This window comes from Amphiprion ocellaris, chromosome 5 (assembly GCF_022539595.1).
Source record: "Amphiprion ocellaris isolate individual 3 ecotype Okinawa chromosome 5, ASM2253959v1, whole genome shotgun sequence".
Taxonomy (NCBI): Eukaryota; Metazoa; Chordata; class Actinopteri; family Pomacentridae; genus Amphiprion; species Amphiprion ocellaris.
In genome coordinates, this window is record NC_072770.1 from 6134387 (window position 1) to 6278565 (window position 144179).

At 39.9% G+C, this 144179-nt stretch overlaps 4 protein-coding genes across 25 annotated transcripts in view; 1 reads left to right on the forward strand and 3 right to left on the reverse strand.

Moving 5' to 3' along the window:
- Positions 1 to 15687: 15687 nt before the first annotated feature.
- Positions 15688 to 30015, reverse strand: hp1bp3 (heterochromatin protein 1, binding protein 3). 4 transcript variants are annotated; one of them, XM_023269821.3, is made up of 13 exons: positions 29865 to 30015; positions 29330 to 29407; positions 28732 to 28912; positions 27602 to 27664; positions 27339 to 27495; positions 27097 to 27240; positions 26897 to 26956; positions 25711 to 25850; positions 25297 to 25387; positions 24763 to 24922; positions 22900 to 23011; positions 22618 to 22785; positions 15688 to 17077 (listed from the first exon to the last, which is right to left on the reverse strand). In XM_023269821.3, exons 2-13 carry the CDS (start codon positions 29391 to 29393, stop codon positions 16540 to 16542), a joined length of 1878 nt encoding a protein of 625 aa, XP_023125589.2. In that variant the 5' UTR covers positions 29394 to 29407; positions 29865 to 30015; the 3' UTR covers positions 15688 to 16539. The 4 variants fall into 4 exon arrangements, with proteins under 4 accessions (XP_023125589.2, XP_035803834.2, XP_023125590.2 ...); XM_035947941.2 differs by lacking the exon at positions 29865 to 30015 and adding an exon at positions 29642 to 29664; XM_023269822.3 differs by lacking the exon at positions 29865 to 30015 and adding an exon at positions 29504 to 29642.
- Positions 30016 to 32289: 2274 nt separating this feature from the next.
- Positions 32290 to 99015, reverse strand: eif4g3a (eukaryotic translation initiation factor 4 gamma, 3a). Of its 17 annotated transcripts, none has more exons than XM_035947933.2 (35): positions 98423 to 99015; positions 89807 to 89879; positions 86462 to 86569; positions 82609 to 82701; positions 81097 to 81129; positions 77095 to 77115; positions 74692 to 74871; positions 69966 to 70077; positions 69639 to 69799; positions 68570 to 68704; positions 64903 to 65137; positions 62543 to 63325; positions 61205 to 61293; positions 58740 to 59028; positions 58378 to 58502; positions 56483 to 56602; positions 55949 to 56104; positions 55425 to 55622; positions 54517 to 54663; positions 54115 to 54351; positions 52255 to 52359; positions 50046 to 50184; positions 49621 to 49733; positions 45020 to 45110; positions 44153 to 44270; positions 43806 to 44032; positions 43332 to 43444; positions 42408 to 42580; positions 40018 to 40143; positions 39635 to 39716; positions 39040 to 39138; positions 37271 to 37417; positions 35749 to 35830; positions 35463 to 35609; positions 32290 to 33323 (listed from the first exon to the last, which is right to left on the reverse strand). In XM_035947933.2, exons 1-35 carry the CDS (start codon positions 98584 to 98586, stop codon positions 33142 to 33144), a joined length of 5403 nt encoding a protein of 1800 aa, XP_035803826.1. In that variant the 5' UTR covers positions 98587 to 99015; the 3' UTR covers positions 32290 to 33141. The 17 variants fall into 17 exon arrangements, with proteins under 17 accessions (XP_035803826.1, XP_023125565.1, XP_023125564.1 ...); XM_023269797.3 differs by having other exon boundaries at positions 68570 to 68695; positions 69639 to 69742; positions 86402 to 86569; XM_023269796.3 differs by having other exon boundaries at positions 69639 to 69742; positions 86402 to 86569.
- A 4190-nt stretch (positions 99016 to 103205) lies between these two features.
- Positions 103206 to 119323, reverse strand: ece1 (endothelin converting enzyme 1). Its single transcript, XM_023269802.2, has 18 exons — positions 118741 to 119323; positions 116666 to 116804; positions 114212 to 114424; positions 113936 to 114060; positions 113659 to 113805; positions 113135 to 113200; positions 112626 to 112814; positions 112088 to 112230; positions 111773 to 111887; positions 107757 to 107867; positions 107572 to 107670; positions 107333 to 107410; positions 107106 to 107209; positions 106677 to 106787; positions 105914 to 105981; positions 105579 to 105769; positions 104865 to 104960; positions 103206 to 104113 (listed from the first exon to the last, which is right to left on the reverse strand). The coding sequence occupies exons 1-18, from the start codon at positions 118867 to 118869 to the stop codon at positions 103937 to 103939; spliced, it is 2301 nt and encodes a 766-aa protein (XP_023125570.1). The 5' UTR covers positions 118870 to 119323; the 3' UTR covers positions 103206 to 103936.
- An 11623-nt stretch (positions 119324 to 130946) lies between these two features.
- Positions 130947 to 144179, forward strand: part of alpl (alkaline phosphatase, biomineralization associated) — a 16216-nt gene continuing 2983 nt past the window's right edge. Inside the window, exons 1-9 of one of the 3 annotated variants that reach the window (XM_023269787.3) lie at positions 130947 to 131103; positions 134166 to 134322; positions 135389 to 135508; positions 136853 to 136968; positions 139139 to 139313; positions 140589 to 140764; positions 142127 to 142267; positions 142387 to 142456; positions 142591 to 142725. In XM_023269787.3, the coding sequence (XP_023125555.1) occupies positions 134202 to 134322; positions 135389 to 135508; positions 136853 to 136968; positions 139139 to 139313; positions 140589 to 140764; positions 142127 to 142267; positions 142387 to 142456; positions 142591 to 142725 (1054 nt within the window). In that variant the 5' untranslated portion in view covers positions 130947 to 131103; positions 134166 to 134201. Of the gene's footprint in view, positions 131104 to 131923; positions 132166 to 134165; positions 134323 to 135388; positions 135509 to 136852; positions 136969 to 139138; positions 139314 to 140588; positions 140765 to 142126; positions 142268 to 142386; positions 142457 to 142590; positions 142726 to 144179 lie in introns of those variants that run through there. The other 2 variants (XM_035947924.2, XM_035947923.2) reach the window with 2 other exon arrangements.

Genomic DNA, 144179 nt, shown 5'->3' on the forward strand with positions numbered 1-144179 from the left:
AGAAATAAACATTTGAAATATATCAGTCTCTGTGTAATGAATGAGTATAATATACAAGTTTCACTTTTTGAATGGAATTACTGAAATGAACAACTTTTTTCATGATATTCTAATTATATGACCAGCACCTTTAGTTGTATATAGTTTTACTTTTAGCCCTCCACTGTAGCAGAAGCCCACCACAGTTTGTACTTTGCACATTGTAAATAGTTTTGATTTTGCTGCTGACTAATAAACTATTTTGTGACTTATGTGATTGCATCATAACTTCTCATTTTGTCTGTTAAGACACTGGTAGGAAAAGAGTCAACAGTCTGAACCAAACAATTCTATATTCCCTAATAATGTATTTGTGTTTAATGGGATTTAACATGTTTTAACACAAACTCCTTTATGGTTCATAATTCCGGTGACTGAATTACACAACTTTGCATGACACGTAGTGCATCAGTGCATCCTGTACATCTCTGTCCTCCTCCTCTACACCTTGTGCCACTGCAGGCTCATGTGCTGCTGCTTCAGGTAAATCCCATGAAGTCTCATCAGAGAGCATCTGAAACACATACACAGTGTACATATGTTTAGAAGAAGGCAGGACGACCGGTCATTTTGTATTAGCTTTTAATGAAGCAGCCAGCAACACCATGCTACAGTCAGGCACCAACAACAGCGTTCCCGCTCACAGCGTAACATACGTGATCTGCGTAGGTACGGGTGCCTGGAGCACACACTTGAATACATCACATCCCCCTTTTTAACAATATATATATATATATATATTTTTTTTTTTTAAATTTGTACCCTGTGTACCCTGTGCATTGACTTGTTCAGTAAAATCATTGTCTTGTGACTGGAAACTCTCAGTAATACAATTAGGCATTTGTGTGTCCATTTCAGTGTTAATGTCCTGTCCATTTGCTGTTGGAAACGTACTCTCTTCAGTTGTACGTAGGTGTTTACGATTCCTCCTGTAGATTCTTCCATCCAGTGTGCGAACCCCAAATGAACGAGGCTGCTGATGTTTGTGCAGGACCACTGCAGGCTGCCATGTCTCTCCTCTCTGGATCCTGGCATTGTCTCCTGCTTGCAAGTCTGGCAGTGTCCTTGTTTGTCTATCAAAGTACAGTTTCTGTTTCTCCTGATTCTCTTTCAGTTGCTGATGAACCTTTTCCGACCCATTAGGAGTGAGTAGCGATGTTGACGTTGGCAGTTTCGTTTTAAGCCTTCGTCCCATGAGTAACTGTGGTGGGGACAGTCCAACATTCTCCAGGGGTGTATTTCGATACTCCATAAGAGAAATGTAGGGGTCGCTTTTGCTGCACTCCGCTTTCTTCAAGAGATTCTTAACAGTCTGTACAGTTCTCTCGGCCTGTCCATTGGACATTTGGTACTGGATGTGAAAGTAGTGGTTCTCTTGGATTGCTATTTCTGTGCTCGTTGCAAACTGCACAACGTGACACAACATCTTCAATATGTTTTGACATGTTAGGCCAGTACAGTACATCTCGGGCTCTTTCTTTACACTTCACTATTCCCAGGTGCGATTCATGGATTTTCTCCAGCATCTCCTGTCTTAGCTTTATTCTTGACTTTCCTAATTAGTCACGTGATGACGGCTGACTGAAGGACGTGTTTTGTCGGGCTCCCGCTCCCACATTATTATTAGTCGCAGCGAGACAAACTCCTTGTCCTGCCGTGACAGACTTTTGACAGATTTTTATTTTTGTACAAAGCTACACCTTCTGATGAAAAGACTTTGAGCGTAAACCACCTTGTAAAGAACTTTCAGACTTCGCCGGTCAGAGGCTAACCGCAGCTAACTGCTAACGGACAGTGCTATCAGCAGCGGCTAACTAGCTGCGGTGGCTCAACACGTCGGTGTGTTACAGTGTTACAGTGTTTGGATGCAAACAGCAGCAGATAAGGGCTTTATAGCACCACAGTAACAATCCTAGTTCACTGTTTAGTTTTCGGAAGCCAGGGACATGGCGGACACAGCCAGGGACTCTTCACCGGACACCACTTCCTTGTCTGCCCCCCCCCACACCTCTGAACTAGATGCAGCCAACACAACCATCATCCGCCTGAAGGCTGACATCCGTCGTCTAACTGAGGAGCTAAAAATCAAATCAGATATACTCACCTCTTACATGAACGTCGCCTGCAAGCAATCCCGCTACCTCGCTTCAGTCCAGTCCTCCCTCCATGACACCCTCCCGTGGGTCCCCGTCAGCCCCCGGCCCTCGTCCTGTTCAACCCCGAACCGACATCCATCCTGGTCCGAGGTCGTCATTCGTGGCAAAAGCAGCCGCAACGACCACACCGTCTCCCCGGCCCGACCAAATCTCATCAGCTTTGCGGCTCTGTCCCTACCGGCCAAGCCCCGGCCCGCCAACCCGGCGGCGACGCTGATCGGCGGCGACGCCTCCTCTTCCTCCAACCTGCCAGCTGCCGGAGCCTCTGCGGCTCCCATCCGAACAGACGACGGACCGCCAAAGGCTCTGGACCCCCCGACGTCCAACGCTGCGGATCGGCCGGCCTCCTCATCGGGGGCGGCTACTTCCCGGTCGCCGCTGGACGCCGGCGCAAAGACCACCTCCGCGCAAACGTGCGGTGGCCCCCGGGCTCAGCCTGGCTCCACCGGCAGGGTCTCCCCTCCGCGGGCGACCGGCAGCATTCGGTCCTCCTCCGGAGAGCAACAAATCCAGCGGTCCCAAACCCGGATATCCTCCGCAACCTCCCGACGACGTCTGCTGCGGGACGCGGTTCGCCGCCACTCCGCCGGGTCCGTCGGCAAAGACTTGGACCATCATGGCAGCTGTCTACAACCCGAGTTTGTAGACTCCTCATCGCCGCGTTTCCATCGCTCCACCATCACCTCCACCCTTACCGACACCGAGCCACAGGGACAGCTGGCACCCGCGGCGGCTCCTCTGCACACCAGCCCCGACGCAACCTCAGCCGGAAGCCCTCCACGCCACCTCTCCCGTAAGTTCACAACCTCCCGTCCACCACTTGCCCCTCTCTTCGCCCCCTCTACGCTCATCATTGGCGACAGTATCATGAGAGGCATCAGGTTCTTTAACGCTATCACACTGTCATTCCCCGGTGCTACAGCTGCAGACATCGCTGTTAAAATTCCTTCCGTTCTCCGCTCACTCCCCTCCTCTGTACACCGCATTATCCTTCACGTCGGCTGCAACGACACAGCGCGCCCCCAGTCTGAGCAGACAAAACGTGATTTTCAAAATCTGACGGACTTACTGAAAGACTGCGGAAAGTCTATTTTTATTAGCGGGCCCCTACCAACGGTAAACAACAACTCTGAGCGCTTCAGCAGACTGCTCAGCCTGAACACCTGGATTAGCTCGTTCTGCCGTGCCAGCAGAATTAACTTTATTGACAATTTTAACTGTTTCTGGAACAGGCCAGAATATTTTAACAGTGATGGCATCCATCCAAACAGGTCCGGCAGATCACTTTTAATCTCAAATATCCAATACACCGTCCACACTTCAGACTGACTAGTGCCAGTGTTTACATCCATCTCTTCTTCACGCTCCACTGAACCGCCTCCCAGCTACAGCGCCCCCCTCTGTCCCCACCTGGAACTCCCCCCATCTTCCCCTCCAGCACACCCACTGCCTCCCCCCTCTGGCTCCCCTTGCCCGTCACCCCCGCAGTACCAGAATTCAACAAGCTGCCAAATCCCCACCATCATCAGCTTCAGACAACCTCGGCAGCCCTCCCTCAGAAACTGCCATTTTGCTAACCTTCGCCCACTTCCACGGACCTCACAGCCTTGTCCCCAGAAGCCCTCCCCTAATCACACATCCACACTTCACCTGAACTTTGCCCTCTTCAACACCCGCTCCGTCACCAGCAAAGGCCCCATTCTACAATTATTCATCCTGGACAATAAACTGGACTTCCTCTGTCTAACCGAAACATGGCACAAACCACTGGACTTCTACCCACTCAACCAAGCCACCCCCTCCGGATACACGTACCTCAACTCACCCCGCCCAGAAGGTCGAGGAGGCGGCATCGCAGTCATCCACAAACAGGTCTTCACAACCATCCCACTTTCCATCCCTGCCTCCCCCTCCTTTGAACACCTTGTTTTTAAATCACCCGGTCCCACCCCAATGGTCACTGCTATCATTTACCGCCCACCTAAACCAAACCCCTCATTTCTCCCTGACTTTTCCCACTTTGCCACCCAGCTATTAGCTACATCTCCGTCAGTCCTCATCCTTGGTGACTTCAACTTTCACATGGACAACCTTCACAGTAAATCTGCCTCTGACTTCCTAGATCTCCTACAATCACTCAACCTCACCCAGCATGTCAATTTCCCCACCCACAACCATGGACACATCCTCGATCTGGTTTGCTCCTCTGGTCTTACAGTCCTAAATATCTCCAGCTGTCATCTCTCCATCTCTGACCACCTAGCAATAACTATGGACATCAGCCTCCCCACCCCCCTGCCCAAGGAAAAACGGACAATCTTTTTTAGAAACACCAGATCACTCTCCCCCTCTGTATTCTCCGCCTCACTGACCACTGCATTGTCCGTCTCCCCTCCCCCGTCAATCAATAACCCCACTGACCTCATCAACCACTACAATCATACTCTCTCTTCCTGTCTTGATCAGCTTGCTCCCCTCAAATCCAAATTAGTTACTTTCTCCCACTCTGCTCCATGGTACACCCCTGAACTCCACCTCATGAAAGCCCATAAACGACAGCTAGAACGTCTTGTCAAGAAAACAAACCTGACAGTTCACCGCCAAGCCTACTCCGACTTCCTCCAACAATACAAAGACGCCCTGAAATCTGCACGGTCCACTTTCTACTCTGACCTGATCAATACCAGCTCCAACAACCCCAAATCCCTCTTCTCAACTGTCAATAAACTCCTTGCCCCCCCGGACACAGTCTCAAACTCGTTCACCACTGACAAATGCAACCTATTCCTCTCTTTTTTTCATAACAAAATCATCTCCATCCACAGCAGCCTTGTCACCTCTCCCACTTCACTTGATCCCCCCTCTCCTCCACCAAACCCTCTGAACTTTCCCCCCCTGGCCCACTTCTCGCCCGTTTCCCCCCTGGACCTGCCCAAATTCATCACTGGAACTAAAAACTCCACATCCTGCCTGGACCCCATCCCCACTGCCCTCCTCAAAAACTGCCTCCCTGTTATCGCCCCCCTCATCTCTAACATCATCAACACTTCCCTCAGTACTGGCTGTGTCCCCTCACCCCTCAAGCTCGCCTCTGTCTCCCCCATCCTCAAAAAACCTGGTTTGGATCCAACCTCCCCTCACAACTTCCGGCCCATCTCCAATCTCCCCTTCATATCCAAAACATTAGAACGTGTCGTCGCTGCCCAGTTGAAAACTCACCTCACCTCCAACAACCTGTATGAAACCTTTCAATCCGGATTCCGCTCTCATCACAGCACTGAAACTGCTCTCCTCAAGGTCACCAATGATCTCCTCCTCTCCTCAGACTCTGGACAAGTCACCATCCTCATTCTTCTCGACCTCTCTGCAGCATTTGACACAATCAATCACTCCATCCTCCTGTCCCGCCTTCAATCCTCCATTAACATCACCGGCACCGCCCTCACCTGGTTCACATCATATCTCACTAATCGACAACAATTCATCAAGGTCAACAACTGCACATCACCCACCGCCCCCCTGTCCCATGGTGTCCCTCAAGGATCAGTACTTGGCCCCCTCCTCTTTATCCTGTACCTCCTCCCCCTCGGCAACATCATCCGCCGCCACAACCTACACTTCCATTGCTACGCCGACGATATCCAACTCTACATCTCCACCAACACCACCGCCACCACCACCCTCCCCTCTCTCTCCAGCTGCCTGGCCGACATTAAATCCTGGATGAGGAAAAATTTTCTCCTGCTAAACTGTGACAAGACTGATCTCATCCTTATCGGACCTAAATCACTCACACCATTTCCCCACCCCCCCATTACCATTGATAACACCACCCTATCTCCTTCTGCTCACATCCGCAACCTCGGTGTGATATTTGACAGCAACCTCACTTTTGAACCCCACATTAATCAGATCACCAAAACTGCCTATTTCCATCTCCGCAACGTCGCCCGTCTCCGCCCCTTCCTCTCCTTCTCAGCCGCTGAAACCCTCATTCATGCCTTCGTCACTTCCCGCCTTGACTACTGCAATAGCGTTCTCTTCGGCTCCACCTCCAAAGTTCTCAATAAACTTCAACTCATTCAAAACTCTGCTGCCCGACTCCTCACCCGAACCTGTTCTCACGACCATATCACACCCGTCCTGCGGAACCTCCATTGGCTCCCCATTTCACACCGCATCCAGTACAAACTGCTTCTCCTCACCTTCAAGTCCATCCATAATCTAGCCCCCTCTTACCTTACCGATTTGCTCCTCCCCTACACCCCCCCCAGGAATCTCCGTTCCTCCCACACAAACCTCCTTTCCATCCCGCACAGGACCAGCCGGCGACATTGGGGGGACAGAGCCTTCGCCATTGCCGCCCCCACACTCTGGAACTCACTCCCCCATGCCCTCCGTGACTGCACCAACCTCACCACATTTAAATCCCTTTTAAAGACTCACCTTTTTAGATCTGCTTTCCTTAATGGATTCTGTATTTTATCTTGAACTTGTTTACTATCTACTGATTTTATCTGTTTTGTTCTATCTTATTGTATTTTATGTACAGCGTCTTTGAGCTTTTGGAAAAGCGCTTTATAAATAAAATTTATTATTATTATTATTATTAGCTGAGTTGGAACAATGATTTTTGCTCCTTTGAACATTAGTCCTGATGTGAAAGTGATCTCATCCCTAAATGTTCAATATGGCAAAATGTCTTTTTGTACTGCACGTCTTTCATTTGGCCAGCCTTTTACAACCATGTCTTTTAGTAACTGCATTTCAGCATCTTCCTCAGTAGCTTTTTTAAACTTAAGCAGCTTTTCCTCTGACATTGGTAGTTGTAATGTGACAAGGCTCACCTCAAGCTCTTTCTCAAGTAGCTCCTCCTTTTGTTCTTTTAGAAAAGCTCGGCTCAGTGTGTCTGCGATGTAAAGTTCTTTTCCAGGTTTGTAAGTCACTTTTAAGTTGTATCTTTGAAGTCTAAGTAGCATCCGTTGAAGCCTCATCGGAGCTTGATGCAATGACTTTTTAAAGATGCTCTCCAATGGCATGTGGTCACTCTCTACTTGAACGTCTTTTCCATATACGTACTGATGGAACTTTTCACAGCCATAGACAATAGCAAGTAGCTCTTTTTCAATCTGAGCATATCGTTGTTGACAGTTGGTGAGTGCCCGTGATCCATATGCTACAGGCTGTCCATCCTGCAGCAGGACTGCTCCTATTCCTTCAGAACTCGCATCAACCGACAGAGTGACTGGTTTATTAACGTCATAGAACTTCAAAGTTGGTGCATTTGTGACTAGTTGTTTGAGTTGCTCAAAACTCTTTACTTGCGCCTCCTCCCAGTGCCATTCCACATTTCCTTCAAGCAGCTTTCTTAAAGGTGCACTGACGTCTGACAAGTTTGGTATGAACTTGGCGAGGTACTGAATCATACCTAAAAACCTCAACAGTTCTTGTTTGTCCTTTGGTGGAGGTAACTGTGTCACAGCTCTCACTTTTTCCTCATCCGGTTTCAAGCCATTGTCTGTAAGAGTATGTCCTATGTATTTGATCTCATTTGTCCTGATGAAGCATTTGTTTTTGTTAAGCTTCAAGTTGTATTCTCGTGCTCTGTCCAACAGCTTTTTGAGTCTGTGATCATGCTCATCCTTAGAGTCTCCCCACACCAGTAAGTCATCAATGATGTTAACAACTCCATCCAGATCCTCAATCATTTGCGCAATGGCTCTCTGGAACACTTCTGGTGCTGATGAGATACCAAAAGGTAACCTCAGGAACCGATATCTGCCAATGGGGGTATTGAATGTGCAAAGCTTTGAACTTTCTTCATCAAGTTTAATCTGCCAAAATCCCTGATTAGCGTCAAGCACTGAGGAAAAACTTGGCATTCGGCATCCGAGAAACCACTTCTTCTACCGTGAGTAATGGGTAGTGTTCACGTTTTATTGCTTGGTTCAAGTCTTTTGGGTCCATGCAAATACGTATTTTCTTTGGTGTTACTACGGTAACCATACTGTTCACCCATTCAGTTGGCTCTGTCTGCCTTGTTATTACTCCCATATTCTCCATACGGTGTAGTTCTTGCACAACTCTGTCTCGTAGTGCAATTGGTATTTTCCTAGGGGCGTGAATTACAGGCGTGACTGTGTGGTCGATCTGTATGTGGTGCTGACCAGGTAAACATCCCAGACCATCAAACAAATCTTTATAGTCTTTAAGAATGTCATGCTCTTTTGTCACTTCATACAGTCTTTTCACTAGACCTAGTTTTAAACAGGTTGCCCCTCCTAAGATAGTAGTAACATCCTCTTGAGTGATTTCAAACTCAATTTTGTGCCTTTGGCCTTTGTACTCACAGGTCAGTGATGTCTTACCCAATGCTGCCACCTTGTGTCCAAAGAAGGGAACTAGCTTGGTTTTACTTGCTTTGAGTTTTGCATTTACTCCTATTGCATTCAATGTATTTATTGACATTGCATTACAGTCTGCACCTGTATCCAGCTTGAATGTCACCATTTTGTCCTTTATCTTGAATCTTTCAGTCCATATTTCTTTCTTCTCTGAAGATTTTATTTCTCCGACGCTTTTGTTTTCCTCCACAGCAACAGTCCCAAGGAACATATCATTTTCAGTTTCACTTTTGTCAACGGCATGGACTTTCTTTCCGTACTGCCTCCGCTGCTCTTGAGATCTGCACATCTTGGCAAAATGATTCTTTTTATGACAAGAGTTGCACGTTTGACCAAATGCTGGACAGTTTTTTCCATGTTTTAGTCCACATCTGTTGCAATTTGTTTCTTTTTGGTCAACTTTTCCTGTTTTTGGTGTGCTTTTCACATCCTTCGTCCTGACTGTTCTCAGTTTTACTTCAACTTCTTCGGTGAGTGCTTTTACTTGACTTGATGTGATTTCACTTGCTCTGCATATATCGATAGCTTTGTCTAAGGTTAGGTCTGCTTCTCGTAATAGCCTCCCTCTTACTTGATCATTTATTATGCCGCATACGATTCTGTCACGTACCAGTGAATCATGGAGATTTCCAAACTCACAGTCCTTGGCTTTGTTCTTCAAATCCGTGACATAGGCGTCAATGCTTTCAGCTTGTTTCTGCGCTCTCGTGAAAAACATGTGTCGTATGTAGGGCAAGTTTTTTCTTGGTTCACAATAGTCTTGAAACTTCTTCTTTAGCACCGCTATTTTGTCCTTTTCATCCGCAGTAAAGTGAAAAGTGTTGCTAACTTTAACAGCCTCTTCACCTGCGACGTGAAGAAATGTCGCGCATTGTACCTTCTCTGACTTTTCCGCAATGCCGCTTGCTGTGCAGAAAAGTTCGAAGCGTTGAAGCCAGTTTCTCCAATTTTCCGCTAGGTTGCCGTGCAAACTCAGGTTCTGTGGTGGTTGAAACTGTGCCATCTTTCCGCGTTATCTTCTGACACCATGTTATGTTTAGAAGAAGGCAGGACGACCGGTCATTTTGTATTAGCTTTTAATGAAGCAGCCAGCAACACCATGCTACAGTCAGGCACCAACAACAGCGTTCCCGCTTACAGCGTAACATACGTGATCTGCGTAGGTACGGGTGCCTGGAGCACACACTTGAATACATCACACACAGCATACATATTTTAATACCTAATAGCGATAAACTGCAGCCATTACAGGGTCGTTCACAGGACTGATACACGATAGCAAGCGAACTAGCATTAGCTTACCCTCATATCATAGTTCATATCCTCTTGTCTTCGGCTTGATGCTGCTGCATCGCCTCCCAAACTCTCCTGTGTGTCTCCTGAGTGTTTCGACTCGCCGCTCTCAGCTTTCTCCGACTCTTCTATTACTCTGAATCTGACAGAAAGCCACAGACCGAGCAGCAGGTGTACTATCGCCTCCATGTACATTGTTGCATTGCGTTTGTGTGGCACAGAAATGACGGTAAGGGACTTTCGGACCGCCGTGCTATGACGACTCCACCCACGATGAGGTGGTACTCAATGTAATGGAAAAACAACTAAACCGAGACGAGCCGTGGCGCGCCGAGTAGATGCTAAAGGAAATGCTAAAGGAAAATTTGTCTTGCACCGCATGTATCAACATTTGGGAAAGAGGACCGAGTCTTTAGCGGTTGCTAATAAAGTTTTGTTTTATTGAGTATCCAAACCAACGTAGAGGTGAATAGCGTCACCCAGTGTATCGGAATGTGTTCACAAGCTCTGCATCAATCCATTATCTGGAATCGATTTGCCTTGACTTGATGTGCAGGGTAACCAATCAGGTGTTAGGATCCGCCCACCGACTTTGACGGGCGAGGTTGACAGATAAAATAAATTCATGATCCACTGCAACACAAGGACCATGAAATAATTAATTAAATAGTGAAATAATACAATATGTTTTTTACTTAAAATGAATTGGTATTTTAATGAATTAATGACATATTTAATAACACATTTATGTATTTAATTCCAATTTTAATTAATTAATGACATATTTAATTCCAATTTTAATTAATTAATGACATTTAATTATTTAATGATATATTTATTTAATAACACATTTAAGTATTTCCAATTTTAATTAATTAATGAAATATTTAATTCCAATTTTAATTAATGAAATATTTAATTCCAATTTTAATTAATTAATGACATATTTAATTAATTATTTAATGATGTATTTATTTATTTAATTTTGGCACTTTTAGTCCTCCATATACACATGCTGACCATGTTTGACTCAACATACAGCTGCAAGGCATCTTTCTTAACTATGAACAGAACCAGTGGCAGATCGTCTGTGGGGGAACAGGGGGCAGTGCCCCCGCTACCTGATCGGAGCATAGACTGTATTTATATACTGTATTTATATACAGTCTGATGAAAAGTAAAGCAATGAAAAAGATGAAAGCTGGAAGCTCAGAAGTCACTATCCCATGGCCAGTTAGTCTGATATGATAATGTCCAGAGAAAAAATGTTGACACTATCAATCAGACAGTTGCAACAATTCATATCTATAAATATCAGTCGACTTCCACAACATTATAAACAGCTGATTAAGCTTCTACTTCATACTGAAGTGCGCTCACTGCATGAATATCAATGGACTCAGTATGTCGGACACGGACAACAGATATGTCAGAGTCATTAAAATCAGAGTGCATTTCAGCAGCAAGGAGACAATCAGCTGTGTTTTAACTCACAATTCCGTGTCTAACCGGTGTTGCTCCATTTCAGAATAATTATTTCAAATTTATTAAATGAATACTTCAAATCGTCGCTTTGTTAAACCTATTGTCTGTGTCTTTGGTTAAGCAGTTAAAATGGTTGATTTTTGCTCTCCAGGGGGGGTAGATGGGTAATTCTTAATTTATCTGTCAGACCTGATTCAGAAATCTATCAGCAGCCTGAACTGAACATTAACACCATAGACGGTATGGTTAACACTATTGTCACCTGATCACAACCTCACTTTCCATGCAGTGTTCCGGTTTTCGGTAGGCGAGCGGTTAATGATTCGCGCTTGTAGTAATGACATCTTGAGTTTGAAACCTGATAAGAAAAAGAAGATACAGACGCCATGTTATAACCTAATACATTTGTCATGATTATGCTCAAGCAAATCTCAGCATACTTCACATTTGGTTCACATGAAGCCTGAATGGACCATGAGCTTGTTTTGTCTTCAAATCCCGATACGCTCTCGAATTGTCTGACCAAACAAATAATGGTGATTAAAAATCTTAATTATGATGAATTTCTTTTGCATCAACATACACTATATTGTCAAAAGTATTCGCTCACCTGCCTTGACTCGCATATGAATGTAAGTGACATCCCATTCCTAATCCACAGGGTTCAATATGATGTCGGTCCACCCTTTGCAGCTATAACAGCTTCAACTCTTCTGGGAAGGCTGTCCACAAGGTTTAGGAGTGTGTTTATGGGAATTTTTGACCATCCTTCCAGAAGCGCATTTGTGAGGTCACACACTGATGTTGGACCAGAAGGTCTGGCTCTCAGTCTCCTCTCTAATTCATCCCAAAGGTGTTCTATGGGGTTGAGGTCAGGACTCTGTGCAGGCCAGTGAAGTTCATCCACATCAGACTCTGTCATCCATGTCTTTATGGACCTTGCTTTGTGCACTGGTGCACAGTCATGGTGAAAGAGGAAGGGGCCAGCTCCAAACTGTTCCCACAAAGTTGGGAGCATGGAATTGTCGAAAATGTCTTGGTATGCTGAAGCATTCAGAGTTCCTTTCACTGGAACTAAGGGGCCAAGCCCAGCTCCAGAAAAACAAGCCCACACCATAATCCCCCCTCCACCAAACTTTACACTTGGCACAATGCAGTCCCACAAGTATGGTTCTCCTGGCAACCGCCAAACCCAGAGTCGTCCATCAGATTGCCAGATGGAGAAGAGCGATTCGTCACTCCAGAGAAGGCGTCTCCACTGCTCTAGAGTCCAGTGGCGGTGTGCTTTACACCAGTGGTTCCCAACCTGTTTGGCTTGGAGCCCCCCTATAAGCTGCACCCCAGCCCCAGCGCCCCCCAGCGCAGCGCCTACCACCCCTACCCCACTCCACCCCCACCAAAACCACCCCATAAGTACACTACAAAACATAAGAGGGAAGTTATTGAATTGTATTACTAATAGAGTCAAACCAAGAGTTGTACCATGAGGAGGAGGAGAGAGTTTATGGCTGCGGTAAATTTGTTGAATATTTGTGTCTCTTCACTGTTTGCAGTGGTTTTGCATTTTGCAGACGGTCCCTGTTCACTCGTCGCACAGCCATAGACACCAATGTTATTTCTGCAGCTCGAAAGACAGCTACTTTTGATTAAATTGGGCTTGTAGTACATTGTCTACCTTACAACGATGGAAAAGAGGCATCGTTTATGTTTAAACAATGTATATTTAATGAGTTATTGATGCCGAAAGTCTGAATTTGTGAATAGCTTTCCGACTTTACCGAACTGTGTTTTGTTTCCTGACGCCGCCGTAATTCGCTGGCTTCATGCTGTCATTTACGAGCATTTCACCACAAATAACATAATTCTGTCTTGTCCTTTAATAAAACCAAATTTAAGGTAACTCTCGAGGTATTGCCAGAGTTTTTAGGTACTGATGAATCTTCACCCGTTTTGCGTATTACAGACACCGTTTCCATCAGTAATTTTCTAACTGCACACAAACTAATGAATTGGGATGAACTAGAAGCCAACCTGAAGGAAGCGTGGAGAGAAGTTGAAAGGTCAAGGAGGTGTGGCCATCGAAGCAGCAAAGGATTTTTGAAGAAAGACCAAATACCGTAAATGTGTTTTTAAAATGTTTTATAGGTAGACTTGTGATGACACAGTGAGTCTGTTACTCTGATTTTATCCAGAATGTAAATATCTATTTTTTATAACATCACAGCCTCAGAGCAGACAAAGCTTCGCGACCCCCCTCAGATATCTGGCGCCCCCCCTGGGGGGGGTGCCGACCCCAGGTTGGGAACCACTGCTTTACACCACTGCATCCGACGCTTTGCATTGCACTTGGTGATGTATGGCTTGGATGCAGCTGCTCGGCCATGGAAACCCATTCCATGAAGCTGTCTGCTGAAGCACTGTTCTTGAGCTAATCTGAAGGCCGCATGAAGTTTGAAGGTCTGTAGCGATTGACTCTATAGAAAGTTGGCCACCTCTTGGCACTATGCACCTCAGCATCCACTGACCCCGCTCCATCAGTTTATGTGGCCTACCACTTGGTGGCTGAGTTGCTGTCGTTCCCACACATTTCCACTTTCTTATAATACAGCTGACAGTTGACTGTGGAATATTTAGGAGCGAGGAAATTTCACGACTGGATTTGTCGCACATGTGGCATCCTATCACAGTTCCACGCTGGAATTCACTGAGCTCCTGAGAGCGAGTCATTCTTTCACAAATGTTTGTAAAAGCAGTCTGCATGCCTAGGTGCTTGATTTTATACACCTGTGGCCATGGAAGTGATTGGAACACCTGATTCTGATTAATTGGATGGGTGAGCAAATACTTTTGGCAATATAGTGTATATATATATATATATATATATATATATATATATATATATATATATATATATATATATATATATATATATATATATATATATATATATATATATATACACACCTGTAAACATACACATCCGCACATGTGATGTGGCATCAGTATTGCACGTGCAGTGGAAAAAAAAAAAAAAAGTAGCAGCAGTTATGTATTCACAGTGACAACGGGTGCCCAGAACCAGGTTATTTTGAATTCAAGAGTCTGATGGCTTGGGGGATGAAACTGTTACAGAACCTGGCTGTTCTCATTCTGATGCTGCAGAACCTCCTCCCAGAAGGGAGCAGGAGAACAGTCCATGGTTGGGGTTTGTAGAATCTTTGATGATATTGCGGACTCTGCTGAGACAGCGCTTGTGTGCAACATCCTGGATGGATGGAAGAGAGGTCCCAATGATCTTCTCTGCTGCCCTCACCACCCTCTGCAGTGACTTCCTATCTGAAGCCCTGGAGCTGCCAAACCAGATGGAGATGCAGCTGGTCAGCAGCTCTCTATGGTGCCTCTGTAGAAGGTGGTCAGGATGGGAGGGGACAGCTGTGCTCTCTTCATCTGTTGCAGGAAGTGCAGACGTTGCTGAGCCCGTTTGACCAGAGATGATGTGTGTAATGACCAGTCCAGACTGTCCATGATGTGCACCCCCAGAAATTTGGTGCTGCTGACCACCTCCACAGCTTTATTGTCAATGACGAGAGGTGAATGACTGGGCTGCTTCCTCCTGAAGTCGATTAACTCCTTGGTCTTCTCGACGTTCAGGAGCAGATTGTTCACGCTGCACCAGTCCACCAGCCGCTTAACCTCCTCTCTGTAGGTCAGATCGTTATTGTCCCGAATGAGACCCACTACTGTTGTGTCATCCGCATATTTAATGATGTGGTTCGAGGCGGATGCAGAACAGCAGTCATGCGTCAGCAGCGTGAACAGCAGTGGGCTCAGAACACATCCCTGTGGGGATCCGATGGAGACAGAGATGGAGCTGGTGATGGGTGTTTCCCACTCTCACTCACTGTGGTCTGTTAGTGAGGAAGTCTACTGCCCCTCTGTTAAACTTCACATGTGAATACTGGATACATCACACTCCAAGTTCTAATTCTTCAAAGAAGACATTTTAATCTAATGTTCAAAAACGTTTTAAGGATAATTATCATTTTAAACAATGTTTCTGTGAGGTTAACGCTGTAGTTTTAACTACATAATGCAGGTGATTCAGACCATATATGCCAAATAATACAATCTCCTCTTGAATAAAAAAAGACATCGAACGACATATATAGGCTTTTTCTCTTGTGATTTTACATGCAGACATCTCCCTGGTCCCAATTAACAGTTCATTACTACTTGTTAATGATAATAAAACATTAATAACTCACACTAAATAAATAAATGCTAATAATAAAAAAAAAATACAGCAAGAGTTTACAAATATAGCCATTTTATTAATGACTTGGAAAAAAGCTTAACAACACAAGGAATACATGCATGCAGGGTATGCATGAGCTATTATCCTCCTTTGTCTTATTCACAACACACATTTCTTACAGTTTGGTACTGAATTACAGCTGTGAAGCAATAAAATCAATTAAAGTATAGGTTTGTTTCCACACACATCCAAAAATGACTTTTTTTCTCAATGTGACTTGAATACTTCTCAGTGTTTTATCCTCTGGTCAGTCCTCAGTTTGACACCTGCAGGCCTAATATTTTCTAGGGGATTTTTTTTTTTTTTGCATTAAATAAATTCAAATAAAAATAATAAATTTCTGATGCAGAGATCTCCAGGACACAGAAAAAAAAAACCTTTCTGCGTTTTTATAAAGTAGTAACATAATTAGTAACTGATTAACCTTTTCAACAACATTAGAACCTAGAAATGGAAGTTCTTTTATCCTCTCCTGAACACTGGTACCTCAGTTCAACTGAAATTAGGAATGTGTGCTGCCAGCACCTACTGAGCGGATGAAGAACATATAAAAACAGAAGTCAATACATGGTTCTAGTTACAGTTTGTTGGATGTTGCTATGCTTTTGCAAGCTGGCAGCTTTAATGGCAACACTAACTGACCTTTTCTACACATGGTGATTAAAAAGGAAATTCAGAAACTCTCAAAGTACAGTTAACTGGTAGGATAACGTTCTTATACTACAATAGAAATAAAAAAAAAAACTACTGCCCCATTAAAAAGGGAGAAAACAATGATAAAAAGAGAGCAAGAGCACTGATACAATAATGGCTGACTGCTGCCAGTTTGTAGAAGGTGTTCCTGGGTTCAGTATCTCCCTCTCTTGGACCTTCGAGCCGACTGCTTGTTGCTCTTTGCCCCCTTTTTGGCTACAGGCTCTTCAGAGGACGACTCCTCGGGGTCTTGCCGTCTGGAACTGCTCTTCGTCGCCTTTTTAACTGCAGGCTCCTCTGGGGAGGACTCTTCTGGCTTAGATCGCTTGGACCCACTCCTTGTCTCCTTTGTGCCTGTCTCCTCAGCTGATGACTCTCTGGCCACAGGTCGCTTGGACCTCCGGCTGGTGAGCTTTTTCACTGCTGGTGTTTTGGGCTTTCTTGCAGGAGCACCTCTCTTTACAGGTGTGGCTTTAGATGGTGATGCGGATTCCTTTTTAGAAGCTGATGCTTTCCTTCCCGCTCTCTTGGCTGGAGCTGCCGTTTTCTTGGCTGGAGCTGCCGTTTTCTTGGCTGGTGACTTCTTTGCCAGCACTCGTCCCCTCCCTCTAGCTTTCGACTGACTCGCGCTCCGAGATTTCTTGGTTGATGGAGGACGGCGAGCCTTGGGTGGAGGCCTCTTCTGAGATTTCCTAGGAGTAATTTGAACAGAAAGCAGTGACAGTTAAGTACAAGGAGCATAAATAAGCCTCCCTCAGATATGAACTCCGGCTTCCTAATCTGAACGTGTCTGTTTCATGTCAAAATTAGGTCACCACTGTAAAATTTGCAATGACAATCTTCCTAGGTTGGACCTTTTCCGCATCACTTTCAAGTTCCAACACAGCACAAGTCTGAACTACGATGTACGGATGTGGGACGTTGTTATGTTTAGTGAGTGACATGACAGTGTAGAAAAAAAGCTGTGACCCAACCCTATCTGTTGTTATCCAACAGCAGGAAAAAAAAACAGTCTGGAACAGACTCACGTCATGTTGGATTCAAAAAACTCTAACCTTATATGTACACACTACCGTTCAAAAGCTTGGGGTCACCCAGACAATTTCATGTTTTCCATAAAAATTCACACTTTTCTTCATGTGCTAACATAACTGCACAAGGGTTTTCTAATCATCAATCATCAATTTTTTTTTTTTTTCAAGATGGCGCCGTGCCAGCGGCAGCTAGTTACAGCAGCTCCGGTTAACTTTAGGTCTGTTTAGTTATTTTTGTACTTTTCTTCTCTTTAAGTTTTTCTTTTCAGCAAGTAGGGTGACGCTTTTGTACGGGACAGACATGGATGTGCAAATAGCGTTTTCCCTACTTTGTTTACTACTGTTTTCGGAACTTTTAAAATCCGCATCTGGTGACCCGTTCAGCCATGGCTCCATTGTTTACAGTCGGGAACAGCTGTTGGCGCTGAGCCAGGCCAGGCCGCCGTCGTGGGAGAGACCAGACATCCCAGCTGAGCTCCGCAGAAGAAGGAGAGGATGCCGGGCAGGACTGAAGCGTCGGGAGAAGAGGAGACGCTACAAGCCGTCCGTTCCATCTGTGATTATGGGGAATGTGAGGTCTCTCCCGAATAAGATGGAAGAACTGACGGCGCTGACCAGGCTGCAGTGGGAGTATAGGGAGAGCAGCCTCATGATGTTCACGGAGTCATGGCTGAACGAACTCACTCCGGACTCACTTCTAACTCTGGACGGATTCCATCTGGTCAGAGCGGACCGGAACGTGAGGGAGAGTGGTAAGAGAAAGGGAGGGGGCCTCGCGATGTATGTGAATGAGAGATGGTGTAATGCTGGGCACATTAGTGTTAAAGAGCAGCTCTGCACTAAGGATGTAGAATTACTGGCGGTCAGTCTGCGTCCGTTCTATCTGCCCCGGGAGTATTCACATGTAATAGCCATTACTGTGTACATCCCTCCCTCGGCTGATGCGGCTGCAGCCTGTGAACTCATCCACAGTGTAGTGTCCCAGCTGCAAACATCTCACCCTCAGTCTCTTATCATCAGCTCAGGAGACTTTAATCATGCATCGCTCTCTGCCACTCTCCCCACGTTCACCCAGTACGTGACCTGCCATACCAGAGACAATAAAACCCTGGACCTGCTGTATGCAAACATCAAGGATGCATACAGCTCCTCACCCCTCCCCCCGCTGGGCCACTCAGATCACAACCTGGTGAGACTGCAGCCCATTTACATACCTATGGTGAAGAAACAACCCCCCACCATCAGGTATGTGAAGAAGTGGTCTGACGAGGCCACTGAGGCGCTGCAGGACTGCTTTGAGACCACAGACTGGGATGTGCTGTGTGGTCCACACGGGGAGGACATTGATGCACTGACAGACACTGTTACGGACTATATCAACTTCTGTGCAGAGAACATCGTACCGACCAGGAAAGTACGGTGTTTCTCTAACAGCAAACCCTGGGTGTCCCTGGAACTGAAGGCCCTGCTGAAGGAGAAGAGGAGGGTCTTTGGATCTGGGGACAAAGAGGAGCTGAGGAGGGTGCAGAAGGAGATAAAGAAGAAGATCAAGGCGGACAAGGCCAGCTACAGGACCAAGATGGAATCTCACCTGCAGGACAATAACACAAGGGAGGTCTGGAGAGACCTGAGATCCATCTCTGGTTACAGCAGAGGCCATGAGAGGGGAGCTGCAGCAGGAGGCCAGGAGTGGGCCAATGAGCTGAATCTGTTCTTTAACAGATTCGACTCTGCTCCCACTCCTCCCCCCTCTCATCAAAGCACCGACCAGCCAGCTCCTTCTTCACACCTCAGCTCTCTACCACCAACACCACCAACAGCACCCCTCCTCCCATCCCCGTCTTCTACCACCTCCGGACTCCGCATATAGCCCCATCACCCCTCCTCGTCTCACCCCCCACCACCACCATCACCCCTCCCCCTGCCACCCTCCCCCTGCCTCTCCATAACAGCTGATCAGGTGAGAAGTGAACTTAAAAAGATCAAGACCAGGAAAGCTGCAGGTCCTGATGGAATCAGCTCCAGACTCCTTAGAGACTGTGCAGACCAGCTCTGTCAGGTGCTGCTGCACATCTTTAACCTGAGCCTGAGTCTGGAGAGGGTTCCTCTGTTATGGAAGACTTCCTGCCTGGTTCCTGTCTCTAAGACCAGGAACCCCAGGGAGCCTAACCACTTCAGACCTGTGGCCCTCACTTCTCACCTGATGAAGACCATGGAGAGGATCGTCCTCAGGAACCTCCGTCCCCAGGTGAGCCAGTATCTGGATCCACTGCAGTTCGCCTACCAACCGAACATTGGAGTGGATGATGCAGTCGTCTACCTGCTGCACAGATCACTGACTCATCTGGAGAAACCCAGCAGCACTGTGAGGGTCATGTTCTTTGACTTCTCCAGTGCTTTCAACACCATCCAGCCTTCTCTGCTTAGGGTGAAGCTTGAAGGAGCGGGAGTAGACTGTCACCTGGCTGCTTGGACCATCGACTACCTCACCAACAGACCACAGTACGTGAGGCTTCAGCACTGTGTGTCTGATGTGGTAGTCAGCAGCATGGAGGTCCACAGGGGAAAGTGCTCTCCTCCTTTTTCTTCACCCTGGACACATCGGACTTCCATTATAACTCTGGGAGCTGTCACCTCCAGAAGTTCTCCGATGATACAGCCATTGTCGGGTGTGTATCTGAGGGGGACGAGCGGGAGTACAGGACAGTCATCTCTGACTTTGTGGACTGGTGTGAGCAAAACCATCTGCAGCTCAACGCCAGTAAGACGAAGGAGATGATCGTGGACTTCCGCAGGAGGAGGACACCCCGGACTGCACCGGTGAACATCCAGGGTTTGGACATTGACATGGTGGACACATACAAATACCTGGGTGTTCACCTCAACAATAAACTGGAGTGATCACACAATACAGAGGTTCTGTACAAGAAGGGCCAAAGTCGTCTCCACCTGCTGAGGAGACTGAGGTCCTTTGGAGTGTGCAGGACTCTGCTCAGGACATTTTACGACTCTGTGGTAGCGTCTGCTATTTTCTATGCAGTGGTCTGCTGGGGAGCAGGGAGCACTGAAAGGGACAGAAAGAGACTGAACAGACTGGTCAGGAGGGCCGGTTCTGTCCTGGACTGTTCCCTGGACTCCATAGAGGAGGTGGGTGAGAGGAGGATGTTGGCAAAGCTCACATCCATCATGGACAATCCCTCTCACCCACTGCATGACACTGTGGGGTCTTTAAGCAGCTCCTTCAGCAGCAGACTGAGACATCCACCCTGCAAGAAGGAGCGCTATCGCAGGTCCTTCATCCCATCTGCTATAAGACTTTACAACATCAGCATCACTGGCTGATGTTAACATAAACTGGACTATATCATTACCACCCCAAACCATAAAATTTGCACTGACATTCTTGCACTGCACATCTTTGCACTTTTAAACTTTATTTTTATTTTTTCTGTTAAAAAAAATTTTTTCACCCTTGTATATATTGTAAATAAAGCTGCTGTAACAACATAAATTTCCCCTGGAGTGGGGAGAAATAAAGAACTTTATCTTTATCTTTAGCCTTTCAACACCATTAGCTAACACAGTGTAGCATCAAAACACAGGAGTGATGGTTGCTGGAAATGTTCCTCTGTACCCCTATGGAGATATTCCATTAAAAATCAGTCATTTCCAGCTAGAATAGTCATTTACCATATTAACAATGTCTAGACTGTATTTCTGATTAATTTAATGTTATCTCCATTGGAAAAAAAGTCTCTCTTTAAAAAATAAGGACATTTCTAAGTGACCCCAAACTTTTGAACAGTAGGGCATAAAACTTGATGTACCTGTCCATTTCAATTGTAATGCAAATACTCAATGTGTGTCATAACTTTCAAGTAACAAATTAAATGAAATGTCACAAAAAATTAAAGAAGGAAAGCCATTAAGTGACTTGGAGTGAATAAATACTGCTGTGTAGTGGTATCGGAAGTTTTCGTTATAGATATAGACAGATGTTGTTGTAATAAAGACCAGAAATGAAGCTGTAAACAAAACCTGCCTTGCTAACAGCTAAAACCTATGAAGCAGAGGAAGAAACAAACAAAAGAAATGGAGAGAAGTCTTTCGGAATTATTATTCTTTCATGTCAGCTGGTATTGACCATGTTTCATGCTGTCCAGAGACAAAGAAAGAAATAGACCCCGATGATCAGTCATGCGAGTTTAGCATCTGCTACATCAGAGTTGATTCAAAAAATGTGTTTTCATCTTCCATGATGTACATTCAGTCTTTGAGAAGAGGCAAACTTTAACGTGACCAGTTTGTCCTGGTGCATCTTGAGTCGTGTTTTGTGTGTGTTCTTTGGGTTCCATAGCCACTGAGGGGTGGCTACTCGGAAATTAGAGCTTCTGTTAGCGACTGCTATTTTGGTGAGGAATTACCAGTCTTGGTGAAGACTGTAGCGCCTGTTAGCAGCTGACTAACTTGGTGAGAAGCTTACTTGTGTCTTGTGTGTCCTGTAGCCACTGAGGGGGAATTAGCATGTTATCTCTTGCTGGAATTGTGTGTTTTGATGCACCAGTTTTATTTAGTTCATTATGCGCACATGACACTCATTTGTATTGCATTAGTTTCTGTTTGTGGTGGGTGTTGCTACTGTGTTTAGGTTTGGTTAAGGAGTTTAGTTGTTTTGTTTTTGTTTAGCTACGGTAGTTTAAAAACTCTGTTAGCCTTTGTCTGGTTTTATTTGGTTCTTTGATTTAGCAACATCCACCAGCCTTGTGTTCCTTTGACCACTTTGGTGTTACCTCTGTCACTACATTTGGTTGTTTTTGTTGTACCCAGCTGACCCTAGCATCTGGGTCGTAACACTGACAGAATACTGACCCATCAATAGGTTGATAAAGCCACTGATGGTACATATCCCATGTCTGAAAAGGGTTTTATACACATCACATGAAGCTGTGAGGCTACTGACAACCTGCTGCAGCAGATCAGCATGTCAGGAAATGGCTTTGGATACAATTACCGCTTTCTCTAAAAGGAGAACTTTACCTAATGTTTTCTATGTCGAATGGCTATCATTTTAAAACAGCGCTTTAGTTTTTACAATATCTGGCTTTGGAAGCTCTCTTAAAACATTCCTACTGCAGACTACTGATAACCCTGGATTTAGGAAAAATAACTAAAGCTCAAATTAGAACTTTTATACACACCTCTGACGGGAAGGAGCTTCGTCTTCAGACTCTTCCTCCTCCTCCTCCTCTTCCTCCTCCTCTTCATCTTCCTCATCTGAAGAGTCTGCTGTCCTCCTCCGTTTAGTTGGAGCTGCAGCCTTTTTGTCCTGAAGGTCTTTAAACTTGTCTGGGTATAGGATGGTAGGACTGAAGAGAAAAAGGAAAATGAAAACATCAGACCTAAATACGCATGAAGTATAGGAGCTGTGTGGATATTATCTTCAGAAGAATGATACAGAGTATTAACAGTAGTAGAAATACCTCGGGTAGAAAGGAAACGAGAGCTGGTAGGTCCCTGTAAAGCCGTGACCAGTAATCTGCTCCATCCATCCGAGTACTTTGCACTTGGTCAGAGTCCTCCTCAGGTTGGCCACTACAGACAAGAGAACAATTTTTACTGACTCAATTTTTTTGGAAATCACCGTATCATTAATTCTTTTCATATTAAATCTTCAATCCAAAATCGAAACATGAAAAATCTGAAGAAATGACAATGATTTAAAACAAACTGAACTTGATTTGGACATTTAATCTGTCCAATTTGTGTCACAAAGAGTTACAGAGTACTTCTCACGTTGGACAGAAACTTGTCTGGGAATCTTTCAGTTTTTCAGGTTTCTTCAGTATCAAAGTAATCCAGCAGCACCATCACACTTCTCCACCCAGTGTAGCCGCTGCAGGCATTGAGTGTAACATACTAGTAAGTCAGTAACTTGCTAAACACAAACCAGACAAAGGAAATACTGAATCAACCTTGGTGTGAGACCTGTTTTCTTGCTTTCTAATTAGAGACATTAAGGTATCATTACAGATCCTAATGGTGCTACTACTCATACCAATAATGCATACTGATCCAGCACTCTTAACTGTGCTCTTATATCTATGTTTTATGAGGAAAAAAACAAAGACAAGAACTAACATTACTTCAATTACTTCTCTTTTTTTTAAAAATTGTCTCTCAATCTTTGCAGTTCAGCAAAAAAATAAAAAATGAGCATAAGACTTTTCCTTTGACAGTATTTTTAACTGTAACAGTCAGAGAAGGGTGAAAAGAAAGCAAAACAGAGATGTCCTGCTTGAGGGCTCTCAAATCACTAAATCTACTCTGTGAGCTCTGAAACTGAACAAAAACTCAGATCATGTTCTGACAATTTCAGACTGCACTAGCGAAGCACTCAGAGAGCGCAGTACTCCACCAAGGTTGTTCATTCCTCCATATGGCATTGTCAGAAATGTAGCTTTTTTTTTTTTTTTTTTAAAGAAATGCAGCATTCGTTTATTAGTTATCGATGATCAGAAATCATGGTAACATAGAATGTGGCCATTTAGTACTGATGTACACACAAACAAAATGACCTTGTGCTGAGCACAGGCGTGTGTTCTGCATGTGTATGTTATGTACGGATACCGAACCGCGTGACCTTCATATGTAGCGGGTGCAGGAATTGATGGGACTCAGAAACACCTCCACAATTTAATCAATTGTTCCTTGTATCATTTCTGGTGGATAAGTCCCAATTAGTCCGTAGCGGTGGATTTGTAGTAGGATCACAATCATATGATCATCAGCAGGCAGCTGACATAGTGTTCACTTGTTGTCATAGTTACAGTGACACCGTGCCGCTATCTTGTAATGATACAGAAATCTTTAACAAATCCGTGGATCCAGACTATAAGCCGCATCACTGTCAAAATCTAATCAACTAGTTCTTGTGTCATTTCTGACCTTCCCTGAAAATTTCATCCAAATCCGTTAGTCCATTTTTGAGTAACGTTGTGAACAGACAGACAAACAAACCAGTCACATAACTCTGCCATGTTCCATGGTGGAGTAATTCATGAACGAGCCTGCATCCAAGCAATGAGCTGGCTGATGGGGAGTATAAATCATTAGCCCATGTTTGTATAATTTAGTTAACTGTGTGGGTCTAGGCTACTGGCAGATGTAACATATTTAAGTCAAAGAGAGATGAACATTAAGCCGAGCTGTCGAAAACTGCATTTTGCTGAAATTGAACAGATTTAAACTAGTTTAGTGTTTTTCTCAGAAACCAATATTTCTGTTGTACTTTAAAAGTGAGAAACAATGTGAGACAGGAAGCAGAGAGAGAGCTGGAGTCTTACCTAACTGGTATTCCTTTCTGTCCTTGTTGGCGTCTACTAGATATCTGCGTAGAGTTGTAGTGCTGCAGGTTTTAGGTTCATTCATGGCTGTGATGGCAGCGGTGATGGCGTCTTCTAAGGCACCGCCCTTCAGCAGGATTTTGTTGCCTGTGCGCTTCAGCTGTAACAGTCGGATATGAACACTTCAGGATACACTGTCTCTGTGCCAGTCAAAGTAGTAACACAAACAAACAACTACATAGCCACTGAATGCAACCGTTTACATGACTCCCTGTGAATAAGCACTGGAGACATTATCCAGGGTTTACTTTTTATTGTGGCCATTATTTTATAATGAAGTGTATCTTGTAAGTTTTTTGCTGTTTGATGCTTACAAAAGCCAGAGATAAGGAATGATGTGAGTCATTTTTATTTGTTTGCAGAACACTGCAAATCATTCTTCACCAGGATAGAAATATTTGTTCTAAACCACACTTGAATAGTATGTTTCACTCATTTTGGAACAGATGCATTCAGTGCTATAAGGAGGTTCACCTGAAATGTCCCTCTGGCTCCTTTCCCAGTGATTTGCTCCAGCTGTCCTCTCTCTACTGCCTTCACCAGCGCTGACTTCAGGACTTCTGGCCTGAAGACGAACCAGTTAGTTCATCATTAATGCATTCAGTAATTGATATCTGAACCCTAACTGTAGTGTGCATCTTCATATTTTTTGCAGTCACTAGTGCCAAAAACTTACCTTTTGTTACAAGTTCATTCCTAAGCAATAAGTTGCTAGCATGAACCATGTTTCGTATAGTTAAAAGTTTGATATTTTGGGAGGCTGTAACTGTTACTCGCTAAAATTAAAGAAATGAATCAGTGATGAAAAACATTAGTTTTTGCATTTCTGGTCAATTACACTTAATAACAACACTCAGTAAGGAAACGGTCAGTAATAAAGCACTGTACCTGTTTTCGATGTTGAGTTTGGGGAAGTGCTGCTCCAGGTATTTCTTGATCAGGTTGTATGAGGCCTCTTTGGGCTCACAGAGCCGTGTGATGATGAGAGGAAGAGCATCTCCCAGAGACTCCTGCTTCTGAGCTGCTTTCTAAAACACCACCCATTTACAGACATGACAATTACAAGCAAACACATCCCAGTCTCATAGGAAAAGATGGGGAGAAGAAAACTGCTGACACTACTTCTTTGACATAAGTGTTATCATAAAATGTTGTGCGCTCATCATCTACTGAAGGTCATCTGGTCAGGAGTACAACCATTGTCCTATTTAACAGCGTCGACACTGCAGTCCAATCAGGGATGGAAGTGTAGCTCATGACCTAAATCTGAAGCTACAGTCAGCTGCCTAGCTTAGCACAGAGAATGGAGGCAGAAGCTATGTCTGTGCTAATATGTTTGTTTTTTTTTTTTTTAAATGGCATTTTCAATTAAATTGCCAATGTCAGTGTTTTCACTCAGTTTCAGGAATATTCTCTGTGCATGCTAACATGCCTAAAAAGGCACAACCCATGACCATTTACATACAAGTTATTTATTTAGATGTAGAAGGCTCAATTAGAAGGAGAACATGGGCATCTGTGTCACTATTTACCGAAGTCTTAATCACAGAACACCAGAAAAAGACTTGGAATGTCCTAATACACAATATGTTGAATGTAGTATGCCAAATACACCAGGGTGATCTACTACATCTGGTCAGGTTTTAAAGCAGGCAAGCCAGCATGCTTTTGTGGCCATATTGACCCACAATCCTCTGCGGTTACACTGCATATATAATGGTGTCTGGCATGAGTATAAACAAGATTAAGCCACCAAGAGCTCAGACATATGATAGCTCATTTCATGCTACAGACAGTCAAACTTTAAGGCACATTACTATGACGAAGTAGCAAGTTAAAAATGAAACTGTATCAGTGTGGATGTAGCCAGAGGGCAGTAAACAACTCTGTCCAACAGTAACAAACTCCCAGCACCTCTAAAGCTCATGATTTAGCATGTTACAGTTTGTTGGTTTAATCTGTACAAAAACTCCAGTATAAAAACAGCTACTTGGTGTAGCCAGGCAACCAGCAGGACTCGAGGGAGTAACTGCTTCCTGCCAAGACACAGTGAAGTATCTCTGCCGTGACATACCTTTGACAAGGGAGCCTGCTTCCCAATGGTGAACGTTCCTGAAAGGCCTTTACCCTTCAGCTGTGTGAGAGATGATGAAAGAAAAATATAATAAACAATAATGAACAGAAGTTAAGACACACTGCAATCCACAAAACAACTAGCCCTGGCTTTTCTTTATATTCCAACACATGGGTAGGTTAACAAATAACATCCTTCACCTGTTTGATGGTGCCCTTCTCTATGTGTTTCTTCATTGCTTTCTTGATAAGAAACTTCTTCCTGTCAAGCTCCATCCCCGGGTAATTTTTCACAATATATTTCATGACCGACTGGTACGAAACCCCCGACCTGTCATTACAAGCCTGCAAAGAAAATAGACAAGAAAAAATCACTTTAAAGAAAAAGTAAAAAAACAACTAAGAGTGGTTGTGCTGAGCAATGGTTTCACGTTTTCACACACCGTGATGGCTTCAATGAGGATATTATCCACTTTGTTCTGAGTGCCTGCAAAGTTGGTTACGGGAACCTTTTTGCTGGCGGTGACGCTAGCCCACGCAGGAATCGTCCTTTTCACCTTCTTGACTTTGGATTTCTCGTACTTGTAGCCGTCCTTCAACCTGTCACCAAAAGGAGCAAAGCACAAGATTCAGTGAAGCGAGTCGGTTCTCTAGAAGCGATATTTCACTGTGATTGTTGCCACCCTTATCTTTATCACATCCTCACCTTAGTAGGAGAACATAGCAGTGTGTTGCGCACTGTCCAGCCGCGCAGTCCTTGCATTTGTCACTTTGTCCGATTGTCACCGACGGGAAAGACAAAATGAAATTTGAGAACATCTGTCTTAATGACCACCATGGTAAATCTGACCCCGACTGAACTGAAATGCTAGTGATCCATGTGTACAAAAGGTGAAGGTTTGTTTTGTTCAGGTCTGGGAGAAGAGAAGGAGGAGGACCAAAGTTACAAACTTAAAAACAAGGTTAAATGTACCTCAGCTACTGCTAAATGAAATATTTTAAACTTTCTTTATACTACCTTGATTTCCATACATGTGTCGGTCCATGAATCTCACTACCTGCCAAAAAATATGGTCAACTACACTACTGTCCAAAGGTTTGGGGTCACTCAGAAATATCCTTATTTTGGAAAGAAAAGCATTTTTGTTTCAATGAAGATAACATTAAATTAATCAGAAATACAGTCTGGACATTGTTAATGTGGTAAAATGACTATTCTAGCTGGAAACAGCTGATTTCTAATGGAATATCTACATAGGGGTACAAAGGGCCATTTCCAGCAACCATCACTCCTGTGTTCTAATGCTACATTGTGTGAGTTAATGGTGTTGAAAGGCTAATTGATGATTAGAAAATCCTTGTGCAGTTATGTTAGCACATGAATGAAAGTGTGAGTTTTCATGGAAAACATAAAATTGAATGGGTGACCCCAAACTTTTGAACGGAAGTGTACACCTAAATTGACTTTTTAGTGGAATAAGTGAGAAAGCAAATGTGGGTAGTTTAAAGTAGATAATGCTGCTCTTTCTTTGAGCTTCAAAAAACAGACTGAGGTGTTAACAAATCATCAGATGGTCACGATGCCAGTGTCCTCTCCTCCTGGACTCCTCCGAGATCGCGGGCACAGGGACGGGCACATCTGTCTGACAACTATGATACAGGGCACGAATGCGCCTGAGACAGGTCACATGTTTTGGAAATGCAACACTGCAACCATGACAGGAGCAGTCTGCTGTTATCCAGCAGAGGTAAGGATCATATTAACAGATAAAAGTGCTATCAGAGTGAAATATCGCAGTGTTCACACTTGCAGATTATCTCTCTGGTGAGACTCACTCTTTCTTCTCAGCACCTTCTCCTTCCTTTTCCCCTGCAGCTCCTTCATCGGCCTTCTCGCCGTTCTCGGTGGGCTCTGTGTCGCCTGCCGTCTCATCCTCATCCCCCTTGGTCGCCGCAGCTGAAGATGCAACCTGCTCCTCATCAGCAGAAGGCGACTCCTCTGAGGAGGCTTCAGGCTCTGAGGAATCATTAAAAGTAATGTAGGAAGAAATGCAGTAAAACCTGAGGATGTGCACAAATAATGGACATTTGTTTTTGTCACAGATAAGTGTGTAAAGCAAGCTTCGCTAAACTTTTGTTATCCAAAAACCTGAAAATTCTTTAATGTCTAACTAGTACACATAAAAGAAAAGAGATGTTTGTTAAGTAGGTCAGATTCAGGTAAATAACATCATGCTGCAAAACCTTAATCCTGGACACTTCTACAACACACACGTCTCTGCAGGTATTACTACAATACTGCTGGAGAAACTACAGTCGTGTTTGTTCTGTGTTGAGAAAAAGTGAAAACTGCTCCATTATGTTGTGGGTTTCAATGGCGGTGATGGTGCGTTCACGGGCCCACCGTTCAGGTAATAGACGACCCCGACCTCACCTTTCTCTGCTCCCGAGGGGGCCTTCTCCTGTGTCGGAGTCGCAGCGGCTCGGCGAATCGGCATCACAGGAGATTAACCTGGACAGAGAGGGGAGGTGGTTATCAGCACCGAACCGCTCCGGGCCCGTTTCTGTGTACGTGCGTGGTTAAAAATGGCGCCGCTGCCAAACCCACTTCATTCATTGAGGCCTATCAGGGTGATAGTGGAGAAAAGGTGCCGTTTGAATTCCGCAAATAAAACGCGGAGCACCTTCTGGGCGGTTGTACCGCAGTCCCGCCTCATCCTGCAGACTTTTCTCTACATATTTTTACCGTGTTCACGCGAGCCGGAGGACGAGCAGCCAGAAAATTTCCGCCATTTCGCCATTTTGTCCGTTGGTTTACACACACAATGATGGCGTCGCACAAGGAAGATGAAATTCATTTCAGTTGCATGTTGTAAAAAGCACAGGCCAGCCGGGTATTCATTTACACCGTCAAATCCGTGCAACTGCATGTTTAGCAATCATTGTACCATAATGCGGAGCAAACTTACCTCTTAAAAGTCGGGGAAAATTAGATGTTTTGGGGTAAATTTCTGCACGATCCTTTATTTCGCTTTCTGTGTTTTGGAGCCCCGCCCCGTTAGGACCGTTGGTGAGTGGCGTGCTGCGTCACACGGTGCGTCGGAGGATTCCCAGTCCCGGATAGAGCCCCACAACCAAAACAAAACAAAAAGCACACAAACGAAGCGAAATATCAACCAAAAAAGAAGAAACAAACCGTGATGGGTGTCCAAGAAAAAAAATGAAGAAGAAAAACGGCTGTAATGGCTGTCCGAAAATACAACAACAAAACAAACAAAAACACACGAGACATGAGCGAAGACAAAAATGTCATACCTATACCAAAAAAAAAAAAAACAGCCCCCCCCCGCCCTCTAATGCAACAACTTTTCAATATTTTTTAGAACTACATAGTCGACTGCGGGATAGGTAAAAACTTCATCTGTCCTCTTAGGATTTTTGATTTATATGTTCTGTTAGCGATGACTGATATTAGAGATGTCTCAGTTGCATTTTTGACGAGTCATAACTACAATTTCGGGTTTTACAATTCACTTTCACTTAGTAAGATCATGATCTGAGAAATCCAAATTAAAGTGAGTTAAAGCCATCTTTCAGTTGAGTTTTGGCTACTCCTAATTTCAATAAAGAACTCTAGAATTCATATTTGATGTGGGTATTTCTGAAATGTAATTATAGACATAAGTTAAGTCAGAAATGCATTGCATGTACATTTAATGTTATTTATACTGACTAGAAAACAGGGTAGCTAACAATATATTTACCCACAAAGACTTCTCTTTCAGTGTTCTTCCTAAAAAGCTCAGAGGTAATACTGAGATGTTCAGTCCTGATTATTTTAACTACAATAGATCTGTTACTACTGTATCTGCATTCAAAAACTGCAGTAGTGATGAGACTTCAACTGGATGTCTCAAGCAAAAACTCATGGCAGTTGTAGTTTTTACATACCAACAATAAAAATAGCTGTGTTCTGGTTAATTAGTCAAGTAGGCAATGTATTAAAACTTTTAATATTACCTGAAAAGTTGAGTATTTTGATATAGCTGATCAAGAAACATGAAAGACACCCTTCATAGAAGATCACAATAACAACCCAAAATTAGTGTAACAACATAAAACAAAAAGAGACTCAAGCTGGCAAAGTAATCGTAAGTATTGATTCATAAGTAACTATATTAACAAGCGCTCAGCACGTAGTACTCCACCAAGGCTGTTCATTCCCCCATATGGAATTGTCAGAAATGCAGCATATTTTTGTAGAAATGCAGCTTTTTTAAAAAATCAGTTATTGGTGATCAGAAATCACAGCAACATAGAATGTGGCCATTTAATACAGATGTACCCACAAACAAAATGACCTTAAGTTGAGCACAGGTGTGTTATGCATGTATACGCTATGTACGGATACCAAATTGCGACACCTAAATATGTAGCAGGCGGGAGGAATTGATGCGACTCAGAAAAACCCCCACAATTTAATCAGTTGTTCCTTGTATCACTTCCGATGGATAAGTTCCGGTAAGTCCGCAGTGGTCAATTTGTAGTAGGATCGCAATCGTGATCGTCAGCAGGCAGCTGTTGTAGCGTTCACTTGTCATAGTTACAGTGACGCTGTGCTGCTATCCCGCAATGATACAGAAATCCTTAACAAATCTGTGGATCCAGACAATAAACTGCATGACTGCCAAAATCGAATCGCTTAGTCCTTGTGTCATTTCTGACCTTCCCTGAAAATTTCATCCAAATCCGTTATTCCGTTTTTGAGTAATGTGCACAGACAGACAAACGTACGCCAATTGTCACATAACTCCGCCGGGTTGCTTGGTGGAGGAAATATAGATTATTCTGCTCATCAAAGCTCTAAGTGACCTCATCAAAATTTGGTATTTCTACTCAACAATCTAAAAAGAAAAATCTCATGATTAGGAGGCTTCATACAATAAATATTTGTCTTTTTGCCAGAAAAAAAGAGACTTAAATGATGTCAATAACTTGATTAAGATGATTGATTTTAGCTCTTGTGTTCTTCAGGTAATCCAACGAGACAAGTTAATAAATGAGGAGATCCAATCACTGAAACCACATAAGTATGTGACCGCACTGACATTGTTATATAAATACAATCGTATGCGTCTAATACAAAGAAAAAGAAGCATCGGAACAATTTCAAAGGTAGCACACTGATTATAGGTTAATCCATTGCGACCGTTGATGCTTCAGGGGCTCAGCAGATCAAATCAATGGCTTCTAGCGACTCCAGCTAATCCTTCCAGTCAGGTCGATCAGCTGTTCTTGGGGAAAACTAAAACATTGGCTCAGTTTAACAAACACACACCACACATTAAGTAGACATCTTCAGCAAGCAAAAAAAGAAATCATGAGAATCGGCAATTTTTTAAATACCTTTTTTGTCTTTAATGTATTTACAAGCTTTAATCTGCTCTGTAGGTCTTAAGTATTACAAGCATTTGATGTTCAGCGACCCTGGCCATTTGCTTTTTAAAGTTGCATTTTTGCTCATGTCATCTGAATGTATCCCGTTTGTTCCTCTGCGTCTGTGTGACAGTTCTGTGGACTGACTTGCATCATTTCTTGAATGCATACCTTCACCTCTCATGAGGTGTATGTACAAATCAATGCAGAGCAAGCTCAGGCTGAGGGAAACACTTCCTGGTTATTACAAGATAACCTTTGACCTTGGACAACATTAATATTTCCTGTGCATTCATTCCTTTTTTTTTTTTTTTTTTTTAAATCTCTGCTTCCCCTTCATCCCAAAATAATTTTGTTTTACCCTGTTTTAAACCAAACAGTGTGGAATCCAGGGAGGCTATTTATTTCACAATTATTATTTTGTTATTATAATTAATTATATTGTTATTTCTGTTGTCATGTTCTCATTGTGAGCATCTGCAAATGTTAAATAATTTTCATATTTGCAGTCCTTAAAAAAATAATAAATTAAAGAGTCCAGAACCTATGTATCTTTTAAGTCTCTTCTTAAAAAGTAACAAAAGAAAAGTAAGTTAAAATTTAAAACAAAAATATTTTCTATGTATAATACAGGTATTTAGTGCTTCCGCCGTTAGAATCCAAACTCAAAATGGCAGCATGTTTTAGAACCGTACCGCAGAAAAAAATTCCAGCCGTAAACATGTCGTCCTGCCCACGCACCCATTTTGAAAGTTTGTTCTACTGTAAGGATGCAGTTCTACTACGTCGTGTTCCCGGGTGTCTCCCTCGTCAATTGTCTTCCGACTCCTCCTCTGCCTCTCGCAGCCAGGTGAAGAAGGCTGTAACAGACTTGAGGGCCACACCTTTACCCTGCTGCTCGGCAGGGTCTTTGCTCGTCTCCCACTTGTAGAAAGCGTCCTCCGAGATGACGTCCTCGTCATACAGACAGTCAAAGAACATCCGAAGAAGGTCTGCAATACACAAGGCACAAAGTTAACTGCCACCCTGTTACCTTCTGACAGATTTTCCTCGTATGTAATTATGCACGGAAGCTGAAATACATCTAATGTGAACGTTGTGCAGGAGTCAAATATAGCTCTAATTTTATTATTTCTGGCGGATGAAATCTTTAATAAAAAAATGACCTTACGTTAAGCACAGACGTGTGTTATGCATGTGTACATTATGTACGTATGCCGAAACGTGACCTAAATACACTATATTGCCAAAAGTATTCACTCACCCATCCAAATAATCAGAATCAGGTGTTCCAATCACTTCCATGGCCACAGGTGTATAAAATCAAGCACCTAGGCATGCAGACTGCTTTTACAAACATTTGTGAAAGAATGACTCGCTCTCAGGAGCTCAGTGAATTCCAGCGTGGAACTGTGATAGGATGCCACCTGTGCAACAAATCCAGTCGTGAAATTTCCTGGCTCCTAAGTATTCCACAGTCAACTGTCAGCTGTATTATAAGAAAGTTGAAGTGTGTGGGAACGACAGCAACTCAGCCACCAAGTGGTAGGCCACGTAAACTGATGGAGTGGGGTCAGCGGATGCTGAGGCGCATAGTGCCAAGAGGTGGCCAACTTTCTGCAGAGTCAATCGCTACAGACCTTCAAACTTCATGTGGCCTTCAGATTAGCTCTAGAACAGTGCTTCAGCAGAGAGCTTCATGGAATGGGTTTCCATGGCCGAGCAGCTGCATCCAAGCCATACATCACCAAGTGCAATGCAAAGCGTGGGATGCAGTGGTGTAAAGCAGCCACCACTGGACTCTAGAGCAGTGGAGACGCCTTCTCTGGAGTGACCAATCACGCTTCTCCATCTGGCAATCTGATGGACGAGTCTGGGTTTGGAGGTTGCCAGGAGAACCATACTTGTCAGACTGCATTGTGCCAAGTGTAAAGTTTGGTGGAGGGGGGATTATGGTGTGGGGTTGTTTTTCAGGAGCTGGGCTTGGCCCCTTAGTTCCAGTGAAAGGAACTCTGAATGCTTCAGCATACCAAGACATTTTGGACAATTCCATGCTCCCAACTTTGTGGGAACAGTTTGGAGCTGGCCCCTTCCTCTTCCAACATGACTGTGCACCAGTGCACAAAGCAAGGTCCATAAAGACATGGATGACAGAGTCTGGTGTGGATGAACTTGACTGGCCTGCACAGAGTCCTGACCTCAACCCCATAGAACACCTTTGGGATGAATTAGAGAGGAGACTGAGAGCCAGACCTTCTGGTCCAACATCAGTGTGTGACCTCACAAATGCGCTTCTGGAAGAATGGTCAAAAATTCCCATAAACACACTCCTAAACCTTGTGGACGGCCTTCCCAGAAGAGTTGAAGCTGTTATAGCTGCAAAGGATGGACCGACGTCATATTGAACCCTATGGATTAGGAATGGGATGTCACTTACATTCATATGCGAGTCAAGGCAGGTGAGCGAATACTTTTGGCAATACAGTGTATGTAGCAGAACTGATGGGACTCGGAAAGATTTCCACAATTTAATCAATTGTTCCTTGTATGATTTTCTATGGGTAAGTGTCGGTAAGTCCACAGCAGTCTATTTGTAGTAGGATCGCAATCATGTCATCTTCAGCAGGCAGCTGACGTAGTGTTCACTTGTCATCGTTACAGTGATGTCGCGCCGTTATCTGGCAATGATACAGAAATCTTTAAAAAAATCTGTACATCCAGACTATAAGCCGCATCACTGCCAAAATCTAATCACTTGGTCCTTGTGTCATTTCTGACCTTGCGTGAAAATTTAATCCAAACCTGTTTTTGAGTAATGTTGCTAACAGACAAACAGACTGACAGACATACGCCGATCGTCGCATAACTCCACCGCATTCCTTGGCAGAGTAATAATTCCATGACAACAAAGCAAACTTACTGTGTTGCTAAAATTCACGTGTTATTATCAACAGGTTTAGACCTGCTACTCTCTCTACATTTCTATAGCTAAAAAACGGAATTAAAACAATTTTGCAATTACTTGTAATCACTCTGGGAAGATTAAAAAAAAAAAAAAAAAAAAAAAGTCGTAAGGAAAAAATACATCTCCAAGAGTCATTCGAAGGAGTAAACTATGATGCAGCACTTACTTGGAGGCTGATCGAGGGCAACGATCAGCGCCTGAAGTGCATAAAGTGCTTGCAGCTGTCGCTCAGTGTCTGAGTTAAGGTACTTGAGTAATACAGGCAATCTCCTCTGGATGATGGCCGTGTCCACTCGACAGCTGGTGCTATCATCTGTGCAATAAAACAGGCGGCAGAGTGAAAGCGTGCAGAGCTGCGCCGCTCAGAGTTTAGCAGAGTGTAAATATTGCAATCAGCAGTGCGACTTCAGCAGAACGGGGAAAGCGTCTCCTCCAGGTGGTGGAGTGCTTACCTTTCACTGCGGCCTTACACACAGCTGTCATCAGAGCCCTCAGGAAGGGAGACGAGCTCATCTGAGATTCATCTAGGTTAGCCTGGGAAATAGAGCACAGAGGGGGAGAACAAAACTGTTTGTCAGCTTCACGTGGCTCAGCTTGGCAGTGATGCTGCTGAATACCAGGAAACTGTTTCAAAGAAGCACAGCATGTTACAAACACATGATGAGCACAGAGAGGAGCAGCATGTTGGCATTCAGGGTGTACAAGTGGGATGTCTGGACTGTGAAGCGACAAAAAGAAATCCTCCTTGTTCACATGACTGTGTGTACAACAGGAGAAGTGTTTACAATAGGTTTGAGCAATGAAATGAGGAAAAAATGTTTAAAAAACAACAAAAAACGATTTTAGTTTGTTTGTGACTAGTGTGGACTGCAATGTTAAAGAATTAAGATTAATGAATGCTTTGAGTGCAGTCAGATTAGATTTTATGTGATTTCAGCATCACTGAGGCTGGATAAACAGCCGCCATGACAAAGTCAGAAAATTCAGGTTAGAAAAACATGTGATTATTGTTTTTTTGCTTTAGTGGATTGATTAAAAAATATTTTAAAAAATGGCATTAACCAGCCAAAAGCCAGTTTCACTTAAAATAATTTGAGTGTATCGTTCGTTTTTAACATTAGCGCCCTGTAGTACTTTTTTCGGATGATGTGCTCTGCACAAATATTCCAACTTCATCTGTGACAGCCTTATGTTACACTCCACTAACTGGGGTTCGGTATCTTGCCTAAAGATACTTCACAGGTGAACAACCAAACCACTGACCCTGGTATTAGTGTGCTGATACAGCTGCCACCTGGTTAGAATCTGGTGCTATAATATTAGGTCAAATAACAATAGGACTTGTATCACATCTCCTAACCCGTTTGTTGTGATGTACTGAAAACCCACACTAAAATATGTAATAATACATACCCATATCGTAAAATGGATCAATGAGATATGCATGTTTCTTTATAATCCGGCTAAAAATACACTCAGTGAGACATTTTACAGTTCTGCTGTTTTTAAAATACTACAAAACTAGTCTGCTGTTTAGTTTTAGCCAACAAATCTACAATGAGCCAAAATGATTTGATCTGAAAAATATTTCAGCTTTGAGGTTATGTTCAAACGGCAAGTGGCTGCCATCAGCACCAGCACTGTTTGGGATGTAAACGTCTTGGAAATCTGAGCAGCAACGTGAAACAACACTACTGAGGTGCCCTTGAGGAAAGCTTTCAACACCCGGAGTTGTACTAGGCAGCTTCCAGGTACAAATGTGTGAGTATCAGACACCGTTTCTGTAATATTGTCAGGAGTAAATAAAGGCAACTAACAGGAAAAACAAAATAAAAATCCACACATGATGGCTGTTTCTTTTGCCACTCTTTAATGTCTAACAATTAATAACAAATTGTAAATGACTGCTGCTTTTAGGCTCCAGCTCACAGGCTTTGTGTGATGTTTGCTCCAGAGAAATATTGAGTCTCATACCTCTACCCAGTCAAAGATCTGCTCGTCACTGGCCATGTCCTCCAAGAGGAGTCTCTCCAGCTGCCGGCTCAGCTCCTCAGGGGACAAGATCTTTTTAGACAGAGCCGCCTCAGAGCTGGAGCTGTCCAACTGAACAAACTGGAGTTTCTGTTGGTGTGAAGACGAGAGGATGCATTATGATGAGGAATTGAAAAATGAAGGGAATGGAGAAAAGGAGGATGAGAAAAAACTATGAAGAGGATGTTAGACAGTGCTCTTTATCAGCTGGTGGAAGATGACTGTTCTTCCACTACTTGAGTGGAGGCATGTAGGGCTGAAACGATTCCTCGAGTTATTCCAGTAATTTGATTACTAAAATTCCTCAAGGCAAAATTCTCTGAATTGAAGCTTTGTGTAATCCACTACATACTAGACCTCACGTCACTAACTAGTCTGGACCCAGACTTCATCCTATATGGACCTGGACCTATAATCAATAAATTATAAAGGTTAGAGTTAGGGTTTTATTTTCAATTTGATGGGATGCTTCTATTTTAACCGGTGCAGCTTTTCTAGTGTTTACAGCATTTAGCAAATCAGAGGCTGAACTATGAAGACAGTTTGACATAGTTAGGCTTCCTTTGTGCAAGTCGGCTCGACAAAAAATAAAACCTCAGAGTTACCAGATATGAAGGTGGTTATTGTCTTTTTTTGTCAACTCAGACTTTCTGCTTCAAACTCGTCACATAAACAGGAGAGTTTAACGCAACATTTGACTCGTTTTCAGCACAAAATGAAAGGATCGCATGCAGCTGCTTCAGTCAACAGGTTGTTTTAATGGAGAACAATGAGGAACATAAAAATATATGATGGTAAAAAGCTGATACTGAGAATTATGTAATTATTATTTCAATTTTGTAAGACGAATTCTGGTAGTAAACTGTTAAACGTGCGCAATGTATTTATTTTATTGATCAATGCAGCTGATTATTTCTAGCAGACAGCTGCACAATAAAACTATCAAACTTCATATAGTCAAACATGATAATGTTTTGAAGTGCATGTAGATCTGACACTGTCTCATAATGAAGGAAATCACTTTAATTTGTGCCCAAATCAAAGAGAAACTAATGTTACTGATTGAAATTCTCTGTACTAAATACTAATAAACTAATCAGTTTTCTTATTTGCGTTCTATCTACTGCAGTACCAGCAGTTTAAATGGACCAAACATAAAAACATATTTATGCAATTTCTGCATCACCAACTAAATATATGTTGAGTTCCCACAGCTTTGAGTTTTAGTTTAATACCACTGTACCATACTATATATTTACAATACCCCTGTACTATACTATATATTTACAATACCCCTGTACTATACTATATATTTACAATACCCCTGTACTATACTATATATGTACAATAAACCTGTACGATACTATATATGTACAATAAACTTGTACGATACTATATATGTACAATAAACCTGTACGATACTATATATGTACAATAAACTTGTACGATACTATATATGTACAATAAACCTGTACGATACTATATATGTACAATAAACTTGTACGATACTATATATGCACAATACACCGCAGATGTCCACCAATGTTCCGCCCAGACGGTTATTTCTGTTGCACAGCGTGCTCACTTCCACTTTTGATGCTGTAACGCCAACCACAGAATCCAACTACTCGATTAATCACCAGAATAACCGATAGAATACTCAATGATTACAATAATCGATAGCTGCAGTCCTAGAGGCATGTATCACCAACCTGTTGTGAGATGAAAGCCTGGACATCCTCTCCTTCTGGTAGAACATCGCTCCAGTTGAGGCCAGATTCCCTCCACAAAGAACCCACAGTCCTATGGCTCTGTGAAAAACAAGATGAGACAACATTACATCTGTTTTCTACATTTATATAGTTCTGACATGGTTAAAGAGTAGATGCATACATGTTTACCAATATATAATGCAAGGTATGTACTTGATGAATAAATAAATAATACAATTTTTAAAAAAATTTAAAAAAAGCTTTCCATTGCACAGCTAATGTGCACAATGTCAACATGTAGCTGCTTTGTAAGCAAAATAGCCTTGTCAGTTATACTGAGATTTACATTTAAATTTTTGTTAAATAAAAATATTCAGGTGAATGAAAGATCCCAAAAATTTCTACAGAAAAATTCCACAGATTTTTTTTTTTTTTGCGATAATTAACTTCGATATATACAGTATATGACACATTAAGTGCGTACAGTCAAATTTACAATAGAGCTACTGATGACACTCCACTGTCATCATAATAAAGGTGGGTAACATAAATCTATGCATATAGGGAAAAGCAATTACAGATCAGTGTTGCTTACCATTTGTTTGCATAGTATGTGCAGTATTTCAGAAATTAAGATCCCAGCTCTTCCCACAGGAAGCAAAGGTTTGCTTAATTCACTGTGAACAAACAGACAACAGAGAATGAACTATGGATTTTTTTCTTTCATACAACGTTTTGTTTAGAGCAAATATGCAAAATATAACAAACACAATAAACTAAAACAATAATGTATGTGACTTTAAAGGTTATTTTTTCCTCTTCGTGGAAAAGAGTGATGCAAAATGGTGGTGAACACAAAGGGGTGAAAATGTTGATGAACGATCGAACCACTACAACTGATAAGAAGGTGGAATTTTTTACTAAACAAAGCCCACCACCTGTTCATTTGATTCGAGTATAAAGCACACAGTTCAGTACCTAAAGAGCTCTCTCATAGAGAAGCCCCCCTCCCTCAGCACAGGGCTAAGCAGCTCGGCCAGGTACAGCCAGATGTGGGGAATGTCGATGGCCATGTCGTCCGCTTGCTCCAGCGTGTCTGCAAACCTGAGAGAAGACAAGGACGCAGTGGTGTTTAGAAATGGGATTGTTGGAAAATGCAGTCAAGTGTCAATATTTTGAGGACTGATAGAATATTGCTGTTAAGTCAAGAAGCAAAAATGTTTATATGTCACTGAAAATTAGAAACAAATATCAGTTTTGCTTGTCATCTGTCATTTTTCTTCTACTCTTTGAGAGTTTATTATATACTATCGTTCAAAAGTTTGGGGTCACTTAGAAATGTCCCTATTTTTGAAAGAAATGCAGTTTTTTTTTCAATGAAGATAACATTAAATGAATCAGAAATACAGTCTAGACATTGTTAATGTGATAAATGACTATTTTAGCTGGAAACGGCTGATTTTTAATAGAATACCTACATAGCAACCATCACTCCTGTGTTCTAATTCTACACTGTGTTAGCTAATGGTGTTGAAAGGCTAATTGATGACGAGAAAACCCTTGTGCAATTATGTTAGCACATGAATAAAAGTGTGAGTTTTCATGGAAAACATGAAATTGCCTGGGTGACCCCAAACTTTTGAACGGTAGTGCATATTTGGATGAAATGAACATACTGACATAGACCAAAGAAACAATGTTGAACAGTATTTTCTTTTCACATTAAAAACGCAGAGTACACAGAAAATTACAGAAAGTGCAGTGAACAGTTCTGGTTAATACTTCCTTTTATATAAATTATATTTCAAGAGAAAAACAACCATCCATCCATCCATTATCTATACATCGCTTAATCCTCATTAGGGTCATGCGGGGGGCTGGAGTCTATCCCAGCTGACTCAGGTGAAGGCAGGGGACACCCTAGACAGGTCACCAGTCTGTCGCAGGGCTACATACAGAGACAAACAATCACTCTCACATTCACACCTACGGGCAATTTAGAATGATCAATTAACCTCAGCATATTTTTGGACTGTGGGAGGAAGCCGGAGTACCCGGAGAAAACCCACGCATGCACAGGGAGAACATGCAAACTCCATGCAGAAAGATCCCGGGAAAGCCGGGACGCGAACCAGGGATCTTCTCGCTGCAAGGCGAAAGTGCTAACCACTACGCCAATGTGCAGCCCCAGAAAAACAACCTTTTCTGAATAAAAAAAAAAAACAACAAACAAAAACCTTGAAGCTGACACAGAAATCACAGTATTTTCACAGCAATACATGAACGAAGGCAGATGTTTGCCCTTAGTGCTGTTTGTTTGTCTGTCAGCAAGATTACAGAAAAACAACCCAGCTGAATTTCATGACGTTTGGTAGAGAGGTGGAGCTCAAGGAAATACAAACCCATTTATTTTGGTGTGGCTCACTTTGCTTAAAATTGTGGATAGTGTATTGACCTTGACCTTGAGGGCTGTACTCATTGAGTGTCTAGTTTAAAAGCATATTCCCAACTTCACCTTCACAGATTCAGTTTTTTCATACTTTCCTACATGTTCTGACTGCCTTCACAAATTGGTAAAATTTAATACATGAAGGTACTTGGCAGGAACATATCTTTTTTTTTCTTACAACTCTTTATAAAAAGCTAGAAAAGGATCACTCTTCAGATATCTATGCATTTTTGGTTTAATGTGACAGAGACACCTAACACTGGATAACAACAAGATGGGCATACTCCCACTGGGAGCACTTTGTTAAATGTTTAAATTCTCAATAAAATGGTGCCAAATATAACAAGAAAAGCACCCAGAGAGTGCAGTACTCCACCAAGGCTGCTCAGTCACTGTATCATTTCCGATGGATAAGTCTCGATAAGTCTGCAGCGGTTGATTCGTAGTGGGATCGTAATCATGTGATCGTCAACATGCAGCTGACATAGCGTTCACTTGTCATAGTTACAGTGACACTGTGCCGCTATCCCGCAATGATACAGAAATCTTAAACAAATCCGTGGATCCAGAGTATAAGCAGCATCACTGCCAATATCTAATCACTTGGTCATTGTGTCATTTCTGACCTTCCCTGAAAATTTCATCCAAATCCGTTTGTCCGTTGTTGAGTAATGTTGCATACAGATAAACAGACAAACGTACGCCAATTGTCACATAACTCCACTGCGTACCTTGACAGAGTAAAAAGGCTCTTCTGCTGTTGCAACATAATCATTAGAAACATTTTGGACACAATTAAACAAGGTAGATCTAACATCTATTAAATGCATCGATAATCCTACTTTGCAGAAAAACAGAAGTGCAAAGCAGACTGTCAGCTTTCCATCCACAGACACTGTTATTAGGCAGGTGAACTGACCCTTTGTAGAACTGGGGTTTGGGCAGGATTCCCTGCTGCACCAGCTGGAAGAGGAGCTGGCCCATGTGGTCCCGTGTGATCTGACTGCGCTCCAGGGTCGACTCCACCCCAACATGTACAAAGATGTGCAGCTGAGAGCTCAAGTCAAGCTCATCCACACACTGAACAGCCTCCTGTGGAATGCAAAGAATTATGACCAAGTGTGTTGACCTGAAAGCTAATGGGTTCTTCATCTTAAATCATTATGGGCCTTCTACTTGTTTTTAAAATCATAAACTATAGATATTTAAAATGGTATTTGTGAAATGTGTCACTCACAATCAGAGACTATTTGATCTACTTGGCCAATAATAGAAAGATCAACGGGATGATGAGAGATAACATTGAAAATTTCAGGCTTTTATCTTTAATAGTTCCAGAGTTCTAATGTGCAAAAAAACAGGGTCAAAGTGGGTTGACGGGCAATTGTTAAATAAGAATTAAATAAAATTGATCAAATATCTTTATAATCATCCATATATTATTATATACATTTTATTGTATTATATTATTATATACATTTATACAAATCAGAAAAGGTACAGGTTCTTCAAATCTGATTATTTGAGACAGAATAACCCTAATGAGAGCAATACATGCATCTAATTTCTGCTATTTTTGCAAATATGAAGCAATTCATAAATCTTCATGAAACACATCTTGATGAAACAAATCATACAGGCTAAACAATTGCCATGTTATTAATCTGTCCTTGAAAGCTTTGAAGACAAAATAAATGAAATGCTTCAGTAATTAGTCGATCATAAACTAATCTGCAGCACAAATAAATCATTGTTTGATTTGAATCAAAACTTAACCACCTAAACTCACTGAGCTCAGGGGGCCATTAGCTTCACCTTCAGTTGATTTTCTTAATCTCAGTACCTTGTAATCGTTTATGTGCAGGAACTCGTCAATAATAGACTTGGACTTTCTCTCAATCTCCTCCTCAGACAGGGCAGGTCTATCTGGGGTCTGGACCACTGGCTCAGGTTTCACTGTCAACATATAAACAAAAATCACAATTTTGTCTCTCTGCCTGGAGATTTAGATCTTTGCATGATCTGATCTGATTAATTCCCCCGTAAGCACCAACTTACTCTGATCTGGTTTAAATAAATCACAAATTCACCATGTTGTGCATACAAGACAGACTAAAAATATCTCCGAATTTGAAGCCATCTGTAAGGAAAAGAGGGGGAAATTGCAAAATCTGCACATGCAGGAAAAAGGAACACTACACTTGAATAAAGATTTGTTTCTTAATGTCTGTTTGCTGCAGGAACTGTATTTACTTCATTTCACGCAATCAAAACATGTGATTTGCCCAGTTTATGTAGCATGCCTGCGTATCCTCACCAGGCTCCCTGACTCTGCTGCGGCCTGGCTCCACTTTGTCCTCCGTGACACTCGGTCTCCGGGGCTCGGCTCCCTCTCGCTCGCGGTCTCTTCGCGGCTCCTCCGGGTTTTGAGTTTCCAGCAACTCTTTTGAACTGCCTCCCCTGATGAAGGGTCCGGGCCGTGACGACGGCGGGGCTGAGATCAGGGGCTTCTCGCTGCGCTCTCTGCCTGAACTGCTGCGACCGCTGAGAGGGAAGGGAAAAGCAAACAAATCAGTTGTCAGGCTGCTACTGTACATGAGGATCTCAGGTGAAAGAAAGTGCAATAATCAGGTGGAGCTAAGACGAGCTATATTTGTCCTTTACCTTCCCAGAGTTCTTCTGGAGTCATAGTCTGGATTCTGTGGAGGTGTGGTGGAGGGTTGAGGCGAGGGTGTGGACTGTAGTGCCGAGTAACGGTTGAGACCAGCTGTCCGTGACAGTTCTGTAATCAGGATAATATAAGAGACATGAATGACAAAAATGACCAACAAATCAAGAAACACGATTCAGAGAGCTGATTTGAGTAACTACAGACTATGTGCTGCACATAACAGTTTTGGCGGAAGACATTATTGTCTTAATTTCTAATTGAATTTCATGAAAAATAATTCTTCATTAAGCTTTAAGCTCAAGGTACTATTGTGCGTCAAAAAGTACCTATTTGTTGCTTGAACATTGCCTAAATTAATTCCCCCTACAGCTTTCAGACAGTTTAATTGACTTTCCTAAACTGACAATCTGACTTTCACATTCATTTAATTCAGCAACTGGTCACGAGTGTGAAAATAAGAACGCAAGCAGGGTTTGAATCTCTTTCTCAGGCTCTGTTCTCAAAATTGAAAAAATCTGCTCTTTAAGCATGTTGGACATCATGTTGTATGAACTTCAGTGTTTGCAGTTCATGTCTGACAATAATAGCTGATTATTTTAAAACATCTAAGTAGATGTTTAATGTCAACACATCTCCAGCTGACTGGGAGAGACTGAAAGATGAGTGATGTTGTAAAGAAAAACTGAAAAGTTTGGATGTCTAAATTTATCCATTTTGGTGTTTTATATAACAAATGCACTTCTGAGAAACAAGATGAAATGTAGTTGCCTATGTGAAGACCAGTGCTTTCACCATATACTCAGTTCTGTGTCATTTCTCTAAATCTTGCTCATGTATTGATATTTCATGTCCCATCTCACCCGAGTCGCTGGCTTTGGCTCCTCCACTGCTGCCCTTCACCCACGTGACTTGAGCCCGTGGGCCAAGCTGGATCTTCTCATCCATTTGAGGCTGCAGAATCAGTTAAAAAACACAAGCTTGAGTATTTTTTCTTTCAACAAGAACACAAGGAAAACTCATAGCAATAGTACAAAATGTGATGAGGAAATGTGACGCCCAGACTTAAACACTGAAAGGAGCCATATACTGTGACCATATCAAACAGTTTTTTATTGTGAAATACCCAAAGGCCTAGTTAATGTGTGTTCCCCGTTCAAGTAACAGTGAAGGATGACAGACTGCCCACCAGCAGGGGGAGCTCTGAAAAGACAAAGAAAGAAATGACTGCTGTTGCACAGCAGTACTTCATATATGCAGCAGGGGGACAAGTGTGTGCACTACTGAACATGAAAAACCTCAAAAATGCAGATGTAATGAAAACTGGGAAAGCTTGTTTACACAGCTCAGTTAAGATGATCTACAAGCATTATCTAGGTGTTGTAAACAGTTGTCTTCGGTGTACATACACTTTCTACTGAGACAGCAACAGCCTGCTGTGAGCAACTGTGTGATCAACATGGAAAGCACTTAAAATGAGTCAAACTTGTCACAGCATGAGAAGCTTCCACACCAAATTATCTAAACTTTAATGCAGGCCTGACAATGTTCAGTTAAGACTGACTGTGACTTATGGTACAATAAAAGGCTGCCTTTGGTCTCGGGATCAGTGATAGGTTTCTAATCAGTGATTATTTCTGATTCTATTAACATCACTGATAGCTGTTGAATGAATGGATGATTTAGCATTCAAAAGAGGCAGCATATATGGTTTTATCTAGACATCTTGGTGCCCAGTGAATATATTACATGCACCAGTGCCCCCTCTTATAAGTTTTACCTTGGAAATGATTAGAATCAGGGTATTATGTAAAACACAGGAATCATATTATTTAGGTTAGCTGTATACCTTAACAAATCCTGACCAGGTTATTCATTGTATATTTATTTACATTCTTTTTATATATTACAGCTTATACACTATTAGTCAAAAGTTTGGACACATCTTCCCATTCAATGGTTTCTATTTAATTATTTTATACATTGTAGATTAATACTGAAAACATGAAAACTATAAAAGAATACATATAGAATTATGTTGTAAACAAAAAAGTGGCAATTTTCAGTATTAATCTATAATGTAGAAAACAATACAAATAAATAACAAGCACTGAATGAGAAGGTCTGTCCCAACTTTTGACTGGTAGTGTATATGTGAATCTTTTGTGGCAGAAACACCTGAATCAGTTTTACAGCATTGACAGAAAACTGCCGTTCAGCCAATAGCAGCACTAGAAGTGAGAGTCGCTGCAAAATAGTTTCTGACATTCATCACACTGTGCTTGTACCACTCACCGATGCACACTGTCACATCAGTAATTGCTCCTCGATCATTTTGTGGCTCTGTGGGTCACTCACTATCACCTCAGTGCAGTCAGACTGTACAGCAAACATCGACTATCTGACACTGTAATGCTGTACTGTTAATGCCCTGAATAGCTCCGATCTCAAGGCTGTACAACAGCATGGGAAATCTTTAATCTCAATTTAATTTTAGGGTGCAGACAGGGGCTGATCTACTGGGGTGGCATAGGGTGGCAACTGCCACCCCTAGAAGATGCCTTGCCATCCTGGCTGCCACCCCAGTTCTGAACGATCTAATTCAAAAATATGTATATGAAAGGTTGTGGCCGGCCGTAAAGAGCGAAAGTCCAGGAAAGACGAATAACGAGTGAAACTCCGATGTCCGAGTGCTTTCGAATGCACCATGTAGACGTAACATCCTGTACAGTCTATGCTGCTACAGATACGAGGCGACACGACCCCCTGAGGGGGCTGCTCTTAGACCTCACTCATGTGGATGACAGCTGGACTTCAGTCTGGCAGTAAGACACTAGTTAGACTGGGTTAGACTACATGCTAATATAACTGTTCACAATGTATTAAATGCTAATAGTGTCTAAATTCACATAAAGCGTTTGCTTGCGAGACGAGCCACGGTTTCCAGTGAGCCTGGGCCTTGCTAATTTTTACTTCTGTAGCTAGCTAATGTTAGAGAACAGCCACAGAAGGATGGTGGGGGATTGTCTGTGGAAGTTCTTTTTCTCTTATTTTGCTAATTACAACCTGTGGTTCTGACAACAGACTGTAAGTTAAAAGAAATCACACATTCACTAAGATTTTACATGACATTAAAGTGTAACCAAACCTCCAGTCACACCAGCTTTCATGCACTGTTTGAAAACTACATCCTGCTTGTTTAATGCTGTTTTTTATAATTTTGGTGTCAAGGTCATAATAACACCAACATTGATGTGTTTCATCATATCACAGTCATATCATTTAGTTTACAGCTGAAAAAACGTTTACATGTTAAGTATCTCTTTAAATGTTTAAATTGTCCACATCAGATTGTATCATAGTTAATAATGAAAATTATCAAAGGATAAAACATAGTTCAGTCAGTGTGATTCTTGTAGGAGACAGTAAAGAATGAAGAGGAAGGGAACCACCAGCAGCTTTTCCCAGCCTAAAAGAAGAGAGGAGGAAGAGCATCCCAGAGAGGAGATGGAGGAGGAAGAGTTCAGAGAGAGAAAGAAATGAAGGCATGCAGAGCTCAGACAGCGAAAGGTAAATCAGACTATCTCTGGTCCAGTTGGTCCACATGCTATGAATATTGCTTTAGTATAATATATCTGAGTAAGAGGTACACCTGTCGCAATAATTACCTTTTTGGACAAATTATTATCTGATGTAGTTAGTCTTTTAATTTTAAGATGATAAGTAGATCCTTAATTCTTAAGAATATCCAAATATTGGAATTATAGAATTATTGTAAGAAATGTCTCAAATAAAGAACATCAAAAAATAAAACCACAAATCTAAGACAATAAATAAAATTATGTGGACTCTGGCTCTGTTCTAGATGAATTGATAATGTAATCATTGTGGCAGGCTGAACATAAGCAGAGATCACACAAATGCAGATTTCCCAAAACAGTGCATAAGAGAGATATTGTCTAGTCTTAATCTAATTTGGTTTCTTCAAAGTGTATAAGGTTGACTTTATTTCAGTTTAAATCTTTTCCCCTTTCTGCTAGACATATCAAATCACATATTGTGATTGACAGCTAATAAGAACAACTCATGTTTAGGATTGGCTGACAAATACAAATGATATTTACTTATTTAACATACTTATTTCAGCAGTATTTGCGTCAATTTGATCACGCCTGCTGGTTGGTTTCATACAAATCCATCATTCCATTTTTGAGTAATGTTGCTTAACAGACAGACAGACAAACCAATGCCAATCATCATGTATATATGTGTATATATGTCTATCTATCTATCTATCTATCTATCTATATATATATATCTATATATATATCTATATATATCTATATCTATCTATCTATCTATCTATCTATCTATCTATCTATCTATCTATCTATCTATCTATCTATATATATATATATATATATATATATATATATATATATATATATATATATATATATGGCAAAGGGGTGGCAGATACATTTTAGGGGGTGGCATATATATATATATATATATATATATATATATATATATATATATATATATATATATATATATATATATATATATATATATATATATATATATATATATATATATATGCCACCCCCTAAAATGTATCTGCCACCCCTTTGCCACCCTATTAATTTTTCTCTAGATCCGCATCTGGGTGCAGATTATCACAACTTTTGTCATTTTATCTGCTATCTGATTTGAAAAAAAAGAGGCTCCTGCGCTCACACATGCACACTGTCCTGGTTACAAGATTTATCCTTTTTTGTGACAACTTATGTATTTGTAACTACCAGATATTCATACCATTGTACACTACCATTCAAAAGTTTGGGGTCACACAATTTTATGTTTTCCATGAAAACTCAAAATTGCTTCATGTGCTAACGTAATTGTACAAGGGCTTTCTAATCATCAATTAGCCTTTCAACACCATTAGCTAACACAATGTACCATTAGAAGACAGAAGTAACGGTTGCTGGAAATGGGCCTCTGTACCTATATGTAGATATTCCATTAAAAAAATCAGCCGCTTCCAGCTAAGTAGTCATCTACCACATTAACAATGTCTAGACTGGATGTATGATTTATTCAATGTTTTTTTCATTGAAAAAAAAAAAAAAAACAACTACTTTTCTTTCAAAAATAAGGGCATTTCTAAGTGAGCCCAAACTTTTGAACAGTACTGTAAATACAGTTCATATGCAGCTATATGAGCAAATAAAATATGTTTGTAGCAGCAGCAGTCAACAGTTTCAACTACTTGACAGGCTGTGCCTCTGTAGAGTCCTTCCAGTTAAAGGTTTAGAGACACGAGGGGGTTTGATGAAATGCATGAACTGAGTGGCACTGTGATGCACAAATAACATATTTCTTATCTTTGGCTGTTTGCACTGCATCCACCAGCTGAAGCCTAACTTTGACCACAACCAGCCTTGGCAGCACGTCTCACCTTGGAGATCTTTGGGATCTTATTGGGGTCGATGGTCCTGCTGTTCTTTGTCATAGGCACAGTGTTCCAGGTCTCTTCCCTCTGCACACGCTGATCTCTCTGATCTCGCGGATCTACGGGACCAGAGGAACCCACCGCATACAGACAGGAAAAATACAGTTTTAACATGAGGGGTATTATCTCAGTCAAAATGGCTGTAGACAAGGAGACAAGTTTTACTGTAACTGCTATACATGATGAAATATTATAGGTCAGCTAACAGATGGGCGGGAGTAGGGGGCTTCCTGTCTGCTGCTGGGCACAATAGCATCTCTGCAGGCTATAGGGACAGGAAGTCTGCCTGTACGCTTGCAGGCTTCCTGAGTCACTGTAGCTGTGCCGATGTGATTCTAAGCCTTAAAGAGGATTTAGACTGCAGGTCTGACCTGGCCGTCTCTTGCTGTCCTTGGAGAGCAGCTGCTGGTGCACTTTTCTCTGCTCTTCCTGCTCTTCAATCTTAGCCTCCTTGTGGATCTGCTCGATGGTTTTCGGACCCTGGTCGGCTCTCCTGGACACCCAGTTGTGCTGGAGAAAAAAGGGAGTAATGCAATTACTTCATAACCTGAGCCAAGCATCACATTCAGTAGTTTTAAATGATTTCTTGTTCTGAGCCAACTTAAAGATAGCCCCAAGAATTTCCAATTAATTTTGAGAGTATTTACCAGTTTCATCAGCTGTCAATCACAGAGGAAAATCACCAATGAATCAGTCGGTGATCAACCCTAAGAGGCAGACGTGCTAACAAAGTCATCTGTTTCGAATTGCATGACAACCTATCATTTGCTATTAATATTTGTGCCTGTCAGTGATGCTGATCATGGAGGTTTTGTTTTTAAACAAAGTGGATCCTTGCACAGTCTAAGCAACCTTGCTCATTTTAATTTCAAATTTGACAGCAGTGCTGCACAGCAGGGCTTGAGTCTGTTTCCAGTGTTCTGTATTAGACAGTGACACTGATTTGAACAGCTTGTGCTAGGTAAAAGGTAAGCTAATAGCTTAACGGCTTAATTAATGCTGATGTTTCTTTTGGAAAAGCCTAAGATGACACTAGTAATGTTAAGTCATTTGCTCCTTGTTTGCTTCTCTTTCTCGTAGCCCCTATGTTTGTTCTGTCAGTGTTGTACGCCTGAAAGTATTTTCTGCTATTTATTGGTTTATTTGTTGATGTAATTGGGAAAATAAAATAAAGTTTGTTGCACATAAAAACAATACATTAGATGCAATGTATAAAGGGCATCTAGCAGAAGCTAAAATTCAGTGTCGTTAGGCTTTTAAATCCATAAAACACATCAGACTATGTAGATAACTGTTTACCGATATGTATAGATCTGTAGGTGTCAAAGTGGTGCATTGTATGGGAACAGTATGTGCAGATAAATGGAAGACACTATCGATGGTTACATTATTGGCCACTAAAATATAGGACAGACCTTTAAAATGCATCTAAACTAGGGTTGATACATTGAACTGATTTCATGAATTCACATGTTTGTTTTTGTACTATAAAATGTCTGGCTTGAAATGAAATTATACAGCTGGCTATACGGCTATCTTGAGTCGTGACTGTTTTATAAACTTTGCTGAAAACAGTTTGACTACAAGTGCACCTGCTGCAGTTCACAGCACTCTCTGACACAGGTGGGCCAGTTCGTCAGTGTGTCCCTGACTGGCTATAGCTCTGCTCAAACAAATGTCAAGAAGCACCAACAGCTGTACAGCAGTAGCAACAGCACACAGTTGTAAGGCATAATCTGTATTTATTCACAGTGATGACAGCTTTGCAATTAGTCACTTGTGCAGTAGACTTCATGCATTTTTGCAAAACAAGATATTGATTGAAATTGTAAAGCTCATTAAAAATTGAGGATTTAAATTGTGGTAATATACTCAGTCCTCTGACCAAATGCCTACAAATAGTATGTTATGTATACACTATACATATGTTTTTTTTCACAGCAATTAGCAAAGCAGCATTTAGTATTGATAAAACAGTACTGTCTGAATGATAAGTAATCACATCTCACTGTGTTGTTTAACATCTACAGAATATATCATAATCATAATGTACACAATAAAGTTAATTCTATAATGTTTGTGGTATACTGAACGAAAGACAGATTCATGTGTAATTAGTGTGAGAACACAAACACTGGCAGCATTTTAATGATGTAGTTACTATGCTGATGTTTAATGTGCTTTGGATGCACATGTAGAAAACATTTCACAGTGCTGTAGACTTTTTCCTCAATAAAAACCTTCATCAGGTGTTAAAAGCAGTAATAGGAAATCAGCATCTCAGTCAATAACCACATACATAGTAAGGTATTTTATATACTTGAGGTCCAGGTTTGCTTCTTTTTTACACTGTATTTTTCCAACATTTTTTCTCCCAATCTGAAAATGTGTTAAAATTCAATACCAAGATGTGTAGTAGACACCAATTTAGCAGAATATGACCATGTTCCAGGAGGTCAGAGAAATCAATGGAATAAAACTCTGTGGGGAAAAAAGCAACATGAAGCTTGCCTGGGCATGGCGGAGATGCTGGACTCTACATCTGTGCAGTAAAAACAAATACCAGAATCACACACTTACCAATCTCAGGTCTATAACGTCCTGTAACATAAACCGTATCCGAGATGACGTCTTCCTCTCCTTGACAATTTTTTCCATCTGATTGAAATACTGATCCATTCGGGGCTGATGAAAGAGAGACAGAAAAGGTTCATTTGAGACATGAAGGTTAAATTCTCTACGTCTGCTTTCAATTTAATAGACAGCAGATTTCTGGGACTTTCACATTATTTCATTCCATTGACTGATTGTTCAGTTTATTACTTGGAGCAGGAGCAGTCCTGAGCACCCAACATTCTTATTATTTCAACTGGAACATTTTTGAATGTAGAGGAACAAAAACTGTCATAACCCAAAAGAATGGGCCAAAATCAATGTAATAGCACACCATTAACATGGACATGAGAAAAAAAATTATCACATTAAAAAGGATGAAATTAATCTGAAGGACAAGATGGTTCATTTATGACCAAATCCCTGAGGATTTAATGTACAAAATGTGCACTTTTATGCTGGCAAACACTGTAAACATCTCCCCGTAGCAAACACAAGGAAAAAAAAGGATTTAGGTTGTGATGTTGAGGTCATAGCAGTTTCTCTGCTGGCCAAAAGGCTTTCCTTTTGCAAGATGACTGGTAGATGACAGGGATCAAATCACATATCACAGTGCAGCAGAGACAGAGCAGAAAGGCCTTTAGATTAGTTATGTCTGTCCAAACATCTGAGGACTCTTGCTGTGTCCAGCTGTGAGTCACTGATGTCTACAGGAGAGACAGTGAGACAGAACAAAGCAGAGCATCTACTGTAGGGGACACTGTGGGGATATCCCCGTTTCCTCATAACCTACATAAACAGGTTCTCCTTTGCCTCTGGAACTGAATGTAGCCCAACTGGTGTGGGATCTGATCCCACCAGAACCCTCTCTTTTATGTTTATCAAAACTGTGTTGCTGTGGACACAAATCACCTTCATTTGCCAAGTAACCAACCAGTGAACAGGAGATTATCCTGGTTGATAATAGCATAGGCACAGACATAGATACATCAAAGTGTTGCTCCTATGCTCACCTTATAAAAGAATACTTACAAACACTATCTGAATTCTTTCACTTTCATTTCTGAGTTTACCAAGTTTTTACTGCAGTGATATATAAAATCTGGCTTGTTCAAGGTCCTACCTGGTACCAGTACACCTCTAAATACATAATGTTGTACATAATGTACACCTTCACTGTGTGAAGCACATCATACCAACAACCTTCAGGACTGAGCAAGAATGTAAGAAAGAAATAAATGCAACATTTCTGCATGTGACAATCGTATCCACAGTTAGTCGTAATTATTTGCTGAGAGGATTGGTAGTAAAGCCAAGCCTAAAAGCAAAAGTCCAGCAAAATTCATTTCAGCTAGCAGACGGTTAGCTTAGTTTGGCAGAAAAACTGGAAACAGGAGGGAAGAGCCATGATGGTTCTGTCCAAAGGTAAACAAAAACATCTGCATCATACCACCTCTCAAGCTCACAACAAGCACACTTCATTCTTGCATGTTTTGGTTTGTACTCCAGTACAGAACACTGCAAAACCATAGTGTCTCATTTTTACACCTTGCATGCACACTTATTTGTATGGAATAAACTAAGATGAGATAGTTATTTCCTCCTGTTTCCAGTCCCTATGCTGAGCTAACCCCCATCCCATGCTCTAGCTTCATATGTTCTGTACAGACATGAGCGGTTTCAATTTTCTCATCTAACTCTCTGGAAGAAAGCAAGTAAGTATATTTTCCCAAATGTTAAGCTTTTTCTTCAAGGACATACTAATTGTGTCTCTGAGTGCGAACTACTCCTGCCTGCTTATTAGATCAACTTTCTTTTCCAGCTCACCTTGGCCTTCTCAAAGTCAAGGTCCTTGCCGATGGTGGTGAGCAGTCTGCACAGACACTCCAAAGATTCCTCATCGTGGTTCTTTAGCAGCTTGACCACACAGTCGTGCATGATGGCCTCCGTCAACATCTTTAGCTTGAAGAGCTCACCAATGAATTTGATGTTGCCGATGGAACGCCGTCGGGCCTTGTCCTTGGCTTCCTCCAGTTCTTCTTGAAGCCGCTCACGCTCTGTCGCCTAATCAGCAAGGATAGGAAATATTAAACATCTGCCTGGGAAGGTATTCACAAAACCATATTGGCAGAATTGAAACAATTAGGATTTTCATTCTCTTCTCTGTGCTAGAAATGATTTGGTACAAAGGAAATTGCAAATGACACTGAGTAATTCATAGATATATACCGATGCAGCAGAGTCCAGCTCCTTCTGCTTCCTCTCAAACACCACATCGTCCACCTTGTCTTTCTCAAACTCCTTCTGGCAGCGGTTTAGCAGCAGCTTGCGAAAGTTAACTGTGGTGTTGGGTTTGTCTGTCATCTGCACTTTGAGCTGCACATGAAGAGTCGACAGTAGAAAAAGTAGTGAATAAGAAACATAATACAGAAATGTTAGCATAAAGATCATCAAGAGAAGAAGTAAGCCTCTAAAAATGTTTAATGTTGAACACCAGTTCTTGTGTTTAGCAGACAAGCCCAAAATAGTTTCCTACAGGTTATACTGCAGGAAACTACTACACTACAAAAGCATTTTTAAAAATGTAAGCATCCATTACATTATTTAAAAGATGGCTGTACATGTAGTGCATGCTATATGTACGGCGAGAATGATGCTGAAACTGAAAGCTCTCAGGATTTTTCCATGGATTTTTTAACAGAACTCTTCTTTACAGGGATGAATTTTCTAGTCACTCGTTTCAAAATTGGCTGATTCCATGATTTACCACCAACGAATCAGACTCCAACTTTAACTACTGAACTTCGTTAGTCACACAAATCTTCTACAAAAATTAAAACATTAACACTACCAGGGTTGCGACTACATTATAGAATTAAAATTTGATTTTAGTTAGAATGAACACATTTAGTGCACACTGCATTTTGTAGAAAACTTTTTGATTGCTGCACTAAAATTCCCAACATTTTTTTCCATCTGAAAAATGGCCACATTTAAGGTCAGAGTGTCATGCATGCAATTCTCCCACCAAGATCCTATAGATAGTCATTTAAATCAAGCACAAGCCTTGGTCTTTTTTCTTTTATCCTAACATCTCCACTCTTGACATATTTTGATTAGCACAATGGCCGGCTTACCGTGGCGAGGCAGCGGCACATGTTTCCGTACGCTACAGAGAAGCTGGGCTCATCGATGGCTTTCTCAAAGACCAGGTCAATGACCCCTTTGAGTCTCTCCTCTGTGTCGATAGTCAGGTCTGTAACCTGCTTCATCAGCTGGTTAAACTTCTGAGGTGTCAGCTTGTTCAGGATGCTTCGTACCTTCCTGAAGAGCTCCTGTGGGGAATCAATGAAAAAAGGTAGTTAATCGCTGAGGTCATTGATCATTCTGTTTGGACACTCATCTGAATATATCATTTAAAAATACCTCTGCATGTAGAGTTATTTCAAACTGCAGTAGGGGAAATCTAAACTTTCATTTGCTATTCAAATGTTTGTCGGATTAGACAAAATGGTTGCATTTACAAAAAACAGAAATCTCTTTAAATCAGATGTATTTCTACAAGCCATTAATGAAAGCTAATCTGATGCTAATGGTTTGTTTTTGTGCATTTATTCTGTGGATCTTTGTTGGTGCTGCATATGTGTATATTTGTCCCTGCCTGTGTTTTCAGCGTCTCTGGATCCTCTGCGGGGCCCTCCCTCTTCAGGCCGGGTTTCCAGGCATTCTCTGACTTTTTCAGCTGAACATCATCATTCACTGACACGTTCATGATGATCTTCCTGGGTGGAGGCCTCCTTGCCCCAGTGTTCATAAGCTGTGAATGCAATGAAAGAAAAAAAAGAGAAAAGTCAATATTCCTGGTGATTACAAGTTGTAATAACTTCAAAAAAATGGAAAAAAATTGAACAAAGCTACATGACTATCAGGAACCTCCTTTTAAATTTAGCTACTATTTGCTCATGACAATCATCTGCCAGAAGATCCTGCTCATAACATTTTGAAACATCAAATCTGCTTTACTTAAGCAGCAGTAATGCTGATCAAATTGAGTATGGGAGCAGATACACTCAAATATATTCCTGCACTTGATAGGGGTAATTCTAATCAAACAAACGCACACTAGCACAGCATGCGTGGTTTCATGAATGACTGTGGAAGCTTAGAAAAGTGTGCGAGTGCATGCGTGACTCACTGCAGCGCCTCGTCCTACGGTCATCTGCCTTCCAAAATCTGCGAAAGCAGGTGTGAAATCAGGTCCTCTAGAAATAACTCTGGAATCTACCACTCGAGATGGCAACTTGTTTTGGTTCATCTGCAAGACACATAGCATACACAATACATCATCATACACCCAGGATGAGCTGAACAGCAGGGGGAGCAGTGATTCCCTGGTAATACTGGCAATAGGGCCAAAGGAGTCCGAGAAATGAGTGTGCGAATGTGTGTGCATGAATTTCTAACCCAGTGGTCCTTCAAAGGTGACCCGCTGTAAATGACAGTCTTACTACATTACCAGCATTTGGTTTATGTATTTTTACTGTATTCGTAATAAATTATGCTTGGCTTGTTCAGTGGGCCAGTCAGTGAGAAAAGTCAGAGCCAGATGTGGAAGGGAAGGACAGAAGAAAGGAACGCAGGAGAGAGCGAGATAGTTGTGGGGGAGGAGAGAAGAACAAATCCAGCTCTTTGTCTTTCAGCTGTCCTTGACTTCCTCTCCACTCTTTTCCAGTGAGATTTCACTTTCTCCCACAGAGAAAATGAGACTTTGGGATTGTACCAATCAACTGTTCGCCCGGCTGGTTGTTCTTTTTGGAGAGGTGGGGGAGGGGCATGTACTCTTAACACTGCCAAATGTGACATAATAGCAATGTGATTTTAATCAAAACAGCATTTCAGCAGGCCATATGCTCCACCCATACATATGTGTGGATGTGAGGAACAAACTAAACTGGTGTATCTTTGATCCAGTGCACACAATCTAACTAAAATAATGTCAGCTATTGCCTGTTACTATGTGGCAATAGTGAAAAATCCAGCTTCATAATGAGGTTTGTTCAAAACTAGAGTGGCAACTAATGATCATTTTCATTACTGATTAATCATCATCATTTATTAGCTTAATTGTTCAGTTATGAAAAGCTATAATGAATAATTCCCCAAACAATATTCCTAGAGCCTGAGGTTAGGATTTCTAATGGCTCTTGTTGTCCAACCACCAATCTAATACCCAAATAACATTAACTGCGTGACTATAAATTCAGAGACTTCCCTTTACATTTGAGAAGGGAAGTCACACAATGTTTGACATTTTTGCTTTATAACTGTCCTAAACAACTAACCTGATCAAAACTGTTGCATAGGATTTATGGTTAATCGAGTAATTGTTACAGCTTTTTTAAAAACACAAATTTAGTGTACATAGGTATGTATTTCTATTCACTGAGACAATGCAGCCAAAATGGACAACTGTACGGTTGAAGCTATAAATAGATTGACAGGATTCTGCAACAACTGTGACAATCAAAAGTCAGTTTTTTTATGGCGAGAACTACTAATATTTTTGTGGTTCCAAGCAACGGTCAGAAAATACAAAACATACTAAAACACCTTAGCCTGTTTTCTGACATTTTTATGGATTAACAGTCTATCAAGAACATTATCATTATCAGATTAACTAATAATGAAAATAATTATTAGTCGCAGTCATAGACAAACAGATCCAGAAAACTCATTAGGCCCTTTATATTTAAGTGCTACATGAAGAAAAGAGTCTCCTAAGGCAGTTGCTTATCTGCTGAGGAAACAGAGTAGATAAAATTTCCAGCCATTGATTTCACTATATCTTATTTGGCTGTTAGAGGTTTAGAGGTGTTAGAGGATTATCTTTCTTTACTGTGCATCTGGGACTTTTCCTTTAATTTATGTACTGCTGTATTGTCCATGTTTGTAAAATGTCAAAAGTAAATTTACATCTTCAGGTTGCAAAGTTGAAGTTGATTTATTTATCTATTTTTATTATAGTACCATTACTTTGTCTTAACTTCGAAGAACTCTATACAACTGCAGTGCTATCTGTCCAGCACCTACCTTGTCAAGCACCACATCACTGATTGGTGGAAGCCCCTCAGGCTTCTGTATGCAGGCAGGCATGAACTGGAAGCCCAACAGGAAGTCCCTGTCATACTGACGCTTCCCACTTGGCTCAGTCAGGTCTGAACCACCGAGCAGTGTTTGAGAGGGAAGGAAATAATAATAAAAAAGAATAAATAGACAAAACGGAACTGGAAAAAATTACAGCAGAAGCTTCACTGAGCAATTTTATACACTAGCAACTCTAAAAGGCAACAACAGTTCAAATAGATGTGTGGTTTGTTTTAACAGTTTTGTTAGTTAAGTTTTGCCAAGGTTAGCTAAAAAAACTTTGCTACAAAAATTGGAGTCCTTCTAACCTTCTATGTCCTGCGGAGCCCCTGTTGAGTTTTCCTTGTCTCCAGGGGTGGTGCAACTGTCGCTGCTCTCTGTCTCTGAGGTGTGGCCTGCTCCATTTCTCATTGGCTCCAACTCTGCCTCACCATTTTCCTCTGGAGCAGTGGGCTTTCCGTCAGCCTCGGGGCTGCTAGCAGGAGTAGGAGCAGGGGTGGAGGTGAAGACTGATGGCAGAGGCACCTGGCTGCTGCTCAGAGCTGCTGACTGCAGGGCCTGGTCTCCAGTAGGCTGATCGACGGGCTTGGGTTCATCCTGTGTGGAAGAAAGATTCAGTTATGAAATACATGACTTGTTTCCCCAATATCTGTTCTATAGAAAGTTAAACCATTTTGCTCAGTGGTTGATATTCTGCAGGTCTCTCTGAACTTCTTGTGAAGGTTTAAAGTAAAAAAAAGAGACCTAATTGCGAAATAAATATCCGGTAGTCCATTATATAGGCATAACACAACCAGAAAGGTAATTCACAAAGAAAGAAAAGGGTAAAACTGGAGCTCAATCATTGGTGGCATAGAGTGAACAGGCCTAACACTGGTACAATTTTCTCTACACTGTCCCCACAGTCATTTAACTACAATTTGAAAAGCCCAGTCTGTTAAGCTATCCTCATCATGTAGAAGCAACACTGTCTATGCACAGGGAAAAAGCACAGTGAGGAACACTGAATGCCTTCTGACTCATCCAGCGGGATGATTGCGATTTCAGCTACATCCGATCCCCACAGCTGAATTTGGTTGCCAAAAGAAATGCAACAATCAGCCAGGTTTTGCTTCAATATAAATGTAAATGTATAGTCAGTATAGAAGGATTTAAATCTGTCACTGTCAGATGATGTATGGGATTTAATGTTCAAGCTCAAAATCCCTGTGTGCTCGTCATTATTAAGGTCATGCATAGGACCACAATACCCCTAGCCTACCTTTGACAAGGTATGTAGTCTTACTGAAGTAGACAGACACTGCCACGTTAAGGGGTTTGTGAGCAGTATGAACATTTTGTCCTGTCTAAACATCAAACTGGTGTCTCAATTTGTACAACAAGTAAAAAGTTGCAATTCTCTCCCATTTTGTCCACCTCTTTTGTCTCCCTGTATTTGTCTTGATCAGAATCATGGATTTAATCTTTTCTTTAGCCATTTATTTTAGATGGGTCATTCCATTTGAAATTATCATGTTTTCAAAACAATTTCTACTTGACCATCTCTAATCTTCTAGAACTTTTTATAGCATAAAATTGACATTTAGAAAGATATTTGCAAAATTTTAGATGGATATATCACATACGTTGAGGGGGTAATTTTTGTTTTTCATTTTCCCAGTCGACCCACTTTCAGCACATTTCTTTGTGCATTGGAATTTGAATGTGTTCAAAAAGGGAACTTTCATGAGGACTTCCATTTTGTCATATTAAACTCACCCACAATCAAAGGGTATTTGATCTACTTGTAATATTGTAGATTGTGAATTAATGGCAGGATGAGAAATAACAGTGAAAATCTTTGGCTTTTAGCTTATATTTCCTCTTGAGATATTGTTGTACAAATACAGCCTGCAACTGAACAGATACAATTTTAAATATCTGCAGTATATGATAAGATGTTTCAAGCAAATTAGAGATGGTTAAGCAGAAGGCCCCTTATGATTTTAGATGGAATAACCCACTCATAATATTTTGACCTTAAGCATTTAGCAACAGACACTTAGAGACACTGAACTGAACTAGACATATGTATTATCAAAACTACCACCAAGTGGCTGCCTATGTATCTTTCTGTATTATGTTTAAAACATTTTTACGCAAGATTTGTCTGTATGTAAAACTACTTACAGAGTTTGTTCAACATAGACTAAACATACTGACTAAAACTTTGTCAGTCAGTATCTAGTGGTGCGCAAACTCTCCTACAGCAGCAAGGGGAGAGTGAACCAATAAAAGACAGGAAACGAGAGCGGGGCGAGCTGATTTTACATACAGTGGGCTGGGTGAGCAATGAAGATGATGGATAACTCCTGGCTGTCGCTGTCGGATGACAACAATACCCCAAAGTCATTTATGTCTGTTTCCTTCACCACACATGCAGAAACATTTTTCACTTGAACTATTGTCCACATTGTGCCTTTCCTTTCTCTCATGCTCTCTGCGTAACATTATTGACAGGAGGCACAGTCTTGCTCCAAAATAAAACACAAACTATTTTGAAAAGAAAAAAAAAGCAATCATGAAATCCCACAAAACAACTGAAAAGCATGTACACTTCATTTCATGCGTGTTTATCACAGCACTATAGCTGACTTGTGTCTAGAGGCTGAGAAACAGACACATAATTTGAATATAAAATGATCCCCATTCAATTATTCAAATTCAAAACTTAAATGTTGACTTCCCTCCCCCTCCTCATCCTACATTAAAAGCCAAAGGCCTCCTCTCTCACCTCGTCCTCCTTTTGAGGTTCATCTCCAGCAGAGATCCCTTCATTTGGTTTTCTCCAGGTCTTTGGTATAGCAGAAGCAGTCTGATTAACTGCATGGAAACAGAAATGCGGGAACATGCAATCAGCCACAGAAACTCAGTTAACAGCCAAGCCACAGTGGATTCAAAACTTCAGTTTGTTTTTAAAACCAATGATGGCAATAAAAACATGTTTTTGCTTGTAGAAGCAAACCTTAAACTGTTAGGTCTAACAGTCCTAGCAAATATTTTTAGTTACAATTTACAGATGGTTGTGGTTGTCAGTATGATAAATTACAGCAGGAAAAAACAAAGTGCATTTACTGAGGTTACTGGAATAAATTTTACCTTATCCATGACAAATGCCTTAATATGCAGTGTATTTTGTGCTATGTTACGACTGCAAGTGACCCTGGGTAAATTTATTCACACCTTTATGGAATTTTTCTGATACAAACAAAAACATATGTTTATAGATTTTTATCACACAAACATAAATGATCCATTCAGAATACATTCACCGTGAACTACTATTTGTTTAAATACAGACAGTTTGTTTCCTGCAAGTGAATACACCAAAATGTGAAAAGAATCTTACAAGGCAACATCCATCCATCCATTATCTATACACCGCTTATTCCTCACTAGGGTCGCGGGGGGTGCTGGAGCCTATCCCAGCTGACTCGGGCGAAGGCAGGGGACACCCTAGACAGGTCGCCAGTCTGTCGCAGGGCTACATATATAGACAAACAATCACTCTCACATTCACACCTACGGGCAATTTAGAGTAATCAATTAACCTCAGCATATTTTTGGACTGTGGGAGGAAGCCGGAGTACCCGGAGAAAACCCACGCATGCACAGGGAGAACATGCAAACTCCATGCAGAAAGATCCCGGGGAAGCCGGGACGCGAACCAGGGATCTTCTCGCTGCAAGGCGAAAGTGCTAACCACTACGCCACTGTGCAGCCCCCACAAGGCAACATATACATTGAAAATATGTATCCTAATTTCCAGGATTTTCTGGATTCATGTCAACCCTGACTATGCTGTGGGTTTAATCTAACAATGGCTTCCTGGGGATCAGCTTCATCAGCACAATATCTGAAGACAGATCATCTGCAATGTGTGCTGCATAGATGTGCATAAACAAACCATGTACACTATAGATCCACTTAATTTAGCTATCTAGGTAGAATACGATAAAAAGGTAATGGGCTAATAAAACCAGCTGACATTTTAGGCTGGCCTGTCACCAAAAGTTCCACTATAGTACACATTTACAATGCCATATGCAATCAAGAGCAACAGACACAGTACCTGTAGTAGGACTCTTTCTGGTGAATGCTTGTTGCTGGGACTCTGCTTTGCTGTCGGTTATGCCACAATGTGCCTCTGTCCCTACTCTGGGAATGAGGTCTTTAGTGTCTAAGGACTTGCTCAGCTCATCAGCCTCTGTTGTGGCCTGCACTAGAGGCGGAAGGCCAGGGGGGAGCATAACTGGCAAAGCTGGGATAGGACTTGAGGTCAGGGTGACAGGCACCACAGCCACAGGTGCCATAGGTGACAGCGCAGCAGCAATGGGCACCTCTGGCCTCATGTCAGTGGGCAGGGTTTCAGAGGAGGATGAGGTCTCTCTGTAAGCAGGAGCAGAGGCCTGGGGCTGGAGTGCAGCTGGGGACAGAAGAGAAGGCTCATGAGCTGGGGCGTCTAGCTCTGTCCCAGAGTCTGCAAGGCCGTTCAAAGCCTTGGGAGCCAGCGAAGGAGAGGCAGCTAAAGTTCGTGGGGAGTCTGAAAGAGGCTTGTCTGTGTTGGGCGTTTGAGGTGGTGCCAAAGAGGGTTTGCTCTCCCCAACAGAGGAGGAGGGAGAAGAGGCTGAAGCAGTGCACTCCCTGGCTGAGGGATGTTCACTGGTGTTGGCCACTGTATGCGGGAGAGTGACAGGAGCGGTCAGTGAGGAAGGGATGAGAAGCTCTTTTTCAACAGTAGGAGAGGGCTCAGATACAGGAGCGTTGGCCTCCAGTCTCTCCAAGGGAGCTTCAGGCAGCACAAGCCCAGGTGAGGAAGACTTCTGGACAACTGGCTCCAATTTTGGCGTATCATCTAGATGGAGGAAGACAGGAGCAAATGATTGCAGAATTCAGTCATCAAAGGCAAAAGCAACACTTGAGTCATGTGGTGTTAACCGGTTTTCAAAACAGACGCATGTATAAAGATGCCTGGACAGAAATATGGCTTTGTTTCAATCTGTGTTGTATTAGCTAATAAAAACACTAGTGGTCAACAAACCAAACAGGTCAAGTATTTGGTTTGGAATTTAAAACTGAAAGTTGGGCTATTCCATGTCAATTCAACCAGTCTGTTTTATCCTGTTCATTTAAGTGCTGGTGGAATATGAATCAATATGAATAAGAAATTGTCAATTTGAGAGCCATGGAGAAGTTATAGCTAAAGTCATAATTACAAAGGGACAGCGGTGAAATTTGAAATATTCTTCAAAATTGGAGACAAGTTCAGGGTCAAAAAGACTACTCATGGGGAGCCTTGTCGGGACTCAGCTATGGTAACTGGTGTAATGCAGGATTATGCATTGCAAACACAGTTATTTTCAGGTATAACTCTTTAATCAAAAAAGTCAACTACCATACTCAAATATCAATCTTTGATATTTGCATCATTTGTAATGTAATTCAGTAGTTCATTGTAGAAATGAATTTGGATTTCTTCATACAACGCGTTTTACATTTGTTTTTTTAATTATTCAAAATAAAGTAAGAGACAATATTAATTGCACATTTGTAACAGCTTCTTGAGCAGCAGTTGATAATATTTAAAGAAACACAAACAAAATAGCACTTAAGATCTGCAACAGTGTGTTTTTAACAATTCTGAGAGGCTGTTTTCTGGCAAAAATATCCCAAAATTATGTCAAATCTGGAAAATTTCTGAAGGAAGTTTGTAAACAAAGTATATATGTGTCCTCATAACAAAACCGATTAAGAGACAGCATTCCTGCATAGACTTATAAAACACTTAACCTTATTAACCTATTCAATTCAATTTTATTTATATCGTGCCAAATAAGTGCCTATATTAAGATGAAAAATAAACATTTTCTGTAAAAGTGTCTGTAGTTTGATAGAAAGCATCCCAATAGTCTTTAATATCTGAGATTTCTCCATTATATTAATGTAAGTCTTTGAACGGAAATAAAAAACTTAGATAGGAGACCTTGATTAACTTGACATGGAGTGTCCCAGTTACTTTAAAAAAGCTGGTAAAATGTTCCAGATAATTACAGGAAGAGCAGGGAAGTTCTGCTGACTCAACACTCTGATTTGCAAGTGAAATGAAAATGAAAGCATTCAGTGTGCAGTTTGTAAAAGAGAAAGAGATGAGTCATACATAAAATATTTGGAAATTATCCACCAACAATATCTAGGTGGAGGCACACTGGTTGCTAACTGTGCATTAGGGGAGGCAGAAAAACTAAAGATGACATTTGAAATATACCAATATTTAGTATAACTTTCTTGAGTGTCTAATGTTACGTTTTAACAATTCAAACACATAATCATAGATAAAATACAATTGGCTGGATTGTTAAGTGTCGAGCCCCTACTTATTAGGTGTTGGAAATGTATTTTAAAGGAAAAAAAAAAGGGAGTGTTGGGGCAGACCTGGCCCTAGCTTGATTTCTGAAGCCCCAGTTGTCAATGGCTGCTGTGGCTGCTGGGGCTGTTGGGGCTGCGGGGGCTGTGGCGGCTCCAACGTGTAGCCTCCAGGATGGGCTTGCTGTTGCTGAGGAGGCTGAGGCGGAGGCTGCGACTGCTGCTGCTCTGGAGTCTGGCTGCTGCTCAGCTGCTGCGATTTGAGGTAGAAAATGTGAGGATAATGAGGGTGCGGCCATAAAAACTAGCAACACAGAAAACCAGAGAGAGAGACAAGAGATGTAGGCAAGCACGCACACAAACAAATAAACAAGCCCATATGCAGGATTAAGCAGAAATAAGGAGTCCAACGAGGTATGGTTAGATTGAGAGGACAGCGATGGAGGACAAGACAGGAGAGACAGGACGGAGAATGAAGATCAATGCAGGAGTAAAGGCAGCAGGAGGGGAAAGGCTCAGGACAATGCAGAGTAACAGAAAATAGAGAGTAGATACATAAAGAAATGAAATCAAGGGGGCACAAAAAGACAGAGAAAAAGAGGAAAGAGACTGTTAACATCCACGGAAGGACACAGGGAGGAAGAAGTCACAGACTCCCTCTTCAGAATCCAAACAAGCGGCCTAATTTGGGCTTGGTAATTTCATTTATTAAAATGTGCCCATAGCCTTTGTTAATAGTGTCAAGTGCAATACAACAGCATTTAAACTTAATCCACATAAAAAATGGGCTGCTGAATATTTACAATTAATCCCTGTTTTATTACTCTTGGACCTAAAACCAGGACCAAGCACCAGCACATCTCCATATTTATAAGCAGTGTGTCAAGCAAATTTTATTTTTTTACAAGACTAGACTGAACAGACTCTGTAGAATCAAGGGGATCTGAGTGGATTCTGTAGAAGGAGCAGGAATGTACAGACATTACATATGCAATCTACTGTAAAAGATAGTGAATGAATAGAAACAGTGACAGGAAGAAAGCAAGCGTAAGATTAAAAAAGCTGTTAATAAGATTATGGTGAATATATTTATTGCTATACCACAACTAAGTGCAAAGCAGTTTTAATAAGCTATGCCGATATCTTCACATCTAAACATATACTACCATTCAAAAGTTTGTGGTCACTTAGAAATGTCCTTATTTTTGAAAGAAAAGCAGTTTATTTCAATGAAGATAACATTAAATTAATCAGAAATACAGTCTAGACATTGTTAATGTGGTAAATGACTATTCTAGCTGGAAACGGTAGATTTTTAATGGAATATCTACATAAGGGTACAGAGGAACATTTCCAGCAACCATCACTCCTGTGTTCTAATGCTACATTGTGTTAGCTAATGGTGTTGAAAGGCTAACTGATGATTAGAAAACCCTTGTGCAATTATGTTAGAATATGAATTAAATTGTAGGTTTTCATGGAAAACATGAAATTGTCTGGGTGACCGAAAAAACTTTTTCAGTGGTAGTTTATGTGACATGCAATAACTGATGAAAGAATTTTTTATTAGCTATTATATGCAGGTTTTGTGACATGATTGTTCTCAGAAACGTATGACTAGGAAACCAAGACAGCTTGTGTACCTAAACAACATGAATTCTCTGCCACATTTACACTACCGTTCAAAAGTTTGGGGTCACCCAGGCAATTTCATGTGTTCCATGAAAACTCACACTTTCTCGTCTAATTGTTTGTCTCAATTTTTTTGATATTTAATTTTTACCCTCAAGCTTACTCTTTAATTTTCAAACAGTCTAGTTCCCTTGTTTGATTTGTGTGCTATTCTAACTAATTATTCATTTAATTTCTAATAATTTTTACTATTTATTTTAATTGACTGCTCTGACTTGTCTCCTATATCTTGCTTGATTGTCTGTGTTGCATGCTCTGACTGTCAAAGCATTTTGTGAATGCTGAAGGGTGCTATATCAATAAAGTTGTTATGATTATTATTTTTATTCATGTGTTAAAATTATTGCGCAAGGGTTTTCGAATCACCAATTAGCCTTTCAACACCATTAGCTAACACAATGTAGCATTAGAACACAGGAGTGATGGTTGCTGGAAATGTTCCTCTGTACCCCTATGTCGATATTCCATTAAAAATCAACCATTTCCAGCTAGAAAAGTCATTTACCACATTAACAATGTCTAGACTGTATTTCTGATTCATTTAATGTTACCTTCATTCAAAAAAAATAATGAATTAATGCATCTAATCACACCTTTCTCAGTTCCCTCATTTCTGGCACAAAAGGAACTCTGATGAACACTCCAGCCCAGTAGGTGGCGGTAATGAACCTACAGTCTGTTTGCAGGCCGCGATGAAGAAATATAGGAAGCACTGAGTGAAGTCAGGCACTGGTGAACAGTGAAGGAAGACGAGATTGAGCTTGTTGTGCAGAAAGTTTTCTTGTAAAAATCTTCCTGATGGCAGCTTGGATAAAAGCCTGGTTGTGTACAAATTGTACAACAAAGAGTTTTCTGATCACTGCAGCACTTCAAGCCGACGGTATCACCTCAATGTAAAACATGTTGATGTTAGCACCAGAGCTAACGTTAGCTACAACAGTCCTGCTAATGGCTAACAGTGTAGCCATCCCATAATAGACCACTTTTCAAGACAGTGCTTGAGTTTACAGAAAGTTTACAGAAACTGTCGAATATAATTGCTATAACTGCACTTTGATTTTGCAGTAATCTGTGAATGTAGCAGACAGATGAAAAATGCAGATAAATAGAAATGAAACATTTTTGTGGTTTAAGTTTTTACTCCGTTGAGGCTCTGCCTCCTTGGAGGAGGAATAACTTAGCCAACAAAAATATCTGTCTTTTAATAACTTAACTATAAACTTTTTGTTTATAAAAAATTACATAAATAAAAATTTATATTCCTAAAAAATAGAACCATCAAAATTACACCATTTATCAGACCCAGAAACTATGAAAACAGAATGAATCTGTGGATTGTCAACTTTCTGAAGCTCGTTGAACTATTTATGCTGATGTTATGTGCCATACAGTGGAAAAAACAACTAAATCCAGGCTTTAAATCATCAAAATCACTTTTTTTATGTTCCATTTAAAAATGTTTTTTTTTAATCAATTTTAAATTATGAACACGTATATGTGTATTCATTGATTCAACTGTCAACCAAAATTTATTTGAATTGAAAAACTTCACTTATTGTGTCAAATATTGCTATTTGACGAACGTGTGATTAATTGCGATTAATTAATTACAACGTCTGTAATTAATTCGATTAATTTTTTTTTACATCGCATCCCACCACTAATAGTTTTTCTTTCAAAAATAAGGACATTACTAAGTGACCCCAAACTTTTGAACAGTAGTGTATATCACAGCAAAAGTGCTAATGAGACCATATAATGATGTACATTTAAATATATGTCTTGAGCAACAGACTACAGACATGTAACATCCTGGACTGAAAGCCGTCACGAATTTCTCATGAGAGGGCAAGATGTCCGAATAAATTACCAAAGACACAGAGGCCATGTCCTGTCTGTCACACGTGGCGGTTGAGAAGACATTAGATCAGAGAGCTCGCATGGGGACCAAGCAACATGAGATGTCCCTCGTCTCTTATTGCTGTGCTACTTCAACTATAACTACTGCAGGTGAGAGGTGGGTGAATGTGTCAGCGAGTCATACCTGTGGTGGGGTCGGGGTAGAGGAGGGGGGACCGATAGGAGGTGTTGAATTTCTGCTCCCTGAACCCCCGGCCATGATCTCCTCTGTGATATCCCTGCCACCCTGATTGGGGTCACGGATACGGATCTGAGAGGACAATGGCACAAAAAAACAGACCTCACTAAAGCGCCCAAGTCTTAGAGCAACCCCGCAGCAGCCACATTTTATGCATGTTGCTCATCAGCTGTGATAGGAGGTGGAGTAGTGAAGTAAGCATCATACTCCAAATAAATATATATTATAACAAGAAACACAAACAAACCACACTCGTCTACACATGATGACATAATGCCAGCCCCAATATTAGTTCCAAGGAAAAGAGTGGGTGGCTTACATGCAAATATCTTCAAGTATTACTATAAACCAATAACAAAATACATAGTTCTGTTCAAATGTTACATTTTTGGACTTTTGTGGAGGATCTGAAAATATAAACCGAAACTAACAGTCCAGTCTAATACTAACTCACTATAGACTTTGAAGTTACAAAAACAGATATTTAGATGACATGACTGTTGTTCCAGGTGCATGTGCATTATACAAAGCAGCAATGGGCACGCACAAACTTAAGTGTGACATCATCTTTCTATACTCTCCTTTTTATTGTCCGCACACACACACATAAACCAGAATATTTGAAAATTTGCACAGAAGCTGCGTCTGACCTGATCCTGACCTAAAATGCTATTTGTGTGTTGAAGAGAGGCCTGAATGTGAAGAAAATGTTTGATTTGTAAATAATTTGTATTAGTCTGGACAATGCCCAAATTGCCTTAATTTAATAAAATTTGTAAAATAATTCCACAACAGAAGGATCAACTGGGCTAAATTAATCTGCTTATAATCATCTTACTATATGATACAATAAAAGTCTCCAGAGCAGCTACTAAACTGATTTTGAGATGAGATTGTGTTGTCAACAAACATACAAAATAAAAAAGACGAACAACTGTTAGTGAAGGGTCAGTATATATGTGTGTGAAATATTTCCTCAAAAAACAAAACTCAAACGAACTACTAAGATACTCACTGTTTTCTTCTCACGCTTGGCTGGTGGAGGTTGCTGTGGTGTAGGCACTATGATAGGGGGTGAGGGAGGGTACACAGTCTGTCCTGGGTAATAGGGTGGACCAGCTGTGGGAACGGGAGCAGGGACAGAGGGTGAGACAGGTGGGTGGTACCTGAGGGGATCTGAATGAATTTGCAAGAGCAGAAAAACAAAACAGAAGAAGAGACATTTTAGTAAAATACCATTAAGTTCCCCAATCTGTGTATTTGTTCTACTGTGTTGTTCATTTAAATTTTATGAGTGTGGGAATAGTACTAAATGTGTATCTGTGCTGGATTAATGACTCACGATATGGGGCAGGGTACTCCCCTGGCCCTGGACCAGGATAGAAGGTGCCAGACCCCGGGGGCTGTACAGAATACTGCTGAGGAGGTCCCACGTAGGGCGTACTGTGGCGATACTGGAAATATGGAGAACAGGGAGAGACATCAGTGAGGATAAGACAGATAGCATATGCTTTCAATTTTGAAAAAGTGAACATTGTAGCAATCAGTAAAGTTTTTTTTTTTTTTAGTGTTTGGATGTTATTTAACCTCCTAAGACCTGCCGTACACATATGTGGACATCTTTTTTTTCCCTAAAAAGAGTGTATTATTATTATTATTATTATTATTATTATTAATAATAATAATAATAATAATAATGTTCTTAGAATATTTTAATGAAATATACCAAATATAATAATCAGATATTAGATATTTTCTGATTATTATATTTAGGGCTGTCAAAATTAACGCGTTAATGTGGATTAATCCAGCACCATGATTAATCAGATTAAAAATTTTAAGATAATAATGCATCTGCAGCGCAGAATGACTCAAAATCCCTGAAACGTATCTGGCAACGCATTTCGGGTATTTTAAATTTGATGGGTCACTTCTATTTTATCGGCGCAGCTTGTCCAGTGTTTATGGCATTAGTTTATCAGCTCAGGAAACACACAGACCAATTCGGTAGGAGTTCAGCCATCCCATGTGACGCTATTCAGCCAATGAACTGGTCTCTGCATTCCAGCCACTAAACATTGTAGCTGAGTTCAGAAAACGGGAGGGACAGATGAGAGGAGGATGGACAAAAAGATAAACAAGAAAAGCACTCAGAGAGTGCAGTACTCCGCCAAGACTGTTCATTCTCAATTTGTGTATTCAGAAATCACGTAGAACATAGAATCTGGCCGTTTAATATAGATCGACCCACACACTAACTAAATAAATACAAAATTACCTTGTGTGAGCACAGACATATGTTGTGCATGCGTATGTTATGTAGCACAGATACCGAATTGCGTGACCTAAATATGTAACGGGTTGAATGAATTGATGCAGGTACCCGACACAGTGTTCACTTGTTGTCATGGTTACGGCGATGCCGTGCCGGCCACTGTATCTCGCAATGGAAAATCCTTAACAAATCCGTGGATCCAGACTATAGGCTGCATCACTGCCAAAATCTAATGAGGTAGTCCTTGTGTCATTTCTGACCTTCCCTGAAAATTTCATCCAAATCCATTAGTCTGTTTTAGAGTAATGTTGCAGACGGACAGAAAGATTCACAGACATATGTACGCCAATCGTCACATAACTCCACCGTTCCTTGGCGGAGTAATAAACAAATCGACACTGAGAGGAAAATCGCCCTGCACATGTTGACTATGTTTGGCTCAACATACAGCTGTAAGCCAGCTTCTCAACTATGAATATAATCCAAACTAAATATGGTTCCAGACTCACCAATGAGCTCCAAATGTGTTTGAGAATGACCCTGACACCGTTCAGACCATGATTCAGAAAACTGGCAGCTCAGCTCTCCCATTAAGCAGCAGGAATATAAGGGGAGTGATATAAGACAGAAAAAAATGTAAAAGTGTTCAGCTGTTTAAATTTTTTGAGATTTAGGTATTGTTGGTTCAGGTTGTTCAGTCATTATTTTTCACTTTATTTTCAGATGAACAGTTATATCAAAAGTTATTCATTAGTAAATGTTGTCAAAATGTTTCTGAACCGTACTGAATTTATTTGAGGGTCAGTTATTGATTACATGCAGACACTAATAAAACTACCAAGTTACATCAACATATATCACACTAATTCAAGTTAGACTTTATGATTTTCTTGACCTTTGCTTTAATACATTTTGTCTGATTGGACCTCTTTGAATTTTAGTTGAATACCCCTGCGCTAAACAGCATGTTGGCCCTCTTTTTGAATACAAAAAAACCCCAAAGATGGAACAGTCCACCAGCTTACAGTAATATGAACACCCTGCGGGAAGTTTTTTCACCAAAGCACAGGTGTTTAATAAACATGTTAAGTGCATATATTCCCTTCTTTCCTGAATCTGTTTGCTCACGCAAAATGAACCATGATTAATATAGATTAAAAATGAATATTTATTTAAAAAAAATAAAAATAAAAAAATCGAAATTAAGCCACAGCAACCCTGTGATTAATCTAATTAAACATATTGTTTGACAGCACCAATTACATTTATTGGTTACTCCTTATCCCAAATAACTAGCAGAAATTTTAAATGCAAGCTCAACCAAAGCTCGGGTCTTAGGAGGCTAACAGGATTTTTTTGGATAAAAGCACCTAAATTTTGTCCAAACCAGTATTACGGCTTGTTTTTAAAGCACCTATATCAACTGCAACTACAGTGCATTTTCAGTCACACAAATACAAATTAATCACACCTAATGTTGCAAATGTCAGATAAATATCAGAGAAATAATCAAATACAAAATATCAGAGTAAAAGGAAAGTGCCGAACCTTGGAAGTAGGTTTTATTTAAACTTTGGAAAGGACACACTTTGAGCATCAAACACTTAATTTCCTAATTTCTTGTGAAACAATTTCTGAGGTGATCAGAAAACAAAGCAAAAACAAAAGGGAACAGTCATATTGGTAAATATACTTATGTTGTCCTGCCAAGAGTTACATAATAAACTACTTTCATTTCTGCCCATTAAATATATAGCAATTTAAGTGACCTGATAGCTGAGTGGTTGGGGCACATATGTCCTGAGTAGTTCTACACTGTAGATACGCTCAAACTGACATGTTATATCTTGTTTAATCACAGACAAAAATTGAGACTAAATATATGACTTTACAGAAGGTTATGATCTGGACAGTCTCCTCTTAGAAGACTCAGGAGTTTCACCATGTCAAGTATTTCTGCTCAGCTAAACTAACCAGACACCAGTTCCAGCTTCATGTGCAACTGAAGGTTGTATTGATCTTCACACTCTTGGTTGAATAAGCAAATTAAATTTAAAAAAAAAAAAAATCTAGCTTCTCCTTTAAACAGCTTAGTCTAATGAGGATTAAGTGCAGCCACAGAGTATTATATCTCTGTTAACTCACAACAAAAAAAGAGGAGGAGACTTGGTAATATTTTTGCTTAAACTCCATCTCATACAAAGTATATTTACTTTGAGAATATAAATTTGTTAAGTATAATGAATTAAACAAAGAAGAATGTTTTGGGTTTTTTTTTTTTAAAAAAAAAAAACAAAAAAAAAACCAAAAACATAATGCATAACTAGCTGGAGAGACTTTATCTAATCTCTGAATCCCAAGCAGTTTCTGGGTGGTTTTTTTTTTGCTGTTATCATATTTTTGCTTCCTGTTGCCTCATTTTTCATTTGCAATATAAAGTCCTGAACTTCTATGGACAGAGCTCAACCATGGTTAGAAAAAAATAATCTATTTTGTACAGAATAACAAAGTTATAATGCCAAAAATAACAAAAACAAAAAAAGTTAAAGTTGAATTTCTGATTATTCATTATATGTGAATTTTATGTAAAACATTTTGCTTAGTGCCCATGGGTGTTACTAATATTGAAAAAAGTGGTGGCTCAACAACTACAGATTGCTTACTAGTTACACATTTCATTTGTTTCACTCCATGCCTGTTCTCTGCTGTGTGTATACAAAGCATGAACTTCCTTACAGCTGAAAAGTCCTTGAATTTTTGTCCTGGCAGCTGAGACACCGGCTTCCTGGTTGCACAAAAAAGTGCAAATTTGTATTTATTACTCCACCATGGAACAGCAGAGTTGCGTGACGATTGGCATTTGTTTGTCTGTCTGTCTGTCTGTTAGCAACATTACTCAAAAACGGACAAACAGATTTAGATTCAATTTTCAACGAAGGTCAGAAATGACACAAGGACCAACTGATTAGATTTTGGCAGTGATGTGGCTTATAGTCTGGATCCATGGATTTGTTAAAAATTTCTGTATCATTGCAAGATAGCGGCACTATGCCACTGTAACTATGACAACAAGTGAACACTGCGTCAGCTACCTGTTGACAATCACATGATTGCGATCCTACAATAAATCAACCATTGCAAACTTATCAGGACTTGTCTGTCGGAAATGATACAAGGAACAATTGATTAAATTGTGGGGGTGATTCTGAGTCCCATCAATTCCTGCTGCCCGCTACGTATTTGGTGACGCAATTCGGTATCCGTACATAACGTACACATGCATAACACATGCCTGTGCTCAGTACAAGGTCATGTTGTTTGTGGGTATTAAAAGGCCTCATTCTATAGTGCCGTGATTTCTGCCACAAATTTTTTCAAGATTTCAGCTGTCAGAAATGATAGGACTGAGCCCCCTTGGCAGAGTACTGCACTCTGAGTGCTTTTCTTGTTTATTTCTTTACCATTTATTTGGTTAACTCAAACATCACTTTATAAAAAAGAGACATGTAGAATAAGGTCATTTTGATGAAATATCAAAATCTTAGTTTGGACTTCTTTTTTGCCTGACAAAAAAAAAAAAAAAGTCACACAAGATCATTTCAAGAATTGTCAGAAAGTTAAAAATCCAACAATTCTTTCTGATTTACAGTTTCTTGCTATGATAAATAGTAACTTTGGCAATTTTCAGAAATGCCTTTCAAACCCACTGATGGGTTTTGGAGTTCAGGGGGTAAACTAGAGCAAAAAACCTCCAACTGCAATTTTAAGAAACAATTCAGTGTGTTTGTTGTACCTGTGGGATGTAGTACTGTGCAGTCTGTGGGGAAGGGAAAGGCATGGGTGCCATGGTCATCATGATTGGTTGATTAGTGGGGTAGACAGCCGCTGTGGGAGTCTGTGAGCCAGGCCGTATAGAGGGTGTGTTCGTTGGGATGGTGGGCCTTGCAGTCTGCATCTGAGTCCTCTGAAAAAACTGAAGGCAACATGCAAAAAAAAAAAAAAAAAACAGAGAAAAACAGAAGACATTAAATGCTGTCCCAGAGGCAGCAGTCTCATTTCGCCATACTGCCATGCTTTATCTAAAATACAAGCAAGTACAGTTATTCCAGATGTCTTCACTATTTGTCCTACACATTTCTCCACAGTGAGCCCTGGTTTCTATCAGCAGCTTCAAAAAAAAAAAAAGAGGCCCAGCACCACAGCTTTCTCTCTGCTTTCACCATTGCTTTGACCATTTCACCATTCAGACCATTCCATTAAACCCATTCTGGGTGATAAAAGGCATAATGGTATGATTCACACTTTTCACTACAGCCTGCATAATCAACACATAATCCCCTCCAGGAATTATTTTACTAAAAATCTCTCAAAAGTATAGATTTTAGATAGACAAATAGTTTTTAGGAGAACGGAGCCCCAGTCAACAGTGAGTTTCAGACCCTTAAGTCGTAAATATTTCCTCCCACAATCATCTAACCAGAAGCCTTAAAAGCACGATAAAGTCATTCAACCAGAGGGAACATTTAGGATACAGGAACTCACGGCACAAAATTGTAACCAGCCTATAACAGAGTGAAACCTTGGGTATACATTATTGCCTTGATCACTGGCACATTTCACAATGTTTCATATCGTGAAAGTGTGACACACTTACACATGGTTGAGGTTGTGGGTCATTTAGGAACATTTGTAAAATAAAATGTGATGCCCTCTGATTCCACAGACATGGAATGAGTCTTTCTGTGTTTAAATGACTTTTGAATTTTGGTGTTTAATACTCTGATTTTTATGAGGAGATATCATAGAGTCAATCCTCCAGATATTTGCCTTACCTCTTGTGTTATCATCGCCTTGATCACAGAGATATAAAGATTTGTAAAAAGATGAAGAATTTCGGTGAGATGGTTGTTAATGAATGTAGCAAGAAAGGACTTTGGACTTTTTTTTTAAAAAAAGCAATGCAGATGGGAGATACATGTGATTATAGTTTCCTGTAACAACCCCTAAAGTTTAAAAGGGAAAAGCCTAAGTCTAAATTTCCCTTTTTTCAGTGTTTCTTTTGTTGTTTATTTTGCCACGTCTGTACGCACTGGATGCACAGCTGTAAAAAAAAATAAGCGCTCTTTGACTATTGAATGGCATCAACTACCTTTTTTTTGTGTCTCAGCTGCCTGGCCGACCTTGCATTAGTAACAAATGTGTGACACATAGCAATATGGCATTTTTGGTGCACCAAAGAGCACAGAAAATATAGGAAATATACTTTATCATGACTGCAGCTGCAATGGCTTTTAAGAAGCATGCAACAGGCACTTATAAGTTTAATATTGTTTTATCTTTGAAGAGTCAATAAGACGGAATGCTAAAATCTTTGTGTGCTGGGCCTGAAGAAAGACCACTACCAACAGCTGTGACCGACTTCCAAACAACTAGGGCTCACGCTGGGAATACCCAACCACAGTCACAGTATGCTCCAGTGAAGGAGAACAGAATAAACAATGCTGTAAAACTGTCTAAAAATACCCAGGAGGGAAATCACCTTTAACATAATAAATCAGCTTCAGTGGATTTATTATAAATAGCCCTGTAGGAATCTGGAAAATGACCAGGAAAACTGCTCATTACCAGCTGCCCAAAGACAGTCTCAGTAAAATTGCTGGCAGAGCAAGAAACATGAGTCAACAGACAAAACAACTTTTCAACACTGTCAACAAAAAGGAGCTTTGCAACTTGGCCTTAATCACAATCACAAAAACAACAAGTGTACTCTCTAATGACAAAGAAACCATATATACATCAATTACATATCTATAGAGCAACATTGAACATTACACATTTCCAGCAGACACTTTTCTTATCACATGGATATAAAAAGGATCTAACAAACATGTTCCCGAAGAAGGAATATACTGTATCTCTCTCATCAGGCATGCTGTTTATTTAGCTGTGCAAGCTCAGTAAGATGAGTAATGAATGGAGCAAAAATTACAAAATTATGAACTGAAAAGTCCAGTAATGATCCTCCACAGGAGACAGGACATGGGAATAAAATGATGATAAAAGACCTTTGTGCAGAGCGTACACTGTAGTGAAGATGAGGGGGTGTGTAGGGTTAAACGTTAGTAGGGCTGGGATCATTTACGGATGATCCTCATCATGCCATGCAGGTCTGCAGAGACACAAAGTTCAGTTTTACCTGAATGGGCCTGAATCCTCCCTTGGGTATTGAAAGCAGGAAAGAGAGAAAAGCCAATAGGAGACCGCTCTGGTGAGACTTTAGCAAGGACACACAATAAACAGGAAACTCCCCAATTACTTCCATCTACTCGACACAGTGACTGAAAATGAGCCACTTTGATTGGGAAAAATAACTCGTATAATAGAAAAAAAACAATGGAGCCTGGTTTATCATCGAGTAGGTGATACAGTGGGAAATTTTTTTAAAGTCACTGTCAAAATGCCACATTAGTATTTATTAGTGGCCATGTGCCACCCGGACATTACAAGCACAGTCGTACAGCTATTCACATGCATGTAAGTGCATCTCATCAAAACATGCATTTTACTATAACGTGCCTTTTTTTTTTTTTTTTTTTTTTTGTTGTTAAATTGTGCAGAGAGAGAGAGCTTGTGTGCCAGTCTGTCTCTTGCTTTCTCAAATTGCCATTTACCAGCATAGTGGGATCTGGATGTCACCTGCAAAGCTGACTTAGCAACACAGGAGGAGTATTCAGGGCTGCATGCCAGGGGAATTGCAGAAACATGTCTATATTATGGAGCTAATAGGTGTCATTTCACTTGCCTGTGAGACTTTTACTTTGGCTTGTTGAGAATAACAAATACTAAATTCTCAGGAAAAGTCAAATCACATCGTCATCAAGTTCAGGTCATAATGCTGACGAAACTGTATGGCACTTCCGCTATTTAGGGCCAACAAAGAGAGTGCATTGACTGGCAAAATTCAGATTAATAGAATTATTTACTTCTCTATAGCGGAAACAACAGTTGTTTGTTTTGGTCATTTCCACTGGCTGCTTTTTATTCACATAAAAATAGTGTATTTGAAAACCAAGCAAGTTCAATGAGAAAAAATAAAAAGAATCCTTGTTGAAGACAGATTTATATTTTGGCCAAATGAATTTCTGAGCTCTGTGCACCCTTTACTGTGCATTGAGTGTGTTTCAGGAGGACAATAGCTGTTTTCACCATTGGTATAAAAGGTCACTGTTGGCTTCATCTGCTTTCCGATTCCACTTCCGTGATGGCACAAGAAATCTCAGCACCAGTTTGTGACAGCCAGAGCATGCACTTGTCTCTGTGTACACACTAATGCCAGCAAACACACCCGTTACACTATGACACCATACTATTAATAGTCTGTTTGAAATTTGTCCACACAGAAGCATTGAGAAGGTGAGGATGTTAGACAACAAGTTATACAGGGCACATCTTGGGGACTCAGGGTGTGAATAAAAAATCAATCACAAAAATGGGCAGCTGCATGAATCATTAGTGTGAATCAACAAACATAAAGATAGCAGGAAGCCGCATAGACTGAATGTCAGTATCCAGACATGTCTAGGACTCTTACCATCCACAAGGTAATATGTCAACAACGTCATAAATACTGAACTGCCAGACAGGAACACATGCCCTTCATAATCTATTGACATTGGTTTACAAAGTGTCAACTGTCTAACAAGATTCTGAGTGTTACTTACACAAATGTCCACCATGAACACAGACACTGGGGTCAGTCCACGCAAAACTGTTCTTGGTTCTTTCCTTGCCCACTTAACCACCAGCCATCTCTAAACCATATTGTCTTCCCTAACCCTAAAATTGAAACGACTACCTCTTTATTACATAAGTTTTCAATAACTCAGTATTAGCATAAGACTAATTCTTGCAGTCAGTTGCGTCCATCTTGGCTTGTGGTTGTGGCTGTGAACAAATCTAGACCACAAAAGCTCTCACCCAAACAACAAAACAGTCAAGCTAATTGTAGTACCTTGGTGTTACTACTGGAAACAAATAAGGCCATGGTCTTATGAAGGTGTTGTTACCATATAAAGTCTGGCAGAATTAGCTACGTGAGCTCTAAAATAACACTGTCCCTATTTCTGTTTTCAAGCATAAAGCAACACAATAATAAAATATTCTGCACAACAAGTTTGGTGGCATACTGTAATGTCTTTGCTTTGTATTAAATGAGACAATACAAATGCCATAAACTATAGGGAAAAAAAAACATTACATTAACTTCCCACCATCAATCTACATAGTAATTTGATCAAAGGATGGTGTCACCTCCTCAGAGGACCAAGAGCTGATATTTAGTTCCAATATTGTGTTTGATATACACTTCTTAATAGATAAGAAAACTGTATTTGTAAAGCCATTTTACAGGACCGCTGACACCATAATTACAATACTAGAATTGAATGCTGCACTTTTGCTCTCTAAAGGCACTTCAGTGCGTCCAGCAAGAATAAGCTAACTGAGTTTCAAGGCATATGCAATCTGATATACATGTCAAACTGTAAATATTTGGACAGTTTTTTGGTTTTCGGGCTATGTGCTTTGGCACATTTAATTAGCAATAAAGTAATGAAACCTATATTAAAGCACCAAGTCCCAGCTTTAATTTGAGAAGGTATTTGTATTTATGTTGAAATAAAAAAAATCAATGGGACAGACAGCCCTTGTAGCACATTGTGCACAAATTGCAAGCATTTAAAAGTAATTGGACACTTGTCTATAAACGTTTCTTGAGATGAATGTCCGTCTTTCCACTTCAGCTCATCCATATTCAGTCTGTCAATATGAGTAGTAAGGAGTTGAGAGGATGAAAATGAGAGATCAGAGAAATATCAGAGGTAGTTCTGATAGCAGTTTACATTTAACAACCTCGAAAGATCTGGTGCATCCCAGAAAACTAGGAAATGATAGATTGAGGAGCACAAGTGTGAATGATGGACGGAGTGGAAAAAAATGAAGAGCTCATGATCTAAAGCATATCACTTCCTTTGTCAAACATAGTGGTGTTTCGGTTACATGTATTGTTACCAGTGGTGCAGGTACACAGATATTTATTGATGACTGAACTGCTGACAGAAACAAGAGGATAAATGCAGAGATTTTGGAGGATTAGATCAAATAGGTCAGAATTTATTAGACACCATTTTGTCATTCAGCAGGACAATGATTCTAAACATATAGCCAAAGAAAGTGAGGGACTTTCAATTTAAAGAGGTGAGATATAATTAACTGGTCGAGTAAACAATTTGCTCTCAATTTTATCCTCTGGCTGAAAAGCAGACTAAACACAACAAGACCTCTCAAGAAGCAACATCTGCACGTGGCTGCATGAGCTTCTGCTGATAACTACGCATCATAGACTACAGGCAGTCGCTGACAGCACTGTACTATAAAGTACATTAATTTTGTTTGACTATATGTGTTGAATTACTTTTGAACCCCCTAAACCTTGGGAACTATGTGCTAAATGTCATACACACTATTTTCAATATTCATGTAGACCTAGGTTAAATTAAAGCTGAGACTTGGCACTTTAAGTTCACATCCATTATTTTATTTCAAACAAAATCTCTGATGAATCTGATGAGTGGCAATGTGTAACTTTCTTAATGCTTACTGGACATTATTCTCGAATTGATTAAGTCATATAGTATGATAACACAAATATACAGGCAACTTTTTATGCTTGGGGACACAATGTACAACCATGGGTGGCATGTGTCTCTAGGTGTAATGAAGTACCATGTACTATCATGTAATCACTACAGAGGCTGGTGCAGTTGCAATCCTAAGAGCATATCCTGAGCAAAGTCTTTCACTTGTTCCACTCACAGCCCGCGAGTTTCATTACACTAAAGCCTCAAAACGTCTAAATATCTATTTTAGAATGAATAAAAATCTCAACATAAAAATAAACATGAATAGTTTCAAAAAATAGTGTCAGGAAAAATCCATGTGCACCTGGCTGGATATCTTGATTAACTAGCAACAAAGGAACATCCCGTGATAATAAGATAATCTTTCAAATCTGAGACTTTTTTTGAAGGAACAGCAGAAGCCCCACAAACAGCCCTTTGCCAGCAGGGACCAGCAAACTGCTTTGATGATGATGATGCAAGAGAAGGAGCAGGAGGGGCATTCAGCAGGGGTAAATTACCTGATGGTGGGTTGGTCGAGGGCCCGTAGCAAACTGGTGGGGGAGGGAGGAGAGGTCCAGCAAGAAGATTGAAGCAGTGATGGCAAAGCAGGGAGAAGAAAGAGCAAAAGAGAGACAGATACAGTATAAGATGAGCGATGGAGGCTGACGATTGAACATACAATACAAAACCACAGAGCAACAAAGCTTTAAAGATATGATGCAGTACCAGCCCTCAGTCAAACCATGTATTTGCAGCTTGTAATTGTAACTTGCTGTAAGAACTATTTGAAGAAAAACTTAGACATTGGGATGAGAAGTTATAATTTAAATTATATGCTTTGAAGCACACTGAAATATAAATACTACAGAAAAATAGTAATAACAGTAAATAATAGCAAAAGTTAAACATTTCCCAGTCTTCTGTGACATACCTTACCGATGTAAACACAAAGTTTGAAACAAGACTTACAGCATGTGTAAATACACACTGACTGAGGTCTGCTTAGCCTTCTTCTCTTTATGGAGGCTGGGCAAGCACCAGGCAAGATTTATAAATAATGCAAAGTCAATATCACACTTAGATTTTTTTATTTATTTATTTTTTTTACTAAGCTTTTCATGGTGGGAGATGTTTCACAAAAGGTTCTATGTTACTGCATATTTTTAAATGGCCTTTCTTAGGCTACACTAAAACTAAAAAGAAAAAATCTAATAAATAAATCACTTCATACAAAATACACTCTTCAGGTCTAACAAGAGAGTTTAATATCTAAGCTTAGACACCATTGGGATCTAACGAAACAGAAACCTCACAAAAACTGAGTAGTTTCCTTTCCTTGGTGTTGGACAGGCATTGTAAAGACAAAGCCTGACTTTAACCCCAAATGTTGTTTGTCTCCTCTGACTAATTCTATTAGACAATTAGGAGAAAAAACAGCTCAAGGGCTGTTGTTTGACATTCAGTTTAATGAAGTTCCCAACTCCCAATTATTTGCTCAAACAACTACTCATCTGCATTTGGCAAAATGTGGCTAAAAAATCTTTCATCCTCTAATCCACTACACAAGACCAGTTTAACTCATTTCTCTGCAGTCAAATGTTATATTTTTTTGAAGGATATGATTTCTTGTTTTGTTTTTTTGTTTTTTACTATCTGTGTACATAGTGTTTAAAGTCCATGACGAAGCCTCCTGAGTGTGCTATGGTTTTCAGATAACAGTTACATGGCGATAGAGACGGAAGGTATAAAATTACACCAGTGCAGACTCAAATCCTGTACGCCATCAGCAATTTCACCACCCACAATGAGCCCATAAGGGCCTCTGAGGAGACACTGAGTGAGACCTCATTAAATAAATACATCCTATGTTAAATTCCTCGCTGCCATGATCAAACTGAGATCAGTCAACAGCTCGAGAGTTCTTTGTGACTTCTTAACACAAGATCTCTTCTAGCATTCAAACTAAACCACAAACTGTTTGGTTACTTGGGGCAGATGTGCTGTAAATCTAGGACCAGAGGGACACTCACCGGGCGACTCTGTGGCTGTGCATTCATTGGCTGTGTCTGGGGAGAATACACTAAAGGAGCGGAGCCAGCATTTTGCCCAGGGTTGTATGGAGACTGTCAAAAGGAGAAATGGAAACATGCAGACAACAACAGAGTTTTTTTTCTATATATATAATGACCAGAAAATATGCAACCATTTAGGCTGTAGTTATTTGATTAAGACATTTTTCACTTAAGGGACTTCAACAGTCCACACCAACACACAACAGCACCAACTTACTTTGGATGTTGCTAGGAGAAAGTGTTTTCAAATGGGGTTTATGTACTGCACAAATATAATTGGTACCCTCAAGAACTACAAATCCTGCATTTCTTTTTTCTTCATCTTGTGTGGAGTGGAGCTAAGCTGAGGTGAATTTAAGCACAACTGCTTACTCTTCAAGCTGCTGCTGGTACAGTTGTGATATTTTAAGTTTGTGCTGGCTGACAACACTATTCATAGAAGGTTGGAGAGAAGCTAGAGCTGCTGTAGGATGAGGCAGTGGGCCAATAAGCTATAACGGTAAAGAGGAACAACTAGATTCCTCGTAAGCACAGTCACATACTTCCAGAGATGCTGAGTCACCGAGTCAACATGCTTGTAAATGAGAGCAAAAAGGCACGTTGACTTTGAAGTAAATGGATTGACCTTTTACAGAGTTATCTGTATACATATCTGGGTTTATTTCCCCAAACAATACACGTAATACACGCCCTAATCAAATTATGTCAAGGTCAAGTGCATCTCTTCATAAAACTCAACCCCTGTCTTATTTCTGTTCTGGCCCTCTGTATTTTGTCATTGCGCCATGCAATCTCTATCACGTGTATTGATCTCACTGTAGACAGAAAAGGAAGCCTTTGCTAGATGTCTACAATACATCTAACCCTTACCTAATCCTAACCATCTCATACTCAAATTAATTAATCAATCTTGCCTAAATCTAACCTCATCACAGTGCTTCTGCCCATAACTCTGCAGGGATCCGGAATATTACACAAGCATTCTCTTGTAATATATTGCCAAACCTAATTAATTATTCCACACAATGACTTTTTGCAGAGCTTTTATCTGAAGAGTGTAGGTCTAAAAATGACAGGCAACTCTTTAAAACATTCAACTAATGACGCTGAGGCTTCTGAGTTACATTTCTTTAAGCAGTAGACTTCGAGATCGGGTTTACCAATACCACTGACACAACTGGCTATTTCCATAATCCAACATGAATCCCAGACATACAACTACTGGCATGCACATACAGCAAGCTGACTAAATAACAAAATGAAATTTGAAAAAAACAACAAAAAAACAAACAAAACCTGTTACATCATGACACTGCACACATTGTATCTGCTGTTATTCAACTGTGACTTCATCAAAACATTAATTGTGGTAACACAAGAAAGGTTCCATATCAAAACGCTCCTATTGTTCATTTGAGTTTCCTGCCTGTGCTCTACTTTCCTCTCATAGTCTGAAGAAATCCAGGTCACATAAATGGGAATGTGTTTGTCTGTATATACATTAGCCCTGGACTAATAGACTGATAGCCTAGTCATTGTTTATCTTCCTATTGCCACATACAGTGGGTACGGAAAGTATTCAGACCCCTTTAAATTTTTCACTCTTTGTTTCATTGCAGCCATTTGCTAAAATCAAAAAAGTTCATTTTATTTCTCATTAATGTACACTCAGCACCCTATCTTGACAGAAAAAAACAGAAATGTAGAAATTTTTGCATATTTATTAAAAAAGAAAAACTGAAATATCACACGGTCATAAGTATTCAGACCCTTTGCTCAGTATTGAGTAGAAGCACCCTTTTGAGCTAGTACAGCCATGAGTCTTCTTGGGAATGATGCAACAAGTTTTTCACAGCTGGATTTGGGGATCCTCTGCCATTCTTCCTTGCAGATCCTCTCCGATTCTTTCAGGTTGGATGGTGAACGTTGGTGGACAGCCATTTTCAGATCTCTCCAGAGATGCTCAATTGGGTTTAGGTCAGGGCTCTGGCTGGGCCAGTCAAGAATGGTCACAGAGTTGTTCCGAAGCCACTCCTTTGTTATTTTAGCTGTGTGCTTAGGGTCATTGTCTTGTTGGAAGGTGAACCTTCGGCCCAGTCTGAGGTCCAGAGCACTCTGGAAGAGGTTTTCTTCCAGGATATCTCTGTACTTGACCGCATTCATCTTTCCTTCAATTGCAACCAGTCGTCCTGTCCCTGCAGCTGAAAAACACCCCCATAGCATGATGCTGCCACCACCATGTTTCACTGTTGGGATGGTATTGGGCAGGTGATGAGCAGTGCCTGGTTTTCTCCACACATACCGCTTAGAATTAACGCCAAAAAGTTCAATCTTGGTCTCATCAGACCAGAGAATCATATTTCTCATATTCTGGGAGTCCTTCATGTGTTTTTTGGCAAACTCTATGCGGGCTTTCATATGTCTTGCACTGAGGAGAGGCTTCCGTCGGGCCACTCTGCCATAAAGGCCTGACTGGTGGAGGGCTGCAGTGATAGTTGACTTTATGGAACTTTCTCCCATCTCCCTGCTGCATCTCTGGAGCTCAGCCACGGTGATCTTTGGGTTCTTCTTTACCTCTCTCACCAAGGCTCTTCTCCCACGATTGCTCAGTTTGGCTGAACGGCCAGGTCTAGGAAGAGTTCTGGTTGTCCCAAACTTCTTCCATTTAAGGATTATGGAGGCCACTGTGCTCTTAGGAACCTTGAGTGCTGCAGAAATTATTTTGTAACCTTGGCCAGATCTGTGCCTTGCCACAATTCTGTCTCTGAGCTCCTTGGGCAGTTCCTTCGACCTCATGATTCTCATTTGCTGACATGCACTGTGAGCTGTAAGGTCTTATATAGACAGGTGTGTCCCTTTCCTAATCAAGTCCAATCAGTTTAATTAAACACAGCTGGACTCCAATGAAGAAGTAGAACCATCTCAAGGAGGATCAGAAGAAATGGACCGCAGGTGAGTTAAATATGAGTGTCACAGTAAAGGGTCTGAATACTTATGACCGTGTGATATTTCAGTTTTTCTTTTTTAATAAATTTGCAAAAATTTCTACATTTCTGTTTTTTTTCTGTCAAGATAGGGTGCTGAGTGTACATTAATGAGAAATAAAATAAACTTTTTTGATTTTAGCAAATGGCTGCAATGAAACAAAGAGTGAAAAATTTAAAGGGGTCTGAATACTTTCCGTACCCACTGTACATGCTGGGCTTGTCACTGCTAGACCCTTATCAGAATTAAAGAGATACTACATGATAGAGTAGATGCATGTTTGTCTATAGGCAGTAGTCATCTCTAAACAAAGTGTTCTCTAAATATTTGAGACTGTTTTGATCACACATTCATTTGAATTTCATTAAAACCTAACACTCATGCACACATGATTTCTTGCTGTAATAGAAACGGAGTGAAACAGAGAAATGACAAACATGAAAATAAAAGAAGTTTAACAGGTGATGTTCAAAACAAAACAAAATAGAAGCTAGGTGTAGACTATATGAGCAGAGATAACAAACTAATCCAACAGTTTTTCAAAACTGATGCTACCAATTTAACACCTGTTCATGCAACTGAGAATTTGTTTAAAAGTATTTAGTATTGAAAAATGACTTTGAGTGACATAAAAGTTTATGTGAAATTCTCTCATAGGATTATACTGAGAAGTGATGTGCTCAGTCCTTAAAAAAGTCACAGAAAGAAGGCAGATAAATGGAAAAACCAACAGAGAGGATGACGGCGGTTACACTGATAAACTCACCCCTCCGCCTGCCTCCCAGCCCTTAGGGTAGCGATATGGAGATGCTGTGGGTACTGATACCTGAGAGAGAGCCGGGGAATGGGCATGACCAGGCGGGGTGCCTGCCAAGTTAGGGTGTCCCTTTGTGATGTCATGAGCAGTGTAAGGAGGGCCAGCATGCCTGGGGACCTGTATGACATGAAGCAGTAACATTAGATGCAGAAAATTCAATATTACATCAAAGTGATGTAGGGTAGGAACAGCAGTGGTGAGATTCCACAGGTCATTAGCCCTCCCTCCTGCTGAAGAATTTAAATTAAGCGCTCAAGCAGCAGGATTAGCCCCTGTATGTGAGGAGAGGTAAAGACCTGTGATGTGCATGGCCGCTGAGGCCCGCTGCGGTTGGCTAAAGACCAAATTCTGGCAGCCCGCTGTGCCAGACTCTGCTGTGCAAGGATGTCTGGGCCTCATATGGCAAAACTGGGTCGAGTAATCATATTACAATCCCACTCATCTGTGATAGATAGAGAGCACCTGATACAACAGACATCACTGAGTCACGCTAAACAAGCCTCATTGATATGTGCCAGTGGAGGGTTGAGGTTGGGCACCAGCCATGAGCAATATCAGGCAAGGATGAGATATTTGATTCAGCTCTTAGTGTGTGGTGAGGCAGGCTGGGCCTTGGCTGCTGCAGCTATGGGCTGGCACCACTGCAGGTGCTGCTTGTTGCTGCAGCAGGCTGACACACCAGGGAATGAGACAGGATACTGCAGGAAGACAGCAGTAAGCAGACACTGAGGCAGAATGGAAAGCTGGGCAAACCACCTCTCCTCTTTCTGATTCTCTTAATAATCTAAACATTAAGAGATTTAAAAGCTGCTTAAGACAGCTACTGACACTAAGATTTAAATACTAACATCTCTGAATGTATAATATATTCAAATCTACCAGGTACCAAACAACAGTCTATAAAGCTTCTATAGTATAACTCCCCTCTGAATCTCTACATCTTCTCAGTGCGGCCCACTTCCCTCAGATGACCTGGGATAAAGCAACTAATCTAGCTGCTGTTGCCAGGGGAGGAGCCTGCTCTGCTTCAGGCAAGTGATTCTGAGGACATACAGCATGATGGGATGGGGGATGGGAGGTAAGCGGCTGTATGGGGGCTGTACATGAGGACATGGGGAAAAAAAGAGTGACCGAATTAACCTTACATCCACCATAAAGATCAACGGTTTCATGCCACGAACACCGTTTATTTCTACCAGTGTCATCATTGTGCAGCTTAACCCCCTGAAAACAAACATCCAAAGCTAAAAAATCTCATAAAACCATCAATGTTTTCAGTAGTTATGTTGCAGTGGATAAACAAGCTCACAGCTGAAGAGCGTATATCCAAGTATACAGTGCCATTCCTTGTGCATTGTGCAGCTACTCACTACTTGTAAATGTTATCAGTACTGGAAAACAGCTTTGTGGTATCAATAATATGGTAATTTTAATATATAATGTTATATTCTAACAATTAACAGTACCAAAGGAAAAATAAAACCACAGGATCCAATATTTTGTCACAAATTACCACGATGTTAGTGTCAAACAGCTCAGCAAGAACCACAGCATTTTTCTGTCAGTGTCATTCTGTGCAAGAAAAATCAATAAAATGTGAAAATAAAATCAATATCCCCACCTTTTTATCCTCTAGTAAACATTTACAAGATGCGCATCAATAAACATAGGTGTATTTGCCTTTAATAGTAGAATTGTCACCATTCAGTCTCTTACAAAGTCTACTCAGCTCAATGCCAAATTTATTCAGCGGCCTCCAGGTAAACGCACATATCACTCATGAGAGGAGAGTCCTACAGCAGTGCAGCAGAACACTGAGGGTCTTCAAACAGCACTGCTCAACATCTAAGTCAAGATCCCCAGAGGAAAACAGAATCCTGTTTTTGTCTTTAGGGAGATATAATATGTGTACCTCCCTAAAATACAACCAATTTGAACTGAACAAATCAAATTTTCTTCCTGATTACCCTGTCTACTAAATCCATGCTCTAGCCAATTTAAAATAAAAACGCTAAGAATTATGGGAATGACAAAGATCAGACAAAGGAAATATTAATTAACTTCTGGACAATCCAGTGAATGTCAGAAGTCCCCTGAGGAGAAATATTTTCACAGCAGGTCTACTGCAGTCAGAACACAGCATTATGTCTGAACCAGCATGCCTGTCTTTGTTGGTAATTAAAAACACAAATGCATATTTGTAATGCTGGTAAGGGGAATACAAAGTATTTTATGGCTCGGTGTCAGGAAATCCTTATATCACACACTGTTGAAAAACAGGCACGCCTCTCCAACACTGAACTTTAGCTGAGTTCTCTAACAGCAATGCCTGCGGCACTCCAGGCATCAAGAACAGCAAAAAAAATGACCTTGTACGTTGATTGATTTTTATGGTTTGGAAAGATTTACTATCAATATGTTGCTGCTGTTGTATGTTTATGATTGTAATGGTTATAAATAATAGTCTGAGAGGAGTTTCTAATCTTTACTCTATGGTGGTAGACTAAATATTACAACTTTGAGAGGATGGAATGCAGTTTGCTGGTAACACTGATGTAACTGCCTCTAAAATGACCAATAATCTGAATCAAAACCTCTCTAAAACAGTTTCATCAAAAACAAATATTTATGAAGGTAGCATCTTATAGTAGTAGTAGTAATAGTTAGTAGTAATAGTTGGTAGTAGTAATAGTTTTAGCCAGGTGTAATTATTAATCTGGCCAAATGAGTGTACGGTTTTGGTGCAGTCAGAGTCAAAGTGTACACAATTACATGCAGTCCGTGCTACAGATATTAGTCTCTTATATGTATGTATTCTGTGTGCGTACGCATTGAAGCACATATACAAGTGGATATGCACTAGGGTGATGACTTTTTTACAACCTCATATCCCTGTATCATAATTTGATGAACTTTTATTAAAGATTAGATAAAATCTTACTTTTAAGGTGATTTGATAAAAAAACCTCACGCACAAAACGATTTTAAAATTTTTAATTATCAGCTTTTTGGCCAGAATTTATCAACTTCAAAACAACTACCAACACTTAGGTTATCTTTTAAGGCATTGAATCATTTACTTTTCTATGGTTGGTGCATTTGGTACTGTTTGTGAATGCTTCTTTGGGCTTAACGAATTTAGTCCCATTGATAGTAATAGTGATTTTTTCAAAGTGGTTTGTGCGTGACCTTTTTCAATATTTCAACAGAATAAATGTCATTTTAATCATTAATAGGCAAAAGTTCATTCATTAGTGCTACAGGAAATAATTTTTGAGAAAAAAAAGTCAAAAAGTCATCACCCTAATATGCACGTGCGTGTGTTTGAAAAAGGGGCTGCCTGCAGTGACTCACGGTGTAGACTGCAGCGACTCCAGGCTGTGTGGGGAAGATTCGCTCGTCCAGTGATGGCTGAACCCGTGGGATTCTGGAAAAGGATGTGTTAAGGAAAATTCAAAGCAACTAGTGACTAAATCAAGTTTCAAATTAGAGAAGAGCTAAACAGATCAACAGGTAAAATTCCTGTCATGTTTTAGGTATTCATCATTTAGTATAAATACTACGGGCTAAACCACATGAAAAGATTTGATCTAATAATGTTGGAAAGTTTCCCTCATCCAGCAAACACTGACATAACTGCTGAAATGACTTCATTTTACAGTTTTATGCTTTTACATTCGGTTTCTTCAGATCCAAAGGGCTTTCCTCAAACCCCAAAGGCTTGCACAGTTTGATTTTGAGGATTCCCCCAACCACTGCACCCCGCCCAAAATGCCCCATCTCTGAGAGTACACCATGTACCTTCACCGTTTTGCAAGAGTTAAAGGGAAAATCTGAAATGGATTTCTGGGCTACTTCAGGCAGAGTGACAGCCAGAGCAGAAGATCAGACAACTGCTCATAGCAAAGGTATAAACTCCATGTAATACTAATTCTTGTCTCCTGTGCTAATAGTAGAATAATAACAGGCAAGAGAAGACCCTCAACATGACACTTATAAGACTCTATAACACTTGAGGCTTCATTAATGCTTAGGGAACAGTTTGAAGAAAGACCAGAACGGATGATAACTTTCTTTACGGCTTCTGGAACATAATAATGAGACTCACTTGAAAGACATTGCTCAGACGTAAAGGGAGACAAAAGAGGGATTCTTTCATATAGAAGAGGGAAGCCCTGTGGTTAGTAACCTGCTCAGGCAGTTGTCTGCAACAGACAGGCTCACACACTGCTGATCACATGGTTTAAGGGAAACCGAACGTCTGGCTTTCTTCCTTTCACACAAATCACGCCTCCCTCTACCCTAAGCCCTCTTCCTTTACTCTGCTCTTGCCTGCAGGGGCAGTCATTTCTCTTGGCCCCCCACCAGCACTGCTACTCGTAACCAACAATACAAGGGGAAGAGAGGAAGATAAAGAGAGAAAAGAATCATTTAAAAAGAAGGCAGTGACTCAAAATGCAGAAGCACAGCAGGAAATATTATCTGTTTCATTGCCGGGGAATTTGGAAAAACAACAAGTCCACCCCCACACACACTGTATACTTACACAGAAATTAGGAATAATCAGAGGCTCAGCATCTTCACAATGATACAACAGGCTAGGTGAGGAGAAGCACAAAAACCGTGTGAAAGATAGTATTTACAACTTTCATCTTTTTTCCATCAGCAGCAGGCAGAGGACATTTTCCACGTGATTCTAATTTCAAAAGGGTTAATTTATCAATAATCCACAGGTCACCCATCATGATCCGAAAAGCCATTATTTACTACTTCCAAGATATTCAACAACGTAAGGAGCAACTCTAACATATTTTGTAAGCCGTTCAATCTCTATTAACTGTCCAAAAAAAAGCAAAAATGTCAAACATTCTGATATAAATTTTTCCAATGTGACTATTTCATGTCATGCTTTAAAACTTGGATAGAATCTAAAATTTAAAAAAAGAAGGCTTAATACAGAACGAAGAAAAGTAAAGATAATCATTAGTTTCAGTAAAAGTGATTGCTTGAAAATATTTCTTGACCCAGTTCTGGTGGGTGACAGACAGATAATAAGTCGGGGCTGGCCTATCAACAGTGAGACAACCTGATCTATCTGCTCTACAGGGGCAAATATGGGGACTGAAAACATAAACAGTGGCAAAACCAGGGTTCAGTCTGGTAGAAACAGGTGCAATTCAACCTGGAAGTCAGATTATATTCAACACTGGCAAGGCCAGGAAAAGCAATTGCAGGAACAATCAGGTAAGATGAGGCATAAAGAGCTACTAGAAAACTTGGCAGATTTCATTTTCCTACAACAGCAGCGAAAAGATGATTCAAATGGATCAAAGCCAGAAAACAGACTTCTGTTATCTCAGAAGGAAAACACCTGCAGTGACACAGAATGTAGTTGTGCCACAACTTTGGCAGGTTGGTTAAGGGACAACACCAGCTCCCACACTTCCCATGTCATGTTTTTGTTGACACTAAACTGAGAAGCTTTTCCACAGCAAACTTTCATTGAAGAGACACAGCAAGAGACTTGTTTAACCAGAAAATCCATTCTGTTTAGTTTTTTCCCTTTATCTTTGGCTAAATAGGGAGCAGGTTTCAGAAATATTTGTAAAAAAGTGTCCCTTTGATATTGAAAGCATGTTTAATTTTAGGCTGCATACGCCCTGTAAGGCCTCGCAAAAATTAACTAGCATAAACTGAAAAAGAGCGATTGTTTTTTTAAGTACTTTTTTGCAGTTGTAAGTTTGAACGCTGCTATTCAAGACATTTAACTGCTATGATGACAGCTTGAACGTTTATGCAGTGTAATATCCAGGAGGTCATGCTGTGAAAGCAAAAAATAACCTGAGGTGAAACATCATTAATATAAGGCCAATGTGGCCAGGCAACCAGATGGATGCAGACAAAGTCAGGCTCGACTGCATGTATCAGGCATGACCATGAAAGTGGCTGACCGCACTAGTTAGACATTAGTCATTTGTTTGATCTCCATTCATTTTCTGCTTTGGGAAAGAGGGCAAGCACAATGTCAACTTTAAGGCTTACAACAGAACATGAGAGTGTCAGTGCTGCTGAAAAATTACCTCCAACACCCAACTGATCAAAATTACAGCAATGTTGAGTGGTTCACATTTGGCCCTTGCTTAGACTGAAAGTAGGTTCAGAGGTGAAAGGCCACATAATCCTAAATCAACTGCACCTACAGGATGACAGCTATTTCAACTGAAAAGACATTTTAAGACAATTTCTACAGAACTCTACAACACTGGCACATTTTATAGTGCTGCTCATATTAAAAAAAAAGACATGTAGCTTGTCATGTACTTTGTTGTTGAGGGGGAAACTTCTGGGTCTGAAACAAGCCGATGCTGACCTGTACCCTGACGAGATCACAAAGTAGCTTCAACAGCTCCTCCTTGTCCCCTAACCCCACAGTGACCTGTAAGCCTCATTTAGGAGGGAAAAGCTGCTGAGGCTCCTGCTTCATCATTAACTTACAGTAAAGCCACTTAAGTGCTGAGTGTGTGAGACAGAGAGAAAGGGGTAGACAGAAGGAGTTACAGCTTTACAAATAGCAGGGGTGTGATCAAGAGGATGATACAGCTCAATAAACTGTAATCTGCTATTACTGAATAAATGAATGAATCGAGGCTATAAAGATAACAACCAAACTTCAAAATAAATCACGTGAAATGTCCAAGAAAATGAGACATGAGAGGTCAGACTGAGAGGAGAGCGTTTCTTTTGCTGATTTAGTTGGTCTGTCTGCACGGTGACTACACATATGCAGTTTCTTTAACTTGGCAAACAGTGTTATTGCACATAACTAAGGTCTACATTTCACATAGACCTGAAAGAAGCTGCTATGTGTCATTAGAATGAAGCAGACTACCTGAAAATCTCAGTGCAGCGGGCTCAAAGTGAAGGTACAGGAAGTGAGTGGAGACGGGCCAGATGGTGCAGATACAAACCCTGCTTCTCCCTGCTGGCTCAGTGGCCACTCTCTCTCTCTCACTCACACACACTCACACACACTCACACACACACACACACACACACACACTCACACACACACACACACACACACACACACACACACACACACACACACACACACACACACACACACACACACACACACACACACACACACACACACACACACACACACACAGTTGGATAAAAGCGAAGCACACAAAGCTCTCACTGCCTGCCTGCTGTTGCTGAGACTGCTCTTTCACTACAGTATGAACAATAGCTGGTAGGTTGGTGGATTCAGCCCTAACAAACCAAATCTTAAGCAACAATGGTTCTGGATGCCTATAGCACCAATTCCATTTGTTTTTATCTTAAATTAAGGGAGTAGGCAGTCACCCTGCACCTCTAAGGAGATCCAGGCAAAAACATGTAAATATCACATTACTACTACTACTACTACCAAAAGCTCTTTCCAAGACAAATCCACATAAGTTACCACTAAATGTGGGTTTCAGTAACTAAAATCACTCAGTCATAATGAATAGATGGAGAAAAAAAGGTTAACAAATGAAAGGAGATGGTTATATAATACTTGCACAAAAAGGGGATTCATCTATTTATTTAAGAGTCAGTCCTAACGTCACTTTAAAATTTGCTGATGTTCAGTCTGTTGGTTACACTCCAAATAATGATCTGAAAATGAGACATTGTACTCTTCTGAAAGAAACAGGAGATTTTTCAACAATACGTCTACATTGTATATTCACTGCAGGGCAAAACTCCATTAGCAGCTAGCAGCAACACTGCACAGTTTGTTTTGCATTTCTGAAATGCTGCCAAGGTGCATTTAAAGATGTGAAAACTACAGCCCTTACAGTTACTTGGCAACCATAGTGGACAAAGTCTAGGCCTTGTTTGCAGTGACATCTACTTGAAAAAATACATTTTGTTTAATATAATGTGTGATGACTTGTGCTGTCTGTGTTTTTTATGAGCCAAATTATCAAGAAATAAGCAATAAATGAAGAATTTGCTGGACTACTCTGTGGCGGAAGCTGGAACACAGGCCAGCAGTCAGAAAGCAGCCAGGAATACTTTATCACTCGATTACTGGTTTATGTTTAAAACAGGAGCAGCACTGAAGACAGACTGCAGTACTATAAGACTGAATACTAACCCAGTTGACAAAAAACACTTTCCAGGATGATTTAGACAAAATAAGCAAACGGTGTTAACAGTACCCATTCACTCCTTCTGTTAGCATAAAACGACTTGTATGTACAAGAACAAAGTATGACAAAGAACAATCAGTACCAGCAAGAAAAGAGACGTGATTGAAAAGGTTACTAGTACTAAGCAACTTCCTAAAACTATCGAATTGAAAAACCCTTTACAACTGCACACAAGTGAAGCAATCGTTTGGCTGTAGCGTATTCTAACGGCACATGCAGTATTGCATTTTTACATTTAGAAAGCAAAACACAAATGCCTATGCCGACAAATATTAAGACTGTACAGTCAAAAAGTTGGAGCACTACTTTCTGAAAAGTCAACATAAACATTCTAAAATTCATCATCACTGTGTGGGTGGGATGGCTCTCCGAATACTGTTCACTGTATATATTGAGTATTATACCATTTGAAAGCAATCTGCCTATCAGAAGCTGTCACTAATTATGGGATGTATTCAAAACAGTTTTGCTAGAGTAAATACAGAAAAAAAATACCTGAACTTGCTTCAGATTCAAATGCTGAGTGAGAACTGACAGTGTACAGGACATCTTCTTCAACAGGCCACTCCCTCTCTGGAAAGAACAGTCCTGCATGCTGGCTCATAACAACTCAGCAGTTTATTTATAACATCCCACAGTGAGTATGCTCATGAGAATATCTTCTCATGCAGGCTGCACACACCTGTCCTTAAATACAGGACTACTGTGTGACCTCCCAGCTGGGTACATATGTTACGTAGCTATACTGCACACCTATCAGTGAGTGTGACTGCATACCAGGCTCACTGGTTGCATTAGACTTTGCTGCTCTTTACTGGAAAATGCTCTCACAGTTTTGTGAGCACACAAATCAGAAGAATGAAGAATTTTTAGAACTAGCAAAGTGTGTGTGAGGAAAGGGAACAAGCCTTTTCAAAGAGAGATGAAAGTAGTACAACCTAAGCATGAAAGCTGAGGGGGTGGAGGGGGTGTACAGAGAGAGGAGAGGGGGGGAAATGGGGAGAAGCCCTCAGTTTTCCCAGCTGGGCAAGCAGTGGGGTGAGGTGAGCTGAGGGGGGACTGAAGGAAATGAGGGAGGGCTGAGGCAGGCTGGGTGACCTGGGCCTTTGTTGGCAGATGGTGGGAAGCACCACCTTGGCCTCTCACTCTGAATGCTAAGCAGCAGTGCTATTGTCTGGCAAGTGCAGCAGCAGACACATGCGCTTGGTGTCTCTCTGGCAACCAGGAACAGAAACAAACCCCCACTACACGCACAAATGCATACACACACACACTTTACCATCATGCCTCTCTCAACCCCCTGTGCAGGTCAGGACTCCACAAACATGCACAGCGACATCTTCCAACTGGGAATTCCCATACACCAGGAGTCCAGGCCAAGGGAGAGTGACATGCTCCCACACTGCTGGCCTCAGAGGTCTTGGGAGTGTAAGAGGTCAGACTAGTGGCAACACTGGGAGTCCATGAACACATCATGGGGATCTTGCTAGCTAGATGGAGGTCTCGTTACAAATTAGCATAGTCTAATTTTATTGTAACTTCACTGAATTGATATTGCTACAGTTTGTTCTTATGGTTGATTCACTATCCACTGCACAGATGGTTACGCATTGCAAGAATAAGTCATACTCGACTATATGAAACACATCGTATATTCAACAAAATCCAGTATAATTCAACAGCACCACCAAATACAAACTCTGAAATTACCTCCCAGTTGGAACAACAAGGCTTTGATTTGCATTGTTAACAACAAAACTAATATGATTAACTTCATAAACGTAAGATACATTTGTGGTCCAGCTGCTCCATTTGGATTGACTTAAAAGTAGTGTACTGTCAAAAGTAGACAATATTTTCCCCTAAAGCTCCAAAGGATACAGTTGTGGAAATAATATCAACCCACCTTCTAGTGTATTGAGTGTGTTCGATTGAATTACACTGAACAAGAGTTTATATTATCTCCAGCTCCAGAAAATATTGTAAAACTGTAGTTAACCATAAAGTACTATTCGCATTTAAAAAACAACGGCAACAAGAGACAGCCTCAAGAAATAAACAGATGTTGTGTTATTTGGTTGACACTTACACTTGGTACAATGTCATCAAGAGGTGTAAGAAATTTGACAATGATGCACAGAAAGCAGATCAATTTAGCACCAAAGTTACAAAAAAAGTCAAATAAAATGACAATGGCCCAGAGCTGTGATGTCTCCAACTTCAAGAGAGAATTATTTGGCAATATTCTATTAATTTAGTACATCGGAATCCACTAGGCAAATGGAGAGGGCGCAGTTCTGTACTCAAACAGTAGGCACTTATTACCATACAGTTGAAAGTAGGTTAAGGAAATTTAACAGTCATCTCAAACACCTAGAGAGACAAAAGAAGACATGGCACAAAAGGACAACATTATCTTCTGTGCTATGTTTGTTTTACTCATGTGACTCAGACAACTCAAAGACATCACAACATACTGCAAACAAGGAAGGGCTGCATACCGTCACCTGCTACAAACAGCTACCTACTGCCCCTTACAGATGTCAAAAACACAGGGTGGCTGTGATCTTGGGTGGCAGGAAATCAGGTTGAGACATCACACCCCAAAGCTAAGCCACAACAGAAGCTGTCAGATCACAAGACACGTCCTTCTGCCACTGGCAGGCAGGAGACATCAACTTAATCCTCTCTCTCACACTACTGCTGACACCATGCTGTAAATAAAACAGGAGGTGACATAACCACAGTGACTTCACCCACCAAAAGTAGGGTAGAGTGATACTGGGCCATACCTGAGTAAGCTCAAAGGTAAAGGTATTGATTGGGGCAGTGACAGCACAAGCCCATAACATGAAGGGCCGACAGAAGTACACAGTGCGTGATAAATATTATATAGCGACACATTTCTAGAAGAACGCAGAAAAACAGAAATAACTATCTTGTGTAATATCCGACAAGCATTTATAGCAGGTTTCTTGGTCGATTACGCTTTTAACAAATCGGCAGTACCCACCTATATGTAATTAACTGTCAAGACCCTAATGAAACTACCGAGGTAATTTTCGAGTAGCTGTCATTCTGGTAGCTTAACGCTGGCACCGGCAGGCCTGTCAAGGTGCATAGTAGCACCCCTTCAAAAGCTAATATGTTAAATTGAAAAAGACGTGCAACTGCCACAAACCAGGCCTCGTACTGGCTAACATTAGCCCAATTACATTAAAAAGCCACAGGTCGTCACCCTGAAATGGATGGAGCTCTACTGCTCTGCGACGCTGCATCCACTGACTTGTGCACTTGCTAGCCATACCCTTAATTTAGCTAGCTGGCATAGCACATTAACTAGGCTAATGCACCTTGCTAGTTATCAACCAAAACTGAACAAAGCCGGTAACCGGTGTGGAAGCTTGCCGGTCTTGGAGCTTTCCTACAGCAAATAATGCCACTGTAATATCATTATGATGAGACTTTATTCAATTGACAGCCATATTTAAATATGCGTAGAAGCAATGGTGTGGCGTCAACTCCCCAAAATCAAACTGACATTTCCGTTAGCTTTGACAACCGGCTTTATAAGCTAACATTAGCACACTTAGCTAGCTAATTGTCCCCTCCTCTCCGTGCTCCCTCCAAACGAAACCATCATTCCCACATCCAACCCCTATTATCTGTCAGTAATGCAACAGTAATGCGTGATACTGTCATAATAGAAAGTTAAATGCATAAAATCCCAAGCATTTTCCATGTTACCCACATCAAAGGATACTGAGGTGGCGGTACAGCGCCCGGCTGAGGAGCTGCTGGGGCTCCCGGCGGCAGAGACACGGAGGTCAGGGTAGCCCGCAGTTGGCTCGACGGAGAGGGGCCACTTCCAGGTCCGCTAACTGCGACAGCGGCGGGTTTGGGGACCACTTTCGGTGGCAAACTCATCGCAAAAAAATCAACAAATAAAAACAATACCTTAATAAATACTGATACAAACAACGCCTAGCTTGCATGCATAAAGCAAGCGTAGCAGATTCTTGAAGCAGGCCCCAAATCCCTTTAACGAAGTGGGATAACGAAGCTCGAATAGCAACACAAACGTCTTTTTTTTCATGGAAAGTCGCTGTTTGGATCAGCGGTGCTATTCATGGGGACGGTGGGAGGTTTAGCCTCCCTCGCCCGTCCGGAACCTCTGCGGATCCGGCTCGGTTCGTTTCTTTCAAACGAAATAATCGCCGCGATCTTCGACCTCCCTCGGCGATCTACCTTTTCTTCTCGGCAAGTATGTTTTCTATCATTTTTTTCTCACAGAGATGAGACACTTCGCCAACATGGCGTTGCGGCCGCTTCCAACAGTCCGGGCAGGACAGATGATTCGGCAATTCTCGGCCAGTTACGGAATCGCTCGGCTAATCAGCGATCCTTCGATCAAGCAGTCATCATTTTCTACAGAATAGGCTGGACTACACAATGATTCACAATCTGTCAAAATTAAATAAAATTAGATTAATGGCATGCTTTCATTTTTCACGTGCATTTTACATTAGTTTTGCTCATGTTTGCATTTTAAATTGCTATATATATAAAGTTGAGACGATGTTCTGCACAGTGGAGATTCTTCTGATAGTTGTGGTTTAAAAAAAATAGAATGTTTTTTCAACTTCCTAAGAATGTCAGAGGGTTAAATGTTTATGATCGACTCTAAGCAAACAAACTTTCTTCATCAACAAAGCCAGCGGCAACGAACTTGGGTTTGCAAACAAAATGTTTGAAGGAAAAATGCTTTACGCGACGGAAAGTGTACTGTATCAAGATTAGTTTACACTAGATTGGATGTGTAATGGGCTACTTTTATCTAGAGCAGTGGTTCTCAAGCTATGGCCCTCATACCACTGGTAGCACGCGAGCTCCCTCTAGCGGTACACGGAAGTTTTCAAACTTTTTCAAAAAAAAAAAAATTATACAATCAAAATATTACAACGAATGAAAATACAGTTTTAAAATTGAATTTAAAATACGGTTTGTATTTTTAAAGCTGTTTTTGAAAAAGACAGCCGTCAATGTACTTCTAATTTCCCCACTAAAACAATAAAGTATATCATAAATTAATACCTACATTCTCTGAACTTTAATATGCTCTCAGTCAGAAGACAGATCCTATTTTCTGTGTATTTCTCCAAAGTTCACCAACCAGCAGAGTAACTGTGTAGAGATCAGGGGTAAGAATTACAGGAGTTCAATCTACTCATTAACTATTCTTCAAAAAACAGGGTAATACAGGTTATTCACAGTGTCGGCTATCAAGATCATACTCATTCTTCATGCAGTCAAAATGATTCAAATTTACAGATATAGTGAAATTACAAACTGGACAAATCATGTACAAAGCTAAATAATAATGTTTTGCCACAAAATATACAGAAACTGTTTAGGGATTGAGAAGGGGGATATCAATTAAGAGGAGAATACAACTTCAAAATGAGCAAAATCTGTACAAACAGAAAAAGATTCTACATTTCATTCTGTGGGGTAAGACTCTGGAACAGTCTGGGTGAAGCGATAAAGCAATGTTCAAACATGCAACAGTTTAAAACAAAATATAATGTTTTCACATGGTACAAGGATGAAGTGGGTGTGTGACAATCACTGGGTGTGCACATTTTTTGTTATTAATGATTTCTTTTTTTAATGACTTGTTTTCTATATTTATTTATGTGTATTATTAGTTGTGTCTTTTCCTTCTGTTGTGTTTTGCTATTGTTAGGTCCTTTTTCTTCGTCTTTTTGTATAAATGTAAATGGATATATTGGTGTATATTTCTTATAAATCACGTTAACTATTATGATTATGATTGTTGCTCTGGTTGTTGTTGTTTATAAATAATGGTATTTGAATAAACAGGAAGAATAGATTTACAATTATTAGTGTAATTAGTGTAAGGAGAAGGGGTGGGATTAGATAAGCTTTGACTTCTTCCCACTCCTTTTTGAGCACGTTATTCATTGTCTTTTGTTGTTTTCTTTTTATGTTGAAATGTTCAAAAGGAACTTTAAAAAATAAAGACATAAATAAATCAATTTCCAACTATTTTCACAATCAGTAATTTTAGCTTGATTGTTATTTTATTTGTATTCTTTCTGTGTGAAAATGTACTGAACAAATTGTGAATCAGAGCCAGAAGCCGTATAAACAGAAAGCATTTTATTATTATTCATTCAGTTAAAATTGTTGAAATTTCCCGACATAGTAAATTATTATTTTCTACAAATGATGTATATAGCTCATGAAGAAACTTTATCAGTCAATGTCCAGAACAGACTTGCAAAAAGAAAAAGTAAATAGAACTTAAAAGAAACAGAAATCTTCATAAAACCAAGATTTAGGACCAAATTAATGAAACGTTGCTTTTCTGTAAAAGGGGTCCGTTTATGGAGCAATCTAGACAAAGGATCAAAAGAATTTAAATCACATGCAAGATTTAAAAATGTAATTAAAACCGGCATATCATTAAAATACAAAGCAATGAATTAAGAGTTTCCTAGCGTTTGTTATGAGAGAAAACTTTGATGGTGAGAGTGGCTGTGCAGGCCTCTCAGACTTCATAGTCATTTTGTTTGTTGTTTGTTTTTAATGCTCATTGTAAACTGATTGTTTGTTATAAAGGGGCTGATTCCAGAAGTTTCTTCTTCTTTCTGCTCTCTTTCATTCAGAAGTTGCAAACTTTTGTTTTTGTATTGGATTTATTTTTTTCTTTTGTCAATGAATGAAATAAAAATTCTTCTTTGGACTTTCTTATGATGCACAGTTCCCTCTAGACAATTTCCTCAAAATCGCCTTTTTCTATGTCTCTCTCTCTTTTTTTTTTTTTTTTTTTAATAAAAAGACAGAAATAAAATGTTTGGACTAGATTCTGTAAATACAAAGAAGCCATTGGTGACTCAGATGTGACAAACAGTCATGTAATATAACTTCAAGGACTTGATGGCTGAACTGCATTCTGTGTTTTGTAAGAGCAGACAGGAGACAACGATGGAAATAAATTAGAGACAGAATAAAATCAAACACAAAACAAAATAAATGCAGCATGGCTCAGAAATTGTATGCAGAGGAGAAAGCTGTCAGCAAGTTGTTGGAAGATTCAATCAGCTTGGTGAAATAACTGTTTACAGTTGATATGCAGAGTGGTGTGAAAAACACCAAGTTTGTAGAGGCTGTATAAAGTAATTAGTAAAATATCTATATATTTATTATATGTAAAGTTGCTATCCTTTTTCCAACATCAGTAACACTTGGAAAAATGTTGTGCTTGTTGTTTCCATTTGTGTTTTTTGTGTTTTAGTTTTTGTGAAACTCTCTACTAGCCATAGTTGTGCTGTTTCCATAGAGGTGAAGGAATATATTTTGCAATTACAAAATGGACCTACAGTGAGAAAAATTTGACAGGAGCAAAAAACAACAGAACGGCACTGATAAATTTGTTACATTTGTTTTTCGCTGATGATCATGAGTCAATTCTCCTGGAATATAAAGTTGTTCTCTTCTTCTTGTGATGGACGCAGCTCCACCTGTTGGAACTAAAGGGAACTTCAGATTTTACTGAGACTGCTTTTTCTGTTTGGAACTAAAATGAAAAAGTATATACACTTGTAAATTTTAAGAAACCTTAAGATAGAAGTCTTTATAATGGCCGACATGGAAAGTATGATTTGCCTTAAAGCAGTCTGAAAATTAGCCACACATTTTGCAATTAGATTTACTGTAAGGGGTTAAGTGATGAAATCTGAAACACTGGTTACATTATGAAACAAGAAAAGCACTCAGAGCGCAGTACTCTGGCAAGGCTGTTCATTCCCCCATATGGCATTGTCAGAAATGCAGCATTTTTTTTTTTTTTTTAGAAATGTAGTATTTGTTTATTAGTTACTGATGATCAGAAATCACGGCACTATAGAATGTGGCCATTTAATATAGATGTACCCACAAATACAGTGACCTTGCACTGAGCACAGGAGTGTGTTATGCATGTGTACATTATGTATGGATACCAAATCGCGTGACCTAAATATGTAGCGGGCGGCGGGAATTGATGGGACTCGGAAACACCCCCACAATTTAATCAATTGTTCCTTGTATCATTTCTGATGGATAAGTCCCGATAAGTCCGCAGTGGTGGATTTGTAGTAGGATCGCAATCATGTGATCATCAAAAGGCAGCTGATGTAGCGGTCACTTGTTGTCATAGTTACAATGACGCCGTGCCACTATCTGGCAATGATACAGAAATCTTTAACAAATCCGTGAATCCAGACTATAAGCTGCATCACTGCCAAAATCTAATCAGGTGGTCCTTGTGTCATTTCTGACCTTCCCTGAAAATTTCATCCAAATCCGTTAGTCTGTTTTTGAGTAATGTTGCACACAGATTAAATAACAGACAGACAGACAACTGTACGCCGATCATCACATAACTGCACAGCGTTCCTTGGCGGAGTAACAAGTCAATTTTCTGCGTGAGTTACACATGGAAATTTCAAACGTGAAATAAACTGTGGACACAACATAAATTTGTTTTAAGATGGGTTTTACTATACAAAATAATTTGTGGCAAACTCTTTCTCATAAAAACAGGTATGGCACATCATGACTTTTAGCCTATATGCCCACATTCTTAATGACACAGTTTGACCAGACTGTACACAAATGCTTTCCAAATATTGTAATCGTTTAAAGACAAACAGTTTGTGTAGTATTAAAATATATTTATACCACTTCTTAATAAGCAGGTCTAAAGCTGTCCATATGTGAACCACATTTTAATTTTTCATCAGGTTATAAATCTTGCAGGTCCGTGGTTCACTGTTATATAAAAATCTGGTTATAAATAAAATACAATTAAAATAACCCAGTGCAGATCCAAGCACAGTGGAAAAAAGAGAAAAATTACTTTGCTTATTTATCACTTTACATGGCAAACAAGCGGTGTACGAAATTCTGAAAGTGGTTCCCCCATTTCTGTGACCATGTGTTGGTTTTACAGTGTTCAAAAATCACCTTTATAGCGAGACTTAACTTGAGACTTTGGGGAAAGCTGTTCGCTAAATCAACAGTCCTTATGAACAAAAACACTAAAACTTACAATCATCCATAGAGAGCAGGCACATTTTGCAAGTGGCAAGTCAGAAGGCGTTTCAGTGGTTCTCGCATTCCCGTCTGAAGAGACTTTGTCAGTATCTCAAGGTACTTATTCCAATATCCACTTCACTCCTTGCTGAAAGACGGCCTGAAAAATGAGGCATCACCAAAGGTCGCACTTATGTTTAGGGTTCATGGGAGCATCTGCTTTGCAACTGAAGTGCTTTGAGAATGCTTGTGAATTGGAGATGGTGCCAATGACTCTAAATCTTGATGGACTGTGGGGATCTGTGATTACACCCTCGTGTGAGCTCTCCCGTGTTCTGACAGAGCACCATACCTGCAAGAGATAACAAAGACAGAAGACATACAAAATGAAGAGATATTTTTTCCACATAGTGCCTCAAAATCCTTTACAGTTCACATTAATCAGGTATTAATTTCTTCCATTTATGGCTCTGTATGTGTTTTAAGATGAGTAACTTTAAATTCCCTGCTAAGGAAATGTTTACGTTCAGGCCTAGTTCAGGCCAATTTTATTCAAATATCTAATTCAAAATCCCTCCAGCTAAACATGCGTTTTTCCTCTTGTTCATTGACAACAATGTTTGGGCTTCACTGTGCAGAACAATGAAAGCACAAATTTCAACGCTGGAAGGCTCACATTCATCTGTGGAAAGTTTGTTCCTGTGCTCATACTTTTACACAATGTCCGAGCACGATTTGGTGACATAACATCTACTCTGGAGCCAATCACAGTCTTGTATGAAACTTGCAGAAGTGTGATCCTGGAACTTGAAGCCAGCGGGACACATGCACTGAGAAGGGGCTAGTCAGATAAGTAAGAGACATCTTTTGTCCAGCATTTAAACTTTAGAAACAAACCAATCTATGAATATTGCACATTTGTTCTTTGAATTTTACGGAAAAATCATATCAGACACAAGGTAACATTCCAAAACAGAGTATTTTCATGTCTCAAAGCACATCTGGAGGTAAGCTTTTAAACATGAAGTGAAAACAAGAGTAGTTTTAGTATGTAGAGAGTGCAGTGAAATCAGAGGAAAGTATACACTGCAACTGATACAAACCTGGGCAAACCCGACAAAAAACAGCTGATGGTTTGTCATTCCCAGGGCAGGCAGTGTGGGCTCCTCACCATTCTTTTTGATCCAGTTCACATAAGCCTTCAAAGCAAGAAATGATCATGTTACACACACGCATTCAGAGGTTTCTGTGTGCAATTATATACAGTAGACCTAAAGAAATAGTAGACCGACTGTAGCCCCTCTGCAGTATTATTTTTCTGTAAGAAACATGTATTGCTTAAGGCAAATTTGCTTTCACTTCCATATGATTTGCTCATCAACTTCATAGCTTATGACCTTTCATTACATGGAAAGAATGTGTGCATGTGAAGAAGTAACCAGAGGCTGACAAGGCCACTCATAACCACCTGTTGCATTTCCAGGCTTCACTGTAAACCAGACAACCAACTTTTTCCAATACAGATTAATGGACACGATCCACAACCGCTCCAACAAATACACTAACGCAGAGGATGAACATCAGGTCTGTGTAATAGTTTTATGACCATGTAAACATGCAATCTGACACTGTTGCCATGGGAAACACAACAGCAATAATCCAAACATTCCATGATAACCCAAATGCTGTCTTGCACTGGCATTTTTTCACTACACTTGCCCCAGATAGCCATTTTCCCACATCTTTAACAAAAAATCCTCCAGCAAAATATTCTGAAATTATTCAAGGTTAGCTATGCTCCCTATGTGGCATCAAACCTTGTAGGCGGCCTTGAGTCCGCCGTTGTCAGCGATGTTCTCTCCCAATGTGTGTCTTCCATTCAGAGGCTCTTGGTTGATGCTGTAGTTGCCGTACTGCTCCACCATGCACTGGGTCTGCTTCTTGAAGGCCTCCACAGAAGAGTTCTTCCACCAAGGCCGCAGGTTTCCATCCTTGTCGTACTCCCTCCCTTTGAAAAAAATATGAAAAATTACTTTCCCGCCAATTTACTCTTGACAGAATGTTTTTTTTAAAATAACTTAGAAAGAGAAGAAACAATTTCTATGTTCTGAAATATTAATTTTCAAATTTTTTATTTTTTGTTTTTACCAACCTTGGTCATCAAAAGCGTGAGTCAGCTCATGACCCATGACTACTCCAATTCCACCAAAATTAAGAGCTCTGAAAAACATTTTAAAAATGCATACCTTTCAACATTTGTGTGCACATACTGCAAGTTTGTCACAGAAATAGTTGACAAAAGATTGATAGAACTCTCATATGTCTGGTAAATTGTGAGTTCTATCCAGTAGCCACTTAGCCGAGGTTAATGCAAAGACTAGGAGCAAGGAGAAGCAGCTCGTCTGGCTCTGTCTGAAGGTAACAAATTCAGCCTACACCTATAAACCTAATTAATAAATATGCTATATCTCATTTATTTAATCTGTGTGTAAAACAATAATTTGTGGTTTTACAGGTTATGCAGGATACAGTTTTTTTGTTTTCCAATTTTGAACTCCACTCACATTTATTTGTCAATTTGAATTGAACTGAATCAAATCAAATATTTAAATAAAATGGATAAATGAGGTGAAACTAAATTCATTTACTCTGCTTATTAGAGTACAGTGTATCAGCAGTGCACCACAGCACTCTTGTGTCTTGTCGAAAAACAGCTCTTTAATGGCTTTTTCTCTGGGTATTTTTCAGTATATTGCATTTTCATCGGTGTTTTAACAGCATCTCTGTAATGCTGCTCTTAAATTTATGACAGCTAAGGACAAGTGTCCATTCTGTTGCACAATAAAACTTTAGTCTGCACATTTCTATTAAAATTAATGCAAGATAAAACTTCAAATGTAATGTGAAAGCTATACTTAGGCCAGGAGCGGCTGTAGAATGGAGCTTGAAGGATTCCTGCTGGCAGAACCATCTCATTCTTAGTTGGGTTGTAATATGCGTTTACGGTTGGAGGGGTCATGCTCCACCTGTATAACAAGGAACACAGAGCCATTACATCAGGCTGACATCAAGATCACAATAAAATTACAATACTGGTTCTGCACAACCTGCAGTGCCAGGCTGACTACAGATCAGTTTGGAAGGCATGGGAACCCTAATCTAACCCCTCCCCCATAGCCTAATTAGAGACAAGGATCAGTTCAGCGGAGAGAGGCTGGTTGCCTGGGAACGTTTGTGGATGGCAGCAGTATTCCGCTGAGTCAGTATAATGGGAATGTGTTCCCATCGGATCGTGCCACCTCCTCTGTGGCAAGAGGGGCGGTGGGTTAAATGGAGCAACTCACTGGTTTCTGTTGGGAGTTTTCCTCAGCTGGTCTGCAGTCACTCTGGCTGAGAAGTTGTAGTACTGCATAACATTTTGGAAGTAAAGGTCTGAAACCACCATAAACTAAAAGAGAGGAATCAAAAGTAATAGAAATTGGAGTTCAGTGTTTTAATGGAGTAAAATAAAACTGTATGATGAATAAAAGTAACAGGTTAGCATATATAATACAGTCCCACATTTACCTACATCATTGAACACTTTGTCCAGCTTTGTGGCATTCATAATGAACTCAGGATATCCAACCATGTTGTATATTGCATCTGCCTGTGAAAGATGAGACTTAAAAACTGTAAATGACACATTTTTACACCAGGTGGCAGTGCTGTATTTCTCAGCCACTTGAGCACAAAAAGTTGCTTTTAGCAATTGTCTCTATAAAGCATCGATAGCGAGACTTCTTAAGGAAAAACTACAAAAAGTCCCACCTTTTCTTTTGCTGCTTTTTTTGTTTCTGAGTCCATCCAGGTCACGTACTTAAGGCTGTCCTCAAATGCCCATTTAATTTCTGCAACCATGTTTTCAGCCTGAACCACAGATGAGATAGAGATGAGTCAAAATGACATAATCTGTAGGAGCAACTATTATGAGGTAAGGACCCTGAAAGTCTTACAATGGCTTTGCTGTCCTCAGCAAAGGTGTCTTTGACAAACATGGCTCCAAGAGCAAAGCCCAGGGCGCTGTCTGTGTCGCTGACACACAACTTCCAGCGTGGAGTGCAGCTCTACAGAAAGCACAGCACATCAAGATGTTGAAAAAAATGTTGCATTCCCAAATAACCTTACAGTGTAACCTGTATTTGGAATGTCAGTTTTTTCATTTTGCAAGATTGTGTTCCACCAGTTTTGTCTGATTGAGTTAATCACTTCCTAGGTTTCCCAGAATGATCATGATTAACTCTGTAAAATGTGACTTGTTTGCATTCATGTGGGGGCTTTATGTGTTGGTGAGGAAAACATGAGTGATACTGAAACTGTAGGGAAGTGATAGCAAGCAAACAACAATGTTTCTAAGAGGTCTGCTTATTGTAACTAATAGAATGCTACTCTGGACAACTTGTTCCTGCCCGGTGTAAACTAGTACAGCTCTAAACATAACAAATATGGATCTAAAACTGTTGGATGGAGAAGTTATCCCTAAATGTAAAGCAAGGACCTACACTCTGCTGACTGTACAAAACTCTAGCAGTATAGTTACATTGTTTATTGTCATCACTTGGTTTAGGGATACATACAGATCATAAAACACAAGGCATAACTCTTTAAAAATCTTTAATACTTTTAAATAGATGCAATTTTTTAAAAAAAAACAAGTGCACTGAGAAAACATTTAACAATTAAAGTTAGCAGCTGAATAGAAAATGGGAGAAAATGAGAGAAAAATGGTTGTGATCTTTGTGAGCTCTGAGCTCAGGCATTTTGAAGCTAATTTGAGCCGTTATCTCGCTGCAGGCCTCCAGACAAAGTGTTCCCTCTATAAGACTGAGTCATGTGTTTTAGAAAAAAACAGCAACAAGGGGACACCCCAGATGCCAAATGATGCACAAAGTGGAAATACATAACAAAGTGGAAGAATTTCACTAGGTAAAGTTATATCCTAGTTTGCAAAGTAGTGTTTTCACACAATTTAATGAATTATTTCTTTATGCTGCCCTGAGTAATGTTTACCAGCAACACATAAAATATCCTTCATTTGTTAGATATTTTTGCTATATTGTGATGTTTTGCTTCTTTCCAGTTATTCAAACACAAATATTCCCTTTGTTTAAGCAAAACCTATCTCTCTATGACTCCTTCAGCAAAAGTTCAGATCTTTATGTATGTTTTTATGGTTAAATGACATTTTAAAAAGTTTTAAATAGGTATCTTTTTTCACTTAAAACAATGATTTTATAACATACATTTATAATACAGTTCAAGCAATCAACAGGTTAATTAATCGACTGTAGGTAAAAACAGTTCCTATGTGACAAATTCATCATCAGGTGAAAGGAAGGACAAATGGAGCTGCACATATAAGTAGTTACAAAGGAACAAGGTCACAGTGAGGAAATGAAGTGTAGTCTGAACAAGCAAAGCAGTAAAATCTACTTAGGAACACAGTTACAGATGGAAAAAGAGACACAGCTGCACTCTAACAATAAAGCAGAAACCCAAAGAGACACACATAGAAAGATCTGGTTTGTTATTACAGCTTGACCCCAGTGGAAAACAAGGCAGAGGGAACAGGATCTTGCTCAGATAAGAGCTGGGATCACTGGAGCCTTCACAGTCAAACAGTTAATCACTAAGGAGGAAGTAAAACTTGCTGAGGGACTCAATTTAACGCTAAACGTGCCTTCATTGGCGTGTCTAAATAAAAGGTAGGTTCTAAGAAAAGTTTTTCTTGTAGTAAGTAAAAGTATAGTGATGTCTAGCAGTGAAACGCAGTAGTGTGCTCTATGGATTACCTGGAGTGACCTGGTGACTTTTCTAAAGGAGATGTGCCACGACTGAGTTTTGTAAATGTATGTTTCAAATTTTAACTTTCAGTCACTTCAGTTGGATTGATGCGGCAACCAAAAATTCGAATGCCAATCTCTAAACCTGGGCATTTTCACAAAACAAAACTAACAAAAAACTATCTGCAGGGCCAATGATGTTCTCTCTTGGTAATAGAAACATTTTTCTTTTAAGTAATTTGGGTGAACTCGCCCTTTAACTTCAATTTAACCTCAGGCTAAACTAAACGCCTGATTTCTATACATTTACCTGCAAATAAGAAACAAGTTTTTACAAAAACTGTTAAGGAGGGAAATCACAGTCATTGCTTAACGAGCAGTTAGTATAAAATTTACAATTATGAGCAACTACTAGTATTCATATTCCACCCCTACTCACTATAATTATAATATAATTTACTATATTTTTGAATCAAGCCTGACATTTTTTAAGACTGTGACATAATATGACTCAGTTTAGATTTTATGAACGTTTTTACAAAAGACGAATCACAGATTTTCTTTACTGTGTTATCACTTTTCAAAAATGATCTTATTTTTATGTGTTTATTTCAGTTTAGGTTGAAATTTAATTATTTTTCACACACAGAAATATACAAACTACATGTAATAAAACTTTCAAACTGCTGCTCCAGTGTAACTGTCACTGATACCGGTGTTTGTAATGCAAATGTGGCAACATAAAAACACCTTATTAGCAAATCATGCATTTAAGCTAAGACATCAGATTTGTCTGGCTAAAATTTAGCTGTGTTAAAAGACAACTGTGGTTTACTTTAACTCGGCATATTTCCCATTTCTGTGGCTATTGTGGCTGCCAGTCTCATGCAAACTTTGTACTCTTCACCTCTGCTCTGTTGTAAAGATTTGGGGAAGTAAAGAGTTGTGCAAAACAGCTGACTTTGTCATCAGTATATTACTGCGCATGCCAGTTTGTTTCCATGTGTGAAGCTCCCACTGCGGGGATGGAATCAGAGAGACAACAGGACATCCTGGGAGACTACATACTTTACATGGTGATCCCGTACTTAATGCTCTGCTCTGCTCTGAGTAAAACTGCCGCTGTAAAAAGTGGGACCTGCTGCTGATGGTAGACTTGGAAATCTCCATGTGTCCATGGATGAGAGGAATCCCAGCTGTGAAACTACAACTAATGACTCTGCAGCTTTGATAAACACTACTGTCCTAGAGACGCTGTTTCACCTCCCCAAAATCAACTGGAAAAAAATGAACAAGTGCGGCCTGAACAAACACTTTTTCATACGTTAAGTAAAACCTAATACAGTTAGAAAAATTTCTGCTCCAGGTGGCTGATTTCTGTGTTTACCTTAAGTCAGACTGAAAACAAATGTTTAAAATGATTCATGTACGAATCAGTTTTCTTTGGAAAGCTGCGGGAAACTCTTGCTAATTTCCCTCTTGCTAAACATTAAAACCATCAAACCCCAAGCACCATCTCTACAATAGCCACATGAATGGGAAATATACCAGCCTGAAATAAAACCAAAATACCCTTCAAGCAGATTCCTTTGAAAAACCAATGGCAAATAATCAGGAAATGAGAAATTGGGTTAAAATAAAGCTGAAGAAATCACGTTGCAGCAGAAAGCTGACATAAGATAACAACATGGTTGTATTTGTTAAGTAATGTAAAGTGAAATTTCTGCTTCTCTGTTTATGACTATTTCCATTTCTATGTTTAGTAAAAACGAACCTTTTGTGTCACAAAAGAACAAGGGGTCAAGTGCAAAGCCCTCTAATCCCAGTAGATTTGCTTTGGGCCATTTCCTCCCTCAGCATATACTGGATTTCTACAAAGCCTGCATACAAGTGGGGCTATTTAAAATGTCCTAGTAATTCTTCTAGTGTCTCTTTGCTTGATAGCAAATCAAATAAACATGTAACTGTTTGAACACTAAGACAAGGACAAACCAGCAACGTAGATACTTGTATGTAGTTCACAAACATGATAAAAATACGTTATCTGGATGATAATCTCCCATCAAGTCAAGCATGTGCAGTATGTTGCTGTTTTCTTCCTCTATCTGCTTAGTCCCACCTTTACATTTATCTATCTGTGTCATGCTGGATTATCAGGATTGTACAAGGTCTAAATCTCCATCTCTTACCTTCTTGGTTCCATACATGACTTCAAGGAAACGCTGCTCAGCATCCTGGAACCTTTGGTCCAAAATGGAAACCATCTTTCTCACCACCTTCATTATCATGTAGTTGTTGAGTAGGCTGCAAATAGATTATCAGACTGACTATTTTTCACTTCTCTTCAATACTGACTGAAGTCTTACTATTGTACTTTTCAGCTGGAGGATCCTGCATCACCATAAATCTTAGCGAACATTTCTTTACATAGTTGCACTTAAACATACAACCTGTGTTTAAGACATTAATGGAAAAAGTCTATTAGGAATTACCTTGCATCTCACCTTTTATTTGTTTTAGTTATGAGGTCAGAAACTTTCTGGAGGTATTCTGTGGCATAAACAACCACTGGCTCTGACTCGTTCAGCGGCACAGGAGCAAACACTTCTGTGAGGTACTGCATCCAGTCCACGGCAGGAGCTAGAGTCTGCAGCGACAAAGATAAAAGACACAAAAACAAACACGGCAGTCTGTTGAGGAGAGCCTGAACAAAACTTACACTTTTCACTTTCTTTAGCAACTGGCACATTTTATTTATTTTTTTGGCCTTTTTGCAGCTTTATATGAAAGTCATAGTGAGAAGAAGACAGGACAGTGGGGAGAAGAACGGGGGAATGACCTGCAGCAAAGGGCCATGGGCAGGAATGAAACCCATGACTGCTGCATGGGGACTTTTGCCCAAGTTTATGGGTTTCCCGCTCAACCTGTTGAACTACCTGGGCGCCACAGCAACTGGCACATTTTGCGGAAAATAATTTTCCAATGTACCTTAGTGTTGTACTGATGTTTTTAGCTGATGCCGTCAAAGCAGGAAACACTCACTGTCAGGTCTTTGGCCTCCATCTTATGGTAAATGAGCTCCTCATCTCTTCTCTCCTCCTGAGGGACTGTGATGTTGGCCAGAGTTGTTTCAAAGTCCACAATCTCTTCCATCAACGTCCGAGATGTCTCCTCTGAGCCACCCAGAAGAACCCCTAGCTCCACCAGGAAGTTGAGGTATGCCGTCAGATACTGCAAAGCCCAAGTAAGCATTGAAGTTTAGGTGGGGGTGGTTGCAGGGACGACATTTGTGTGTGTGATAAAATTCAATTAGGTGAGTAATCCTAAACTATGCGACTAAAAGCTACTATGCAGAGTTTACCCCTGAAGCTGAAATATATACTTAATGTTTCTTGACTTCCTTTGAAAATGAGCTATGAGCCTCTGGGTGTATTCAAGTAAAAGTGAATTAAAAATATTTTTTTTCTCATTACTGTCCAACTTTGTGTGCACATTTTCTGTTTAACAACTCTAAAACCAGCGTAATGCTGTGAGCAACTTTCCCACAGTACCTTTTCATTTGCTGTTTTGTTGAGGTAGTAGTCGCGTGAAGGTAGTCCAAGGCTGGACTGATCCACCTAGAGACAAGAGAAACAACTTATGATTTTCTGTTCACACTCCATTTCAGTACTCACAAACAACCTTTTGTTTTCATTCCCATGTTACCAGCATGCAGGCTGAATATACTGACTTGCCAGAGACCTTATCTTTACCATTTGGCACAGTCTCATGACACCCTACAAAGGAATGAACTCTTTTCAAAGTGTCAGTGTGAATCTAACACCACTTTAATAATGAGTGGCTTGTTCCAGGAATAACACAGAGAAAATCTGCCTCTTTAGGCAAGCTGATAAAAGCTGCTTATGTTGGAGAGAAATTTGAATAAATACATGCAAAAAGTCTGAATTTAGATCTATGGGGATATAATCAAATGTTTCATTGAGAAGGTGCCTTCTGAGATGTAAATATGATTTTACATAAACACCATACAAGTATATAAAAAAGAAGCCTTTTTACAAATCTCTGACCCCATTACCTGGATGATGTTGCTGTTGGAGTTTTTGGAGTCTGTGCTGACAAACACAGTGAAGAAAGGAGAGGTGCGTAAGCTAGCTGACACTGTTCGTAGAACCTCTTGGAAGTTGTTCTTGTCCCAGGGTTCATTCAGAGCCCATCCTCCTATCTGAAACAGACAATATTAAGCAGACACTCAGAAATGGGGGATGCAAGGAAATGAGTTTTTTAAATACAAGTGAAGAAACACTGACAATTTTATTTGTTTGATGTTTGACTGCTTAAAGAAATAAGCATACCTGGCTGATTAGTTGCTGTAGTGGCTTAGCTCCTAATTCCTCAATTTTGGTTTCATTCATGCAAGCTTGATAATATTGCTGGGCCTTTTCCTCAGCCGTACTCAAACCTTTCACTGTAGTGTTTTCTGAGAAAAAAGACAGAGGATAAAAATGTCAATGAATACAAGCTGGATTTACCCAGCCAATGAAAAAATGTGCTTGAGAAGACACAGTGCACCTCCGCCTCAAGTAAAGGCATCAAAGGACACAAAATTGTACTCATATAAGGACTCTTACCTAATAAATGCTTCATTACCAGCATGTTGTGTTCCCACAGGTTGCTGAAAGGACCCCAGCGAGACTTCCCCTCAGGGAGGGGATTGCTCTTCACCCAGCCCCCACAAGCAAAATTGTAGAAGTCATGGCAAGGGTCTACAGATCGATTGAGGGCTCCCATAACAGCACTGGCCACAGTAATACATGGCTCTGTTAGACACAATCCCGGGTGAGCTGCAGGAAAAAAATATTTTTAAAAAGAACATGTTAAATTCAAAGACACTTCACGTTCAGCTTCATCAGGCAGTGGGAGACACTACCACAATGGATGGTCTGGAAAATATTTCTCGGTAGGACAAATATGCATGAGGATTTTCAGACCATCTGGAAGTTATTATTTCATAAGAGGTAACAGCCAAGATATACAACTTGCAGGGAATACTTGTCCTTGTATATATCCTATATAAATAATTAGCTCAAACATGACTGTGGATAAATTGGGGTTAATATCACATTAAACGTCGCCAATATATTGGGTAATTGTCAGATGAATAAATAGAGGATAGATTAACAGATGAGGATCAAGAACCCTGGATGATCTTGTCTACATTTATGGAGACTGAAGTACACGTGAATCACTTTCCTTTTCCAGTATATAACTGGCTGGAAGATAAAATCCATTGCATCTTGGTTTGTGTTTCCACAGATGTGTTATCTAAATGTGACTTCTACTTTCACAAAAATTGCTATTTTGTGCGTTTCATTCTCTAGAAGAATCTTAAGAGGAAGCAAGTGAAGGGGCAACACTGAGGCTTACAGTTGCTCTGTGCTACTTTTTAAACTCTAAACACACAAGTTGTTTAATGGGAAGAACTTTAGAAAACTTTCATTGTTTAGAGAAGGTAAGTTCTAGTCATTGCAGGGTAGTAAAAACAGCTTCAGGGGATAATTCACTACTTACTGTAAGACTTTCACCATCTGTCCATATAAGGTATGAGACAGAGATGGAGACAAAGTTATGAGCAGTGATGAGGTTACTACCCCGAGGAGATTTCATCCTTGTTCCTTTTATTATTTCAAAGTGTGATCAGACATGCCCTGCTGAATGGCAGGAAGTGGTATAAAGTTTCCCATGGTAAATTTGAGGAAACTAACACTGATGAGACGCTGCCAGGATGTGATGGTAAATCCACAAGTCCTTCTTCCATAATGAATAAGCTCAAGGGAGAGATTTAGGGTTATTTTTAGGAAGCTTAGCTGAGTGTGGCTTTGGCTAAAAAATAAAAGTACCACATATGGCGTAAAAAATTCAACAACACTGTTCTTTAATTTGTATTGAAAAATTAAGAGATAAATGTACATTCAGTGTAGAAAGGCTGCCCTTTGAAGCTTTTTGGGGTTTACAGATAATCTTCTAACTTGGACAGTTCATTGTTTCCATCTCATAAAAACAATAAGTCTTAATGATAGGAAGTATAAAAGCTGGAAAAAATATTCTTAAAGAATGGACCAACAACTACACCTGAAATTTCAGGGATGATGAAAAGACTGATGTTTTTCATACCTGCTTTGCATTCATAGACACAACCTAACTTTGTTTATCATCATAAGCACAGGCAGAGCCCATTTAAGCAAGACAACTCACATCTGTACAGTGAATATGTAGTTGCAACCAGGAGTTGCAACAAGATAAAGACTGTAAACAAAGAAACACAACTCTGTCCAAACAGTGCACAATTTGGTCACTAAAACCAAGCACTACTTCTTTTCAGTCATGTAGTTTTCTTGTGGTAGATTTGATTAAACAAAGAACATATAATGTGTTGACTTGTGAATTTTAGAGGTGTTTTTAAGTGGATTTCTTTTCTACCTCGGAGGTCCCTGCACTGGAACCAGGCTGCACCTGTTATTAAAATAAAAGCATTTCTTTAAGGCTGAAGAGGCCCCTTGGTGTTATGACTAAAACTGATGTAGCATTGTTGGTCTTCATATATGTTGCATCAAATTTAACAGTGTTGCAGCTAAGCATGTTAAAAACACATGCTATTGTTTACACTTTAATTTACAGTTTTGATTAGGTGGAAGCAAAAATGTCAGCATTTTTAAAAATCTCACCCTGATCTGATGATTGGAGACGAGGACATTTACTGTGTTTCAAAATTCTCGCATGTGTATTTTATCCAGAGATGCTAGGGTTATTCATTATAGCCTCAAAGCTGTGGAGCTGTTACTGACTGAACTTGGGCATTGGGAAATTGGATAGAGCTTCCATTCATCCTTTTATGTGTTTTTATTTTTCAATAAATTTTCTGGGCTACTTTATATTTAATTGGACTGTATACTAAAAATGACAGCATGAAGTCGATAAAACAAACTGTTTTCATCTTGAGCCACCTGATCAGTCTGTTTCACAGAGGCTGCAATAGTTTCTTGGTAGTGTCTGTCGTTGTGGCAATAAGTGGAAATAAAACTCACCCTGATTGTAGAAGACCCCAGTTGTGATGAGTGATATGAACAGGCCCAGCGACAGCACACACACCAAAAACAGCAGCCTCCTCTCTCGCTGTGTCCTGTCTGGCCAACATGTGGGACTACGACCATGCAGAAGAGTAACCTGCACACAAACACAAACACAAACTTACACAAATGCCTCATTCAAATAATCAAATCAAAGACAACAGTTCTAAAGTGGCCAATCATAGTTAAATGACATCATAATGACAGCTTTAAACACATAAACACACTTAATAATGTTACTTTGTTAAACTAATACAGTGTGGAAAATTGTGTACAGTTTCTCAGGGATTTGATGACAGGTTTGGTTTCAGAGCACAATGGCTTTTCTATCACAGCCTTCTCAACCCTCATAAACAGAAAAGGTTAAGCTTTCTTCTATTGTTCCCTCATCATAAAAGATATTTTCCTTTTGCCCCAGAAAGAGAAAAGACACAATAGCCCCATTGGGCCATATCTGCGGTTTTTATGGCTAACCTGTAAATGATGAGGACGTCAAACAAGGACACCAAACAGAGCACAAGTAACCACTTTAAAGTTATTACCTTTCTGAAAAATGACACAAATCTTCTTTGAAAACTTCAGAATCAAAGAATTTATTAGTTGGAAGAGCATCCATGTTTTGTGGTCAGTGGTCAACTTCATTTTTAATCAGTGATTGGTGCATTGAATCTTATACCAGCATACCATGCTCCTGTAATGTTTTCTACTGAATGTTGCCTCAGTTAAAGCTGCCAAGGGAATTTATTGTGTACAGGAATAATTCCAAGAGCCACTCATAAATCCTTCCTTGGGCACACTTCACAATCTGACCAGTCTGAGTGTCCCAGCTGTAATAAATGCAAGATTTTGGACCTCACATATACACAGTAAAAATCTGTTAGGTCTGAAGCAAATACATAAGGATACGATTTACAGCTTTTAGATTAGATGAGAGTTCAACAGTCAAACTTAATATGATCAAAGCAAATGCCAAAGCCACAGTGGCTTCTTAATCCTCAGGAGCTCAGCACCATTGGGTAAGTTTGGACCTAAATTGTATGTCTAAGCATAACTGGGAGAATCCCACTGCTAAGGCCTGTGCACTCTCCATCTGTAGCTTATCAGATTCTCTGGAGGCTGCAATTAATTATTCTGAAAACCACAGCAAAATGATGAAGGTAGAATCATGCTGAAGGCAGGAATCCAAGCACTGTTGGAGTATTTTCACATATATGTATCTGAAGAATAAATGAACTAAAAAATGACCTACACAACAGGAGGATAGTTTAAAACCCTGTGTGCACAGTACAAATAGATACAATATGCTGGGGACTCAAGTTAAAATGCTCTTTATTCATTTCAGAAGAACTTTGTTTCTCAACAAAATGTTCAGACTATACCATTATATACAGATCTAAAAGACTTGAGATTGAAATTATTCAATTAGTCTCTGTGTGTGTGACTGCTGACTGTTTCGGTTGACTGAATTATCTTCTAAAACAGTAAGTAAGAAAAATAAGTGAATAAAAAAAGTTTAGCTAACTAGAACTGTTAAAGTCTAAGAGTCAGGTTAATCCTTAAGGTCAACCCTTAAACACAAACTTATTGATTTGTTTCAAGAAATGTGGTTAAGCAGTTGATTGTGTTCCACCCTGGACAAAATTACACACAGATTTTGATGGTTTATATAACATATTATGGAGGTTGTTGCCCCGCAGACACATGCTCTGTTTCAACAATAGAAGAAACATGCCATGTTTACAGTCTACTAAAATGATTTCGACATTTTTAATTGAACTGGTTCTTCATGAGTTTTGCCGGATTGAAGACCCATGCTTGAGTCTGAACTTTTCAAAACAGCCACTATGACACAAATTTAGTGGAGACTTATCCATAATTGAATTCCTTTGTTTAAGTTTAGATATTTTTTTGAAAAGTTGTCATTTTTATTAATTTGATGCAGAGCCTTCAAGGAGCAATATTGTTTCCCTATGAGATACATAATGATACAGTACTGACAGCTACCCATCTGTGGTCTGTGTGTCTTCGTTTACCTGCATGGGAGATGATGGGTAGATATCGTCACCGGTGGAGTCCACCAGGTCCTCTTCATCCAGTGTGGCTCTCTTATATGTTGACATCTGAAAAGTCAAGTGAAGAAAAGACTCTCTCAGTGCTTCCATTCTTCTCCAAGCTTCTGTCCTCTCCCAGAATTGTGTCTGAGAGAGCGTTTGTCTGCGGCGTCTATTCCTCAGCAGTCTCTATGACTCCAGAGTAAGGTTGCCCTCTAAAATCCATCTGGAGGAATCTGGTTTATCTGGTTGGAGCTCTTTCCTCATTGAGATTGCGTCTCACTCCTTTCAGAGCACTCTTCTGCTCCCTTCAACCCTATCAACACCTCTCACAGCCCCCATTGCTTCAGTCAGATATCCCCAGGGGAAAAACTTTCCAACACCAAACAAAAAACTCCTCTCTCCTCTCAAAAGTTTTGTAAGATCTCCTTGTGGGTGCTCTCTTCCTGGGTAAACTTTTTTCTGCACTTCCTTTTCAGCCCAGTCTATGCAAACAGGGCACGAGAGAAGACGGAACTAGTGAAAAACAGGAAGGAGCTCTGACTTGACCGATTTGCATGACTGAGACTGAGTGTGTGGAAGTGATTGTGTGATTGTGTGTGTGTTTGTGGGAGTGCATTCCCCACCCCGGTTTCACTTAGATTTGGGGAGGGAGCCACAAAGTTGTAGTTCACACCCAGTGTCTTTTTCTATAGGACACAATGCACTCGAGGGAGGAGCACCGAAAAAAATATCCTCCTCCTGCCACATGTTGTCGTCGTCTTCCTGTGGCAACAGTTACTTGATAGGCATGACAGCCACTTCTTCTCCTGTTTAACTTGTTACCCAAAAGGATCCAGAAACACTGAATTGTCAATAGTTTACCCCTCATTTCATGCAAAAAGAGCATCACAACTAAACTACATTAGGCTCTGCTAATACAGCATTGAGTCCAAAATCAAGTCAAACAAATATATGTAGGGCTGACCATGCTTTAATTGTTACATTGGAAAAGTAAATGTAAAACACCATAAAAAAATATCTAAGCCCTAACATTTCAGGTTGCATGTTTGTCCTAATAGTCAGGCAAATAACTGTACATAATGTAAAAATTACTTACTATGCAGCATAATATATATCATTCTTTCCCACTCTTTAACAAATACATCAACAATGCACAACCAAACTAACTTTCCATTTAAGGAACACTGAAAAATAGCTTAAAATGCACTATACAAACAACACATTAAAGTTACACTCTTTCATCTGGGTATATGTACTGGCACAGTAAAGCCTGTCAGTCCTAGTAGAATCATTCGTCATCATTCCAACAGATTGCCTGTGACTCCTCCTTGTCTGTTCTTATGGCAATTTATATAAAATGTGCGCATTATGGTTTGGTTGTGTCACACTTTTCCTCATGGGAGAAAAGGCTTTTAAAGGTTTGGACCCTTTACTGCTCAGAAATCAAAACGGCTAATAACACATTTTGACTTGAGTGAAAACTGAATAATGAATGATTTATATAAATGCTTGTTCTAACGTGTTATCACATGTTATTAATTTTTAAAGTTGTTGTTAGGTCAGAGCTGCTGTCACTGCAACCTACAACCCTTCATATTTCAGTGACTAAGTAAAGTAGCCAAGTATTCATGTAAACTTCACTTCTTCATTTCCAAAATGCCCTGGCTATTATGAAGAAGACAATGCACAATCCATTCTTGAGAAGCTTCCTATCCTAAGGAGGAACTTCCTATCACTAAAAACTGATGAACAGATCTGTACTCAATTTACTCACTAGAAAATAACATGACTGTAGTTTATATGCTCAACAAAGCACAGAATAATTTAACAATAGCTCAAAAAGGTGCAATAGCTGAAACATGAGATACTAGAGAAGCATATTTCTAAAAAGAAGGCAATGATTAACCTCATCTGTCAGTCAGCGCAAGAAGAGACAGCGTCTGTAAACTGATTGCTCAACACAATGCAATACACTGCAAAATCTCTGAAAAGAAAAAAATCTATATATTTCGGCTTGGACTGAAACACATACAACGGATATGTAGCCTTAGTTGTGTCAGGATAATCTCCCTCTCTCCTTCTAGGCAATTTATCCGCAGCTTGCATCTTCCCACGCTAATTCCTTGAACAAAGGACAAATCAGTGATTAAATAAAAATATTTACTTGATAAAGACCTATTAGATTTTCCTGTAAACAGAGCCAGAAGGCGATCCAGTCACAGATCCATGCTTTATTTTATTTCCCACTTGTTCCATGTAAACATGCCACAGAAGAAAAATTATGTTCCCACCACAAGCATCCCAGAGAATTCCAGGCAAACCAAGAGCACAGATTCCTCCTAAATCTCATTTTGTATTAGAAAATATGTCGCAAATCAAGCCCAGTAACACAGGGAGGAGGGAACACCCTTTAACCTTATCTTAGGCATAAACAGTAACGACAAGTAAAGTCATACATGTGTTCAAACCCTCCCTGCGCTAGTGTGTTTGTAAACTCTTTTAAAGGGCAGCAGTCAGCCAGCCAAGTCATACAATCAGCTTATGGAAGAGCCGATGGAGGACTAAACAATGGTCACATGCAGAGAGAGAGCAGGGGTTGGTAAAGTAAGCACACACCAATAGTTTGGGGACATTTTCAATTACATAAATGGTTTCAACTGACCTATAGCTGAAAGCAAAAGGTCTAATGGGGACACTGACGCTCGATTTTTTTCTTTTGACACACATATGCTCCATCAATATTTAACCTGCGCTTCATTAAGGGATTACAGCTGTTCCATTTAACAACAAAACAGGCACTAACTGAATCACTTAAACTGATTTTACCCCACAGAAGAATTATATGCCAAAAAGTACCCCAGATTCAATCACGTGGTCTGTTTTGTAACACAATGCAGCACAACAAATAGCGGTAACCACTGGCACAGACCATGTTGTTGTCACACACACATTCCTCAGCACACATTCACTGTTTTTGAACACTTTCCTGGCATTGAGGTCTGTGCAAATGTGCTTGCAAATATTGCCACACACATTGACCCTCTAAACTGGATCGTTGCTTTGTGACAACACAGCTTCCACTTTCCTGTCGATGATATTTGGTGACTAATATAAGCCATTTCTAGGACACATGCCAATGAACTTCTGTGCTTGATGGAATAGGTCACGATTTCCACAACTATATATGGGCTTGCACCATCCTGAAAGGAGGAACATTTAAAATCTGAAGTCACCAGCATGCTGTTTCTTGCTATCACAGTGAGAGGGATGTGTCAAATAACATCTGTAACGGCTGTACCCGACTAAGAAGTTCCTGTTGATGCCCTTACGTACAGGAAGTCACGCTTAGTGTCAGTAAGTGCAATCTGAAAACACAAAATGATGCAGGTCTCACACTAACAGTCTGTTGTCAAGGTCAGTTCTGGATAATATGTATTAAATCTTCCACAGGCCCTGAAGATGTCTTCCCATAGAAAAAGCTGATAGTATGCGAGGTTAGTATCCTGCGATTCTTGGAAACGACATGAGGCCACGGCCTTTGAGCGAGGCTGTAAACCACAAACATGCGTCAGTAATTCGTCACTGATCCTGCAAACCAGATGATTATTTGTAGCGCAGAGGCATTCCTCCAAGAATAACCAGAGTATGTTTGTGTTTGGGATTGGGTGCTGCACGTACTGTGGCATACAGTGTTTGACAGTTTATTTCTGAAGAGAAAAATGAGAAGAGGACATGAATTTACAGAGAAAAAAGTAAAAAGAAAATCTGAAATATGTTAGTGGAAGGAGGGAGACTGCAGATGATTTATAGGTGTGTTTGACACAAGCTGGCAGTATACACATTCTGTACTGAAAGAAAGGCAGTCCACTCAACCACCATGGTAAGCCAGTGAGTTGAGATGTCTAGATGTGGTCCCAGACCACATATGATCAGTAATTAATGACTACATGCCGAAAACAAGCGACACTCTGAGCCTCATATTCTGTGACAACTTATTTCACCTCTGTGATAGGAGACACTTATCCTTTGAAATCGAAATTATGCTAATCATTTTAGAGCAATAATGTGTTTGTAAGTTCGATGTCACAGAGATGACCCACAGACCACAACTACAGCAGAAAAGACAACTTCTTTTTAGGCCTAAAGCTTTCAGATAACTGTTTTATGTTAATCCTAATGGAGAACACAGCGATAGGAAAAACATTCCAGAAATACCACATTGTCAAATGTAAACATGACTACACTTCTTCCTGCAACAAGTAGAAACAATTTCATCCACTTAAGCATTATGTCGCCTGAAGACAAACTGGCTGCACACAGCAACTGTATCATGTATGAAAGTGTTTACTGAGGTGGCATGTACAATTTGTACTGTTACCGTAGACTTATATGCAAGGTCTCTGCCCTGTGCCATGTACAATATGTGCTTGTGTGTTTAGGTTGTATGTATGTTTACATATCAAAAGAAAAAAGAAACAAATGGGATGATGACTTAATGCGTAGACATTCACTCATTTAGCTGTACCACTTTATCTTTTGCATTTAGTCCCCCATGTTTCTGCCTGAAGGCCACAGATAAAGAAAGTTGTCTCAGGCTTCAGTTCCTGCCCTTGTAAGTCAACAGAGCACTGGAAATTTCGTTTGAGATGTTTCCTTTGGAAAAAACATCCTGATAATGAGGCATGACCACAATAAAAATTTTTTAAAACTTTCTCAGGCAATCCGCTTTATCCTGCTCTGGAGTACAACTGTTGAACTAAGCTGAGGAACTTAACCGGAATCATAACACTTTTGGTTTATTTTTAGTGTTTCACCATGCTCATTGTTAATTTGAAAAATAAAGAGCTTGCATTTTCTCTCACATGGTTTTTAAAATGCAGGCTGCAGCTCTGAAATTCTTCAGATGCCTCATTAGTAGAGGACTCCAAGTCATTATTCTGTGCACGTTTCAGGCACCCTGACGTATGTGGAATGATCAGATATCACCTAGCCAGGTCTGGTGCCACCACCACGTCGTGTATCTACTGCAAGTAACAAAAGTTTTAAGTTCCATCCGCGTGAGCAGTACAGTAAAACATGGCACAATACTGTTAGTTACATATTTGTGTACAGGGTTGTTTATTGAAATAGCTGTGTCTCAAATACAGTGAAAGAGCTCCTAGCAAGACTTTTTCAGCATAAGGTCAGGATTAAAGGAGTGGCACATGGAAGATTGCACAGGCACAGACAGATAACAGGAGATTACCTGTTCCTGCTGTTGTTATGGCACCCTGCAGCACACTGCCGATCACACCTAGATAATGAATAACTGCACCGTAAACCAAGCTGCCTGACTGCAGCACTTCCAGGGCTGCGTAATGTTATTAAACAATCAATCACTCAGGCATGAGGCTGTACAAATAGCGATCCGTTGACTTCTCTGCCGGCACTCATTCAAGCAATACATCTAACAACCAATTTATTGACTTGAGTTTTGACATTTTAGTCACTTCATAAATTAGAAAAACATACAGCAAAGCAGAACCAGTCCTCAAATATAAGGAATAAGCAATGACATGCAGAAACAGGACACGAAACGCAGGGCTGCGATAACAAGAAACCTGAAGCCTCATAAAGCTGACAAAGTGACGCAATCCATATTTTGGCAAGAAATTGAGTCTGATAAATGACAGAATCTTTACATGTATGTAAAATGTGCTGTCACTTTAACTGCTCTTTTACTTTAGTCTTCTTGTAAAGAACTTTGTAGCTTCTGTTTTGAACAGACTTGTGTTCCCTAAGCAAAGAAACTCAAACTAGCAGATGACATGTTACATGTGTAAATGATGCAAGTATCGGCAAGGTTAGTGTTTCCCTAAAGATATTTTTCATTGGTGATTGCTTTAATGTAGCTGCATTCACTCTTATGGCAAGACCCCATCTGTATATTCAGTTAACAGCAATCAAAGCTAATATTTAGATGGTGAAAATAAACGTTCTGACAACAAAAATAGGAAAATACATATGGGTACAGAGTAATTTTGGAATAAATTTGTTTTTGGTCACAGTTGGTGGAATGGAGACTAAAATGTCATATATACAGTTCACTGAAATTGGCTGCAGTGTCACATTGGCTGTAAGACTCATTGAGCATACCTCTGAGAATATGTGAACACAGCCTTTAATGGCTTATGGGTGTTAAAGTTTGGAGCCAAAATTACAGAAATCAACAACAACATGGACATTAAAAAATAAGTCAGATATAGACAGAAAATTACTGCTACCATATTTTAATAGCAGCAAAACTTCAAGTCCCTATTGGAATATCACAGTGACAAGATAGTAAAACTCAGTACAGAAACGTTAAGGTCAGTGAATTTCTCGCAAGGTTTTGTGTATAGCCTACTCTGTAGTAACATGACACATAGCCACAGACTTGCATTAATTTCGTGAGAAACTTCGTTACAGTCCACAACCTCAAACAAGTCTCAGCCCCAGTGCAGAAGTGAACACATGACGATTTGTGATTCCAACAAAACTATACTTGAACGTTTAAGGATTAACTCAAGCGTTTATCAGAGTAGGGTCTGCAGTCGGAGGACGTGTTCTTACCGTGCTGTCAAACGGTCCGACGCCACTGCCGTGACTCCGGTGCGCTTTCTGACCGGGGACAGTGGGCGAGCTTCAGCTCGAACAACCAAAGAGACTGCGCTTCACTGTCAAGATAGTTCACATCCCACTGAAACGTCTCCCCGCTGCTCCGCTACCCCGGAAATCAGCGCGTATTCTCGTAAACGCTGCGGTGGGAAATCCAGCAGTTGTAGAAGCAGCATATAATGGCAATTTAAAGCTGCTCATCTCTCAAGATGTCTGTCTCTTTAAAAAGCAGTCAGCTGTGATAAACCAGTACATTAAATATTATCTTTACTGCATAAATAACAGACAGGTCTCTCTTGAGAATGAGAATGAATGAAATTACCTGAATAAATAAAGGTTCAATACATTTTTTTTTAGAAAAAAATGTAGTCCATTTTCTTTTTTATAATAGCACACGCAGTACACACACACACACACACACACACACACACACACATATATATATAAAACACAGGAATTATTTTTTGAAATGTCTTTTTAAAAGTTTGATTATTGCCAATTTCTTGAGCTGATAGGCCGAGGACAAACAAACCACATTTAGAGTTGATATAAGTTTATGCTTTCACTGATTTTTCAGATTATCACTAATATTTAAATTCCTGACAAAAATAATGTCACACTGTTTACTGCTAGACCAAGCTAGTATATGATAACAATTTTAGTTTAAATTAAAATCAGTAAGGTGTTTTTGCTAGATAATACTACTTTTTTGTTTTGTTTTTTGTTACAGCCAGTTAGCTATGATGCTAGATGATATGGCTACTAGACACCCCTGCAGGCCTCTCAAGTAAACAGTGAAAAAAAAGCTTGTCTATGTGGAGGCACTTACCTCGGTTTACCCTACATTAATCATTACCCTACATTAATTAGTAAACATTACTAGCATGACATTAGGATGGTAATAGTCCATTTGATATATAATTTCAATCTGATAAATATAAATCTAGCTAAGCTAACAGTATCTCATGTTAAAGCACTATAGTTTCTCACCTGAGACAATTATTTTAAATGAGTAACATTTGCTGAACTCCTAGTTGCCCTACGTAGTGATTCAATATTATGGCTGTTTTTCAGAGTTGTGTTAATTTACCTTTAAATTACTGGTCCTTGCATCGAAATATTTTAATTTAACCTTCATATTCATGACAAGGCCTACATCCATCACCTTGACAAATTCAGATTTAACCCCTGGTGCAGTTAACCGTTAGCTGCCTGTGTCCATAAACTGACGGTGCTAGCCACCATGCTGCTACTTTAGCTAGCTATGTTCCAGCACTTTCCCAACACTTTGAAACCCAAATAAACTGTAAAATAAGTTTCGGATAAACTAAACCTCTCACAAAAAGCACCAGTGAGGCTGGGGTTAAAAAAAGCAGAAGCTCCAGTGTGCTCAGTGAAAGCTCTTGATTGGCCTTAGAGGATCTGCTCCTGTTCTGTAAATATTGATTTTCCAGGCAGACACACCATTAAATACTCTGGAAGAACAGGGTGATGTTGGGTTTAAAAGCAATCGAAATGTGTTGGCAGGCCGTACACATTAAAAAAAATGTATCCTGTTGGATTTTAAAACACACTAGTGGGTTAAAATCGCCCATAGGAGATTGAGCAAAGCCCATCCAAAGGCATGTGCTCAGGGCTATTTGGTGCTTGGTTGGTAAACTCTAAGCTAATTAGCTAATGGGGTTGGAAAGATGTAAGGAGCATGGGATAGAAAATAAAAACAACAATAATAATATAAAATCAGTAAAGCAAGGAAAACAGGGCTGTAGTTGGAGATGCTATGCTGTGCTTGAGCTTCACCTAAACCTGGCAAAACTAACAAAAGTGTGCAGGAAGCAGGTCTTACAGCGACATCCAAAGGAGCTCATAGCAAACAGCAGGGACATCCAGAATAAAGCACAGAACAGTATAGAACTCCTTTATTATTCCACCAAGGAACGGGGGGATTTGTGTGACGATCGGCGTACGTTTGTCTGTGAATCTGTCTGTCTGTCTGTGTGAAACATTACTGAAAAACGGAGCAACAGATTTGGATGAAATTTTCAGAGAAGGTCAGAAATGACACAAGGACCAAGTGATTAGATTTTGGCAGTGATGCGGCTTATAGTCTGGATCTACAGCTTTGTTAAAGATTTCCCATTGGGAGATATAGCAGCTGGCAAGGCGTGGCTGTAACCATGATGTGAACACTGTGTCAGTTTCCTGCTGATGATCACATGATTGCGATCCTACTACAAATTGACTGTGATTTATCAGTTGGAAATCATACAAGGAACAAATGATTAAACTCTGGGCTGTTTCTGAGTCCCATCAATTCCTGCCGCCCGCTACATATTTAGGTCATGCAATGTAGCAAACCCCAGCCGTCAGCCTTATTTTGAACACAAATTCACCTTTCTGTCCTTCACTCATTCCTTCACAGTAAGAGCTTGTCCCCATTGCAGCTAGGTGCTTCTAAGTTTAGACACATCCTTTGCTAGACAGCAACAGCGTGTAACCGTTGTCTTTCATCTTTTGAATTTTCTGACTTTTCGGCAGCGTCTTCTTCATGTCAAGAAACCGCTTCTTAGAGAATCACTTCCTGTGCTGCTGGAATGGTGACAAAATAAAAGCCCGCAACATTAAAAATATATCTTCAAAATAAAAGCATGGAAGGAACGGTTATTTTAACAGTAGCAAAACAAAGGTTTGCCAAAAGCGATGAACTGATCAACAGACTTTCATAAGAGTATTTTACACGCAATTTGGTATTGATACATAACATGCACATGCATAACATATGCTTGTGCTCAGCGCAAGGTCATTTTTTATTAAAGATTTCATCCGTTGGAAATGTTATGTTAACTGAACAGCCTTGGTGGAGTACTGCGCTCTCTGAGTGCTTTTCTAGTTGTCATTGCACAGGACACAGCCAACTTGTCAGTGCATTCATAAAATCAGACAGCATATTTTAGAAGTACAGTAGATATGCAAATAGAAAATATAAAAATCTAGCAGAAAAAAACATGTTCTAGTGTGTCTATGAAAACAGTGGTATGGCTTATTCACATTATACTTACTGGAGCAACTTTAAACAGTCTAAGGATTTAATGGACCAAAATAAAGATGAAATAATATTTTATTGACAATTAGACCTGCAATTGACATCGAATTCCACTGTAGAGGCAACTTATCAAATTATATTCTATAATTAGCAGCACTATAAAATAATTTGTACATTTATTTGTAATCTGATACATCAGTTTTCGATTTGTTTTTTGCTAGATTTAACCCTTCGATGCTCCAGTGATTGGACCCTACACTCTTCCAAAAGGGAGTCATAAATGACCCGTATAAGAATCTGTGTGTTTTTATGCCATTTTTTTCATCTTAATTAAGAGTAATTATCTGTATTAGTGTTTGTATTATATCGTTGTCCACACAAGAATGATTTCATTTTTGAAATATGTTTATTTTTGACTTTGTAACAGAGTTTGAACATTTTGATGACTGCAAAAGAAGAATATTACACAGAACAGCAATAGCAGAATGTCAGCATCCCTTTTCTTGACATTTTTCCACTCTTTTTTGTACTTCATCACCTCTTGTATGATATTATCAGTGATAAAGAGCTTGGGGTAGTAATACAAATATTACAATTTCTTGAAAAATATAGAAGGCAACTTAAAAATTTAAATGGAATGATATAAAAAAAACACTTTTTTGAGGAATAGCAGGAAAATGAAATGATAAAAACTTTTAATTTCAAAGATATTGCAAGAAAACAACTTCACTGGGTCATTTTTGACCCACTTATGCATCTAAGGGTTAAGAGGGAAAATCGTACTTTTATTCAGATTATATGTACTCGCCAATGTTTTTACCTGCAGATAAAGATTTTGCACTTAAAATCTTATAAAATAGAGATAACTGAATGGTTTTGGTGCTTATCCAGGAGTTTTATATTAATTTAGTTTAATCATTTATATTAATTTAAATTTTTTTCCGCACTGTTTTGCATCTATTTTTTGTTGTTTTTCCTTTAAACTTAAATTTGAAAACTTAAATTCCCTTAAAACTAAAATTTGTCAAAAACATTAGATCTCTGCAGTAATTAATTGGTCAGTTGGAAAAATAAACCTTCTCTTCATTCATAATAAACAATCAAAAGCTTGATTAGCTTAGCTTACACATCAGTGGTAGAATTTCTATTCCACGTTTTATTTGTTGTTTGCCAACCCTACTCTAATCACTATAACAGGGTTGCTAATCCATGCTAATGTTAGCTTTTTCTCAGCAGTAGAAGCTAGATATTTAGCTAGCTGTTACTGCTGACCAAGAGGACAAACTTACTCATGGGAAAAAGTAAAGAAAAAAGCAAAAAGAATATTATGTTGATTAAACATTTTTTTTTCTCACAATTACATTAGCCATCAATGAAAAAATAATACCAACAAAAGGAGATTTAAATTTCATTTTAACTGTTTTATTTGAGATTCAATTTGGTCATCGGGGGGTGGGACAAGACAGAAATGTCACTTTAGGGGGAACTCCAGACTTAGTTGGCATTTTAAAAAATATTTTCAAACATTCTTTTCTCCTAGTTTCTTTTAAGATTTGGTCTCAAGTCAAGTATATTTACACAACAACTATGTTTCAGTATTTTGTGCATGGATTATTTTAAATTTGATGGGTGGGATGTAAAATGTCCTCCAATTCTGGAATGAACCATGAATGGTTTTAGAGCTTATCCAGGAGTTTTGTATATATATGTATATGTATATATATATATATGTGTGTGTGTGTGTGTGTGTGTGTGTGTGTGTGTGTGTGTGTGTGTGTGTGTGTGTGTGTGTGTGTGCATACATTTATATATACATATTTTTATATATATTTATATAGTTGGTTACATGTATATATTGGAATTGTTCCCATTTAGATTTTTTTTTAAAATTTGTTTTTGTATGTATCAGTCCGATGGCGAGCTTGTTGCATCGGAATTTCTGTCATAACGTGTACCAACTAGTGTATGTTCTGGTTGACAATGAAGCGGCTATTCTATTCTATTCTATTCTATTCTATTCTATTCTATTCTATTCTATTCTATTCTATTCTATTCTTAATTTTGTTTTATTATTTGTATTCATTCACATATTTTTTCTGCATTGTTTTGCATCTTTTTTTCTTTTTCCTTTTTTCCTTGTTGCCTTTCCCTTAAACTTAATTAAAACTGAAATTCCCTTAAAATTAAACATTAACAAAAACATTAGATCTCTGGCAATAATGAATTGGTAATAAGCCAGTAAAAGTAAAACACTAACTGAATCAAAAATCCTGCAAGTACGCTTTCGCACATTTTACTGACAGTATCTGTGTATGTTTGTGTGCTGGAATGCAGGACCTTTAAAATAATCATTTGCTGAAGTGTGGATTCTCCCATGGTGTCCTTGAAGCAGCGCATGGGTCGTCAGGCAGGCGGAGCTCTCGGTCCATCTACTCCCACAGCAGTGGCAGGGCATCGTTATTTCTAAGGTTTTTTTTGTCCCCCCCCCCCCCCTCGTGGGATACAGACCGCTATTCTCAGAGCCAGGAGCCGGAGTCGAGCAAGTGTGGCCTCATAAAAAGGACCGTGAAAGCAGCGACAAGGACACACATTTCAAGGTGAAGCACTGAATGGACTGCTCGCACACTTGGATGTAGATTTCTGCCCCCGGAAAGACACCGGCAGTGAGTAAAACTAGAATAAACTTTTCTTTTTTTCTGCTTTGTTTTCCTCACACATAACGGGTTTAGGAGAAGCCACGCTGCCGGAGTGTACACTGAAATCTGGGTCTTTTTTTTCCCCCTTTTTTGTGCATCTTTCCTCTGATAGGGTATTCCTGTTAGTTATTTTTTGTGGTAAACATGAACTGATGTATTCTGATTATTTTTTAAATAGGTTGTTTGTCAACTGTTGCACCAGCAGTAGCTGAGTTTTATCCAATTTTTCACCAACACTAAGTGCTTGGTAGGCTTCAGTAGCATAGTTCATTCATTTAAAAATAATTTAATACAGGATTTTATGTTGCAAAATCCTGAAAACCTCTCAGATTGTAAAAGTGCATTTAGTGGATTTATGGCCAAACCCCTGAATACATAGTAGGTTGCAGTAAAGTACAATTGTGTGCCCATGTGTGTGTGCAATTCAGCTGAAATGCTAGTTATTCTGTGTGCATACAAGAGGTTGGATGAGGCAGTCTGGTGTGAGTAGGAAAACAAGTTGCCCATTTAAAAGTGGCGACAGTGTTTAGTGTCTTTGCCAAGCGGGGTGTGCAGAGACAGAGGAGATAACATAATCTTGTCTGTCTGAAAACCAGGCACAGCACTCATCCACAGGCAGCCATAGACAGAATATTTTTGAAGCCTTTATCTGCCAGCCGTCCGCTTTCTGAGCTTAATTAAAAGTCTAATCCACGCTTTGGAGCTGCTACCTGCCTGAGTGACACATTTAAGTAGCTGTGTGTCCTGCCTCGGGCTTCAGTAGCTGCTCAGGAAGAGAGCCTGAGAGGAACCTTCACCTCGTCTGAAACCACTTTGGATACACTGTAGCGGCCGATGACACCATGACTGAAGTGGGATCTCATGTGATACTGACCACTGTGTTAACTGGCATGCTGCTGGTGGCAGTAGTGGCTCTGCTCTGCTACTTCACCTGCAGACTGGCTGGTTCGCTGCCTGTTGGTGGACCTGGTCGCTTCTGAGGTTGCCAGCTACTGTATTTGCCTGCTGCATCACAGGAAATGCCTCCTGGTATTAGCCTTGTTATTATAATATTTATCTTCTGCCTGGTTGGTTCTGGAGTTTTCTTTTATATATCCTGGCTGGTTGAAACTTGCCTGTTTCTTATTTGAACCCTGGCACAGTTTCCAGTCTGAGCTAGATTTTGGAGGTGATGACGAGGTTATCTCTGTAAACTGTTTGGAATTATATTGGACCTAGTAGGAAAGAAGGAGTTCAGTGCCAGAGCTTGATAGGAAATGCAGTTAACAAAATAGAGTGATTAATCCATTCAGGGCTGTACTTAATAGCTGCAGTTAAGAGGGTCTGGTCTTAACGATGTAAAAAGAATCATGTCCCTTTTGGCATAAATGCACGTTAATGATTTTTGTGATAAATCATTAGTATGTTGAGGTCTTTGCTGGGGTGTGGATGTGTTCAGTCAATCATTTGGTGTTAATCGGCTTTGTTATGGCTCATAAACCTCTCACTGCTATTGAGCTCAATCCCATTAAAATGACCTTGACCATAAGCACAGGGAAGAAAGGAGGAGGTTGTGGATAATTACAATTGAAAGCCTGACTGGCCAGGACCCATAAGGGTCCCTGTTGTGACTACTTACATTCACAGTGAGACCTCAAGCTTAACTTTACCCAGCTTTTCTTTTGTTTCTGCTGCCAAAGGTTCATGGGCTAACTGATCCATTTTTTTTAAAACAAATGAGGCCAACAAATGAAAGACACGTCTTTTGTTTATACCACATTCATGATGTTGAAACAGATACCTGTATTCTTCTTGTGCTTTTTGCCTCCTCCTGCTCTTTGTTGAGAAAGCTTAGGTGAAACAGGGTAACATGTAATCTAGCATTTACGCTTTTCTTTTTCCTTCTAAACAATATATTTATGATGGTTTATCAACAAATAAAAACTACCATAGACCACCAGCATTCATGCAAAGCAGACACTAAAACTAATCATGTGACATTCATCTATGATATTTGATGATATACATTCTTGTTTCCTCAAAGATGGATGCCCAGTTGTTAATTTTGTTTGCAATTTCACATGCGTACATTAAATATTTAATTGATATTAGCCAGGAGTCAACTGATTACATTTTTTTCAGAGTTGATACTGATGCCAATTATTAGTAATCGTGGAGATTAGTAACTGATATTTGGGACTGACGTATATTTGCGGTAAAAATTATAATCTTGGTATCAAAATTTAGATCTATACAAGGTCCAACAAAAAGATGTAGGTGTTACGCGTGTTTGAGTAAAAAGATGCACTTTAAACATTTATCTTTCATTGTTGATTGGCTACTACTACTGATCAGACTACAAACAGACAGAAGTGGTTGCATCAGAGGCAAAGTAGCACATTTTTATATTACCTTATATTAACAGAAATCAAATAATTGTAAAAAGGCTGAATATTGAATCTGATAATCTGTCAAAGCAATATTCAATCAACCCCTGTCTGTCTGTCTGTCTGTCTGTTAGCAACATTGCTCAAAAATGGATTAACGGATTTGGATGTAATTTTCAGGGAAGGTCAGAAATGATACAAGGACCAACTGATTAGATTTTGGCAGTGATGTGGATTATAGTCTGGATCCACAATTTTTAAAAAAGATATCAACCATCAGAAATGATACAATGACTGGGTAGCCTTGACGGGGTATTGTGCTCTCTGAGTGCTTTTCTAGTTTCCTCTTTGATGAGATTCTATACTGTAGGGGAGCTTAGAAGCAAAACATGAAAGTTCAGTGTCAAGCTGGACATTGAAAATCAAGGTTCACCAGTATTTTACTCCAACACCTTTCAATATAAGTACACATTGTCTACATGCAGTACCTGTAACTTTCTACCTCCACTTGACATTTTGAGCAAAAAGGTGTTATTTGCTTGAAACAAGTATACTTAGTCAAATCGTGCTTGAGTAAATAAATATTTAATCAGTATGTCAGAATCAGTGTATGATGAGATGACACATACTTAATTACAAGTGCATGTTCTTGTTCTCTTGTAGCTGTGACAAGACTGCAGACAGGCTTCTCAAAGTGGCATGTTATGGCTATCTAGAGTTACGTATCAGCCGCACACAGACGACAACATGAAGGTGACAGCTCTGCTCATCATCTGCTCCTGGCTGCTCTTGGGGAGTTTGGGGAAACCACAATTCCCTGGTAAGTTGCTGTGTTGTTAGTCATTTGCCGCAAAAAATAAGTGCCATTTATAGTTTGACAGGAGGTGCCTGACACTCACTGAAGATTTGCAAGGTTGTTGGAGAATATTTAGAACCCTTCAAGGAAGTTTTTGTATCCAAACTGGTTTCCTGTTTTTCCTGGATATTTTTAGTGCAGTTTGATGGTGCCAAGTACAAAATAACAGGAATTTATTATTTAAATATTCATCCTAAAACTATCCATTCTGCAAGCGGATGTTTTTGTAATCATAGTGTGACAACTTCTGTCACTGCGTTTTAGAAAAAAAGGTGAACCAAGTCAAATGTGCAGAACTTGGAAGTTATGATTTTGCTCTGAAGGTAAATATGCATTTTCATGATGAATCTAAGTCCTTTTTCATTTAATAGATTAATAATTTGACCTCTAAAACTATGAAAAAATGTTCCAGTGAAAGTCTTAAATGTCTTTTTTAATCTGAAGAAGTGCTAATGATATTTCGTTTACAAACAGTCACAAAGGTAACCACCAAACATTCATAGTTGCAAGGGTGAAACCACAACGTTTTGGGCGTTTTTTTCTTAAAATCCTTAAACGGTAATAAGTTATCAAAGCTTTTCAGTCAACTAATGAATCAGCGAATTGTTTGATGTCAGTTGTACATGTTGTGGTTACAAGGGTGTACCGAAGTCAGATAAGATATTTCACAAGTACACTCCTTTCCATTAATCAGACAGTATTTCAACATACCAGTATCATGTCTGAATGAGCACTCGGGTCACTTTTCCATAAAAGTCAGAACACCAATATTAGCAGGCTGGAGCATGCACAATATTATAATGTACTGATGTAGGACTCAAGCTCAGAGCTGATGCCAATTAATGAGACCATTTTTTATTAACTATCTAGCAACGTGTGTCACGAGTTGTGTAGTTAGCAACTTGCCTCAAAGACACTGCTTGACTCCGCACCGCTGTCTGTACTCCACTACACGTGCTGCAGACAGGGGCTGAGAGTATAGCTCCTCTGCAATCCAAATCTAACCACACTTGTTTATTGCGATACACAGAGCAAGAGAAGGATCCCAAGTTTTGGAACACATGGGCCCAGCGGACCCTGAAGAACGCTTTGACACTGCAAAATCTTAACAAAAATAAAGCAAAGAATCTCATCTTCTTCCTTGGAGATGGTAAGCCACAACATCATTTTTTTACATCTTAATTTGTTGCAAGAAATTTAAAACGTTTCACAAATGCTTTGCCAGTAAAGGTAGAAGGAAACAATGGCTGCAAAGGGATTTGATTTTCGGGAAGCTCATCGGTAAAGGCCCAAGCTGTCAGTGCAGAGCTTTGACCACCTTGACAGATATGATTAATTCCAAGCTGTTTAATTTAAGCTGGGATGACATTACTGAGGATCCAAGAATGCAGTGGAAGATGAATGAGATTTTTCAAATTTTTTCTGACATGAGATGAATGAATAGCAGTGAACAAAACAACTGTGCTTCCATCAGATCACCCGGCTTCTGTTTGTGCTCGGTTGCTCATTGGTCACACAAAAACTTTTATCCTCCATCAGGCCTCTGCCCTCCCTCCCTGTTTGCACTACAGGCCCTGCATGGCATTCTTGCACGCTGCTGCTTTCACGGTCATGTTAGTTACAGAATAACAGGTGACATCTTAACAATTAAAAAGAACATTTGTAGGAAATAACAGGGACTGTCAAACTGGACAGTGTATTCAAATGCTCTCTACTTTATACCAAGAAGAGAACTACAGGATTCTGTAATAAGACTCCGCTGAGCAACAAACCATTTCCTCTTTTGTCTCTCTGTGCCTAAGGTTTTGTGAAACATGCAGACCTTCAAATATGTTGGGCAGATTTCTTCTTTACTGTAATTGATCAACCTAGACCTGGGGTCAAAGTTACTATGGACCACAGTATGTTTCCTCTCTTGTGTAAAATACAAGAAGAGTGAGGTTTGCTAAAAGATGGCAGCTGTTTGTTGTGTAGGAGTATTTTACAGTTCATTTCAGGCATTGAGGTGAAAAAAAACTGTACAAAGTAAAGGAAAATTACATTTACTTAGATATATCAGGTTACAGATTTACAAAGGGATCCTATCATTGATTTGAGCTAAAGCATAGAATACACTGTTTTTCAGCAATTCTCTGTGACTATCTTCAGCGTCAGGCATACATCTATGGAAAACCAAACAACAAAAAGTCACAGACAGTTCAACTCTTTCTGCAAGTTACAGATTAACTACAAAAGAGTCTTTCTTCTTGTGACGGAGACGAAAAGTGTTTTGTGCTTTCTTTGTAATTTTTCTTCTGTTTTTGAAGAAATATGTATCTAAGAAAATGTTTTGCCTAACAGCAGTATTCTTGTTCTAATATGTCATTAAAAATAAAGAAAAAACCCATGTTGCAAACTGAGCACAAAGAAACAGTGATGTTTGATACATGCAAGATCTTTGTGTTCCTGCTGAGAGAAACTCAGTATTAAAACTCAACCTGTTTCTGGTGTTTAGGGATGGGTGTTCCCACTGTGACGGCCGCTCGGATACTGAAGGGTCAGCTGAATGGACAGAGTGGAGAAGAGACGCTACTGGAGATGGACAAGTTCCCTTTTGTGTCTTTGGCCAAGGTCTAGCTACTACTACAGTATAGCACAGTGTATTGATCTGGCTGTAGCCATTAATGGCTTCCTGACAAGGCCTGTGACTGTAAACAAGGTCATTCGGTGTGTCATGTCATGCTGGAAGAGTTTGATTATTTATAGCTCATGAATCATCTGCAACTATGACTTTATATGGCCCTTAAACCACAAGTCTAAAGACACCACAATTTGCTTAATGTCAACAAATCCAACAACAAGAAAAGCAATCAGAGAGCGCAGTACTCCGCCAAGGCTGCTCAGTCGTAGAACGACTGAAATCTTGAAAAATTTGTGGCAGAAATCACGGCACCATAGAATGTGGTCGTTTAATGTAGATTTACCCACACACAAAATGACCTTGTGGTGAGCACAGGCGTGTGTTATGCATGTGTACGTTATGTACGGATACTGAATCGCGTGACCTAAATATGTTTCGGGTGGCGGGAATTGATGGGACTCAGAAACACCCCCACAATTTAACCAACCGTTCCTTGTATCATTTTCAATGGATAAGTCCACAGCGATCAATTTGTAGTAGGATCACAATCATGTGCTCGTCAGCAGGGAGCTAACATGGTGCTCACTTGTTGTCATAGTGACGCGATGCCGTTATCTCACAATGATACAGAAATCTTTAACAAATCCATGGATCCAGACTATAAGCCGTGTCACTGCCAAAATCTAATGAGGTGGTCCTTGTGTCATTTCTGACCTTCCCTGAAAATTTCATCCAAATCTGTTATTCCGTTTTTGAGTAATGTTGCCAACGGACAAACAGACAGACAAACAGACAAACCAGCGCTGATTGTCACATAGCTCCGCCAAGGCTCCACCTCCTTGGCAGAATAATAAATTGATGTCAAGAGTGTTATTTATCTAGAAATGCCTTTTTAACCTAACCCTCTTGGTCACAGTGCTTCCTTGTTGTGAAAAACACATGACATGAGTCACACTGTTTATTTATTTCTTCAATCAGTCACATCAGGATACATTAACAAGCACAGAGACTTGCTCTTCAGTTAGTTGTATGGAAAAGACATCTGACTGCTTGCTTCAACAAAGAAGAATGCAGTAATCCAGACGACAAACAGAATCTATTAGGATTATCCAGAGGATGTAGGAGATTTGCTTAGAGTGAAAAAGTCTGACACAGTGCAAATGATGTTACTGTATAAATGCGGGATATGTGTGGAAAAGCTCACATTTAAACAAAGTGTCTAAATATTTAAATAAGCCTAATTAATGACAGTTCCAGCTAATGAAGCCTGCTGAAAGGAAAAGGGATTTAACTAAAGAAGAAATTTCACATTCTACAAACAATCTACAGAAGTGATATGAAATTGATCATATATAAGTTTCTTCTTTGAATATTTGCAGTGGTCTGATTGTGTGAATCACTAAATAAGCCATGAAAAGTCATTGCTGGTGGTCTGAACAAACATGGCCTATTGAGAACACAACTGTCCTACTTTCATGAACGCTGCTGGAACTGATAATTAACTGATTAATGGTTCAATTTTTTCAAAAAGTAAATAGTAGAAATTTCATCATCACAGTTTCTTACAGACCAGGCTGAAGTGGTATTCCATGCTGGGTTTGTCCAGCAAGTAGTCCAAAACATAAAGATATTTATTTTTAGTGATATAAAATAGCTAAAAGTGACAAATCCTCCCATTTGAAAAGCTGGAAGAACTCCATGTATTTTTTTTGAAAGTTTATAAAGTATTTGAAACGATTCATGTCCACTAGTTCCCCAAATGTATATTATTGATGAGTGGCAGTAATCCTCACAAATACCCTACTTCTCTTCCTTTGAGTTCCATTTGCTAAGTGACACAATGCAGCTGCTGCAAAACAAAAAGATCAAACTCTGTGTATGACCTGCATGAGTGCAAAGAGCCAAAGAAAGTAAAGGAAAATTGGAAAGCATTAAGAGTTCATGACTCGCTGGTTGTGTTCTTTTTGTGGGATTTGTTCACAATATGAATAGCTGCAATCTTATCCTTGAATTCCATTCAAGTTTTCTTGGCATATTGTTATAGTACCAGTCTAGTTAACTTAATGCCTAAACAAATGTTCTCATACAAACACAAAGCAATCACAAGCATTTTACAATGAAGCAATTCTGACCACATGTTAATGGCTTGTGTCCCTGTAGACGTACAACACCAACGCACAGGTGCCCGACAGCGCCGGCACAGCCACCGCTTTCCTCTGTGGGGTTAAGGCCAATGAAGGCACAGTAGGGGTGAGTGCGGCTGCTGTCCGCTCCCAGTGCAACACCACAGAGGGCAACGAGGTCACCTCCATCCTCAGATGGGCTAAAGATGCAGGTGGAGTAACATTAAATCAACTTAAAATTACACAAACCATTTTCATGCATTGTTAATCACAGGAATGCAGAATTGTCATTTTCAGTTGTTTTCAAATTAGAAAATTTCATGCATTTCATGTGTGAGGGAACCAAATTATGTCTGTAGATAATGCTGTGTGAATGTGAAGAGGGAATACTCACCGAAGCGTCTCGATAGCTTAAAGCAATGACTTTGAAGCGTTCTTGAAAGTGATGCTCTAAATACATGATTATTTTTTCAGTCTACTCATTCCTTTTTTCCACTGTTCCTCCTTTGAACCAAACTTACCCTCAGAGCAATTTGCAAGAGAAATTTACTCGACCAAAAAATTTGCTTTTTGTGATGGGAGGTAACTACTCATTTAGACGAAATTCTTCATCTGGGCATCGTCATTCTGTAGCCTGATGTGTCTGCTGTCCTTGATTAAAAAGATTTTCAAGTTATTTGTTACATAGTTAGTATGTACAAAAGCAGTTCCCCTTGGGTTTTGTGTTCAATTCAATATTAAGTTCAATGTTGTGTCCATACAGGCATAAAGCAACATCTCATATACGCAATTTTGATCAAAAGCTTGAAAGATGACTATCTTTGTATCTCCGATGAAGGACATCAGATTTTCTCAAAGAATGTGCTTTTACTCTTCAAGGATGTGTCAGGATGTTATGCAATCTGTTGGAACATATGTTGTGTAAGCCAAACCTTTAAAGACAAAACAATGCAAGGCCCCACGGAAAGGAAGACAGATGTGAAGTGGATGAGTGCCATGGATTATCAGGGGGCAGTAGTGGGGGATAAGTTAAGACTGGTTGAGGGTCAGGATGTGTGTGAGCATGTGTGTGGATTCAGAGGTCAGGGATTATAAGAAATCCAATCATTCCTCAAGAAACATTCTAGGCAGCGGCCGGTTTCCTGCACGAAGCACATAAAAAGGGAAAACTGCTCTCTGTCTAGATTTTTTTTTTTTACCCTCCTCTGTTGACTTTAACATTAATGTTTTACTTTACACACCTTTTGTACGGAGATAAACAGTGGTCTGTTCAGTGATCCTTGGTGTTCCATCCTACAGTGCATTCCAGTTTTAACCAAAGCTGATGTAACTGTCTCAGATAGATTCTTTGTGTTACTGCACCTCTACACTGAACACAAAAAGGGAATTTCATGATAAAAAGTTGTGACTTAAAATGAGTGTGAACCTGTCATTAAATCAAAAACTTAGTCCTTATTCAAACAGCTGCTTTTGTGTGTCTGCTGCAGGCAAGGCAGTGGGAATAGTGACTACGACACGTGTCAACCATGCGACTCCCAGTGCTGCTTACGCCCACAGTGTGGACAGAGAATGGTACTCGGACAGTGAGATGCCAGCAGAAGCACTGCAGGCCGGCTGCAAGGACATCGCCAGACAACTCTTTGAAAACATTCCCAATATTGATGTGAGTCGAAACTCTTGAACTTCAGATTCAGATTCTGATTAAGGCTCCTTTATTTCCATTCAGTAATTAACATCACAGATGCTATCACAGGATGAAACTAATCAAGATAGAACTATGCAATATACTGTAGCATCTGGTGGCATCTTCATGTGAGCAATATCTATTACGTACTGTGTATATTAACACTACCGTTCAAAAGTTTGGGGTCACTCAGGAAATTTCATGTTTTCCATGAAAACTCACACTTTTATTCATGTGCTAACATAATTGCATAAGGGTTTTCTAATCATCCGTTTTTTTTCTACACCATTAGGTAACACAATGTACTATTAGAACACAGGAGTGATGGTTGCTGGAAATGTTCCTCTGTACCCCTATGTAGATATTCCATTAAAAATAAGCTGTTTCCAGTTAGAAAAGTAATTTACCACATTAACAATGTTTAGACTATATTTCTGATTAATTTAATGTTATCTTCATTGAAAAAAATGCTTTTCTTTCAAAAATAAGGACATTTGAGTGACCCCAAACTTTTCAACGGTAGAGTATCTGCTGCAACATTAGCATGTTAGCACTGTGGGATCATGTTTTCATGCCTCCACTGGATTTTAATTCCCAATTATAGCATCGTAGAGCTGTTCGCATGGCTGTGGGATGTTAATTGTATTTACTGACTCATTTGACAAGGAAGGTGTGTTCATATGCCTGTACATTTGAACAGAACAATTCAGATTTGCTTGCATGTTAGCATTTACCTCAGAGTGCCACTGTGCTTAAGAACAGTCTCATAGAGGCAGCTACTGTGGCTGCTGATCTTAGGTTTTGTTGAGTTTTGGTTGGGCGGCACAAGCAACAACTTCATGACATGACTTTGGACATGAGAATGAGCATTTTTCTCCTTTTTTTAACATTTCATGGGCTAAACAAGCAAGAAGATCGCCGGTTTGCGTCCCGGCCTTGGCCTGGGATCTTGGTGTTTGTATGTTTTCCCTGTGCATTAAGTGAGTTTTCTATGGGTACTCCGCTTCCTCCCAAAATGTCCAAAAACATGCTGAGGTTAATTGATGATTCTAAATTGTCCGCAGATGTGAATGTGAGTGTGCTTGTTTAGACTGGTGACCTGTCCAGGGTGCCCCCTGCCTTCATCTAAAATCAGCTGGGATAGACTCCAATTGATTGCCCTGATTCTTATGGACTACAAAATTCTCCGATTTTTAGTTCGACATTTGTTCGTCACTCAACTTTGTACAGACATTTATATGCAGATTGTGATTTACTGTTTGTTGTTTTGACTTTTTTGTTTTTATTTGGTCCTATAATAGCTGAGATTAAGACTTTGATTTTCATTGTGTGGCTTTTCAGGTGGTTTTGGGTGGAGGAAGGAAGTATATGTTTCCTAAGAACAAGTCAGACGTAGAATACCCTAATGTATTGAAGCACAGCGGTACACGGAAAGACGGAAGAAACCTGGTGCAGGAGTGGACTGACAGAATGAAAGATAAAGTACATTCTTCCTCCTCTTCTACATTTACATTTTCATATTTTGAACTTCAAAGCAACTGAAGTGTTACAAGTCACACTGTGCAGTACATTATATTTGTTATTATTATTATTTTTTGCAGAAAGGCCATTATGTGTGGAACAAGAAGCAGCTCTTATCCCTGAACCCTAACAATGTGGATTACTTATTGGGTGAGTCTCAGTGTCATTATAAAAATTCTCATTGAAGTGTAAATGAAGAGCCATATGTGATTGCATTTGCTGTAGGCTTATTTTCTGTGTGTAATACCCTGTTTCACCTTGAATTGTGCCTTCTGTAATTCCAGGTCTCTTTGAACCTGGCGATTTGACATATGACTTGGAGAGGAACACTGACAATGATCCTTCACTGACAGAGATGGTGGAAGTCGCCATCAAGATCCTGAGGAAGAATCCAAGTGGATTTTACCTTCTTGTCGAGGGTGAGTTCGTAGTCTCTATTTTAGTGGAATTGCACAATCGTCTTCTGTCTTGGTGCCAGTTTCACAAAGATTTGTCAGACTGAGTCAGTCAACATTGACCCCCTTTTTTTCTGAATAAAAAAAGAAAAAAATTGACCCAAAGCTTGTGAACATTTTGCCTGTTTGGCTCTTATGGTGAAAACAGTGTGTGGTATATTGTAATCCAACAACTACGTTCTCCTATGGTTGAAAGAAAATGTAAGAAATTATTGTTGTGCTGTGTATGCAGTGTTAATGCAGTGTAGAAGCTATTGCTGCTTAGTATTGGTATCTTAAATTGGTTTACATTGTTAGAAATGTGAGGCTTTGTGTGTTCAAATGATGTCCATATATAAACAAGCATCAGAATTTTCATTAAAGGAGAGTTAAGGTGTTCAGTCATAGTGCAGATTTTAGCAGTGACTGTCCCTTTAGGCATTTTTATTTGGCCAGCTACCACTGTATATGATTTGGGCATCACCACTCATCAGGTAGAGCATGTTTTTTAGACAGTCGGCAGGTCAGGTCATACAGTGTGTGGTGTTTTCTTTGACTTCAGATACACTATTATTAAGTTTATTTTTAAAATTGGGAAGGAACTTGTCTGCTCTATTTCTGAAAGTAAGATGAAAAGACCGAAACGATCCCATGCCTAAAAAAAGTACTCCACCAATTTGTAGAATTACTGTAATGATCCCAAGTTTGTGTGAAGCTGTTAATGCTGATTGGTTTCTTAAAATCTTACAGGGGCTTTTCACATTTGATTCCTTGTCTTCTTTGTGAAATTATGACCTGTTTGTGTTGTTGTGCTCATGTCGACCTTCTAGCAGCATAAAATTGAGAACACATGAGTGACAGTTGATAGAAAGAGCAAGATGGTGTGTAATTGGTGAGACTGCCCTTCAGCGAGACTTGCTTGGCTTTCTTTTATACTGGCTACAAGGCGGGCAGGTTATCAGACTGATATGTTGTGTTCCTATGGAAACAACATCTCTCCAAGTTATGTTAACAATGACCAACTACTCCATTTGTTTTAAATATGGTTTGGTATTAGAAAACTTGCCTTTCTTAACAATTCACCACACAACACCTAATTTCATTAAGACACAGGTTTTTATGGTTATTTCAAAAACAACAGTTTATACAAGCCTTTTATTTGGCTTTTCCTTCATGGAAACATATTTTGCAGAAGTTAATAAAATAAAACACATCACATTCAGTAGCATTCACATGGAATAGTGATTAAAAACATTAGCGAGCTTACAAATACATTTCAGGACTCAGGGAGAGACAAGAAAAACAATGTTGCGGATGCAAAATGTGCATTTAAAAACTACACAAGCTGAGACATGTAGCAGAGAGTGTTAGAAAGATTCTTTTCTTATCTGATGTTTATTGTAGGCAGTCTATGTGGAACCAGTCTACATATCCAGAAT

What these genes read in the sequence shown, in the direction of transcription:
- eif4g3a (XM_023269789.3), bottom strand. Translation starts at nt 98,586, where the DNA reads ATGAGTTTGCCACCGAAAGTGGTCCCCAAACCCGCCGCTGTCGCAGTT. An exon ending in GCTGGGAGGCAGGCGGAGGG is followed by an intron (nt 82,702 to 86,401) that starts GTGAGTTTATCA and finishes TCCTTTTGACAG; the next exon opens with TCTCCATACAACCCTGGGCA. An exon ending in TGTGCCGCTGCCTCGCCACG is followed by an intron (nt 54,664 to 55,424) that starts GTAAGCCGGCCA and finishes CTTCATGTGCAG; the next exon opens with CTCAAAGTGCAGATGACAGA.
- hp1bp3 (XM_023269821.3), bottom strand. Translation starts at nt 29,393, where the DNA reads ATGCCGATTCGCCGAGCCGCTGCGACTCCGACACAGGAGAAGGCCCCC. An exon ending in CCCCTCGGGAGCAGAGAAAG is followed by an intron (nt 28,913 to 29,329) that starts GTGAGGTCGGGG and finishes ATGATTCCTCAG; the next exon opens with AGCCTGAAGCCTCCTCAGAG. An exon ending in GAAGGTGCTGAGAAGAAAGA is followed by an intron (nt 27,665 to 28,731) that starts GTGAGTCTCACC and finishes AATCGGACAAAG; the next exon opens with TGACAAATGCAAGGACTGCG.
- ece1 (XM_023269802.2), bottom strand. Translation starts at nt 118,869, where the DNA reads ATGGAAGCACTGAGAGAGTCTTTTCTTCACTTGACTTTTCAGATGTCA. An exon ending in TGGGGTCTTCTACAATCAGG is followed by an intron (nt 114,425 to 116,665) that starts GTGAGTTTTATT and finishes TTTTTCCTGCAG; the next exon opens with CTCACCCGGGATTGTGTCTA. An exon ending in TTTTTGTCGGGTTTGCCCAG is followed by an intron (nt 104,114 to 104,864) that starts GTTTGTATCAGT and finishes TATCTCTTGCAG; the next exon opens with GTATGGTGCTCTGTCAGAAC.